This window comes from Rhipicephalus sanguineus, chromosome 4 (genome assembly GCF_013339695.2).
Source record: "Rhipicephalus sanguineus isolate Rsan-2018 chromosome 4, BIME_Rsan_1.4, whole genome shotgun sequence".
NCBI lineage: Eukaryota > Metazoa > Arthropoda > Arachnida > Ixodida > Ixodidae > Rhipicephalus > Rhipicephalus sanguineus.
In genome coordinates, this window is record NC_051179.1 from 130928190 (window position 1) to 131072368 (window position 144179).

Sequence of the window (144179 nt, forward strand, 5' to 3'; positions counted from 1 at the left end):
CCGGTCAGGTATTCTGCGAGGCCTTGAAGGTTAACATTCCTGGCAGTCGGAGTCGCGTGAACGTTGCAGACAATAGCGTCGTTTCCACAACGCATGGCTGCGATTTGTGGATGATGAACCGTAACCCAGGGAACAGCCGTAGGCCACGGAAGAAAGGACTTCTTCTGAAAGGCCGTCGTTTGGCTCGCCCCTGCTATATTACCCAGAGGCGAGGGGATCGCCGTCGTGTCAGTTATAGTGTCTTTCGGTGAAGACGAGGTCGAGATGCAGTTGATGGTGTCACCTTCTTCCTCATATTTTTGATTAAATAGACGGGGATGGCGCTGCTTTGATACGCGCTTGCCTCCTCGTCGACGTGATGGCCTTTTTACCTTACTCGCCCTACGAGAAGTCGTATTCGTAGTAGCAGGTGAGGTCGAAATATCCGCTGAATTTGTGAAGAGCTCCTCGCGCGATATTTCACGTCGTTTTGAATAGCGGGGTCTTGATTTCCCGCCTAGACGAGCAGCGGTATCGTTAGGGGGCGTCATGAAATACTGGGACACCACAAGCGTTAAAGGCAGAATCGCTGCGGAGATAATGGCGCCAATTGTAAGTGACAGCGTCATCCCGAGGTGATTTTTCAGAAACTTGTCGCAAAATGTGCCCATAGATTTTCTCACGACGTCGTAAATCCCTTTGCAGTTGCCCGCTGTTGGGTTTCGTTGTCCTCCCTGGGTCGTCGAGTCCAGTAACCATCGCTTTGTTGGCGCCCGTTGGGTAGCTATCGTGAGGTAAGGGTTTGTCATCTCGTTAACTACACGCAGCTCCGCTATCGATGCTCCTTCGCCGGCGCATTTAGTAAGAACGACTCTCGGCGTTAGGAGAGCGAAGAGCAGTCCGCGGTCAGAGCGAGGCCAGATCATCTGTGTAAGTCTGTCTAGGTATACGAATCTCATTCTCCGGTAAGGCAGGCATACGTAGCAGTCAGCGAGGACTCCAGTCGTAACCGTGGTTATGAGGATGGCTGTTGCCAGTACGTGGAAGAGCATGACAAGCACGGCGTTCGTCAGAAAGATCACTCCCGTGTACCTGTATGTTTCGGGGGGGCCTCCCAGACAGATTCACGCAGCTTCTAATGCCCAAACCGATGCCGCATCCCAGCACTGCGACGATGACGCCAAGCAGTACCATCGCCATTGGCACCCCGACCTGGTCAACGGTAGCGGAGCTGCCCCACAGCCTCGTGCGCTGCTCAAAACCGTAGAACCTGGACTCCAATTCATCGACGCTTTCGAGAGTGTGGTTCAGTTGTAGCTGCAGGTTCTCTCCAATGATATCGGCCACTTTCGGCAGCTGCGCTCCCGGCATGAGCATCGGGGCAGAGACATTCCTGCAGTGGCGCAGCTTGGACGCGAAGGAGTGGTTGGCCAGCGTGGCGAGGCAATTTATGGACGTGATCTGACCGAGGGCGTCTTCGGAGATAACCCCGTAAAGAAAAGAACGAATGCTGCGGGCCACGCCGTAGTCGTCATCGTTGAGTTCGACGAGCAGCTCGACCACGGTGCGGTTTACGTAGCGGCGCAGATATGCCGCGGTCTTCGCGAACGACGATGGCACCCGTGGTGCGGCGTCAGTTACGGCGACGTGGAAGGCCAGCATGGTGGCCAGGTCTCCAAAGGCTAACATGGCGAGCATCCCGAGTAGCACGCAGCAGGCGAGGCAGTGTTGCGGTGTCGTGGCTCTTCGGGCGAACGGTACGCTGCCGCTGGTGATGCAGGCGACCATGGTAACCGGAGCGGCGACCGCGAGCAGGGACACACCGGCGAGAATGAGGGAAACGAGGAACGTGCGCAGCCTAGGGTGTCTCCTGTAGACGAGGTCGAGGGCTTCTGCGGTCCGCGTGCGTGACGCGAGTTCGTGGAGAAATGCGTAAGCGCTCGTCTGATCGCTGTCGCCGGCGCCTCTTGCAGGAATCCGGCCCAGGAGCTCTGCGGCGAAGACTGCGGCTTCGGCCCAGGCCGACAGCAGGCCACCGCTTTCGGTGACAACCAGTGGCGTGGGCAGAGTGTCTCGCATTGCACCGGGTTGTGCTTCCGCTGTCGTACACGGACGCCAGAAAGGAAGAGTCGCAAACAGAGTATAACGCGCTGCAGAGTATAACGCGGTCGGCCATGGCACCGTAGTGGCTCGCATCACGGTAAAGGCGCTGCCAGAATCGCAGTGGCGGAGACGCGCCGGCTCGAGCTGCATGCGCTCGCACTAGCGTTCGCCGGCGCTCTTTGCTTGATTGCTTTAAATTGCTTACTACTCACTGAATGATGCCTACCCGCTACGCGTGATTGGCCAAGAAGCTGGCGTTAATTGCGGCGAAAGCCGTATATGGCTCATCGGTCGAAAAATCTGGCATCCGGCGGCATTTTGAACAAGAACGGCCCATGAATTCCCGCGGCGTTGATACCGATGTAATGATGTGAAGTGATTGTGAATTTAAAGTGAATCGCCGCAGACCAACACGAATAAATTGACTTGAGTGTGCACCAAGAGTAAATCAAGCAACAAGTGTGAGTAAGGAATTAGTGAAGTGAAATAAGTTGATTCAGGAATGAATCAAATGACTTAAGCGTGTCAAGAATGTATCCAGTGACGTGAGCATAAATAAAGAGTAGATATGAAGCGTGAGTCAAGAGTGAAACAAACGACTCAAATGTCAATCAATGAATCAAGTCATTTAAAGGGTGAAGAAGCGTGCGCTGAGGTGAATCGAGAGCGGTGTAAATGAACTAACGGCGTGTCTTAGAGAACAAGCTTTCGCCAATCATCTCTACCGTTAGCCAAAGGTGACTCTTCTCAGGTAGATTGTAATTTAGAGGAGGGCAATAAAACAGAGTGAGACAAAAATTGTTCGCATCATTTGGAAATAGAGTAATAATCATCATAAACTATGCCCTCAGACAACATTACTTCGTTATGAAGGAAAGGCTGCCGTTTCGGAGCTGCTACTCTTGTCTTAGTGCGCAAGTAGTACTCAGTAGCTTGGCAAAGCTGTCGCTTTTAATCGAGAAACCGCTGCGCTTCGATAGGTCGCCGACACCTAAGAGCACCTTTAGTACGGATCCGACAGAAATTTTTTGTGCAGGTTGAGTTCGCTACTTCCGAAACGTACACAATCTGCCTTCTGATGGAAAATATAGAACCTCTTGCGATAAGGAAATGTCAGAAACGTGTTGTTTTTTCTGTGTACATCTAAGTCGAGGTATCACTTATAAACGTAGTCTCTGCCTGCAGGCAGACGTACACTGTACTGGCTGCGCAGGGTAACCAACATAACCGCTTAGTTATTTCTACATTGCGGGTTTTGGACAGAACCATTCAGTCCTGCTTTACTTTAATATACGCATAGTTGACCTTTCCGTCAGCTATGCGTATTTACGCGCCACGCCTCTTCCCCACTCTTCATTTCTGTATTTCTTTCCCGTGGCGGACAACGGCATTTCCTTTACAGTTCGGCAAGAGCAAGTGGACACCATCGTGCAATATTCCGGTGTCTCAAATAGGCATATCTAATTAAATACTGCGTACGCATCTCGAATGTCGGACCACTAAATAACATTTACACGATATTTTGTGCAATCCTCAGATCAAGATCAAAACGTACACGAATGGACTCGCTTGTAAGACGAACTATAGTAATGCAGATCAAAGGCGTAAAATCTTTAAAGAAAATGAGAATCAATCAAAGAAATTACCGAGACAACTGCAGTTTCATAAAGGAAAAGGTTAAAAGTTAGATATATACTCGCAAGAAAACCAAGCATAAACGCTGAAATCAATGGTTCACTGTCCCTCGACGCCTGTTATTTCGTCTGCACTGCTCTCACCACACGGTCGTAGCCAAGGTGGAGGGGGGTTGGGGGGTTCAAACCCCCCGAAGTTTTTCAGTTTTGCTTGCGTATGCACACATACAAACGCATGCACGAACATACATAAAGTATGGTCGAAAAAACTTCTGGCTGCTCCCATATCTCACCAACAATGCTCGAGTCAGAGCCCGATGAAATGGCAAGGCTGTCAACTTCTCCTTCCCGTTCCCAGCATTCATGTCCCACACTTTCAACGTGAGCGCAGTCACGCCCCCAATTTTCAGCCCTCACTCGAGCAATGCATTTTTGCGCTAGCTTTTCAACACCACTCACTGTAAATGTCGTATTTTTGGTAGCCACGTAGCCTTCGCTTGGCTCCCCACCACTTCGATTGGGTGAAGCTCAGGGTGAAAGGCCAGAGCTCTGAAGACATCATGGCCGCCTGCCTTTAAAATGGCATCCATACCGTGCCGAGAAAACTTATGTTCAGCGCTCACTCACGAGACCCAAGAGCTCAGGTTTTAGTTCTTCAGCGAAAAACTGGAATGTTTATTCTTTTTCTTTTCTTTTCTGTGAGCCACTGCTGTGTGTCTACTTACCTCGTGAAGTGATAATTATGGCGCCTCTTCTAGATGCGCGCTGTGGTAGCTGGCGTAATCCATCACGATGACGCTGTTTGTCTCGACGTTGTCTCAATGTTGCTCCGTGAACCACCTCTCAAGATTCTGATCATCCATTACGTTGTGGTAGACTACTGAGTTCTTTGCTCTCGAAGATGAGACAGGCACCTTGCACAAAGATTTTCTCACTACCTACGCGGATGATGATCATGCAATCACGCTTCCCAGTTGGTGCACGAAGGCCTCCCATGAAGCCTTGAAGAAATGCAATATTCGCATGTTTGAACTCTGACGTCCTACCAGACAGTTTGCGTTGTGTGCGCAGCATCTGTGCAGGTCTCATCCAGGTAACATTTTACTACTGCGAAGACACGGCGTGAAAGGCTACACTTGTGAAAAATGTGTTGTTTTCTCAAAATCGAGAAAAACAATCTGATACAACCTTCGCGGCTTCATATATATATACGGTAAAAGCTCATTAATTCGGATTTGACGGGACCGCAAGCAATGTCCGTATAATCGAAAGTATCAGGAACTTGAGGAGTACCTATATCCAGTAATTACTTTGAATAAGAGCACTGCAAAAGCCGCAGTTTATCGTGATTTGCGACTTCGTTCACAATGTGAAGGCAGCTCAAGATCCCTGTGTCCGAAAGCTGCTCTGAACCCATACCTTGTTATGTAGTAGCAACAACGTCATTCTGGATGGCGACCACGCCTTCCTGAAAGCCCGCGGTCGTTGTGCCTGGCCCCGAACGCCGCTTTCGTTCCTTTCCGTCGCACATTATATATATATATATATATAGGGCGCGATATTTGCTGCGACCAAGATCTCAAAAGAATTCAATGTTCTGCAATCGTTCAAGATAACGGAAGAATGCACCAAGACTTTTTATTCCAACGTTTCGGCCAGAGTCAGGGCATTCTTTCTGATTTCGGCTTCATGTATCTTCCTACCTTCAATCTTTGGGTTTGTTGGTCGATCCCCGATGCGAGTAAGCGCCATGGTGTAAGGCTCGAGCAAGTGATCAAGGGTGCGCGCAGGCGTGCTCTCAAGGCAGAAGAAGAAGAAAAGTTCGGCCGCCGGCATTCGTCGTTCATGCCAGAGCAATGTCAAGGCGACTTCTTTTCGGCATCGCCATTTACCGGACTCTCGCCTCCCTGCAACTCTGCAAGGCAGACTCTCGTCGCACTGTCCTGGCACCATCCTCGCGTCCTGTGCAGCACTCGAGCCTGCTCTCTGCGTGGGGCGGCGCCGCCGTCGGCATCGCCGAGTTTCTCGGCCAGCCTTCCGGGGAGACGCGGAGGCATTCCTCTTTGACCTCTCGTCGCGCGCCGCAACGGCCGACGTCCTCGACCTGGCGTACCGACGACACCCGAGGCTCCACTTCTTTCTCACGGGCCTTCTCATCGCTGGTGTGGTTGTGCTCGTGATTGCGGTTCCCCTCGGCGTCGTCACGTGCATCACGGGCGGCCGAATTCCGTATCTCGGGCTAGCAACTGGGCCAAACAATCGCTGTCTCACCTGCTGCGTCCTTCTCGGGCTGCTTGTCGCGGTCTTGTTCGGCGACCTCAGCACCATGCTCGCCTCGCAAGTCGCCCTCGCCGACGCCGTACGACGTCTTCCAGCTACGCTAGCCCTCACTTTGTCCGAGCTGCGTCGCTACGTCAAGCAGGCAGTGCAAGAGCTCCTCGTTGAACTTTCGGACAGCGACCAAGGAGTGGCCAACTGGCGTTCGCGCTTTCCTGTACGACGTGTTGCCGCAGGAAACGTTGGCTCGCATCGCGTCCATCAATTGCCTTCTCGTCGCACCGGCCAACGACTCTCTCGCGTCGAAGCTACGCCGCTGCAAGAACGCCACGGCCGACATGTTCATGCCTGGCGCGATCGTCCTAATACTAGCGACGTTGTCGCGGAAAGCCTGAAGCTTCAGTTGAATCGAACCCTGGAAAGCGTCGATCAGCTAGAGTCTACTTTTCGCGGTTTCGAGGATCGCACGAAGCTGTGGACGAGAGCATCGTTAGTCGATCTTGTCGCCGTTCCTATCACGATGGTGCTTCTCTGCGTAACCAGTCGCTCTCCTAGGCTTTGGCACTGGTTCCAGTATTCGAAACTGCGTCAGTCCCTCATGGAACGACGGTGAATGCATACAGGTTCACTGGCGTCATTATGCTGGCGAACGCAGCACTCATTATGTTGTTTTGCTGTCTGGCCTTGCCTCTTTTGATGACCATGACCACCACGGGAGTTCTGGCGGAATGCTACGTTTGCATGCCGTACAGGGAGAGTAGATACGACCTCCTAGACAGGCTGTCGCAGATGGCGTGGTCCCTCACCGAACGCAGTCCCGTGTTCGCGGCACTGACGCCAGAAGTTATCTTGACAAAATGTGCGGGTGAGGGAATTTCCATCGCGCACCTGCGACTACACTCTAACAGGACGGAGCTGCCGTATCTGACGACGATGACGCAGAGCCATGTGACGAAGCATTGGATGCTCAAAACGACGCCGTTAACGCGCCAGAACGCTACGGCGGGCAACTGCAGATCTCTTCACGACGTTATAAGAAGAGCGATGAACCTCTTCTGCTACAAGTTTTTGGAGAAGCACGCCGGCTGTGGCTCTTTCTCTGGCGTTAGGGCTGCTTTGTGCGGTCATCATCCTTCCCTTGACGCTGGTAGTGTCCCAGTGCTTTGTCGTTCCCGAACGCGACAACATAGGGAACACTCATGATGCGCCTTCCAAGAAGAGAGACTGAGTCGCGCGAAGAACTCTTCGGTGGTGAAACGGCGCTCTCTTCGTCATTGCCGCTTCGGCCTCATGCTCGCAACACGGGCCCCCAGAAGGGGCAAGAAGGCGCCAGTTACCTATCAATGCTGAGTAAGCCTTGGAGGCAGCGGCTGCACGAGATTTACACGGAAGAGGGTGTGGACATCTACGATGCCATCAACCACATGTCAACGCCGAGCGAAATAACCTCTTCGTGGACCACCACCGAGTCCACAGAGTACGCAACACCGACGACAACGTCCACTCAGTCCGTCGAAGAGCCAACGAGATCGTCTAGCACAGAAAGCACGCGAGACAAGCCGGTGCTTCGTAAATCAGCGACAGCAGGGCCCAGAGTCGTCTTTCTGACGCCGAAGACGATGCGAAAGAAATACGTCAAGGCTTTTCTAGTCGAAGAACCTTTCCCGAAATCCAGATCCAAGAAGACGAAAATTCACGCGCCGCTGACGGGAAAAGCCAGCCGCGTAAAATCCTTGCACACGATCAGTGAGGAAAAGGAGCCATCGCTGGGGCAGCGACGTTTCCATGGTCACGGTACCGTCGATGGCAAGCGGAGAGTGGTGCCTGACAAGGTCACTTTCTAGAAGCGGCAACCAGCACCGTGACGCAGTGTCATCTAGGGAGCTACAAGCTGTACATTCTAACCGTCGAGCGAATGTGCGTCCCCACCGCCCGGCGAAGGTCACTTTCCGGGAAGATGCAACCGATCATTCTGATGCCGCAGGTGCGATGCGTGGCTTCCACCACACTTATCCGCCTACCGCGAGCGTCCACAGATACGACGGCGGGCCGTGTCCTTGTGGCGGAAGTGATATTGTTTTTCATTAGCCGCGCGTGAATTTCGAATTAAACGATCAAACGATGCCACAAGAGGAGTTTACTGCTTACTTTGGATGCACAGTGAAATTTCTGTAAACCGTATTCCGTGATCTTGATGTATCCATCGCGTCCACAAGTAGTGTCACTTGTGGCGCTCATTTTCGTGCGTTGTCACACTATATACTCGTTTGTAAGGAATAAAGCAAACATTAGAGGTTATTCTGCAAGTGGTAGTCCAAGGTTTCACGCGATAGCGTTAAAGCGCTTGCTTGGCAGAAATTCCTGTGCTGGCGTCGTTGGTTGTGAGCGGAAAATCAGTTGTCCGTGAGCGAAAATTCGAGATTTGTGCAAAGAAAGCAATAAGAGATTGTTGGGCTCGAGTGGGGATCGAAGCAAGGACTTCTTTCGCGGCAAGCAGGCGTTCTACCAGTAGAGCCACGGCCGTGCTCAAAATTGCTTCGTAAAAAAACATTCGGCAGATCCCACGCGTTGTGGGAATCGGTTTCATGCGAAGCAGTCAGCGAGTACTTCTGTGCCGTACTCTATGGCCTTGAGGCAAGCCTTACGAAGTGGATCGACGTGTTTTTGTAAGTGTATAGTAGCTATGTGCACATCGTACGCTTACCAGGCACGTCGACAACACTGGCGTTTAAAGGTTAACTTATGGTGCAAGTTGTAACGTCATCGCTCACGTTAGATTACATACGTCAGTTTATGGAAACTAAGTGCACATTGATGGTGCAGTCATGTGAATATGACACGTAACTTTTTCATAATGTATGCCACCATGGTCGAGCAATGCTTCAATATAGCTTGCTGAATCATAGGAATACAAGTGTAAAGTTTATTAGACTGCTATAAAAGCAGAGCCAACACTGAAAGCACAGACGTTGATCTTATATGACGCCTGTATCATAGTACATATGTAGTGTTTATTGCTTTCTTGTAAAATTAGATAGCGAGCACCACGAACACAATTGACGTTGCACCGACATTACGCCAGCGTACGCTGTTTTTCCAAACCAGTTTATAGACCTGGCGTGGCTCTGTGGAAGAATAGCTGATTGCCACGCAGATGCTTGGGTTCGATTCCTGCTGGGATCCTAATTCTTATTCTTTCCATTCATCGGGTCAACGCTTCCGATGTCAGTTTTTCTTAACGCTCTCTTATTTATATTACCAGTGTCTGTTCTTGTCGTTCCTGGGTCGATGTAAACTGTCAATCACCTGTGGCGCATACCCGTATACCACGGCCCATGGTAAACAGGTATGTGCCACACGTGTTTGGAGGAAAGGGTTTGACGAAGTACGCGACAGGATTTTCACGGTATTCATGTCGCGACTCGACAGTCATATTCGTCAAGTCCTCTTACCCTCCCATGCTAATTTTGGTCTACACCAAGTTAAGGAGGCCATCGTGAGAGCATCCAGACGTAGGGGGCTTGATAGATAGATAGATAGATGGATAGATACGTAGATAGAAACGCTCAAAGTGCCAAAGGTTCCCTAAGAAATGCTTCGCATTTAATAAATAAAATGCAAGGCTTGCGCGGAAATCGCAGCACAGTCACAGCGAAAGCTGGAAGAGCGGCATTTCTTAGAGGCCATCGTAAACTCTCTTGGGGCTACCAATACAAGTACACCTGCAACTTGGCAATGTACCCACTGCGTCATAAATCATAATTTTTGTGAAGTTGGGAAGTACCTACTAAGCCATTATTCGTTATTCTGCGGAGAAGCGAGGCACCCGCTACACATCTGTAAGGCATTGTGCGCACTTTGTTGATGCTGTGGCTGATGACTATAAAAGAATTATGGCAGAGCTCTTTGTAATAGGTTGGAAGCATTCAGCGACGCACTCGTTGCGCAATTCGCATTGTGTGACGCCTGGTTGTTATTTTGCTCTTCTACCACGCTATATTACATATGTTAATACGGTTCCATCCCGACATGAAGCCTGTATAAGGTATTTTCGCAATTGAGTTTGAAGAATTCCTCATGGCTTTTTGGTAGAGTGCAGGGCTGCCACACAGAGGGCCCAGGTTCCAACCCTGTTCCATCCTGGATATCGTTTATTTCGCACGATAGCGGTTACGGACACCGGCGGCGGCGGCAGACAACTACGGCGCAAAGAACGGCCGTTGCAGTAGTCTCATAACAGCTGTCGCTGTAAAACAGTATACGAACGTTATGTAGCGCGAGGAATGGCATTACCAGCGTGTAATATTGCGTGGAAGAAGCGTAGAATCACACCAGACGTGAAAGCATGTGAATTGCGCGACGAGTTAGTCGGTTTAAAGGCCCACCAGTTACAAAGCACACAAGCATAGTTATCATTATCAACAACAGCATCAACGACCTTTGCAGCTGCGCGTATTGCCTTACGGTCGCGTAGTGGGTACCTCGCTAAGAGGAAGATTTTTGTCGTAGTGGGCACTTCGCAAATGCACTTGCAGTAGGCATTCTGCAATAGTTTGAAAGGGCCGATTTAAAGGCGAACAGGCGCTCCTTTCCTTAGGTGTCAACCGCAAAGCGAAGTCAGGCCAGCGATTGAGAAGGCGATGCGAACGGGGCCCGATTACGCTATCGTGTTGTACTTTTGAAGGCGAAGCTCAAGCGTCCTCCAACTTTCTTAAACTGTCCACTTAAGCGGGTCTTCATGGGGCACAGAGGGAGAGCTTGGTCACCAGCGCAGGTCTTCACTCGCTCTCGGACTGTGGCCAATCGGCGCTCGTTGAAATGGACAGTTTACTTAACTGACGGTACATATTACCCCTGAAGTAGACAATTGCTGCCAGTGTTAATGAAATCTAGGAACAGGGGCGGCACCAGCGGGGTTCAAGGGAGCAGCCACCTCCCACACGCCAAGAAGTTGACTTCCCTTCTCTTCCCCCCTCCAAGGGCAAACATGGTCAAAACACAACGGATAAGTTCCCTGCCTCCCTGCGCGCATACATGCGTACATACATGCGTACGTATAGGGCTGACGCGCTGGAGTTTTGAGTACTGTGGCGGAGTCTGGTGGCGTGCGCCGAAGTTGCTTGGGTAGTCAAAAATGGATGCCGACCGGCGAGTTACGCAGTTCTCAGTTGCTTTAAGCGTTTTACTTAATTTTGCGCCTAGTTTTCAGGCTCAAAAAGTGCTTAAAACGTACGCAGGAACTTGTCCGCTATGCCTGCAGAGTCTGACATGTTTGACGAGCGATCCCTGCTTCAACAAACCGTGCCGAAAGCAGGTGGTCCGGGCGACGGCTCTGAGCAGCGTGCGGTCCCGAAGCGCGGTCGCCGCCGTTATTGTTGCGTGGTTAATTGCCTCGAACATGGGGGTAAGGATCCTAATGTGCGGTTTTACTGGTTCCCCTGAAAGCCGTACGAAGTGGAGCGACGGAACCGCTGGATACGTGCCGTCCGACGCGTGAAGTGAGTACGCGAGCAAAACGTGGTTTGCAACGTAACGTGCTGATTACTTTTCGTACGCGCATGCACGCGTTTATATATGTATATATTCCCTGTGTGCAGTCCAGACGGCACGCCGTGGCTGCCGACGGCGATCACGAGGATATGCAGCCGGCATTTCGTGCGAAACGAGAAAAACGATGCCATGAGTCACCATGCGTATGTGCCTACGATTTTTCCGGCAGCTTTCCGGCAGCTTACAGCTGGCTGCTTCCAGCGGCCGGCTGTAAACATTGCACGCCGTCGCTTCTCGACCGCCACCGCACGCTGACAGAATTTGACGAATTCCCTAGAAGCAAATGTTGAAAATTACGACCGTGCATGGGGAAAAAGTGTGTTTGCGACTTAATGCGGCAGAAAACGGCACACGACGCGAATGCGCTCATTCGGGCCGCCGACGGCTAGCCTTCGTCACTGGACCTTTCTTGATTCCGTTTCGTCGTGTAATGCAAATCATGTCGGCTTTCTTAACAGCAATCTTTTCGTTTATGCACTGTCGTTAATCGCGCGAGCATGCCTCGTAAAACTTAACTCGAGTTCAACGTCGTATGAGATTCGCTGCACTTGCGAGTTGCAGCGCGCCGAAATGGTTCCTTCAATCTCCTACACGTCGTAAACATACTTGACGTTGACGAGCTTCTTGCGTTTACGCAGATTGCTTGGCCTGAAGAACTCAGCCACGCCAGAAACTGGCCGAGATCCAAAGCGCAGCACAACCGACAGCGGCGGCTCCATTGCGCATCTGAGCTTAGTGCTGCATGCGGCCGCCAGTCTGACTACTCGAAACTAAAGAACTTGTCGTAGGGGGCGCTTTTTAGCACCGTTTTCGCAGCGCCGCCTGGGCAGCCAGTCAGGCCTATATACATGCACTGAAGTAAGGTGGCAAATTGGGCTAGTTGGAACGTACTCGCCATGTTCAGCGCTTGTGTCGTGCACTTCCTTGTGTTTTCGTGTTCGTTTTTTGCGCTGAACATGGCGAGTATATACATGCATGCATGCATACACATACATACATACATACATACATACATACATACATACATACATACATACATACATACATACATACATACATACATACATGCATACATGCATACATACATACATACATACATACATACATACATACATACATACATACATACATACATACATAGCCTTTTTTGTTAACTATGACAGGAATATTCAATTCAGCGAGCGTGACTTTCCGAGCGCTGTCGGGCTTTTTCGCCAGCCGACAGACGGGCAGCCCAAAAATGCGCATTAGTGCATTAAAATAAAGAAAGGACAAAATAATGATTTCCTAATATTAGAGCCTCTTGATAGGCTCCAAGTTCCTCGGCTTAAAACGGATGATGTCATGATCGCTCGAGGAATGGCTCAAACATGACCGTAGAAGACACGGGATAAGGTGATGAAACATCAACGGTCAATTTTAATGGCGGTCGCACAAGTGAAAATTTGGCTCCTCTAACTGAGTTCCTCCAAGCTCTCGTCGTCGTCCAGGCAATCACTCAACAGGCTCGGCAGTCCTTTTCTGTCTGCGCCTGCGGAAAGACGAAATTGCCAATAATACCTGCTTACACAGACAAACCATTATGTAGAGATAAATCGCAAATGGAGATGTGAAACGCAAATTACAAATCCGTAGCTATTTATGTGTTTCGAGCAGTTAGGCAACTACTCCCACGCCGGCTTCTCGTCAAAGGCCATAGTCTTTAATAAATAAACGATTGTCTGGTAACTGCAGGCGGTAACCTCATTTACAAATCCCTCCGTTTACACTCTTCTGTTGCCGATACACGTTAGTGTGAGAGCACTCCGAACATTTAATGGTATGATACCTGTTGAGGACGCTGCAGTTCTCGCTGTTCCAACAAGGTCCCTGAAAAATAGACAAAACAACACACCGCAGCTTTGTCAGCTTTGTAAACTTACGGGTATATGCCTGCAATCACTACCGTTCGGCATGATGTCTGTCCTCTTATTAAATCGAAGCCCCGCTACGGTGGTCTAGTGGTTATGGCACTCGACTGCGGACCCGAAGGTCGCGGGATCAAATCCCGGCCGCGGCGGCTGCATTTTCGGTGGAGGCGAAAATGTTTGAGGCCCGTGTACTTAGATTTAGGTGCACGTTAAAAACCCCAGGTGGTCGAAATTTCCGGAGCCCTCCACTACGGCGTCTCTCATAATCATATGGTGGTTTTGGGACGTTAAACCCCAGATATTATTATATATTAAATTGAAGCCTTCTAAACGATCCTAATGCCTCTAGATAAAAGCCACTAGTATAATTATTCGGCTTATATGTAGCGTCATCTGTCCTGTACAAGTAAGTCTGTGGCCCGATATGTCCTCTACGTACGTGCACTCAGTGAAACAGCATGTGGTACCTAACCACAGGGTGAAGAATATAAGCCTGCATTATCTGCTTTAATGAATGGAGTATTCCCCTGCATTTTTTTTTTCTTTTCATGCTCTGGCGCATCTAAACCGCCTCATTCTTGCCGAATAACAAGTCCCCACTGCAGCAGCAGTAATCTACAAATCACAGTTATGGCGTAATGAACATCAGGCCGATCCCGGAAACATTTTAATCTGAGTAGCGTGGTAGAAGTGTCCACGTTTTGATGATTTACCGGGCAGGCACGTAATCGCTCTGCTGCAAGGCGCTTTGCTGACGAGCACTTTCATAACGTTTAATTAACCGGTTCGCATGCATTTAAAGCTGTATACGTTTGATCCGAGTAGCACTTCGTTACTCGATCCCTTCAAGTGTTTGTATTTCCTACGAGCACCTTCAACTAGTTCAGGAACTTTCTAGTACTGTGGACTCAGTTTTTTTTTTATTACCCACTGCTCTTGTAGCCTATCAACGTCCTTCCTTTCGTTTCATTGTTTAATAAATGCGTAAGCATCTCTGTGCCAACAGAACTAGAAAAGTGTCCGTACGTCCGTGTCTGTATTGTTTAAGACGAACATCGCTATAAGTAAAGAAATGCATAAAACAAACTCAACTTTCTTGTTGGTGTTGTGTTTATAACGTGGGCTAAACGTTCCGAAAACGAGTGTCTTAACCACAGCGCTCAGCAGCAATGCTTGCAGAATGAGAATACATCTGAACCATAGGAATGCGTGGTAACGGCAGTGCAAAACAAATGTAAAATAACAGTTTCTGTGAAGGCCGCGCTGAACTTCATGGCAGCTTAATAAACTCTCTCTCTCTAGGACAAGATGTAAAGCCGACACGGAGGATTGTACACACCGAGAAAACTTATACCATGCCAAATCGTAATACCGAAATTGGGTTTCCCTCGTCGCGGGATGCGCGTATGTAGATACACCGAACGTTCTAGAACGTAAATTTCAGCCAATATATTAATATAGTGGGTTATATGCATGGAGTAAGGAAAAAGAAAGGAGGGAGCATTACGTCACGCAGGCAGCCTTGGCATGCCGACTTGTTTTGAAGCCTGCAGTGTCGGCATAACACCTGACCCATTTTGCGTCAAGATCACGCAAAAAAAAAAAAAAACAGATCCGCCAAGACTTCGAGGTATGGCGCCCGGTACATTTTAGTCGAAACGCGCTTGTTCGGAGCAGACCGTCCGGCTCGCGGAGGAGGTTCAAAGACAGAACTAGCCACCATAGCAGAACGCCACCAGGAGTACTAAAACACACCGGGCGCTATGACGCTTTGATCACGTGTTGGGCCGACACAGTGGGCTTCAACTGCATTGCACAACGCTCCCTCCTTTTTTTTCCCTTCCTCCATGGTGACATGACACTCTACAGGCACGTCCCGTAGGTGTTTTATTTTATACGCTATCACGCACTAACCACTAGAGATGCTAAACTGAAACACGAAAACACGCTGGTCCAAACAACCATCTCGACAGTGCGTCCTGCGCGCATTTCCGAGTAACCAAACATCCCGGTGTTTGTAGTGTGGCGAAGCAATTGGTGCTGCTTAACGGTTGCGCTCTCCAGCGGCTCCTAGTGGGTCGTCCTCTTCTAAACGCCGCTCGCGCTCGGAGCCCGTGCTTTTGCCTTGACTGTCGCCATAGTGCATTGTCGCCGAGTGCCGTCCAATAAACAGCTTAACAAATTGGTGGAGAGTGCTGTGCTCCCATTCAATGCCCCTGGAGCTTCGTTCCCGTACTCTGCCATCTACCATGCCCCAAGACGCCGCTCAGCAAACGCCGCCTCCCACACCGACCACATGTCCCGGTGTCCCACGCATCCGCGATCCACCTATCTTCACTGGCGCCGATGGTACCGACGTGGATTGATGGATGGATGGATACAACTTTATTTGAAATATTCAAAGTGAGTGTGGTTGGGCTCCTAGACGTCCGGGAGCCCCCTGGCCGACATCTCTAGGCAGGCCCGGTTCACCAGCGTCCGCTGGTCGTCCGAGCCAGTGGCCCGAAGAGCGGCCTCCCACGAGGAAAGGGAAGGATTGGGAATAGGGTCTACGACCAGGGGCTTTGGGCAGCTCCACAAACAGTGGAAAAGATCAGCCCGGGGAGCCGTGGAGGACTGGCTCGCAATTTACGAGCGCGTGAGCGTACCCAACAAATGGGACGAAGCAGGCAAGTTGAGCAACTTAGTCTTCTACCTCGCGGGAGTAGCAAGTTTGTGGTACAACAACCACGCGTCCGATTTTGCTACTTGGTCTGATTTCAAAACCGCCGTCATCAACGTTTTTGGCCACCCTGCAGTTCGTAAGCTGCAAGCAGAACAGCGCTTACGCGAACGAGCTCCGCAGGCCGGTGAATCTTTCACCAGTTATATCGAAGACGTCCTGGACTTGTGTAAGAATACAAATTTTCCAGACTGACGTCACATATGACGTGTATCGGTGCGATAGAGAGGATAGACAGGGTGGTGGTGTATTGATAGCCGTATCGCAAACAATTTCCTCTTTTCAAGTAGAAGTTGTGTCCTCTCTGGAAACAGTCTGGGTTGGTATTTCAAGTAAGCACACAAAGATTATATTAGGCGTATGCTATCGTCCTCCAAACTATACATCGTCATTCGTCGATGAATTGCATGACGTTCTCGGCTATGTCGTCACTCGGTATCCTTCGTCACCAATTTTTCTTTTTGGTGACATGAATTTTCCTAACATCACCTGGCACACTGGTGTTCCTCTGCTCGACCCCTTTTCAACACAATCCCAACAGTTCCTAGATTTTTGTAATTGTTTTAACTTCACCCAGGTTGTAACGAAACCAACAAGGGTAACTGTTGAATCGTCTAATACATTAGACCTAGTTTTGTCAACACATCCAGACTTCATATCCCCAATTATCTATCTTCCTGGTCTGAGCGACCATTTGGTGTTACATTTCGACATCACCATGTCTTTTTCACGTGGAACTGAAGAAGACAAGTACATCCGGGACTACCGCAATGCAGATTTTGACGCCATTAACCAAGATATGTGCGCGTACTTAGACACATTTTGTTGCAATTTTGAAGAGAGAAGTGTACAAGAGAACTGGGATCTTTTCAAAACTTAGTTACTAATCTCACCAATGCGCACATTCCCCTTCGACGCATACGGAACAACACAAAAAGACCGTGGTATAACACGCATCTCAAACGTTTGTCTAATAGAAAAAAGCGCCTTTTCCGCACAGCCAAGTTGCAAATACTAGAGATTGCTGGGTAGCGTATCAAAATGCTGAGGCAGAATACGTGGAAGCTGTGCGTGCTGCTAAGAATCGTTTCCAAACGCATACGTTGCCTGAATTGTTATCAAGGAACCCCCGGCAATTTTGGAATGTTATCAATTCTAACCAAAATGCGGATTTATCAATCAACGATGACTCTGGTGAGCCGCTACCAGCATCTGAATGTGCCGCGTTATTTAACAATATTTTTTCAGCCAATTTCTCGGGAAACACTGCTGCACCTGTTGACGCAGTTGTGTGCCGTGACTACCGCTCAATGTTTCCTATCACTTTTGATTCTGCAGGAATTGCGAAGTTAATTGACACCTTAAAAACATCCTCATCATGTGGGACTGACGGTATCAACTCAAAGTTTCTCAAACAAACAAGCGCATATTCGTCTCTCTTCTTGTGTAAGATTTTCCAGCAGTCACTTGACCAAGCAACCTTGCCGCTCGACTGGAAGGTCGGTAAGGTTGTGCCGATACACAAGTCTGGTAATAAACACTCCGCTCTTAACTATCGGCCCATTTCACTAACGAGCATTCCGTGTAAACTAATGGAACATGTACTGCACTCACATATTGCGAAATTTTTAGAACCGAATTCATTTTTTACATCGGCCCAACATGGTTTTAGGCGTACGTTTTCCTGTGAAACCCAGTTGCTTCTTTTCACTCATCACCTGCATACCATTCTTGATAAACAATCTCAAATTGACTGCATTTTCCTGGATTTTGCAAAAGCATTTGAAAAAGTCAATCACGCTTTACTAATGCATAAGCTCTCCTCTCTCAACCTTGACTCGAATGTACTGGCATGGCTCGACTACTTTCTAACAAACCGTCTTCAGTACGTCACTGTTAACGGTCATGACTCGCCGGAAGTAAGTGTAACATCGGGTGTACCGCAGGGCTCAGTTCTGGGACCTCTGCTGTTTTTTAATATATATTAATGACCTCCCTGACTGCGTTCTTCATCCGTTCATTTATATGCCGACGACTGTGTGCTTTACAGAGAAATACGTACCGATGATGATAGGAGCATCTTGCAGACAGACTTAAATAACATTAGGAATTGGTGAGAACTAACAGACAATAACGCCAAGGAAAGTACAGGGGGTGTTATCTGTAGTATTTAGAATGCAAATGTGAAGAAAGTAAAGTGGACGAAAAGATGACTTGCCGCCGGCAGGGACCGAACCTGCGACCTTCGAATAACGCGTCCGATGCTCTACCACTGAGCTACGGCGGCGGTCATCCTCCCGTCCACTTTCTGGGGTATATATGTTGATTAAACCTAGGAGTGTTAGTCAGCGCCAATCGCAGCCATGGCGGCGAGTGTGGTGCGATAAATGGCTTATGAAATTAAATCCCAAAAAATGCAAGCTAATGACCGTCTCCCGCCAGTTTAATAACTCCTCAACATACAAACTGGGTGATGTTTATCTTGACCACGTGTCGTCATACCGGTACTTAGGCGTTACCATTTCTTTCAATCTAACATGGAATGCCCATATTAACGTCATCACGAACAGTGCTAACCGTACATTGGGATACATACGTCGAAATTTTAGCAACGCCCCACTTTCCTTGAAGATGCTTCTTTATAAAACCCTCGTGCGCTCGAAATTGGAGTACGCTGCTGCAATCTGGAACCCTCACCACGAAAACTTGATTAGGCACCTTGAGCTAATTCAAAATAACGCTGCACGTTTTATTCTATCGGATTATCACCGTACATCAAGCGTAACAGCAATGAAGCACATTTGTCACTGCCACCTCTATCACTGCGTCGCAAGTACTTCCGCCTTTGTCTTTCCATAAGACCTACCATCATCCATCACTGCGTAACGAGCTCATTACGCCTCCTACATATCACTCCTCTCGGATCGACCACGAACACAAGGTTAAAGGTACTTTCTGCTACACAAACACATTTTCTTGCTCCTTCATACCGGTCACATCAAACGATTGGAATCAGCTACCAGGTGACATCGTTTCCATCTCTGATCACTCCCTCTTTCGTCATTCTTTATCAGTTCACCTATTTCGTGATAGCTCTCCCTAGTCATCCGATCTATTCCCCCTCCCTACGAATTTGTCTCCACGTGTCAAGATGCCAGCGTTTTCCAGTGGATTCTTGATTTTTTCTGTGTGCGTGTTATTTCTCTTACTTTTACACTTTCTTGCTAGTACTGTATAATTTTACCACATTCACTATTTGCTTCTTGTGATTTGCTTATTTTTACGTTTCACTTTTGTTGCGTTTCATTGAGTAGAGATGTTTTTTGCTTTAGTCTTGTTCATGTATAAAATAGCACGTTTTTTTTCGTTGTTTTGTATTTTTCATGTTGTAACCCACTCCCCTCTGTAAAGCTTCGGCGATTGAGGGTAACAAAATAAATAAATAAATAAACGGCACCATGTCCGAGTCTGACAAGATCCGGAACATTATGAAGGGCATTGACGACGATGCATTCACCATGTTGCTCGCTAAAAACCCTTCCACCGTGGCCGAGGTCATCACACTGTGCCAGAGCTACGAGGAGCTCCGCCGGCAACGTTCGATGACCTGTCGCTCTCCAACACGCGACGAAGAGCTTGCTGGCTTGGCGGCCATACCTGACCAGGCCACGCTGCTGGCAGAAATAAAGGCATTCGTGCGCGAGGAAATCGCACGCCAGTTCTCTCTCCTGGCCTTCGCCCACCCGCCGCACGTTCAACAGTCGTCGACGACCCTTCTTCCTCCCATCCGCCGAGCGATTGAGCAGGAAATCGCGGAGGTGATGCCTGAGTACCACCAGCAACCTCCGGCTCCTGCGCCACAGAGTTACGCTCAGGTTGTCGCCAGGACGCACCCGGCAATCCCTACGGCTGCACCGTTGAGTTACGCCGAAGCCGCCGCTAGACCTCCGTCCTTCGACGCGGGCGTGCCGGCTACGTATGCTGCCGTCATCCCTAGGCCCCGACTGCAACCCACCTTGCAGTCATTTCAGCAGCCGCCCCGTCAATCGCATCCTGCGACGTGGGTGGGACCTGCCCCGGCGAACCGATGGCGCACACCCGACAATCGGCCCATCTGCTTTGCCTGCGGTTATGCCGGTCACGTGGCCCGTTACTGCCATCGCGTGCAGCCACCTCGAGTCGCGTCAACCACCACCAGCCAGTCCAGCCGTGCATTCTACGACCTGCCTATGTCGCCGACGTCACGCCCAGCTCCATCCACTCGCCGCTCTCCGTCTCCATGCCGTCGCTCACTATCACCAATGCGGCCACGTTCTGTCGCACGAGAGCAGGAAAACTAGTCGTCGCAGTCCACGAGGCAAGGGCTGCGACGCTATCGAACTGTAAAAGCCCTCAGCGAAGTCCATCGAATGTCATAGACGTGTTTGTGGACGGTGTTCGCGCATCTGCCCTTGTCGACACTGGAGCCGCCGTATCCGTTATGGACGCAAAACTTAGCCGCTTACTTCGGAAAGTGACGACGCCACTTTCTGGGATGTCCCTCCGTACCGCCAGCTCCCAGAGTATTAGGCCTACAGCAGTATGCACCTCTCGCGTCGTCATTCAGGACGTTCTGTACGACGTCGAGTTCATCATAATTGCTGCATGCTACCACGACGTCATTCTAGGATGGGATTTTCTCTCCCGCCACGACGCCATAATTCACTGCGCACCAGCCGCCCTCGAACTCTCACCGTTCTCACATTTGACGCCGGCAGACAGTCCATCGGCATTCCCCAAGACCCTCGTCAAAGACGATACCAAAGTTCCTCCGAACTCGTCGACGGCTGTGCCAGTTTACTGCGCCGGTCTCTGCGACACAATTGCACTCCTTTCACCATCTTACCGCGTTTGCACTAGGAAAGGGTTGCTGGTACCTTTCGCGACCGTGCAAGTCACTCAGGGTAGCGCCGCTATTTTTGTTACCAACCCATCCCCGCACATTGTTACGTTGGTGCGAGGGGAATGTCTCGGCAGAGTGGAGCCCCTCGAAGACGCACAAGTTCTGGACGCACCCGATGACTCGCACTGCACCAGTTCCCGTACCATCAGTGCCGTTTCCACGTCTGATTCCTCCCCCGCGGATGTATTTGGTCCCTCCATTGCTGACGACCTTACGTCTGTCCAGCGTTCCCAGCTTCTGTGCCTGTTGGAAGAATTTCGTTCTTCTTTCGATGTCGGGCAAACTTCTCTCGGCCGCACGTCCGCTGTTACGCATCGCATCGACACTGGCGCCCAACCACCACTGCGGCAACGTCCATATCGCGTGTCTCCCACAGAACGTCGGGTAATTAATGAGCAAGTGGACGATATGCTTCGACGCGGCGTTATTCGACCCTCGGACAGCCCGTGGGCGTCTCCTGTTGTTCTCGTTGCCAAGAAGGACGGTTCTGTGCGCTTCTGTGTGGACTACCGAAGGCTCAACAAGATCACTCGGAAGGATGTTTATCCACTGCCGCGAATCGACGACTCGATTGACAGCCTCCAAGGAGCAGAATACTTTTCATCTCTCGATTTGCGCTCGGGGTACTGGCAAGTACCCATGGCTGATGACGCTCGACCGAAGACAGCCTTTGTCACGCCCGACGGCTTGTACGAGTTCAACGTCATCCCGTTTGGTCTGTGCAATGCGCCCGCGACCTTCGAGCGCATGATGGACACCGTTCTGCGCAACTTGAAATGGCACACGTGCTTGTGTTACCTGGACGACGTCGTCGTTTTCGCTCCGGACTTCTCCACGCATCTTCAACGTTTGCGGCATGTTTTGACGCGTTTGACCAACGCCGGCCTCCAACTGAACCTGAAGAAGTGCCGATTTGCAGCACGGCAGCTGACAATCCTAGGCTACGTCGTGTCCAAGGACGGCATCCTTCCCGATCCGGCCAAGCTTCGGGCCGTGGCCGAATTTCCCAAACCAACGTCCGTCAAAGAACTGCGCAGTTTCGTAGGACTGTGCTCCTATTTCGACGTTTCATACGCAACTTTGCCACCATCATATCGCCGCTGACGAAGCTCCTTGGAAGTAACGGACCCCTACATTCGTGGTCGTCCGAATGCGACGACGCGTTCGCAAAGCTCCGTCGTTTGTTGACGTCTCCTCCCATACTACGCCACTACGACCCTACGGCCCCAACGGAGGTACACACGGACGCCAGCGGTGTAGGCCTCGGTGCTGTTCTTGCGCAACGCAAACCAGGGTTCCCCGAATATGTCGTCGCCTACGCAAGTCGTACACTTACTAGAGCCGAGACCAATTACACTGTCACGGAAAAAGAGTGCCTGGCGATCATCTGGGCCCTTACAAAATTCCGACCTTATTTGTATGGTCGCCCATTTGATGTCGTCACCGATCACCACGCACTGTGCTGGCTGTCGTCACTGAAGGATCCCTCGGGCCGTCTCGCCCGTTTGGCACTTCGCCTGCAAGACTACGACATCCGCGTGCTGTACCGCAACGGACGTCAGCATGCTGACGCCGACGCCCTCTCGCGCTCCCCCTTGCCTGACGACAATGCCTCCTGCTCAGTGTCTCACACTGCTGTTTCTTCTATCGATGTTCACACCATCGCTACCGAGCAGCGCAAGGATAAATGGATCGCTTCGCTAATAGACTTGCTCACTGATCCGTCGACAACACCAACTACTCGCGCGTTGCGTCGTCAAGCCCACCATTTCGCCATTCGTGACGACCTACTGCACCGACGCAATTACAACGCCGACGGCCGCCAGTGGCTACTTGTGATACCCCGAAGTCTGCGTGCTGAAATATGCGAGTCCTTCCACTCTGATCCGCAATGCGCGCACTCTGGGGTATCCAAAACTTACCACCGCATTCGACAACGATACTTCTGGCGAGGGATGTACCGCTACGTGCAGAAGTTCGTCCGCTCCTGCCTCGATTGCCAACGCCGAAAACCTTCAACGCACGTGTCACCAGTCGGTCTACAACCATTACCTTGCCCTAACCGTCCGTTTGGGCGCGTGGGCATCGATTTGTATGGACCACTTCCTCTGACGTCGGCTGGTAACCGTTGGGCCATCGTCGCCGTGGACCATCTAACGCGGTACGCCGAAACCGCTGCCCTCCCAGCGGCTACAGCGCGTGATGTTGCCTCCTTCCTGCTACATCGATTCATGCTGCGTCACGGTCCACCCCAGGAGCTTCTCAGCGATCGAGGCCGTGTCTTCTTGTCGGAAGTCGCCGAAGCCATTCTCAAAGAGTGCCATGCTGTTCATCGCAAAACTACTGCTTACCACCCGCAGACGAATGGCCTAACCGAACGCTTCAACCGCACGCTCGGCGACATGCTCTCAATGTACGTCGCTGCCGATCACACAAATTGGGATGCCATTCTGCCCTTCGTCACCTACGCCTATAATACCGCCCCTCAGAGCACTACTGGGTTTTCACCCTTCTTTCTGTTGTACGGAAGGCACCCGTTGCACACCATTGACACGATACTACCCTACAAGCCGGATCCATCTGATTGTGCGCCTATTTCTGACACAGCCAGGCTTGCTGAAGAGTGTCGCGAGCTTGCAAAGGCCTTTACAACGCACGAACAAGAGCGGCAGAAGAGCCTTCGCGGTGGCACCACCACTTCTGAGTCCACGTTCCTTCCCGGAGCGCTCGTATGGCTCTCGGTCCCTACCACTGCAACCGGCCTCTCCTCAAAACTACTGCCGAAATACGAAGGCCCCTACCGGGTCGTCGAGCGCACATCCCCGGTCAACTACCTGATCGAACCCATCGAACCAGCTTCGGACATGCGCCGTCGAGGGCGCGACATAGTCAACGTGGAGCGCCTTAAGGCCTACTATGACCCACTCATAGTAACGAGCTGTTAGGTCGCCGGACGGCTCCCTTTTCGTACCCGGGGTAATTGTGGCGAAGCAATTGGTGCTGCTTAACGGTTGCGCTCTCGAGCGGCTCCTAGTGGGTCGTCCTCTTCTAAACGCCGCTCGCGCTCGGAGCCCGTGCTTTTGCCTTGACTGTCGCCATAGTGCATTGTCGCCGAGTGCCGTCCAATAAACAGCTTAACAGTAGACTTTTCTATATCTTTTCTCGTTTTTGTCTTTTCTTGTCGTTGAGAGCAAGAGACCCAAACCCACTCACGTGGCAATTCCTTGGTCGCCAGAGTTGAGAACTGAAGCCTCGACTTTCTCCTGGAAAAAAATAAAAGAAACAAAGAATGTCACATATTAGCATTCTGTCTGCCACGGCAGGGCTAGCCATGCATAGGGTTAGAACCCCTACTATCAAGTCCACCAACACAATGTTGATGGAGAGAGCGAGCGTAAAAGCGACTATCGGACTTGACTAGGTCCTCACCCCCTGTTTATACATCAGGCGGAGGCAGCGATAGCAATAGAACATATACAATAATTCATTACAATAACAGTTAGAACAAATCTGAAATAGATACATATGCAGGTTACATAATTCATAGTGCTTACATACATGAATAATGCGGGTTACACAAATATACAAAACAGCAAAAAATCAATAATAGTCCTAAATGAATTTTGCTTTATTTAGATAGGTTTCTATTAAATAGTTGCCGCAAATATTACTTGGTGCACATAGAGAAATGTAGGTGCTATAAAGCACTTCTAAATGCCTTACACCCTGTTTCTGTGCAATATATAAAACATTTGACAGAATGTTGCGAGATTTATCGATCACTTTAGTGCGTTCTTCCCACGAATGTGCAGGAAAGTTTCTGCCGGAAAAGAGCCGTGAATCGATTCACTATCGTTCAGGAGCCCTTCTCCTTACAATATGACGAAGTCGCCGGTGTCATTCGATCGTCACCAGTTCACGAGAAGCAGCATGACGATAGCGCGGAATAGGCTTCAATTCTTTCTTACAATGCCACTTACGGTGTCTGCGTTATTAACGGCTACATTTGAGCCTTGATGGCCTTCTCCTGTCAGATTCATAAATCGACCGGAGACCAACTAATTTATTACACTCCTGTTACATTCAAAGTTAGCCTGCAATACATTTCACGTTATTCGTGACTCCCGAACTGCCGCTTCTTTCTTGTTTCACTGTCCTAATACGACTAATAAGGTTATTTAGAATGCCGCCACATTCCCTTTGAAAAAGACATTCTTGTGAGTCCTTTTTTTTTATCGAGACATGTTTATTAGTAGGCAAGGCAAGAGGTAAAGCTTCCTGTTGACTATCTTTCGACTCCCATTTCCGGCCGAAATTCATGTTCACTTGAGTCCCGAAGAACTATCTGCATGTACACGCGTGTGCGCGAGGTGGGTGGAAGTTAATTGGAGGCGTGACTATCAATACCTGAAATCTTTGTGCGCACGCAAGAGTGCGCATGTATCTAGTGTATCTATTTAGCGTCGTGTTTCTCGTCTTCGTGAAATATAGATGCCCAGGGACTTCCACAGGAGTCGCGCAGTCGTCAATGTGTCGCTCAGCGCTTAGCGGAGCCACTGGCAGAATCCTCACCCCGGACTCCTTGCGGTGGGCACCCTCGTTGACGGTAGTTCACGGCGCCCATCGGAGGTCGTGCCGACCGGTTGAGCAGCTGCGACTCGATCGACTGCACCAGGTCGGTGATGCGCGTCTGCGGTCGCGACGACTTGGGCCGGCCGGCGGGAGGGTGCGTCTTGGATGCCACCGAGGAATACCTGCTGCTGGTGGCGCAGGCCGGCGCGCGCTGCCGGCCACCCACGATGCAGTCGTCGTCGTCGCTGCTGCCAGGCGATGTCACCAAACATAGCGAACATTTATGTAGAGTCGAAACATGACATTTTTTGGGGCGATGCATCACTACGCGATTTACCGCTTTAGCACAACCACGAAACGAGGTGGGTCTGCGGAAGCACCTTAGACAGACGCCATCAGTCGCCAATTCTAACGCCATACGCCCATTATCATTCTTCCATGCACTGTACGGTTTACGAAAATTGCGCATGAGCATCGCCAATTTGCTCGTGAGTTATCTCAAGGAGCAACATCACTTGACATCAGTGACATGTCCAGGTTTACAATAGGAAAGCCGGCGTGCGCTATAATGTCAAGACCAGGTATGGCCACTGGATACATATCAGATTCCACAAAACACTGCTTCAATTTATAAAATGCACTGGACTTCCAGTGCACATATATAATACACGCATACGTATCAAGAATTATGCCTTAAGAGCCAGTCTTTATAGCAATAAAAAAAAAGCTCACGTCTCGATGACTCCGCACGCACTCACGAATATTGGCAGCGACAGAAGCCATTCCATTTTGGTGAAGCTGTATGGGCATGTTATTAGCTTTACTAGCTGAACTGGCTATCTGTTATACAAGAACAATGTCGTTTTTTTTTTCTTTACACGAACAACACTTCTCTCCGGGGAGAATACTGCTTGCGTAAAATGCCGCAATGGTCTATTCGTTCCATGCGTTCTGCAATGCATAAATATTTCCATATTTTCGGTGTCTCTCATTCCCAATCAAGACACGTCACCCTATCTTGAGTTGCTTTGTTTTCCTGATTAATTATACTTTCATTAGCACACGCAGCAGGTATTCCTTGAATAAACCGTAGCTATTCGTTTATTAACGTGTAGGAATACATGTCGGGTTCTTTTGGTTATAAACGATGTGTTTCCTTTTACTGCTTTCATTCTACGGCTCTGTTATTTCTCGAAATAAGGTGGACTTTGAAACAGTAAAGTGGCGAGATAACGTGTCGTGCCGCAAATTCGCTGTCATTCTCCATAAAGAGCGCTAAGAATACTTCAGTCCATCATAAAGTGCATTCTTGTTTTGCCTCCACTTACTGAGCAATGCGACGAAACCAAGAAACGCTGTCAAGCAACGCACGTGACAAAGACTCATAAAGGAGTAGTAGTTTCTCCGCAAACTTTTCAACCTTAACAGATTGCAGGATCATCGGTGAAGCAAACTTGGGCCAGAGTGGCGGCGCCATCAAGCGGCGCAGGTACGAACCTCGCAAACACTGAACAATTTATACCCCAATATCCAAGTGTATCCCGCTTCACTCTTACTGCAAATTAACAACTGTGCCGCAAATGTGGATGCGTTGCCTTTTTAAATGTCTTCTTGATATGTACACTCACGGAACGCGAGAACGTGTCTAATGGCACTCTTCTTAAATGAAGCTCCTCAACACTTCGCCACTGTCATCCGGTAACCGGATTATCATGCACGCTAAACACTCTTTTAAAGAGGCCCTCCAACATTTTCCCAAGCAATCATCCCACGGCTTCATTAAAGGAGTTTATCGCCTCACGAATCGATTACCGGAATTGTTTTTTGAATCTGTCAAGTGCGAGCAAAATTACAGGGATCTGTCAAGTGCTTTAAGCGCCTCCTCTCTTCTCTCGTACCAGCGAGCGCGCTGGTACGAGAGAATAGAGGTAAGAGCGCGCACTTCGCAGCATCCCGCGGTAACTATGCAGCACATGATGATCAAATCAGCCATTGACCGTGGACATTGGGATTATGGCATTATTTGTCGAGTGAAGAGCGAGCGATTTCTAGCTGACTTTGAGAATTCATTGTAAATTCCATGCCGCGTACTGCTTTATAGTGTTTGGCTCACATGTTCTCAGGAGCCTCGACTACCGATCGGCAAAGTTTTCTGACCATGCTCAAAAAGTGTTGCAGGGCCCCTTTAATTAAGGTTACGTCATTACTGCCTGAACGTTTTTACCTCATTAAAACGGTTTAGAAGTGAGGATGAGGAAAACAAGTCACGCTGACTAAGTTAAGCTTCGCGTGTAACGTGTGTTTGTCACGGTTCGAGTCCTGATTGCCGTACCTGGAGATGAGAGGCTTTATTATGTCGTGCGAAGTGGCGATCGAAGAAGGCTGACGGGAGCGGCCCGAGCGAGCCAGGAAGCGGCGGGGCCTGTGCAGTCCGCTGCTGCAGCTGCTGAGAGGAGCAGGCGTAGCAGTGCTGTAGCGGCAGCTACTCACGGGCCCCTCGCCCCTGCTCGGAGACGCCGCCGAGCTGGCCGAAGAATCACACCTACTGCGGGCACAGTCGCAGCTTAAGCATTAGGCAAAAGAAAAATAAACTAAGAGAGAAATCTAGTTATCACTAGCGAAATATATGTTCCCGTCACTCCTTAATCAGTCAATCAATCTGGCCTCCCTTTCTTTGCTTCGGTGTTTCAGCGGGCAACTTTGTCTTCTCTTGTGATTTCTCAGCCTGCCGTCTAGCTGTATATGTCGGAAGACTGGATTCAGCCTGTCGCTTGTGCTGAAGCGCACGCACGCACGGCCCAGCGGGCACGCCGTCCATGGAAAGTCATAGAGATCAAGCGCCGGCGAAGAACCTCTGAATCACCCAGAGGGCGAGATTCAGTTGTAGCCTTGCAGTTGTGCGCGAGTCTATAGGGAACGCTAGCGGAGTATGACGCGTTTTATAATGTAAACGCGGCCCTTGCTCATTTAGCTCTTTCGCTACGCTCTGTTCGCCGGCTTGTCTCTCCGCCTCTCCGAGTGCTCTTCCTTAAGGTACGTGCACACTGGCGGGAAGCATGCCGCGGCGGCGTCCCGCCCGTCGGCGCCTCCGCGCGGCAAGCAGCAACACGCTGTCCACATTGCCGGCGCGAGAATCACGAGACAAGAACGGGCATGTCGAGGAGCGCGCACCCGCCGGCTTGCTGCCGGCTCGCGATTTCTCCCAGAAAGACGGAGAGGAGTTGCGCGGGTGAGGAGAACAATGTCTGGTTGCTATGACGACAGCCCGTGTGAGAAGGAAGAGGAGGTAAAGCAGGCGCTGATTGGTGGTTTGCTTGCGCGGCAACCGGCGGCAGCGGCGAAAATAGGTCCCCGAGCGATCGAGTCGGCGGGAGAAAGATTTTTACGCTCCGCGGGAGAAAGAGAGAAAAGCGGCATCGAGCGAGCGGTGAGCGGCGGGCGGGAGAGTGCCGCGCCGCCAGTGTGTTCGTACCCTTAAGGTACGTGCACACTGGCGGGAAGCATGCCGCGGCGGCGTCCCGCGCGTCGGCGCCTCCGCGCGGCAAGCAGCGAGAATCACGAGACAAGAACGGGCATGTCGAGGAGCGCGCACCCGCCGACTTGCTACCGGCTCGCGATTTCTCCCAGAAAGACGGAGAGGAGTTGCGCGGGTGAGGAGAACAATGTCTGGTTGCTATGACGACAGCCCGTGTGAGAAGGAAGAGGAGGCAAAGCGGGCGCTGATTGGTGGTTTGCTTGCGCGGCAGCCGGCGGTAGCGGCGAAAATAGGTCCCCGAGCGATCGAGTCGGCGGGAGAAAGATTTTGACGCTCCGCGGGAGAAAGAGAGAAAAGCGGCATCGAGCGAGCGGTGAGCGGCGGGCGGGAGAGTGCCGCGCCGCCAGTGTGTTCGTACCCTTACTGTGCGAGGAGAAAGAGCAGGGAGCGCGCGCACATCCTAGCAGACAGACAGGTTCTTTTTCGCCCACTGGACAGTGTCTATTGCTCTTATGACTGCCGCTGATGATAGCGGAAATGCACGAACAGCAGCACGTGGGCGTCTGGTGGGGTTTTACCTTCGCATAGTCACGTGGTACCGCAGCGGCGAGGCCTCCGCACAGCGGATCACGTGGCATCACGCCACACGTATGCTCAGGCGGAACAAGCTCATTGTGACGCGATGAGTGACCATGGGATACATAGGTTTTGCTCAAAAACGACAAGCGCGGTATCAGAGAGTTTAAGAAGCGGGGACCCAAGACATTGGATCCCCAAGCTGCGTTGGATAGGCCGCTCTTGCTTCGGAGGAGCAGCAGAGTTTGGGAATTGGGTCAGACACAAGCTGCGTTGGGTCAATCGCACGGCACGCCGCACGTGGTGCGCCGTGTCCCGCGCTGCGTCTGCGTCGTCTCGCTGGCGACCCAAGACGCCTTGGGGACCCACACTAGTTTCCGATTTTTGGGTCTTGGGTCAACGCGAGCGCAAGAGCCCAATAGTGGCTTGCGTTCAGCGCATGCGCCCTGGCAGCTAGCAAACGTCTTGGGTCTTCAAGCTCCTTGGGGCCCCGATTCTGAAACCCTTTTAATAACCGAAATGGCGGTTATGAAGAAATCAAAAGAGCATAAGCACTACTCATGCAGGCCGGGCTCTCGTGCTACATCCACGAGAGCCCGGCCCGGTTATTATCATTATGGCTCGGAGTGTGAAATCAAGACTTCGAACTGCATGTGAATTTGAGTGTGAATCAAGACTATGACTGTGTAGTGGCACTACGTTTCGTTTTGATACAGCTAGTGTTAGTTACGACACTCAGCCAGGAGTGCCCTCGCCCACCTCACCTCTTCCCAAACTGGTTCACGGGAAAACGTGAGGCAGGTGGATAGCGAGTCCCCCTCCCTTCCTTTGAAAACCTTAACATCCCGAATTACCCGCTGTACTTATTTTGCATACCTAGTATAATTCTGTAATGGAGCTTTAGTAAGCGCACTTCACATTTCTAATACAACGGCGATTTATTCGGTGGTTATCGAGGAGTAACAGCTGTTCAGAATTGGCATAACTCATGGGACAGGCGAAAAGTGACTCGAGCCATCTACATAAAAATAAACGTGGTCACACAGTGCAATTCAATCTGCGCTGACTTTGTGCAGTAATAATGTATTACAGTCTGCTATATTTTAGGCTGTTGTTTACACCACACGTTTAACATAACAAATGTTTCTGTCGTAAAGCCGGACCGACCGGCAATGCCGCGTATATACTGTAGAGTGCTTAATTAAGCCACTAAGATTACATGAAACAGTGATTAGATAAAGTGACTAATTCAAGAGAGGCACCAGACGCCTTCAAGAAGGAAGGGAGTTGCAAGCCAAAATATAACACTGCACTCAGGAAGACGTACAAAATAAATCAGTCACTATTGGAATCTATACAGGGCACTTAGACATATTTCATTCCAGAAGCAAAATGATACATATCTAGGACAAAATGCAGCCGGTAATAAAGTATGTCTGAAATTCGCGGCCCCACCTCTGCCACCAAGAGCAACACATGAAAATATCCGAGTGACCACTCACTTGAAGGCGAAGCCCTCCTTCGGAGTATCCGTGTTCGGGATGCTTGATGGCGGGATGGCCACCTTTGAGCTGTCTGTAAAAGACACAAACGACCGCAGAAGCAATTGGTGCTTTGTTTAACTCAAGCATCGCATGCGTTATTTCACATGTTGGGATGTGCACTTATTTACGTGCTTCTGTGAACCTAATAAAAAACTCAGTGTCCCTTATGCATCCGCCTAAGACGACTCGAAGTCGAGATCCATCTTCTTTATCTTCCCAGTCGATCTATTGATCCTCCCCCGTCCCACTCCGACAGCTTTCCGCGCCTAACGTGGTTTTGCACTGCCTCCAGGATCGGGGACGTCGCAAGCTTTCGGCACCTCACCTGGCCTCCGTGGTCGGCCCAATATTTGACCAAGCGACGATGTCATGTGATGACGTCACCATGTGGCGTGAAGTTGTGTGACGCCATCATGACGTTATAGTGAAGTTGTGATGACGTCACAGAATTCGGCGATGTGTGACGTCATATGGTGCCGTCATCAAGTGATGATAATTTTTGCATGACACGTGTTGACGCCGCCGACGGGCAATTTTCGTGTTTGATGAGGCGTGTAAGGTTTTCGCCTTACGTGCTTATCACATGCACGTGATAAGATTAAATGAAATTTATACTTCTTAATTTCCTTTAGATTTACCCCGTCATTACCATTCGTCGTGCTAAGTGGTGGATTCCGTGTCTTTGTGTGTGCTCTCGTGCTGTTACATTCGCGCTGTTATAAGGCGAAAATCTTAAATGCCTCATTAAACGCAAAATTTGACCGGCGTCCCGCGTCGGCGCCAACACGAATGACGCAACAAAATCATCATCACGTGGTAACGTCGCCATATAACGTCATCTTGATGTCGCATATCGCCAAAATTAGTGACGTCATGGCGACGTCACTATGACGTCACATCACGTGATGTCATATGATGGCATCAACGCTTGGTCAAAGGTGGTCGATCACGGAGGCCGTGCAAAACCAGGGGGTGCGCAGAAAGCTTGCGACGCCTTCCATCTTCAAGGCAGTGCAAAACCACATTAGGTGCGGAAAGCCTTCGATGGGTGGTGAGGCAGGATCAATACATTGACTGAGAAGAAAAAAGAAGATGGCTTTCGCTTTCGACTCGTCTTAGGCGAATGCCTAAGGGACCCTGTGAGTTTTTTGCCAACATTTTTAATGAGATTACTGTCGGCGTCAGCGTGTCTGCCTAAAAGGAATTAAAGGCGATGCTTTGTTGTTTTAAATACATGGCTGATCCATCTGTCATAGGAATCGGTATAACACGAAAGTGAAACGTGTCTTCGCAGACGTAGTTGAGCGTTTGTTGTGCATTCTTTCGCCCCAAGGGCGAAGGTATGAATGCTACAGCAACGAATTGTAATGTCACGCGAACAACGGCACGCAGCTCAAAACTTGCAACGCGTTGCTCAAGCAGAAAGGACGCACGGAACGAACATACTTAGGATGAGAGCGAACTGTCACATTTGTGACTTATTTCTGCGTGAGCACCGCGCTCCTTTCGCAAAGGTGGCCACTGCAGTGAGCCAAGTGACCTTCGTGCTCTCAACGCAAGACGTACGAACCACGGCGATCACGAGATAAGCGCACGCACGAGCGACCACGCCCTGTAGAGGGGGGCGCTCGTCACAACAGCGCGCTCTTCGAGCCCTTCGCGCCATCTCGCTAGTGATAACGAAAACACGCTGTAACACCGATCTCCAAGGACCGCCGCCGGCAAATGGTGTATATAAATAGCTCGCCGTTAGCACTGGGAGGAGCGTGCCGTCTGCGGCCGAATCGTTTCGCGCTGCGCGCTTCGGAGCGAGGGGTCGTAAGTTCGATTCACAATGACGGAACTTTTTCTTCTGGTTTTTTTTCTTTGCCCACTGTTAGTCTTTATATTGTACAACGTCATATCCGTGACGGAAATACGTCAGTGGAGCCGTGGTGGACCCCGGCATAGAACACTTTCGTGTTAAAAACTGTGCTTCTTGCTATTTTCTTTGTTTATAACACATTATTTTCATTGCAGCTTCCTGTATCAATAACGCTTGTATGTATTTTCGTCCGTTATCCAATTTTAACGTAATTTTGATCTTTACCTCGATAATGTGAATGACTTATTAATTATGTTTATAACAACATGGAATGAACAGCCTTCCTTAAACGGGGGTTTTTACGTTCAATTCCTTTGGACCTTTGAATGATTAGCCTCTGTGTTTTGAAAAAAGAAACACAAAGAAATGAAGACGATTCAAGGCGGTGAGTACTGAACAACCGGAGAGTGATAAGCTGCTCCTTATTATGACTGGAAGATATTAAAGTGAGAGCCTTAGATGTATGATGAAACAAGAAAAGGGGCCGTCGGCGTCAGTACTAAAGGTTCCAAAAAAGTACCACGCCATCACAGAAATCATGACGTCCCGTGTCGGCAAAATTTGTGACGTCATCAAGATGTCACTGTGATGTCATCACATGACATCGTTCCTTGGGGAAGGGCGGGCCAATCGCGGAGGAAGTGAAACCCCACGTGATGCGCAGAAAGCTTCAGTGTGTGCGCGTGTGTGGTGAGGACGGAGAGCGGGGGGGGGGGGGGGGGTTAGTGCAATTACTTGAGAAGAAAGGAACTTAAAAAAAAAATAAGATGGCTTTCCAAGTGGCCGTTGGCTTGTTATACGACATCAAGTGCGATGACATCGCTAGCGATACAGCGTGCTTCTGCTAAGTAAATTTCACTGCCAAACGATGAGAAAGCGATAAACATCACCTCACTACACGTGGTGCCGTTCTCTTAAACACGTTAAAAACATCTAATTGTACCTACGTTTGATTTTATAGTATATAAAAAGAGCGGCATCAAATGCTTCATTCCTGTCACAATCTTGGACGCAGGAAGTGTGCGACCGGTGCAGTTGCATGGATCGAATGTTCATCGCTCTTACAGCGCGGATAAAAAGCTCTATAGATTATAAACCTTGAGCGAGAACGAAGCTGTTGAATGAGCGTGCCCAATATGCTAAGGGAGACTCACTTCGGCTGTTCACCTCGAAAGGCCAGCTACCTTCGGGAGTGCCTCGGGCGGCCTTCGGCGTAGACAGGTCTTCCGACAACGGTCCGTTGCGATGACGAACGTCGAAGAACTTTTTGTTTTTCTGCGCAGGAAGCCGTCGGACAAGTTAATGCATACAGTCAATATACGGTCACGAAGTGTGACCGTACGCTTGGAACGTTAACCCCAACAATTATCATTAATCAGTGTGACCGCACGCGCACATTCACGCACGCAAAGAGGCAAGCTTGTTTCATGCAGGCGATATGCACATTACAACAGGTATAATCGGATAAACCCAACAAAGAAAGACTTGAAAGAAGGTCACACCTTGGCGACAAGACATGTACTATTATCGCGAGCAGTATGGGCGGGGTCATGCGAGCGCGAGGAGAATAACCTCGAACCCCAATTCGATCGACACACGGGTGGCGCCTGTCAAAAGTAATGTGGAAAGGGGAACTTTAAAATATGACATTGACAACGACTTCATATTGTAGCACCTGTTGTAGAGCTCAGGCGCAGAAAACAGCAGTACTTTTATTTTTATTTTTTTTTTTTGTCAGAGATATATAAAGCATATCACCGCGTTCTGCTTCGTTTTTACACCTTATCATCGGCAGCTGCCAGTGAAGCGCAATCAACTAGCTGTTGTTTTGTATCAGCACTAGTGAGGCGGGAGTGCCAACGTTTAACGGAATGCCTAGCGTCCTTTCCACATTGTTTCCTTCCGCCGCCGTCGCGAATCGCACAAGTCTAGTCAGAGGCTGCCTGCCAAGCGCTCGCGTGTTCCCGCTCATATTGTTCGCGATAGTACTTCATGTACCCATGTATGGCAGGAAGTTCAGTACAAGGTAATCTAAGGCGATGCTAAAATGGGAATCACTGCAGCACCGAAGAGCGTCATTTTGACTGAAGCCACTGCACAGTATATACATATCACTTTAATACTCGAATTTACCCACGACATATACATTAACCAGTCTCACTACATATCATCAAGCAGAGATCATGAACACCACATAAGGGAACATAGATGTAACACATCGTCCTTTAGCAGCTCCTCATTTCCAAGAACCATGGGTCAGTGGAGTCGGCTTCCGTTCTCCATATTTTGGAATGTCTTCTACTAACAACTTCTTTTCGGCACTAAAGGCGATAGGAAGATCGCGGGTAAGGTCTTTTTTTTTTTCATAATAAATCGACCAGTTACCGCGACCTATAGAGAATCACAGTTCTACGTTATATTATCTGCAATCTACACCTTGTTGTAATGTACTTTTTAGCACTTGCGCATTTGATTGTAATTTATCTTTGCGCTTTGATAACGCATCTTTGTTATCATTATCTTCTTTTAATTACGATGACACGTGATATATGTGACTTAGCTGCGTGTTTCTGCGTCGGCGTGTAATAATTCTAAGTTTTTCACTTACGCAACCTATGTAAACCTGCAACTTTAATGTTCTTTTATTTTTCCTTTAGTGAGAACTGTGACTTTCGATAATAATAAATGTGGCCGAAATGATGACTCGCTGGCACTTAGTACTGCGAATGCACCTAGTGCGAGAAATATTTTGTACATAGTGTATGCAACGAGACCGACACGTACAGTGGCCATGGAAGAACTGATGTTTATTGCTTGCGAACCGGAAGTGCTAGAGCGCGTTGACAGACTGGGTGGCGTATATAGACGGTCTTAGCGGTAACCGATACATCCTCTTTTCTTTAAAATTACGAGCTGATGACACAGTATGTCCTTCATAAGGTGCAAGAGCAGACTTGTTAATTCTGGTAGCCCAATCGGTGGGGAGTGTGATGTTTAGGACGGTTCGAGCACTTCCCCTATTGTGCAGCAGCGCAGGAAACAGACAGGGAGACGTATTTAAACATTTATGTACAAAATATAAGGATATAAAAAGTTGGTGGTGTCGGTGCCGTCGGGACGACCACCCAGCCCACGAGGAGGAAGAGTCCCGTGGTTTCACGGCTTGCGAGCAGCGGTGGCGTCGTCTAGAAGATGCCGGGACCAGCGCGACCTCGGACCTTGTTTCCGACGTCCTGACCACCACCCGAGCGCAGCGGTTCCACGGGCGGGTTCTGGCCAGCACAGCACCGTCTGCGCCGTGCTGGAATGCTGCTCGCCACAGCTGCGGTGCGACAGCTCATTCACCGGCGATCAACGCCTTGGCGAGGGAACCGCCAGGTACAGCTCGGGTGAACAGCTCATGGGCTCGCGGCCCACGTCTGAGTCTGGCGCGTCGCTCGGAACGGCTCGGCACCGCTCGGCGACCCTCGATGCAGTCAGCAACTCCACCCCTGGCACCTGGATCCTTGGCCACCCTGGACCTCGCCCGGCTCCGTGGTCCTCCGTGCCCACGCGTCTCGGCCGGCAGAACGTGCCGCGAGCTCAGAATTGCACGCCCTGGCCCGAACACTGCTAGCGCGCCTCGTGCCACGGTGCCACCGCGCTCTTCTTTTTTCTCCCTCCGTGCTCGGTGGTCCGCGACGACGTTTTCGCGCTATTTACATATGACATTTTTACCCCCCACTTTAGAAAGTTGTTTCCCTTCAACAACTTTTCTAAGAATGAGGATGGAGAATGTGCACAGCGTGAAAGGCGCGGAAAGTGTTCGCATGTTAACAGTTTTTTTTTTTCACACGCATTCACAGATTGTTTCACCCGCAGTTCACGGAGTGTTCCGCATGGAGTTCACAGAGTGTTCACAAAGAAATAAAAGCCTACATGTGCGTGACGTTTCAAGTCTACACTCGGCTCATGTAATCAGCTCCGACGTTGTCACTTCCTTTGATGTATTCCACAGTGAAGTCGTACTCCATGAGTGTCAGGCGCCAACGCAGAATTCGGCTGTTTGTGTGCTTGGCCGAGTTGATGTAGGCCAGCGGCTGGTGATCACTCTGCAGTATAAACTGTTTGCCGAAGAGATAAATGTCGAATTTTTGGACAGCCCACACGAGCGCAAGCCCTTCTCGCTCTACGGTTGAGTATCGTGCCTCCCGTGGAAGGAGCTTCCTGCTTGCGCAGGCGACCGGATGGAGAACACCGTCATAAATCCGCATGAGCACGGCTCCCACACTTGTAGACGATGCGTCTGTGCGCAAAACAAATGTCTTCTCCAGGTCAGGAGACCTCAAGATTGGCCCAGTGGACAACAGTCAAATGCTCGTCAAATGCCTCCTCGTGACGTTGTTCCCATAACACCTTGTTCGGAGCACGCTTCCGAGTGAGCTCTGTTAAAGGGGCCCTGCAACACCTTTCTTAGTTATATTGGAATAGTCTCATTATTGACGTATGACTCTTCACGAGTCATATGCCGCAAAAATTTTTCGAATCCGTCAAGTCTAAGTGGTGTTACCAAATTATAGAGATCACGTTCCGCAGCTTTCTCCCTGAACTCAACGCCGCGAGCGCGCGGAAAGCTAGGCAGCGAATCGAGGGAGCGAGCGCAGAGGAGCGAGGCCCCGCCCAAGAGCGCCGGCGGAGTTTTTTTTCTTCATTTTTTTCTCTCTGACGTCTGGGCGCAACCACGTGGTCTGTGCCGCCACTTCCGGTCGGCTTGCGTCGTTCTCGTAGAGCGGAGCCGATCGGCACTGTGTATCGCGCGCATGGAGGAAGGAAAAATAAGGAGAGGCCCTGACGTCACATTCGTGAAGCCTCCACATCGCAAACACCCGCATCGCCTCCTAGCGAAGGAGCCTCGAAACATTTCACGATTTCCGCCGTGTCGTTTGCAAGCGCATGCGCGATTCGAGCCTTTTTTTTTTTTTCGCCGTGCAAGCGGCGCCGCGGCGTAGTCGATTCACGCGTGCTGCTTCTTGTGTGTGTTCTTTAGGAAGCTACGCAATGCCCAGCTGTTGCGTATACACGGTGCAAATCGCGTGCACTGCGGACAGTACCGGGTGTCACTTTTCATGTGTACGTACACGTTCGCTTCATTGCTGATCACTAATGCATGGTATTTGCATGCGAAGCTCTCGGATGTGCGCTCTGTTGCTTCTTACTCATTGTGTCAACTCAGAACACACGTGAACTTTTGTTTTTGGCGTCTGACGCGCCGTACATAACATGCGCCGAAGGCATCGTACGTTTTTAGAGGCTGTGTCGTTCAACGAAAGGGCAATAAACTTACGTTGTTATCGGACTACGTGATGTATGTATCGTGCGGTGTGCGCTCGCTGCGTGCTTGTTGTTGTGTGCGTACTGGAATTACAAACTTTACGTGCACGATCGCGTATACAATACAGCGGTGTCCTCTTTTCGGCGTGAAGTTACGTCAACTATAGGTTGACGTTGCGCCGAATAGCTACTACGCTCACTCCATATACACGAACAAAGAACCGCTCATCCGGCAACAGATCGGGAAATCGGGCTACGAGAAAGGGAAAACCTAACGCCCAGCAGAACGCGTAAGTCACTGCTAGGTGAGTTCGAATACGATGATGCAGGGGCTGAACGTTTTTGATCACGGCACGTACCGGTATTCTGTACTGTTGCACAAAAATGCTCCACGAAGAATTTCAGCACGCAGCGCTCGGACCTGCCACGCACGAACAGCCTGGTAAACGTCTGCTTGCAACGTTTTACTGCGTGCGAACCGCACAATACGCGCTAAGTTTACGCCAGGACTACAAATCTGCGCAGAAGCTAACCACCGCGGAGACCACGCCGCGGGGCGTCTGCTGTTTTGTTTGCCCCATACCGGTTTGTTTGCCCCATAAATCTGACGTCACTTCCGCCACACTTTTCGCAATGCATTTAAATACGATAGGGCCTCTCCTTAGTATTCCTTCCTCCATGATCGCGCGTGCTTGAAAACTGCGCGTCGGTTTGGTAATGTTGGGTGTGCACCTCGAACGCCGTAGTGTTTTCATCGCTCTGCCAACCATGGAAGCAAACCTGCGCGCTCGTTTGGAACGAATGACAGCTGAGATCGGTTTCGGCCCATACTCCGATACACCGCCTCGTAAGACGGCACCGGCAGACGACCCCGAAGCGACGCCATTACCGGACGCCAGCATTGTTATCGGAGACACGCTGCGCCCGTGCCTCGGTCGGTCGTGAGAACGTGCCGACGATGCAGTTCTCAGCTGACGAGGCAACACTCGAACGGCTGCCACTCTCAACGGCAACCGGCGATGGTCAAAAGCACAGAAATATTCACGTTTTCGGCACTGCGCATGGCGAAGAAAACGGAACCACGCAACTACGAGCAGACGAGCTGTCGGTGAGACCGGAAGTGCTAATAATAATGTTTGTTCGGTGTTTTTAACGCGATAACAGAATATAAACATACATATTATCTACTTATTGAACTCAAAATTCACAACGAAAGTAATAATGAGGGTGTTATCGTGATTATAACATCAGCCAATGGTGGAACTGCCGACAATCGCGTCATATTTTGCGGACTAATACATCATTTGTCGAGAGAAGAGGGAGCAATTTTCAGCTGACTTTGGGAATTTATTGTAAATTCCAGGCCGTGCGCATCGCTATAATATTTGGCTCGCGTGTTCTCGGGAGCCTCGACTACCGATCGGCAGCGCTTTTTGAGCATGCTCGAAAAGTGTTGCAGGGCCCCTTTAAGGGATGCGACACGTGGGAATAGTTGGGTACGAAGTCTCAGTAGTACCCCGTGAGACCGAGAAAGGAACGGACTTCTTTCTTTGTATGAGGTCTTTTTGCAGCTTGTATCTTTTCAAGTGTTTCAAGCTGCGGCCGTAAGACGCCATGTCCCACGATGTGGCCCAAGAACTTCACCATCGTTGAACCAACTTCACTCTTGGATGGCTTGATTGTGAGCTGTCCACGCCTTACTTGTTGGAAAAACCTTTCGAGCGTGGCAATGTGCGTCTCCCATGTGTCTGTGGTTATGAGAACATCACCGAAGTAATGATGTACGTGAGAAATGCCAGCCACAACTTTTCTCATGAGTCTAGTGAAAACTGCTGGCGCTGTTTTGATGCCAAAAGGCATAAAGCGGAACTGGTAAAGGCCCGACATTCACTGGAAGGCTGTCATGCGTTTCGAGTCTTTGTGCATTGGGACCTGCCAGTATCCCTTTGTAAAATCAAATTTGGAGAAATAGCGAGCCTTTCCTAAGTTCGCGAACATCATGTGCGCTCGCGGAATAGGCTCATTATCCATTACGACGACTCTGTTCAACTGTCGGAAATCAATGCATAGGCACATGCTGCCGTCTTTCTTTTTAACTATACGACAATTGGTGACTGGTAAGGTGAGTCTGAAGGTTCGATGATTCCCTGCGCCAGCATCTGCGGCACTTCTTCCTCTACCGCCTGTTGAACAGCAAAAGGTATCGGGTATTGACGTACGTTCACCGGCACAGTAGATGCTGTCGTGCTCTTGCACTCTACCACGTTCGTCTTTCCCGGAACGTCTGAGAAAATATCTTGGTATTCGGATAGAAGCTTCTCGATCTGTGCCTTCTGGTTCGCGTCCAAGTTGTTTGCGACTTTGACGTCATGGTAGGTCTCGTTTTGTTGAAGCGCGAGCAACGGTAGTTCCGGTTCTTCTTCCGGTTGTTCTGTTTGGACCGTTACAGCTGCGCGGCCCATCGTGTCTGTCGAAGGTGGTCGCTCCTCGTACTTTTTAAGGAGGTTGATGTGGAACAAACTGGTTCGGGTTCCCATATCAACGACATAGTCGATTTCGCTCCGCTTCTCTAGTACAGTGAAGGGGCCTTTCCAAGTTAAAATCAGTTTGTTGCTGTCGGAAGGTAGTAGTAGTAATACCTTGTCTCCGACGCAGAGTTGACGAGGCTTCGCTTTGCGATCGTAGTATTTCTTTTGTGTTTGCTTAGTTTTCTGCAGCTCTTCGTGCGCAATTTGACACGTCTCATACAAACGATCGCGAAGCTCCATGACATAGCCGTATGTAGTCTTCGTTTGGGCATCCAAAGTTTTTCGCGTCCATAATTCCTTCAGTATGGACATTGGGCCGCTAATGTATCGACCGTACAGGAGGTCGAAAGGCGAAAAGCCTATACTCGACTGAGGCACCTCTCTGTATGCAAATAATAATGGTGCCAAGTATCGGTCCCAGTTCTTTGGACTTTCATGGCACATGCGCCGTATCATTTGTTTTAAAGTATCGTTAAAGCGTTCAACAAGACCATTTGCCATAGGGTGGTATGGGGTAGTTGGCAACTGTCGGAAAGACAGTTGCCAACTACCCCATACCTGCTCACTTCCTGCATTACGCGTGACGTAAATGATCTTCCGCGGTCGCTCACAATTTCTCGTGGGATTTCAACGCGCGAGAACATTACCACGAACGCTTCTGCTGTCTTCTCCGTGTCTACGCTTGGTAATGCAACAGCGTCAGGATATTGCGTTGGGCAGTCCACCATCGTTGGAATCAAACGATTTCCTTTTGCCGATGTCGGTGATAGTGGACCGATTATGTCAATCGCCACACGTTGGAAGGGCACGTCAATCACCGACATTTTTCCAAGGGGAATACGTCCGACTAAGTGCTTTGGCACAGTGCGCTGGCAGATGTCACAAGAGCGCACAAAGCGTGTCACCTCAGCCTGCATGCCCGGCCAATAGAATTCTTCTAGAATCCTATCAGTTGTTCGTTTCATACCTTGGTGGCCTGCCATAACTCCCTCATGTGCCATCCTAAGGACAAACTGGCGGAGGCTTTGCGGAACAACCAGTTGGTTAACTTCCTTCCTCGTGAGCGATCTGTAATGTCGGTGAAGTATTCCCTTAATTAAGCAAAACATCCTCTACGTTTGCTGATCGCTTCGCCATCGTCTTCCCAATTGCCGAAAAACAGCTCTCCAAGGCGCGATCTTCTCTCTGCAACTTTTCAAGAACTTGTGGGGTCACATCTAGTGCGTTGGATGCCGACACAGGTAACTTCATGTCCCTGGTCCCTCGTGTTGTCGCTGCACTCAGAGTCGGTAAGTCTGGTGACACGCTTGGATATGGAACAGGCTCTCCTGCTGGTGCCGACTCCTTATGCAGTCTTGCGGCATCCGACAGGTAATGTGACGTGGTAGAACCAGAAGGGAAGGCTACCCCGTCGATGTTGCCGAGAACGACGTCATATAGTGGCTTTTCCGTGCAGAGTGCCAGTGTCGGTCCTCGGAAGAACGGAGAGTCGATGTATACCTTTGCCTCGGGAAGCTGCCTCGACGAGCCGTCGAGAAGGTGCACAGTACGTGTGATACCGGTGAAATTCTTTCCCGGTACCAGCGAACGCTTGACCACCACGGTATTGCATCCTGAGTCTCTTAGCACCGTCACAGGCTGTCCATCGAGATATCCGGTTGCCGTTGGCATCTCTTGTCTTAGCAGACCAAGACAAATATCTCCTTTTGCCAATGGTGTGTTTTCATCTGCTGGTGAAGGGGTACAATCCAAGTTCTCCTTGTTTCGGACAACAGGCGCACGGTCATAGTCGGCAACAGCACTTGACGGGGAGGTCTTCTGATTCTTGATGACCACCGCGGGGATGTATTATAACGGTGTTCTATAGCAGTCTCTGCTGAACCTCTTGGGGCCTGCGCAGCTGGCTTCTGGGTGGTTTGTTGGCTGGACGACGCTCTAGGCTCATCTTCCCCCGACACTCCTGCTTGTCTAGGAGGTGCGGGAGGAAGGCATTCTTCGGCAACCCTTGGTCCCACTGTGGGCGATGATTCTGCAGGTGCTTCTAGTTGTCTGGGGGCGCACATAGTTCCCTTGCTGCTGCTGTTGATTTTGCGGTCACTAAGGGAAGGTCAACGCTCATGAATGCCCGTTTTGCATCGGTTGCTCCCTGCAGTCCTGACTGACTCCCCTCCTCCGCGTTATTAAGTCCAGTAGGATGAAGCTGCTGTGGTGCTGAGTTGCTAGAGTATTTTGTTTTCCGTAAGTCTTGGCGGTTCCTTCTGAATTCGCTTCCATCCTCTGTTAGCACCCTGTACGATCTGGGGGCCACAAGGTCCAAAACCTTAGCTTTCGTGCCCCATTTGTTTCCAGACCAAATACGAACAGTGTCTCCGGGGTGGAGCGGCGGGAGATGCTGTCCTGTGTTCATATTTTTCTTGTGTTTTCGAGGGTTTGATAGCTGCCGAGGTGAATCCCAGCAAAGGTCTGGGAGTGGTGTTCTGCTGTTGCGACCCATTAGATACTGGGATGGTGAGACACCGTCTTCCAGTGGAGCTGCACGGTAGTTAAGGAGGCCAAGCCAAAACTCCTCCTTTGACCCTGCCTTCTTGAGGAGCCTTTTTATGATTTGTACCCCTTTTCTGCGAATCCTTTAGATTTCGGATAATATGGGCTAGAGATGATGTGCTCAAAGTCAAACATCACTGCAAAGTTTTTAAATTCCTTGGCTTAAACTGGGGACCGCCATCAGTGCAGAGCTCATGTGGAATGCCATAGCGTGCAAATACCCGCGAGAGTTTATTGATGACTTCACTTGTCGTGGTCCCATGCAACTCCTCAACCTCCGGATAGTTAGAGTATGCATCGTACACGACTAGGTAATGCTTGCCAGCATATTCGCACAAGTCCGCTCCTACCCTGTACCAGGGTTGATTTGGTGTGTCTCGTAACCGCAGGGGCTCAGCGGGTTGTTTGTATGCATGTATTTGGCAGGTCTCACACTGCTCCACCATTTGTCTTATGTCAGCTGCCATCCTCGGCCAGTACATGAGAGTGCGTGCTCGTGATATGCACTTGGCCATGCCCAGATGCCCCCGGTGCAACCGACAGAGCATTTCTTTTCTAAGCTCGGAAGGGATTACCACTTTGGTGCCTTTCATCAGCACACATTCCACCACAGACAATTCGTTAGTGTGTTTTTTCCACACCCCCTTGATAGGTTCTGTCGCCTGCAGATTTTTTAAGACCTGTTGCAGTTCTGGGTCTCTAGTTGTGGCATCTTCCAGTCTTTGCTTTGTTCTCCTGCTGACTCGTTCCTCCAAAACACTGGTGGCGTGTATTTCCAAGTCCTTCGAGCAGTTTTCTGACATCCATTGTCCTTGAATTCTCGACAGGGTGTCAGCTAGAATCAGTGTCTTTCCTGGAACAAAGCACAGTCGGTAGTCATATTTCAGCAGTCTCAGGAACAAACTTTGAAGACGGGGCAGTATGTCGCTGAGTCCTTTCTTTGAGATAGATATTAATGGACTGTGATCAGTCTCTATTATAATTCTTCGGCCTAGAACAAACTCATTAAACTTCTCACAGCCAAATACTATTCCAAGGGTCTCCTTTTCAATCTGCGCGTATTGGCGCTCAGTTTCGGTCAAAACTCTTGACGCATAGCCGACCGGTTGCCACTCGGTACCATGCTGCTGAAGAAGTGCTGCTCCCACTGCATAGGCGGATGCATCAGTAGACAACTTAGTAGCCAAGGATGGATCGAAAATTGCAAGCACCGGAGCTCGCGTCAGCATTTTTTTTAGATGGGCCCACTCGATGTCGTGCGCTCTTGTCCATTCAAAGATAACGCCTTTACGCAATAGTCCTCGAAGTGACTCTGTATGACTTGCTAAGTTCGGCAAGTACTTGCTGAAATAGTTGACAGCGCCTAGCAACCTTTGGACTTCCTTTTTTGTAGCTGGTCTCTGGCAATGGGCTATGCACTCTACCAGTTCTGGGTTTGGTTTGATGCCTCCCGCACATATTCTATCTCCAAGGAAGTCTATCTGCTTCACTCCGAACTTACATTTTTCCCAATTAAGCGTGAAGCCCGCTTCACTGGCTGTTTTCGGGGCATTGTGCGGCCTTTCTTGGTGCTCTTCCCATGAGGCACCCCAAATTAAAATGTCATCGACGTAGATGCGTACTCCAGGTAGCCCGTCAAAAATCTCGGTCATTGTCCTTTGAAATATCTCTGGAGCCGACGCGATGCCAAAGGGCAGCCTTAGGAACCGGTAACGACCAAATGGGCTGCTGAATGTGCAAATGCTTGAGGACTTTTCATCAAGAAGTATTTGGTGGACACCGCTGTTGGCATCAAGCGAGCTGAAATATTTCGCCCCTGCCAGTTCGCTTTCAATCTCTTCTCTGCGTGGAAGTTGAAAGTGTTCTCTCTTCAAAACCTCATTCACTTTTCTGGGATCCATGCAGACCCGAAGCTGACCGTTCTTCTTTCGAGCAATTACAAGTGGGTTTACCCAGTCAGAAGGCTCCCGCACCCTGGCTATGATCCCCGCTGCCTCCAAACGATCAAGTTCCTCTTTCAACCGGGGTCCAATTGCGTGAGGTACACGTCGCGCCGGCTCGACGACTGGGCGGGCGCCGTCTTGGAGCGCCATACAGTATTCTCGCTTTAGTAGTCCGATGCCCGTAAACAACTTCGGATACTCTCTGCGAATGCACTCGCATAAGTCATCCTTGTTGACTGCTCTAATTCTGTTCACGAGACCAAACTTCTCGCAAGCGTGCAGTCTTAAGATCGCCTGCCGACCTTTCTTCACTACAAAGAATTCCACTATCTTGGTGTCTTCTCCAATCTGAACTGGGAGGCATACCTACCCCATATGCACTATTTCATCACCGCCGTAGCTGCGCAGTACTGCTCGGGCCGGCTGCGGTTGGCACTTGGTTCCCAGGGCGTCAAACACACCGCGCGGCATGGCGCGGCAGCAGGTTGGCCTGCGCGCCGGTGTCTACTTTCAGCCGCACTTCTCGTCCCGAAATCTGAGACGCAACCTCCCAGTCGCGCCGATCGGCCGTGCTCGCTTTCTTACATGCCGTAGATATGTGCAGCACAGTGAAGGCGTCGCCATCGTCGTCGTCATCCCGCTCGGCGATGTCGTTCACATGCGTTGCTCTTGCTTTGCAGCAAACTGCGAAATGATTCTGCTTTCCGCATCTAGCACAATATTTCCCATATGCTGGACACTCTCGAGGCCTATGCGAGCGGTCGCAGTAGCCGCATTTCTTTCCTTGATGTCTCTCTTTGCTGTGCCCTAGCGAGTCCTTCCTGTGTTGCCGGTGCTTCTTTTTGTCTTGCGTCACTGCGTCTACGCTCTTGGTTTCACTCCACGCTTTGGTTTGTGCGGCAGCGATTTCCTCAGCCTTGGCCCACTCAACAGCTGTGCTGAGCGTCAAGTCTTTTTTGGCTAGAAGCTTTTCTCTCAACGCTTTACTAGATGTGCCGTACACTATTTGGTCACGCAGCATCGACTCCCGGAGGTTCTCAAAGTTGCAGCTCTTCGATTTCAGTAGCAGGTCCCGATAGAACTGCTCGAAAGGCTCACCTTCGGTCTGCGTGCGGCTCCGGAACACGTAGCGCTCGAACGTCTCGTTGCTCTGAGGTAAGCAGTAAGCCTCGAATGCTTGGACTAACTTGTCGTAGTCCTGCTTTTCTTCTCCAGTGAGGTCGAAAGTGTTATAAACATCGATCGCCTCTTGGCCCGCCAGGTGAAGCAAGATGGCGGCTTTCTGGGCGGGGCTCCGTTGCTGTCCCGGTTCCGAGGATTCTGTGGTGGTTCGACTCGCTGTTCGATTCGACTCGCTGCTTGAACCGAATCCAGTTCTCCGCCACATTATCCCCGAAACGTAACGGCTCTGGGGGCGGAAGTTCAGTCATTTTCTAGCGTAGTGATCTAGCCACTTCTGACACCATGTATGCAACGAGACCGACACGTACAGTGGCCATGGAAGAACTGATGTTTATTGCTTGCGCACCAGAAGTGCTAGAGCGCTTTGCCAGACTGGGTGGCGTACATAGACGGTCTTAGCGGTAACCGATACACACAGGAGCTTCGATTCTTGTTTCTTAACTATCTAACCGGCGAATACTCTTGAACGCGTATCTTATTTCTTTTATACGCTATCCTCAGCGACTACCATTTGTAATCAAGAAAGCAGGCCAGTTAATCGTCGCACTTTCTGTCCCTCATTTTTATGTCTTTATTTTATCATCCATCGATCAATCATAGCAGCCGAATTGCGGTTATAAGTATACGACAAAATGCCTCTTGGACCATTGATTCACGAGGGTTGAACACCAGTTGGATAGAAGTAGAATCGCTTTATTTCATCGTGGCAAGAAATTCCACTGTGGGACACAACTTCAAGGAATTATACCAGCCGAAAACATACGAACACAGGAAACGGTGAAGGAGACAGGAAAGCGGCTAGCGGCGGTCTCCTTCACCGTTTCCTGTGTTCGTCTGTTTTCGGCTGGTATAATTCCTTGATGCAATGCACCAACTAGCCCCCAACAACGAGTTCTACTAAGACACAACTTCATCCAACAGGCTGCAATCTACAAGCTGTATGTACACGTTATCCAGCGACTGAATTACCTCTATGCAAAGTTGAGGAGGTGTACCCGTAATAAAGCGCTACGACATCGATGGGCACTGTCAAGGGGTTCAAAGCATTTCACAAGTTCTGTGCTTTGAAGGGTCCGCTTCGTTGGTACAGTTGTAACGGTGCTCGGCGGATGACCCGAAGGTCGCGGGTTTGATCCCGGCCGCGGCGGATGCATTTCGATGGAGGCAAAATGCTAAGGCCCGTTTACTGCGCGATGTGAGTGCACGGTAAAGAACGCTAGATTGCCGAAATTTCCGGAGCCCTCCACTACGGCGTGCTTCATGATCATATCTTGGTTTTGGCATGCAAAACCGCAGATATTATTGTGCTTCGAAGGCCCTCGGATATGCTCGATTTCGTGCATTGCATTGCCGTTAACCTCACTGGATTGGATATCCAATAAGGTTCCTATTAATCCAATGGGTCCCATCAGTGCGGTTGAAGGTGTTGAGCTACGAAGACGTGTCGAGTTGAAGATTGGAGCATCAGATATAGGTGCATGCAGAGTGAGGCAGTGGACAAAATTCAGCGCACCGAAGAAAAGAGAAAGCGAAAAACATAGAGAGGGATGGGGTGCGGTGGTGCGCAGTGCGTCTTTTACGAGAAACGGCAGAACGTTGTATTTAAGCGTTAAAGACGAAGACGATGACATCATGTAACGCCAGATACGGCGCCCTATGTGCAAACGGTCGCACGTAGTCTTATAAGAATGCGCGGAGCAATGTGAAGTTCTAACCAAATTGAAAAAATGGCGGAGTTTTATTGTACAATGCCACGCATATTTCTTTTTCCAGCTGCGCATCAAGCAGTGTTCACGAACCACCTTTTTTTAGTTGTGTCCTTTGTCCGATGATAACTGTCTGGTGAGAATAACAGGGATAAATTACTCGCAACAGGTACACATCTACAAAAGGGCGCTGATCATAATGGCAGGTTACGTGCAGAAAAAAAGCGAAATGCAAGTTTAAAATAAAAGAAAAAAGAAAAGGACCCTAATACCGTATGAAGCAGTTAATAAGACGAAGTGTGTCGAAGACCTCACCTTCGCTAGGAGCCGTCGCTCAGAGTTGAGCCTCTTGCTGCAGTCTCGGAAGATGCTGTCCGTCACCGAAGCTTTGCCCTGCATGAGTTTACAAAGACGTCATTTAGTGCGCGCTGTCCTCCATCCGAAGCAGATAAACTGTGACCAACGGATTCGCGACATTTTACCATCCGCCATCCATCGAAAATCATAGCACCATAAATCGAAAGTACAGTTGGGGACTGACGGATGAAAGCACAATGTGGAGTACAAGTTCTTTTTCTGCAATCCTTTCATCTACACTTTGTAAAGAGGGCAAACAAACAATTTCCATTTCCATTTCAAGGTTTTGCGAACAGGAATAGGTGTCTTTAACAGGCTGGCCGACGTTTCGATAGGTGGACCCATCTTCGTCAAAGAGAGGCCTCACCATGATGAGGCACCTTTGGCGGAGATGGGTCCACCTGTCGAAACGTCGGGCAGACTGTCGCTGTGAAGGCTTTATTTCAGTATATGACATATCACTGGAACAGCACAATGGGCAGCGTTTAAAAAAATTTGAGGGTTCTGCATTGATTCTGCATTCCCCCACACTGTCAGAGTCACATTGTGCTTGTAATCATTTTCGGTATAACAAATTGTATTAGCGTATACTACTTTTTATTTCTTAGAAATTGCGTTATTTTTTTTTCATTTACATGTAGCAAATTTATGATTATTACTCTTTTGCAGAAACTTTGTCTGCCCTTGTGTTCCATGCTGCCTCACTGTTGGAGCAGTGTATGGGTGACAAGGCCTCAGTCAGGCAGACAGTGTTCTGCCTTTAGCCTTGCCATCCAAGACTCACTCTGTGTCTGCAAAATAAAATCTATATATATATATATATATATATATATATATATATATATATATATATATATATATATATATATATATATATATATGAAATAACTTGAACTTCTGCAGCATAAGGAGACAGACGAACAGATACCATCTCTTTGTTTTAGTGTCAAATCTAAAGTCTAGTCTCTAATTGTTTTATGTGGTTTCATGTAGCTGTTTATAAGAAGGTAAAATCAATATCGATTTTTTATTCAGTGTATTTTCTTTCAAATATTAGCATTTAGATAACATTCATGGGATAATATTTCTAAAAATTATCTTGTGTTCGAGTTTTCTATCATACAGATTGTAATAATTTGTTTGAATCTTATGTGACTAAGTATCAGATTTACAATTCCATTCTTTATTGTCCATGCCATGTTGTACTATACGCTACCAGTGAAGCCTCAATTTATTATTTTTACTTACCTTGGCGCTGTCACCGCGCCGAATATTTCTTTTGTTTTTGTATTTTTGATGCGGAGCAGCTTTTGCGCTGGGCTGTGTCCGTAGTTCCATTGGCGACCGTCCGATTTCTACCACCTAGCATAGCCATCTGAGCGCGCGCTCGCGCCAAGGGGAAGTCATCTTCCTCTGGTTCTTCGACCACCTTGATGATGATACGTGCAGAGCACTTTAGGGGCCCCGGCGGCCGTATTCTGTCCTACCTTGGCGTAAAGCAGACAAAACCATGTGTGCTGGCACGCGCTAGCGCGTTGGGGCCTGTGTAAGGGGCTGGGTAAGACGCTGTGGCCTCTCCCCCTTACACTCTCTCAGCAATCACGTGACTACGTCGGGGAACGAGATTCTGCAGACGCTCGATGAACCCGCGTGGCATGCTCCAACTAGAGTTCGAGACGAGTAACAGCAACAGCAACTACAGTGAATTCAACGTCGGGCAAGGTGCCCGTGATGAACGGAACTTTAGGTCGACCCATGTGCTGCTTCGCATCCCCACATGGTTCCCTTTAGTGGGAGATGGTGTAATTTTTTTTATGTAAGGGGCTGTGAACTAGTCAAGCTGTTCTAAAGACAGCTTTTCGTCACAGTCTTTCTGTACGAAAAAAAAAAAAACATGGTTCATCCCTCTGTCATAGGAATCGGTATAACACGAAAGTAAAACATGTCTTTACAGACGTAGTTGAGCGTTTGTTGTAGATTGTTTCGCCCCGAGGGCGAAGGAATGAATGCTATAGCAACAAGTTGTAATGTCATGTGAAGAACGGCAAGCAGCTCGAAACTTGCAACGCGCTGCTCAAGCAGAAAGGACGCACGGAACGTACACAGGATGAGCGCGAACTAACTGTCACAGCTCGACAGTTACAGCGCGTTGGTCAAATACAAAGGAGGACGTACGAAACGAACGCACAAGTATACACAGGATGAGCGCGAACTGTCCCAGTTGTAAGTTATTTGTTGGTGAGCAGCGCGCTCCTTTCGCAAAAGCGGCCACTGCAGTGAGCGAAGCGACCTTCGTGCTCTCTGTAACTTCAGCGCAAACTTGCGGTGACAGCGCAAGACGTACAAGATAAGCGCGCGCGCAGGAGCGACCACGCCCTGTAGAGGCGCCCGCTCATCTCAACGCGTGAGGCGACGCGCGCCGTTCCGCCGTTCGAGCCCTTCGCGCCATCTCGCTAGTGATAGCGAAAACACGCTGATGTACCGCAATCTCCGAGTACAGCCACCGGCAAATGGTGTATATAAATAGCACGCCGTTAGCATGTCGAAGAACGTGCCGTCTGTGGCGGAGTCGTTTCGCGCTGCTCGCTGAGGATTGAGGGGCCGTAAGTTCGACTCCCGGTGACGGAACTTTTTCTTCAGTTTTTTCTTTGCCATATGTTAGTCTTTATATTTTAGAACGTCATATCCGTGACGGAAATGCGTCAGTGGAGCCGTGGTGGACCCCGGCATAAAACACTTTCATGTTAAAAAAATAACTTGATTTTATCTTCGATGACATGTTTTCTTTTTTTTATACTTGTGCTGCATGCGCTCAGTGCTGTTATATTTCTTCGTGTGATAAACTTTACAGTGGTTTATACTGCTCAACGCTAGATTTCGGTAACAACTACTCCAAAGGTGTCAATACCGCGTTAGCACATCAAAAACATTGCCTCGGCTCATTCAGATGTTATGGACACCAGTAGCGTAGCCAGAAATTTTTCTCGGGGGGAGGGAGGGAGGGAAAGGGGCTTCAGCCATCTTTATGTATGTTCGTGAGTGCGTATGTTCGTGAGTGCGATGTATGCGTGTAATGTAGGGTGCCCCATCTATCTCTAGCCGGAGTTTAAAAATATGCTGAAGCGCTCTGCAAGGCTACGACCTACGCCGCTCAGTTACGCGCAAGTTGTAGCCAGGTCACCCCAAGCGATCCCTGTGGCAGGGATCGCTTGGGGTGACCTGGCTGATGACGTTCTAAAATATAAAGACTAACATATGGCAAAGAAAAAACTGAAGAAAAAGTTCCGTCACCGGGAGTCGAGAACTCTAATGTCGTTCATTTCGCGACCATAGGTTTATTAATAGAGGACAAAATCAAGTTCAAAGTTGCATTTTTAAATTTCAGCCCCGAAATCTTCCCGCGTGACGTCACTGATTTCAAAGTGTATTCATCATATTTTGGCGCCATTGGCTCAACAAAATTACCCCAAACTTGGTATGTTAAGTTTATGGCCCCCTCAGAGGACAATGTACTCCATCTTTACCGATTAGGAACTACGTAGTCCCTAGTAGGCACCGTGAAAACATGTGGCGTCGCGGCGAATGGTGCGGAAAGTTCAAGGTGGTGTCGCCACCCACATTTTGTTTTTGCGCGTTTTCTCGCTTACTAAGCGTCTTCTGGCAGCAAGCGCGGTGTTTTTGGTATCGCGAAGGAGTACCTTACTAATATGAGAAAAATCGTTTTGCTCTTTAGTGTCCCTTCAAGGGATATGTACTTGTAAACTTCCTATTCGGATGTTTTGAAAACTTATCTACACCGTTTTCATTGGAATTTTCTGCTTAACTTCCTTGCTTCAAAAGTTAATTATTCATGCCTAGGTAAATAATTAAGCAGGGTGCGAAAAATAATGTGACTGAGTCCATGTAATAATAAGCAATATGCACATGGTCACGACCCCATACAGTGCATCGGCGTATTTTTAAACTCTGGCTAGAGATAGCTGGGGCGCCGTGTATACACATGTAAAATGGAAAAAAAAATCGGATTTCGGGGCGGGGGGTGCGGGAGTTGACCGCCTCCGGTTAAGCCACTGATGGACACGTATTCGTTGTCTGGGGACAAAGCAACACACGCACCAGCTCGTTGATTCCGATGCCGGACAGTTTGTTTCGGGTGAGGTCCATGATCTCCTCCTTGAGTGCGTCGATGAGGTTCGGCGTGCTGTGCACAGCCGACTTCATGCGCTCAGAGCGACCCTCGCTGTTGGCCTCATGGCGCGTCACACGCCGGCTGCTGCATGCAGAACACACACAAGTACGAATCAGGGTGTCGGAACGGAACGAAAACCGAAAACGAAAAACGAAAAAAACGATATTTTGGACCGGAACGAAAACGTAACCGAAACTTTATCTATTATTTCGTTCCGGAGTGAAAACGAAATTTTTTCAATCGTTTTTCGGTTCACGAGAAAACTTCGCAATCCGGAGCAACCGAGCTCGTGCAATGTAAGCATATCTCAGAGTACGGTATTCGCGCGTACCTCAGGCAGGAATTCCGAAGCAAAGATATGTTGAAATTGTGCGAAAAACGAAAACAGTGGCAACCAGAGATGTTTATATTAACGCAAGTGGATTTTTGCGCGCCTGTCACGCAGGCCAGCGTAGAGAGGGCATTGTCGGCGCTGAAGTATGTTACAGCGAAAGCTGTTATGAGATCACAACAGCTGATTTTCGCGCCATAGTTGTCCACCGCCGCCGGTGTCCGTGACCGCTATCGCGTGATATAAAAAAAATAAACGAGAAACAAATGTCTAGGATCGGATGGCATTTCAACTCACGCCCTCTGCGTGGCAGTCGGGTCTTCTACCACAGTGCCACGCTAGTGCTTCTATGCTTGCGAGGAGCGCTTGACAAGCGTGAGTGCTGACGAGCAGTGCGGCCCAGTGTTCCGTATTCGATACAAAGGCACAAGGTGCCCGGGCGGTGCACTGTTCCAACTGATACCAGCAGATCTAGAGGGTCTTATTCCTCATTAACCAAATCCTATCTTTCTCCATATTCACAACCGCTCCAGACGCGTGGCAAAACTGCTTAGTCTTCTTGAATACTAGTTTTGTCAGCATAAAAATAAGCTAAGTCGTCATTTTAGCATTAACACATTTAAGCATAAACAATATTAAAACACCACCATTCGTTCAAACATGCTGACCATGCAAATACTATAGGTAGCGGGAGAACTGCCCCTATGGGAATTAGTAGGGTGGTTGTACTGCACGAGATATGTAACCAAGCTGCTATCCCTCGACCTTGGTAACCTGTTTTGCGTACTCTTGCAGTTCTTAATGCATCTGATGAGATCAGCTTTATGGGGCGTTCATTCTTAACTCAATAAAACTATCAAGATGCCTTTCTTACGTGGAAGAATTACATTGATGGAATTGAACTGCCTGGCCATTCCCGGAGTGCGAATGGGCTAAGTTTTTTTCATTCCGAGGAATTGAAAGGAATCGAATTACGGCAAGTTCTAATTCCCCGCAATGGAATTGAAATAGAATGGAGGCGCCCATTCCGCCACACTGCTTCCCACCCACTGCAGTGCTCAGCCATAATTCTTTATCATCTTCAGTCGCTGCGCAAAGTGCACATAGTGCCTTACAGATGTGTAGCGTGTACCACGAGACTCCGAAAAATGACGAAAAATGGCATAGTGGGAACTTCTCTACTTCAGAAGAATTGAGATGATTTATGGCGTAGTGGGTACCTTGCATGTGTACTTGTATTATTGCCCCAAGAGACTCTCCAGCGGGCTCTACAAAGTCCGCTCTTCCAGCGTTCGTTGTGACTGTGCTGCGTGTGTCGCGCAGGCCTGGCGATCTCTTAATCAGAACAATGGTCTCGCACATCAGAGAGTACACTCAATGACGTGCTGCTTCTGAGATCGTGCTCACTCCCTTGACACAAAGCATTGAGCCCACTAAAAAATTCGTATTTGTCTTTTGAGAAAATAAATAATATAACTTTGAAATTAATACTGGTTTGTGCTAGTTGGTAAGAATTCGTGCTACAGTTACTTCCGCCCCTCTGCAGAAAGTGTTTTACTCTTGTCCCACTTTCTTAAGAGGAGGGCAAGTAACTACATCACAAATCCAATGTTTTTTATGATTACCTTAACTTCAAATTTGTGCATAAAAAAACCGTTACGAACCGTTACGGAACGTTTTTTTTTTCGTTCCGGAACAGAAACGGAACGGAACTTTTTGCGGTGGAACGAAACTAAAACCGAAACGAAAAACATTTCGTTCCGACACACTGGTACGAATGTGACGACGCGTCTGAAGATGCTAACATTTGTGATCACGCGTCACGACGACCGCAAGTTTTGTGGCTATGTATATCAAAAACACCATCTAGGACAGGGCAGCGACGATTACAGAGATCATTAAGGAGGGACAGGGGCGCAATCTGTAAAAGCTGTGTATACTGCACTGTCAGCTTTCTACATGGCGTGCAAAGGGCGGGTGACAGGTTAAAAATTTCATAGATTGGCCGTCCCCAGCACCTCCCCACCTTTCCCTCTGCTCTCTGCCCTTGGCGCTGCCCCTGCACCTATGAAGCGTCCTATGTACCAAAATAATTTTCAAACGCACGTAGCGATTATACTCGAGATAAAATCAGACGAATTATCGGGAGGCCGTGGCGGGTGCCACCTAGCTTCCACTCCTGTCTCCTCCCATATTGCGGATGAGAATGCGACAAAATTTAGATTAATGTTCCTGTCGCTATTCAGTTTCTTACAAAAATTATAGGAAATTCTGGCGCTGAAGTGTTTATTGCAGCTGAAACCACGGTGTTCCAGTCGGTACGAATATGCTGGGTATAGCGTATGTTTCAATAAATTGATATCTTCAATCCTGGAACAGTTTTCTGACATTGAAAATTGGTCGTTTTCCTCAATGTACTACGTTTATTATACAGGAGACTATTCGCAGTGATCACGCATATATGCACACAAGGTATCTTTTTCTGGCCGTGTATTGAAAGCTAAACGTCCCCGTGCTTCCTCATTTAGAAAGACAAAGCCTAATAAATGGTACCAAAAAATTTGCTTTACACCGTAAGAACAAACATTAGACAAATTGAGGCAATAGTGAATATTACTATTTCACTTCAACGATCGCTTTTGTTGGCATTGTTTCCAGAAATCTATATGCTCGGGCAGCTCTCGTTCCTATTTTATGTCTCCGTTCCTGTTTGTGTGTTTTGCTAACGTTGCGCATGTTTTTCTTTTGTTTATTGTCGCTTTTTCATTGGCTCGCATACTTTTGAACTTGTCCTACACGAAGTAATGTCACAAAGTACGCAAATTCAAATGTAATAGTAAAGGGTTAGCCAACTCTAGGTACTACTACAGCCCGCTAGCCAACAGCTTGCCAACCCGTGTTGGTTGTATGCTAATAAATACGGCACGTTTCGTTGCACATTTGTCATGTTATGCCATTGATGTTTCGAGCAAATTTACAGTGCGAGCCGATAAGCAGGCACATCAACTTAATTTCAGCAAGTTATATTGCACTTTCCATCTACGAAATATTCGTAGCAGGAAAGATAAGAAATTAACGATTTCGAAATCATAGAATATTCTCGAACCGCACTGAGCGCACCTCGAACGACATTTAGTAAAAACCTGGTTTTGCTAGCCAAAGCAGTGTTTCGCATCTAGCATCCGCGTTTTTGCCTCGGTCGCAATCCAATATGCGTTCCAGAAAAATTTGATGATAATCATGTCCTCATCAGGAACGAAATACCGCTTACCTGATCTCACGCTGCTCTTTTATGGGGCCACTCTGGGCTACTTTTGGATGAACCCTGGAATCTGAAATTAACGGAAGCGCTTCAGTCACAACCCATGTGAACATTCGCTATTGTGTCCACAGTGTCTGGAAAGTTGCATCGAACCGAAATAATTCTAAAAACACCAAACTGAACGCTGACAACGAATAAAACAATAGAGACGTTTCGACTGCCACACCAGAGTATTGTTCCCAATTAGGATGAAAGAAAAGTGTTTTTACAATGCGGATTCCCGATCAAACAGGATTCCGTCAAACTCTTGACTAAATCAAAATAATATTTATTTATTCTTCTCTCGTAACAAACGGCGTAATGGCTGATTAATGCAAAAAACTCACACCATCTCCCGCTAAAGGGGACCATGAGGCGATGCGAAGCAGCGTTTCGGCATGTCGAGCCCGCGTTTCAGAGGGGGAGTGGAAAGAGAAAGTGGAGAGGGGATGGGAGAGGGGGAGTGGAGAGGGAAAGTCGAGAGGGGAAATGGGAAAGGAGGGTGGAGATGGGAGTTGAGAGGGGAAGGGAGAGGAGGAGTTGAGGGGGGAAATGGGGAAGGGAAGTGGAGAGGGGAAAAGGGAGAGGAAGTGTGGGGAGAGGGTATGCGCATGCGCAGTAAGGGTGGTCACGCCGCACTCCACCACCACCACCGGATTGAACTCCGCCATAAGATGCTTCACATCTAACAAACATTTCAGCCTTCCATAAGGTACTGCAAAAAAAGCGAAAAGCACCTAGTGATTGCGAAAGTTGAGAAAATGAAGATTAATATATATTAATGTACTACAAAAGCTCCCGATATACTGAATTTGGCGTCATTAGAGTTGGGAAATCAAGAGAATGCGCAAAAGTTTTGGCGTGCAGAATACAATGCCACGTGATTACAAAAACTGTGCTACAGTTACTGCGAAATACGAAGTTCTGGGGGGAGACACGAAACGAAATGCACACTACAAGCGCAAACTATCAACTTGATTTTATTGAACAATCAACTTGATTTTATTGAACAAAACTGGGAGGTAAGAAGACTTCCAGGAAAGGGAATGATCTGAACCAACTAGCCCAATAGCTCACTTTGCTCACAATGCCACGCATAGTGACATTTGTCCTGGCGCGAAAACATTGTTGGTTGGTCAACCAAGCGGTGACCATGCCACATTCCCAGCACCGTAATAGTGTGTAGCCCCTGTTCAGTCAAAGTACAAATTGCGTTGCAATTATTTCAGGTATTGTGGCGTTCACTGCTTCGCGCGTTGACGACTGTTCTCTGTGTTTGGTCAACAAGTTCATGCTGCGTGCAATCCGTGTTGTGTTGTATGTGTGTTGTTCACCAGGGTAGTCTTTTTTCTTTACGTGCGATTACTTCGTTGTGTTGGTTGGCATTATCGTGACAGCTTACTGAGCAGTTGTAGTGATGGTCGGTGCCACTCTTCGTGCCATTGGTGCACGTACATTCAGGAAAGGCTTTCTCAACACACTGCATTATCCGAGTGTGAGTGTCCTTGTGCTTTCTGCCCGGCATATTTCCTCACTTGGGGACTATCAAGATTTTAAACATATTGTTGTTGCTACAACAGATAGTGCGTGAAAAGAAAACGACATTTACTTCGGTTTTATTGGCAATGCACGCTGAACCTCAAATTGGAGTTACTGCGTTGGTTGAGAAAAGACGCGTCCGTATTAATACATTTCAAGGACGGTGTCTAAATTGTGACAGATAATTTTTCCTTGGCAATCACGAATTCTCAAGTGTTGCTCGAGACATAGAATTTACAGCATGGCGATTGGTTTATGGTGATCACATGAGATGATGGTGAAGTAGTGGATTCTGGATATTATCTGCGCTCACGTCCATTGCTTGAGAAACAGAGCAGCATACAGCAACATTGATTTCAGTAAACACTATTAATAAAATGTCTTCAGGCAATTATAGGTCGGCAAATTGCAAATTCACTCATGGACTCACTCAGACTCAAACTGGGCCATCAGTCTGAGTCTGAATGAGTGCGGGTGAGTAATATTTTGGTGAGCTTGAGTCTGAGTAAGTGCGGTTGAAGAAATTTTTGGTGAGTCTGAGTCCGAGTGATCCCTAAGCTCAAAATACATTGCTGGAGTGAGTCTGAGTGAGCTCCACTTTTTTTTTTTTTTGTCGACCAATGCTGCAGGCTACATCACTCAGCATTTTGCCCTGCATCATATTTCTTAAACAATATTTAACTGAGAGAAAAGTGGAGATTTCATGTCGTACCTTTACAAGAAAAAGTATTTTCAACGTTCTTTTTTTTTCTAGTGAGTAGATTGAGTACGAAGACGATTCCTTATGTTTCTGACTCTTTGCACTTACGTTGTCGCATAGGCAACTCGCTGTGTTTTAGTCCATGCGTGACATGTTTTTAACTCACGTCTTCATATCGAACTGGTGACGCAGCAGAACAATCGGAATGCCGGTCAAATATGTTAAATACCTAAAAGACGAGTTCACATGTAGAGTGCCCGACGCTTTCAAATGAAATTAAGCAATGGACATTTTTCTGGGGGATAACCTGCGCATGCGTTGTGGTGGTGACGTGCGCGCGCAATGTTTTTTGGAGGCCAGAGAGCGGTGAAAGGGAGCGAACCGAGTGACACCTGGCGTCGAAAGCTTGTAGTTTATCCCGCATAAAAAGGAGTGCGAATAAAGGCCCTTGAGATTGTCTATCAGCGTGCGGAGGACAAAGTCGAAGGCCGAAGATCCCCAGTTTCGATTTTAGCGATCTCCACTGGAGGAGCTGTTGGGACCCGGAAAGGTCCATTGTTCACTCTAGCTACATTTGATTTTTACATCATGCATGCTAGTAGCAGGTAACATAAAACGGATGACAAGATAGAGTTTACCCTTTCGTGGTAGAATAAGCGACGGCGGCTGCCTCAGACCCTTTCCATTGTAGAGCACTCGCTGCCGAGGAGCTGGCACGGGCATAGACAGCGTGCTCTGAAACAATATGGGGTTTACACCGCAACGTTAAACAATTGTAGGCAGTATGCTTATGCGCCAAAATCAGCGCTACACTGCGCAAGCGCACAACTCGAAGTCATCTACGCGGGTTGCCAGAGTTCGCTTCCGCTAATACTTAAAACGTTGAAACCCAGAATAACGTAATACTGCCGCCTTTCCAATCGCAGTGTCCCTTATGCGTTCACCTAAGAGGACTCGAAGAGGAAAGCCATCTTCTTATGTTTCTTCTAATTCGATGTATTGAACCTCCTGCGCCGCCTTCCGAAAGCTTTATGCAACTAACGTGGTTTTGCAATGCCTCCAGGATCGGAGGCATTGTAAGCTTTCTGCACCGCACCTTGCCTTGCACTGCTTCCGTGATCGGCCCACCTTTGACCGAGCGACGGTGTCATGTGGTGACGTCACCACGTGAAATTACATTATGCGACATCACAGTGACGCCGAGATGACGTGATGTGTGACGTCATGATGACATCATATGGGGATGTCATCACGTGATGATGCTTTCTTGCGTCACTTGTGTGGGCGCCGACGCGGGACGCCGGTCAATTTTCGCGTTTGATGATGCATCTACGGCTTTCGCCTTGATAGAGCGAACCGTTGTTTTGCCTACGGGAACGGCAGCAATTTGTCGCTGACATGAAGTTTTCCGACTTTCCAGCAAGGAAAACGCGCGATCCTGCCGTTTGAAGAGAGGGTTACAGAACGAAGGAGCAACGAAGGCGGAGAGGGACAAGCGCTAACGCCTAACTGGCGTTTATCTCAGAAAGACGATGATCTGCACAAGGCAGGGCACATATCATAAATAACCATTTAGCAAACTAAATAATAGCATGAAAGAGTTGATACAAAACATGATCGACAGAAAACATACTACAGTGACCAACGTATACGCAAGCCAGAGCCTTCCATGTATGTAATTTTTTTTTCGCTCTAAAAGAAAAAAAACCGGCAGGCTTGCTCACGAAAATATCTAGTTCCCCCTTCATGGTCTCAATCTCTACAATAACGATAATGTGGTTTTCTTCGGGCTATAACGCAATCAAGTTATATCTGTTGAGGACATCCCAACCCAGGCGGTGTGAATAACAGGGTTTGTATAACGCATTCTTTTTTTTTTCCTTGCGGGTTGTCTGTTTGTCCTCCGTGGCTGGCAAAAATTTTCGGGTCATATCCGTTGCGCTAGTCTGTAACGTGACGCCACGAAAACTACGAACACAGCTCATCCCTAAATGTCACGTACGAACTGCTAACGCCCAACTAGACCAAAGAAAATAAACTACATGGTTTCCGATTCTGCCCACTTATCGCACTTCGCTTCTGGAGAAAATTTTCGGGCCGCAAATACATGCGGTGTCTCGCACGCAACGTCACAAAGCAGTGTAAACCTACCACGTCAAAGCGGCGTGTGCACAGTAAACAATGTGTCAATGTGCGAACTCTTGCAGGAACATAGCAGGCCGCCGTAATCGTTGCAATCCACCACAGGAGACGCAAAGGGAAGCTCAGCACATTGCTGAGCATCATGCCCATGCAGCAGCATCATGCTATCATGGTAGGATACGACGCAACAAGTAGGCACAACAAGCAATCGCCCTCCGCAACCACGGCTCAGTTGAATGTTTCGCAATTTCTGCGCGGTCTTCAGCACATGTCTGCCGAGGAGAAAAGAAAATAGTGTCGCGCTATGCTGATCGTTCTCACGCCAAGAAAAACAAGTGGAATCTCCCTTAATTCAGGCAGAACGAAATAGAAATAGAATGGAACAGCTTTCCGTGACAGCACCCAGAACTACATCGGATCCTCTCAACAGTTATGCCACTAAGCCGTTCCTACACGAGGTGGTTAGATCGTAATTCTTCAGGCCCCAGGAAGACATTGCAGTGGATAGATCCCACCACCGTACTCATGTACTCCAGCTATCACAACGATTGAATAGCGACTAGGTCCTACTTAACAATTCAAAACGAGAGCCTTGTCAAGCCAACAGATAATGAAGGCTTTCCTTGGCTGCACTAGGTTGTGGCTAACAATAAAATTGGTTCCTCATTCGATTTCCCCTTCTTTTGGTTCAGACAAACATAAGCGATTCGTACCCTATTTCGCCCATGACAGCTTCTCGTTTAACCTTTGGGCATAGGAGCTTGCTCATTGGCGTTCTTTTCGTGTGTCCTCGTCCTCCTGCTCTTTATACATAGTAAACTGCTCCCGACCCTTATATCCATAAATCAGCACTCTTAACCATTGCGCCTCCCTGGGGAGACTCGGCTGCGTGATTGCTACACCTAGGCAGCCACAACAATCACAAATTTTATAGGTCGTCTAGTTGATACTCGAACGGTTCTGAACTCATAAAGGCGTTCCATTTGTCAGATGGTCCTTGCACTGTAAGCTATATGGATGAGGTACGATTTTCTCAGAACTCTTCCTTCGTTTTTGCTCTCCCCGATGTTCTGGGTGTCTTCGCTATAGTATGTGTAGCGCCAGTACACTGACTTGAATTTGCTTTTACGAACAATTTGAACGTGGGAGGTTTCTGTGATTATTGAGCGCGGGTCCTCGAGATTCAGAAGCAGCTCTTAGGCTATAATTGTTAGCAACAGCAAATTCAAGATACTACCGATCCTGACCGTATTACCAGCGAAGGTGGCCAGTGAATGGCAAATAACACTTAGTAACGCAAAGCTTTGTGAATTCGGGCCCAGTATGTCCAGAAAACCCTACATTTTAACGTTTGTCCACCTGTCGCCTTTTCCGCAAGTCATACCTGAGGAAAGCGCAGTGGAGACGCCTTGACGGCTTCGGAGTAAGGCCTGGATAAGCGCATGGGCGAGTTGGAGCCGTCGGCCAGCAGGCCGATCCCTGCACCAAGCGGTGCCGCCCCCTCGCGGTAGAGCAGCGAGTGACGGTGGTGAGCGCGGCCACTAAAGGGATCCTCCATTTGGGACAGCTTCCTCTCCAGGCTGGTGCTCGTCTGCGCGCATGCAGATGGAGCCGCACTTGCACAGACCATAAATGCATTAATTTACTCCATTCTATATACGAGTAATTTTATATTTTGGAAATTCCATGTGAGCAGTATTTCTACGGTAACTTAAACGCACTTAGAGTGCCTTCTACACTCTATTGCAGGTACTTGGGCAAAAAATACAATTCTTTAGCGATAAAGCATCAGACTGACCCACCTTGCCACTACAGGCATGCGTCATTTGTTCAACATAAGGAAGCTGTAATGCTGCGTACACCAGAACTCGTACAGATTTGCATTACGCATAAACCTGACAAAGCCAGTGCCGCCTTACGTCCTCTCCTGGCCAAAGGATGGACGCAAAGGTGTGACACCCAATGTGACACAGCACTCATGCGCAAAAGAAGCTGGACTCTCGGGACACGCAGACAAGTTCGCCGCAGAGAGGCAGCGAAACGATATCACTCTGCAGCAGAGCAGGATGCGGTTTTCCTTTTTTATTGCGATAGCAATTATATGGACACTCTCGACGGGTTTTTCCGTCGCCTTCATGTTTCGTATAAAGTCCAAATCAATACATCCCCCGGCGCATCGTATGTCCTACCCGCGGGTAAAAGCGCACGAGCGGGGCCGACGAACGCGGCTGAAATAGAGATCAAATGAGCCGGCCCATCTCCGTCGCTCGGAAGGCGCATGCGATACTATCACTCTGCGTGCGAAGCCTGCCGTCGATTGCTACTCAAGCAGAGAGGAAACGGCCCACCCGTCTTGAATGAGCATTAAAGAGCGCGGGTCGCTCGAGCAGCAACTGTGAACTTTGACCATAGGCTTCCCAAGCAACGCTTAGCGGCGCTGCTGTTCTTGACAGGCAGCGCCATCTCTGGCAGAATAATAGAAACTGGGGTGTAAGCAGCGCGCGTTTTCCCTTCTCTCCAACGCGTTGCCGCTCGCTTCTGTGCACGTGCAGAGCTCTCGCGGCGGCTCACAATGTACCGCCTGCAGTGCGGGTTCAAAAAAATCTCACAGCTGTACAAGCACTTCCGAAAAGCGAACTTGATAAAAGGAGAAAGGTTCGTCAATAACGTTAACGGTGAAGAGCAGACGATCGACGACAACGACGCCCGACTCAAAGCGAAATGCATTTCCCTAGTCGCGATTACACGTATACCTCGAGGTAAGTCTCATTCTGTTATGTTAAAGACGAATAATGGCCCACATGCACTCCGAAATGAAGCCGTACACGCTATCGATGTTCTGCGGTGTGGACTACGAGTCATATGATTGTTGTTTTGATATGGCATGCTTACATTAGCAGCCGTGTACTTTCGTGAACAAACGTTTGCGGCATGCGAAAAAAAGAAATTATACGGCCATGGCACTGTTTCCTGAGAAGGTTAGAGTCAAGTCCTCCGTGCCGCGAGAGAATCACTCGCCGATTAAGACGCGAGGCAGCTACCTGAGCTTTAATCACTGTGAAGCAAGAAACTGCTCGCCTGGTTTTTTCGACTCTCGCGTCATGCTTGCAGCCTCTATCATATCGACTTGACAGGCGTATAAAACCTGCTGCGCGAACGCGGCTACAAAATCGCACGAAGTCAGAAGGAGACAGAAGGTTACTTGAAGGTTGCAATTGCAAAGCATGTATTAAGGGCCAGTTATATTTAGCGGCTTAAATATATATCACACTAATAAAGTCACAAAAACAAAGCAAACCTGCAGAACGATGTCAAAGTTTGCAGAAAATGCACAGACGTCTGTTCCGGCGTGATAAAACAGCCTTCCCGACGCGTGAATTGCAGGCGCCGAACTTCTGACAATGTGCCGAGTTCGGTTGAATTCAACCAACCGCGCAACGCTAACTGCATAACGCGAGTGTGAACGTTCAACAACGACGGGTAGGTCTCACGAACACGGGGAATGAAAACACAAAGTTGCTTCACCTACAACCGGGCTTTCACAATGCGAGAAGAATGCGAGTAATCATGACTGAGTCGCTGCGTGCATGCGCCGCGTTACTTACCGATTCAGGTAGTCGAAACGAACGAAACTGATGAACTCAGACAGCCAAAATAGAAGGCGAGACAGCGCTGTCAACTATCCACGCTTGCCGCCTTTATTTCTCGTGCGACACGACCGGGAACCAATACAGTTTCACACGTGAATCGCGTGCCTTGGTGTTGTCTGCACTGTTGTGACAGCCCACGACACAGCAATACTTCCGACCTCGCGTCCACTTCCGTGGGGTCGCTTCTGCCATCGCGGAAATGTGCAGCTTCGCACAGCAAGCCTCTCGGTTCTACATGCCGAGCTGACGGCCCCCCCAGTTACCAGCACCGACAGAAGAACGCGTGCTCACTTGCGCTACCGCTACCGTGAAAGGGGCCGAGTCGGCCGCGCATAAGCTCCAGAGCTTTCCGACAGAGCCGCAGCGCGGCGCCGTCGTCGCGCCGCAAACTTTAGCTTGGGTTCCCTATACGGGCGCGGTCACGATTGCTGGCGCGCGCGTTATCGCGGCAGGCATCAGCAGACGGCTCGTATACCCTTCTATGTGCTGTGCTCTCAACGCGAAGAGACTGTGCGAAAACTGCAGCCCTCCCTGGAGCGGCCGTATTCTCTTACACCAGTGCTTTATAGTGTTGCGCGAGTTCGGATCCAAAAGAGTTGGCTGCCAACCTTAGCCTTACTTCGTAGACCATTACAATTTGTTACCATCGCATTCATTGCTTCACCCTTACGGTGAAACTGATCTTTTTTTTTTTCCTTTGCGAAGAAAACGCCTGTCGAGGACAAAAGTGTTTCATCCTATCCAGATGCTATACGTGTTGCAAACGAGAAGTCACAGCTGCTTTAAGATACCCCGCGCGCTGAGGAACTTTATAATACTAAAATCTGGGGTTTAACGTCCCAAAACCACAATATTATTATGAGAGACGCCATTGAGGAACTTTATACCCTTTATACCCTAGAAAGAAAGGGTGTGAAGTTCCTCAAAATAAAGTTGAGGAACTTTATACCCTTTCCTTCTAGTTAGCAAATCCGTGGAGCGCCTTTTCAGCACTGGAAGGGCGCTCCATGCTAAGCTTTCGAGAAAAAAAATACTGAGGCATGCTCTCGGATTAGAAGTTTAAGAAACAACTGATCTTACGGGCCATTAACGTTTTCCTGTCGATCGCGGTGCTTTTCGAATTTTCGAAGAAAATGCGTCTTGGGTGTACCTTCAATATAACGAACCACTTTATTCTAAGTATTTATGAACATCACTCATATACTATTCCGAAATCGGTATTTTGCATCATGCTCAGGTACTTTTGTCGAAGTACCTCGAGCAAGTCTGGTGTGAGCACACCTAGTTGTGATAACGTGGCCAGAAAGCTCCCCGTATTCCCTAACCAGAAAACACCAAAGAGATGCAATGCGTGCGAACACACGTTCTGTAGAGGGCATGCGTCTGTGCGTCAAGCTGGCGTGTTTTGTGGTCGCAAAACCGCAAACAATACCGTGCATGCCTATGACAACACTACTTTATAGACCAGGGCTGCGTAACTGAAGGCGCACGCGTGAGAGTAAAACATTGTGTCATACATCAAGCTGCGTTATAACTTGTTCTTTGGCGTTCCTCACGAAAAGTGTGGACGCTTTAGTCCTCGGAGAAAACTGAGTTCGGAATCGAGAGTCGGATTCACGAGGATTTTTGAAAGTTTGTTCCCGCAGCGCTGCTCCTCAGGCAACTGACGGTAGTGCTCATCTTGCTTGTCCGCCTCTGAATTATTTATTTGTTTATTTATTTGTTCCGCTAAGTCACCGTAATCTTCTGATTTAATTTTATTTATACATACTGCCACTCCCACAGGAATCATAATAGGTGGACAAGGTAAAACAGAGATTTAGTACAAGTAAAAAAAAACAAAAAATTAACAAATATTTTTTTTTACTAGAAGCATACTGGCACCTCATTTAAATAAGAAAACAAAGGAGGTAACACCGAATTAAAATTGCGAGGCTATCAATTCATTTTCACTAGTTTCGATAAAGTGGCTAAGGATACTGTTCAAACAGTGTGGAACTGCAAGCCCAGTATAGGTTTTTGCCGCTGTAGAGAACGCGTGATCACACTACGGAGAGTACGTACCTTGGCGAGCGCCACGACGTCCTTGGCGAGCGCGTCCATGCGCTGCAGGAAGAGTCGTTCCTGCTGCGCGAGAAGGCGGCTCACTTCATCCTTCTGTTGGATCAGCTGTTGGGAAAGGCTGGCCAGCGCCGCCTGCCCCTCGGAGAACGAGCCGGGGGGATCGACCGACAGCTCCCAGGGACTCGCCTCGCCGGCAGCAGCACCCGCCGAGCCTAGCTTGCGACCACCCACCGCCAGGCTGTCGCACTTTCGCTGAAGCTCGTCCAGCCGACAGAGCAGTTCGTCGCGGAAGAGCAGCTGCCAATGATGAGAGAAAATCGAGGGTACCTGTGGTTACGACTGCGGTTATTGCTGTTCGAACTGCGTGAACATCTGCGCCTCAGTTTTCAAATGTAGCGTTGTATGGACTTGAACACGCAGTGATCCATTAAACATTTCCACGTTGTTATGTGCATAGTCAAGATGAACAACTCGGCAGGAGCAGTGAAACACTGCTTCGGCGCCACCAAGGTTACAGCAGCCAGCACAAGAAATTTATACTGGTCAATTGCGTTCATGACTGAAAATAACACAGATGTATGCATGGACGCGCACAAAGACTCTGAGGAAAAAGCACAAGCACAGAGGTGAGAGAAAAACTGTTTTTTTTTTTTTGTGGGTGTCGGGGGTGGCGGGGAAGGGCGCGGGCGAGGCGTTCTTAATTCTTCTTTGGTGCCTGTCGCGATGTTAGTATTTTTAACATGAACTATTATGAACGCTCCCAAAATCTCCACCCTTCATTGACCTGCTTTGATGCAGCGCACATTGGCAAACGCAGCGATGTCACGTGGTTGGTTGCATTTGATAAGGAAGGAGTACCCGAGCAGATCGTTCTAGCTTAAATCAGCTTCACAGATCAAGTCTAAGTCACTTAGAAAATCCACGTAGCCCCCCTGAACGATGAGGTGAATATTTCCGCACATATCGAATCGTACTGAAAACCATCGCGCGCCATGCTTGCGTTAATTACGAAGCTGATGCAATTTACACGCTTCCGCACGATTTCGGGGGCGGCCCCTTTTCGCACTATACGTTGTTTCGTTATTACGAATGTGCACAGCAGCGCAGCGATCGTTTTTTCCATGCTGCGCTCACTTTGTCCTCGGCGTGGTCGGGCCCGTCTTCTTTCTGCAGCAGGAGGCCCCTGAGTTCCTGCAAGCCCCGGTTCAACTCGGTCGCCGTTGGCAGCGCCGTGCCAGTGGCCACTCGCTGCCACTGCGCCAGCAGAGCGTCCTCAGTCGGCGCGGGCTTGTCCGGGTGCCGTCGCACCACGTGCGCTTGCAGGTACGCCAGGCTGACGAACACCTTGCGGCAGTACGGGCAAGGCTGCGGCAACACAAGACAATGCTGAACTAAGGCGAACAGGTATCCGCACTTCAGACACGTCTGTACGGTGGATGTGCTTCGCGTAATCGTTCCCGTTAACGCAGACTGATCGACTCCGCAAGATTGTCGAATGCCTATAGCACAATGTCGACGAGGACATTTAATGAAGGATAAACACTGCTCAAGCGCTTACTCTAAAATGAAGTATTTACTGCACCGTCCGTCTTTCAGCGCGAAAATCGTAAACGAAGTCTGCGCGTGCGCAAATTGATGAAAACCAATGCGCGTAAATCGTAAACGAGGTCTGCGCATGCGCTTTCGCGCGAAAATTGATGAAAACCAATGTATGCAAAATATGCACTATATTGGCTTTCGTTTCGGTCGGCTTTTCTCGTGGAAGCGCTTGTGTGGCACTAGTATTTTTTGCACTCAAAGCTGTGCAATTCAATAAACATTTCAGTTTCGAGAAAGCGTTCATCCTGTGTTTATCGTTTCTTTGTCGTTGGGGGATTTACCCCGGATTTCTTGCAATAACTCAGCTCTTCCAACTGACGAAGCTGTAAGTCCTCTTGAGCCCGCAAAAGCCGGACACACAATTCGATGGATCGCTGTATCAACCCTTAGGCGTGAGCGAAGCGGCTGAGCTGCGGTAAATTGTGTTGCTCTCTGCTGTAGTATGCGGTGTCCTCGGTGTGTGGCGCCATCCGAAGAGGCTCAACTGGTTCTCCTTGCCGGGGTCATTCAATAATCCGCCCAATGTCAGAAATTCAGCGTAAGCGTAAACTTTAGCTTTGGCCCAGCCGCAGCTTTCCTATATGCTCTAATACGAGCAAAATGCAGGAACGCTATCACTGGCCGACGTCATCACCCTTTGTCACCACGTCGACTCAATCATGAAAGGTTCCGATTGAATTCACCGCGATTCCTTTCTCAGTTTGGATAAGCGCTTCTACGGCCTGATCTCGAGTTCCTTCACGCTTGACTTTAGAGACAATCGGAGTAACAACCGGGCGAGCCTGTTAGGGTTGACAAGATGGCGGAATATTACCTCGTCACGAGTGTAACAGCCTGGTTAGCACGGCAGCAAAATGGCATGAATCCTAGCTAATGCACCGTCACCCTCCGCTTAGCCTACCGGTAGCAGAGTGAGGATCAAGGCACGCTTTCCGCGACCTCCACGAGCGTTTTGCAACAGAGCACTGGCGTTCCAGCGAGAAGCTGTGGACGACTGCTGTACTATGCATGTGCCTGAGCTGAGCCAACGCCTGCTTATCATTTAGGAGGCACTGGCTGAGCATGAAATCGATAAGCTAAATCTGCCTCTCCAGGCCCGTAGTAATATCGAGGTTACCACGTGCCATACCTGCAGGTAGAATGGGCGGCACGTTGACTCCCAAAATAAGCACCGAATATATTATATGTATAGTTGCTTCCACTTTCAATGCGCCGTCTTCAAGGGAGAAACAAATCTGGTCGAACGCTGTCACACTAAGCTTTTCGGGCGATAGCAGCAGCAACCGCGGAAATCATGTCGCGGCAGTGTCCCGCGCGGCAAGCAGCGGCACGCTGTTCACATTTCTCTTCGCATTGCCGGAGCGGGAGTCACGTGACAGGATTTGAGAACTCCATGTGAGCGCGCCCGCAGGATAAGGAGAACAAACCGCCACTGCGCATGTCCGTTACTATGACGGACATGCGCAGTGGCGCCAAATAAAAGAAAGAAAATCTATCACGACGCATGTGTAAGGAGGAAGAAAACGAAATTGACGTTGGCTGAGCTTCAAGGTCAAACGCATGCACATGATTGTTTATCGGGTTTATACCCGGAGGTCTAGGCCTATCACTCTGAAGCAGTTGGTGCTGTACGCGCTATTATATGACAACGAATAGTCCAAGGTATCCCAAACAGCGTCCTTCAAGAGAGTGTGCATAAAGATACGCAACTGCTCCCGTGGGTGCGAAGCGGTCAGAGCGCAACATCTCCAGCTGCTGGTTTTCGATGATGCGGCGTCGCTTGCGGTTCTCACGCTGCAGTTCACGTATGGCCTCCTGGTCGCAAATGCGGAACTTGCGCTCCTCTTCCAGCGCCTGCATCGCCTCCGCCAGTTGGTCCTCGGTGTCGGTCAGCGACTGGAGTAGAATGTCCTGCGAATACTGCCGGCAACAGTCATTTTATCAAGAACTGTCCGTACACAATGCTCGATAAATGAGCTTCCAGAGTATTAGCAGAGTCCTTCTAAAATGCATTGAACAATCCTGCTATCATATACGATTCTTGCACTTGGCGGATACGATTTAACGAATGTCCATAATAAAATTTGTAACAAATATCAGCCTACGGAAGAACAGGATCGCTTAAGGCATCACGCTACTTATGCTAAACCACGGCCGCTACATAAAAAAAACTTATGTAGCGGCCGTGGCTAAACATTACTTTCAAAAATATACTCTATCGACATATTTGCTATGACGTCATCTTTACTCATTTAAATTGTTGAATCAGCTTCTGTGATCTCGCATGTTGTTGTCATTCAGCCCCATTACAACACATCTAAAGTAACGCCGTTCGTACCGTCACATTGGCTCCTAGTAACACTCACGTGACCTCTGTTTTCACCGATTAAAATTTTTACCGCTCCAAAACCTTGCTCTTCGTCGTAACGTCGCTCGGCTTTGCCTTATTCATAAATTTTATCACCCCTCGTACATCTGTGGTCATTTCAGTTCATCGCCATCCTAGCGGACTCAACCACACCGGAGCCGGTAACCCGCCCCATGCTCGGACAGTGGCTCATTCATCTTCCTTTTTCGTGCGCGACCCCAAGAACTGGAACGCTAGCTCTTCCTGCCAACACCGTGCACCACTCCAGCTCGATACATTGCAAAGAAGATGTTGTAAAACCTGTCCTACGTTAAATTGTTGCCCACGTACCTCTCATGTAAAGCCCCTAAACAGGGGCCTTTGAGGTATTGGAAATAAATAAATAAATAAATAATAAAATACTCGCAACAAACTACCACATCTGGTGTTACCACAGCATTGTTATTTATCGCCTTAGTCCTATTATTAATTGTTGTTATTGGTAGCAACAACATTGTTAATCCTCACATTACTAGCTTATCTTTGCAAAGCCTCCAATGTCACGTACCAACTACGGCAAACTAACTTTTCATTTTTCCAGTGCGAAAATGTGGAATAACTTGCCTGTTTAAGTGAAATCTTCACTAACATTATCATCGTACGAGCGTTCGCTGAGAGCTTATATTATTACATTGTACACTCTTCCTCGTCGTATTTTTCTCCTCGTATTCTTTCTCTGTTCTGAAGTGTTGCGCTAATATGTACTGTTTAAACATTTTATTAATTGAATAACCGCTTTGTATGTTTCTCTAATTGAAATCGACGCCCTTTTAGCTATATTTATTTGGTAACCGATAACAAAGAGACCCCCCACTGCAGTTTTCCAACTGTGGAAACTTTTTTTTATGTCCTTTCTTGTATCTTTGGAAACTTTATTTGTATAACCTTTCTCGTGTAATTTATGTGTCAGTATGAATATCGACTTGAACCAGCGCAATATAGGAGTCATGTGGCGGATTTGGCTAGTCGTTCTTGTATCGTGAAGTGACAGACGCGTGAACTTTAACGAGTACACGAAGACAAAGGCAACGACAAGCTCTAACTAGCACCTATATCGGCCCCTAATAATTACTCACAATCGTATATATTAAGCTATAGGTGAAGTGAGAAGTCGTGGCTTCTAGAAAAACAAGAAGAAAGAACGTGAAAAGACATTAAATTTTAAAAAAAATCTTCCTTGGTGTATTTGTTTAAGCACGCACTCCTATTACCTCGAGACTTCGAGGCCACTCAAAAGGAGGGATACTTCGCGGGAGTGCCGTTAGATGGCACAGGTTCTCCAGAGAAAAGCGTGAGAGAGGAGCTCAACTACAGCTCACGATTCCCAGAGGTTTCGCTGCGCCGTGCTCCCTATTGGGCTGCAGAAGTAAGATTTATTTCTTCCTCTACAATGACCATATGCGCGTGTTTCGGCGGTGGTATTGCAATGTGTCTCTAAATTATTTTTAAATGTTCATCGAATTAGCCTCGACAGTAATCGTGAGATAGGAGTTCTGTCGCATTGTTCTTTTTTCTTTTGGGGGGACGGTCGTGAGAAACTCTAAATGCATACCATAGGGCCCACGGCAAAGACAAAGCAGCACAAAAAAGCCGCGACATTGATTAATAATGGACACAGCAAGCACATATATCATAAGGCTCTTAGCTCTTGGAAAGGCGAGGACGAAGAAGGACGTGACACGCACAGACGCTAACTTGCAACCATTTTTATTACTAGCCAGGAACCCCAATATACAAACAACATTTTCGCATAGATTATCATATACATGCATGCGCTGTTTGCAAAATAAAAAATTGACATATCATTACGCAAATAGGATTATGTTGGGCAAAGCGCAAGGTGCATCAACAAGCGCCTGAAGGAACACCGATATGACGTAGAAGAAAAGCGGGGTGGGTTCCTCGACGCTCACTGAAGGCATGCCAATAACGCTGTCGCCTGTGAGGATGACGGCGACGACACCATGTGTGCCCCTGCATACCGGGGCTGCTCAATCGCGGCCAGAGCCCGGGGAAAGTCAACTCGTGAAATTATCGAAGCACAAATGATTGATAGGCTCTGGGATAGATGTGTGTCGAAACCATCAGTTGCCCTTTCCCGCAGATAGTTATCCTATCTGCATAGTGACATGTTCTTTTTTTTTTTTTTGCAAACAGCGCATGTATGATACGCGAAAATGTTGTCTATATATTGGGTCTCCTGGCTCGTATTAAACATCGTTGAAAGTTAGCGCCTGTGTGTAACGTCCTTCTTAGTCCATGTTCTAAAAGCCTCATGATGTCATACCAACAAAGTGTTAGGATAGCATGTTTCTTTGAGAGAGACACCGGGCACGGCACGCGCGCAGAATGATCGGAGGCGCACCGAGGCGGAATACACTATGATGACCTGCGCGAAGAACACTCCTGATGACAGTTCGATTAACAACCTACACGAAACTCTTTCATTGTTTTTCGTTTCCCTTCTCAGACGATCATGAATCGTGACGAAATTGCCGAACCAACGATACAAGTAATTGTAAATAGCCGTGTGTCTTAAAGGAACCCTCAAAGCGATATTCAACATCTGCATGTTGAATATAATGTAGTTTAAGGTTTCAATTTTTTGAACTCGAAAAGAGCTCTCTGCTAGACATATGTGCTCTAGCTGTTCAGCGTCACGTAAAAGTACAGCATGTCAAACACTGTTAAGTGAGTGTTATCGATAGTGTATTAGAGTTCCTAGAAAAATGAAGGGCTGCATCTGGGTGCGCTGCCGAACAAGGTGAGGCTTGCCTCATTTCGGCGCGATCATACCCGGTCGAGTACTTCTCTCCGGTTTTCCTCGTATTCATAAAAGGCTATCTACAAAATAGAAATCGACGGTTCTGATTCAAATTAAGAGTTATATTCGATAAACATGATATCGGAGCAAAACTTCATTTTAAGACAAGGGCCAATTGACTGCCAGGACAATTAATGAAAATTAAGTTCACTGAAAGATTCTCAGCAGCTGGGATCGTTTCGGACACCTGGCGGAGCAGGTCTCAACCACGCGTCTCTTTCTACATGGCCTCCGAGATCAGCTACGGCAGCGCGCGAAGCGCATACTTCACCCAAGAAATACACCTGGGTATATGAACACCCATGTGTGAGTGCCACTATCAGGCACCTAAGACAATGATTAGAGTCTCCTCCAGAATTTTTTTTAATGAAACGAAAATTCAGCCGCATATGCGTCACCTACCATGAGGTATTCAATGCAGAGTTGCGCAAGCTTGAACAACTTGATGAAGTTGGGGTCTACTGACGTTCCTTCCTGCATGAGAAGCGTCATGGAGTGAGGTCTGTGCAGTAGGATATTATCTAATGTGCACGAACTGCATCGACCAACTCAATTATGATTTAGTCACTAAAACACACACACACACACACACACACACACACACACACACACACACACACACACACACACACACACACACACACACACACACACACACACACACACACACACACACACACACACACACACAATGTCGTATTTGTAATCAGACTCCGGCACTTCTCTGATAATTGCGCACATCTACATATTATGAAAAGTAGATTTAATTTTGGCCAAAATCAACAGCTCGCTTTTCGCAACCAACAGGATGACATCTGAAAGGATGGGAAGCACTTCGGCAGTATAATTTTGTACAAGTCCGACTCAGGATATCGGAACGGCGTCAGTGACACCATAACGGCGTCATGAGAAGTCGGAAAGGAATGGCAGTATATATATTAAAACGGGCAGGATGGAATTTTTGACACACACATAAAGACGATGACTGCGCGCATTATCTGGTAGCGCTGGCGATCGCACGACAGAGGGAATCAGTGTATCGTGATATAATGCGCATCGAAACTGTGGGCACTGTAACCAAGATTGGTTCCCGGAAAGAGGTACCGAGGTTAATTATTTAAAATACTACGACGTTTTCCGTTATTTATTTTGTCGTATAGATCACCTGGGCTTAATACTGTAGTCCACACTTCATTACCAAGCGTGAGATCCAAGTGAATTCTGTCTCTATGGAAAGCACACGACCTGTTTACGTCCACTACCTCAAAACCTTTACCTCTCATTCTCCATATCGTTTCGTTGGCGCTGACAACCGTTCTCTGTAGACGGCCGTCGCGCACTGCATGGTGCCTCCAGTACTGTGCATGTAGGACACTGTAGTCTAACCGCAATGTAATGTATTGCGATATAAACGTGAAGAAAAATAAACATGTTCTCTACGACCAGTGTATCCTTCGTTACTTCTGAGATGCCCGTGTCGAGACACGGAACGTGATTACGCCGAGTGTTCGCACGCTGCTGTACGCTCATTCAACGGCATTCTCGTGACACGTATGAGAGCCAGATACAGAATGAAGCGAACGCCGCGTACCAGCTCGTGGTCGATGTCGCAGAAGGTGAGGTGGGTGACATTCTTCTGCAGCGCGTTCACGTCGACCTCGCGAGCCACCTGGTCCACGTCCACAGCCGCTGCACATGGTGCGTCAAGTTCAGCATGTTTGTTAGCAGTCTTTGTGCTACAATTGCATAGCTATCCGCCCCACTTAACGTCCTTCGTTATTCGTTTCACGACGCTAAAGCGATTCAGAAAGACGCCTTTCCGAAAAATATCGTCTCAAAACGTGCTTCGAGAACTCTTTCTTTTTTACTCTTTTTAACATACGGCACACATATTCCCAAGGACCAAGGTTCAAATTTTAGTTCATAGTTATAGCTTTGTCCTGCCCGTTCGAACATCCGGTCTTCGCACTGCATGTAGCCCGGTGTTCAATCGGCCCGCCTAACACTAAATATTCCAGGCAGAATTACACGCTTTCATTCCAATAACAATCGCATAAACACTGAAGGCGCATTTTTGGCGTCGATGCTAGGGTGCCTTGATGCGCGCTTTCTCCGATTTATATGGTGAGGACATCTGCGCTGTCTCCTACGGTGCGGGTGCCATATTTGTGCTCACGGCACCTCACCGCTCCGCAATCGAGGCACACTAGTCGATGTCAGCGTTGCCGTCTTTGCGAGCTTCTGTACTAAGTCCAAGGGCGATGATACCTGCCCGCGCGACGTCTTTTCTGTGTGCGAGTGAAAGCGGGCGAAGGCAGCCGACGATCGCGGCTCAAGAGAACAGCAAACGCGATGGAGGACGCCAAAGGCCTATGGGGAGGATAGGGAGGTTGCGGAGGGTGGAGGCTGCGTGGCTCCTGCAGAAACTGCGCACTTTGAGCTTGGCCGCGGTAGCGCGCGCCCTATCTTGAAAGAGGCCACTAGACGGCTCACACTATAGTACGTACTCTGGTCTCAACGCTCAGTTTACGTTGAAGCAATGGACAGCACGAAGGTCGCTTCGCTCGTTGCAGCCGCCGCGGTCCTTCCTGACAGCGCTCCGTTGAGTTGCACCAGGTCCGGTGCTAAAGTCGTTAGCTCCTAGCTTTATTTCGTACAATATTCCAGCTTGTTATCATCGCATTCATTGCTTTAGCCTCGAAACAAAAACTGTGACGATTTTTTTGGTAGTCACTTCCGTAGGCCAGCAAACTCCCTCATGAGTCGACTCACTCAGACTCACTCAGACTCAGATCGAGCCGTGAGTCTCAGTGTGAGTGAGTCCCGGTGTGTAATCTTTCGGTGAGTTTGAGTCCGAGTGAGTCTGCTTGAGGAAAATTTTAGTGAGTCTAAATCCGAGTGAGTCCAGTTGAGCAAAATATTGGTGAGTCTGAGTCCGAGTGAGCCCAAAGCTCAAAATACATTTCTTGAGTCAGTCAGAGTGATCGCCACCTTTTATTGCCGAACTATGGTCCAATCTGTTCACCTATCAGCATTACTATCAGTCTTATATCAGTTTACGTTTATACTCAAGTCTATTTCCACATATCTCAACGCACTTGCGTTCATGCGCCACCTCAGTGTTTATTGATCAGAGGCGTGAGTTAGAGGGGGGGGGGGCATAGGGGGCGGGTTGCATGACCTCCCCCCGCGAACTCTTTCACGAGACGTTTTGATAGAAATATCTCGTGTGAACTGCACAAGGGGAGAAAATCGGCCTTGTTGATAAGACATTACGAAAAATTTGCAGCGCACGTGCTGTGTCCTCCCTTCTCGTCCTTGTGTTATTTTGCGCTGCAAATTTTTCCTAATCTCGTGTGAGTCGCATATTTCATAAAAAAACGTCTTTACTGGATTGTAATCACTGATAACTCGTATTTCAAGGTACAAGATAAAAAAAGCGTATTGCAGAGCCCCGATTATGTGAGATATTGGCGTTAAACAGCATTTACAACATGATCGGAAAAGCTAATTTTACGCCAGCGGACTCACGAGTCGAATCACTCAGGCTCACTCAGTCTCAGGTCAAGCCGTGAGTCTGAGTTCGGGGTAAATCCGGCTGAGCGATATGTTGATGAGTTTGGGGCCGAGTGAGTCCGGTTGAGGAAAATTTCGGTGAGTCTGAGTCGGACTGAGCTCTCAGGGCAAAATATATTTCTTGAGTGAGTCTGAGTGAGTTCCAATTTTTTTGCCGACCTATGGTCACTTCTGAGGCAAGCGTACAAGCTGCCTGTGTACATATACGTGCACAATGCTCCCTTATGTTCTCTCCCTTTGTATATAGAATACTTCTATCCAGTGCCAAAGAAGCATGGAGAGAAGCTGAAGTGGACGCGCCAGCTTGGTAGCGAGGGTGGCCCACCTAGATTTCGGCAGCACGCTCACGATGGAGTATCCGTGTGACTACACTCGGCTGAGTGTCTGCGCCTCAGAGGCTTTTTATACAATTGAGAAACTCCAAGTTTGTGTGACTTCACCTATATTATTATTATTATTATTATTATTATTATTATTATTATTATTATTATTATTATTATTATTATTATTATTATTATTATTATTATTATTATTATTATTATTATTATTATTATTATTATTATTATTAGCAGTAGTAGTAGTAGTAGTAGTAGTTGTTGTTGTTGTTGTAGTAGTGTATATCATATTTATTATTTCATGTCTGCTTTCTTTTTCTTTTTGAAAGCTGGCCCAACTGCTTTAATGCGCAGCTTAGCTTTACTGCCGCCATATTTCATGTACGACACATGAAAATAAAGGTTCAGTTCAGTTAGGATGTTACATATGGCAAATTCGTACGCGTCCTCAAGTGCTCTGTTTAATGGATGGCTTGATTACTTGTTCTGTGCCGTGGCTGTACCATTAATTAGCCTACTGCTCTTATAAATGAATTAAGATAATTGAGGTGCGCGCATTTACTGCTCCATAAAAGTGCTGATATAACATTCTACTGAGCAGTACACCGAACTGGTTGTGGCGTACTTGGTGACAGTACAACTTCGTGGTGTCTCTACAAGTCGACGGCAGTGCATCATTCCATGAAGAGGCAAAATGAAAATACGGAAGAACAGGGCAACACGAAGCACAGAAATGCGGAAATGCAGGTAAGGGAGGAGTGGGAAAACAAAAGAACGGCAAACACGGTCACCGACTATGAAGTTATTTTACTGGTCCCAAAACAGATACACACATATTATACGAGATAAGATAGATGTCGAAAGTGGCGTAGGGAAGCACGTGTGACATACAGTTACAACATGATGTGATTGTGAAACTCTCTGCCATAGATACGAGTCACGTCGGCAAGGTGATGAACCAGCAAGGTGAGGCGACTGGTGCTTCTGACAGTGTTTGGCAATGATATCATCTAGTAACTGAACATGGCACGTGTTTCCAACGCCATGTTTGACATCCATGTTATCGCGCGTATATATGCATCTGTTTGTGTGTATATGCATCTCGATATAGCAAAAGCTCGTTAATTCGCATTTGACAGGACCGGAAAAAACTGTCCGAATTAACCGAATGCCGATTTATCGAAAGCATCAAGAAAACATAAATGTCTGTTTAATAAATGCACTTTCATTTTCTTAAGGAATACATAAAGCCAGTAATCACTTTGCATATGAGCAGTGCAAAAGCCGCAATTTTCGTCATTTGCGACTTCGTTCACAATGTGATCGCGGCTCAAGACTCCGTATCTCCAGCCGAAACGTGCTCTGAATCCATACCTTGTTAACGTACAAACAACGTGACTGCAGATGGCGACGGCGTCTTCCTGAATGCCCGCGGCCATTTAGGCTCTCCGCGAACGCAGTTTTCACTGCCTTGCGTCGCATATTTGTGGCGCTTCGTGCTTGGCACGCTTCGAGGATCGTCCGAATTAACCGGATTGCGGCCAAATATGACCAAATTAACGATAGCTTGATGCCATTGAACTATGTATATGCTGGCCGGGACCTGAGAGCACGTCTGAATTACCCGATTTTCCGAATTAACGAGTGTCGCATTAACGAGCTTTTACTGTATATGCAACTGTAACCAACAAACTCAGTTGGTGGAGTGCTCGTGTTTGTCACTCTTTCGCTTCCTCTGTCCTCCCTTACCTGCATTTCCGCACTCCAGTGCGTCGCGCTGCTCATTTGCACCATGAACCAACTCGCCCGCATCGCTATACTTATTTAGGCCAGAAACTCACCGATCTTGCGCCAGTCGATTTTCTGGCAGCGGCTGTGGAACTGGAATCTGTGCAGCGACACCACTGGCTCCACTGACCCTTCAGCGTCAGAGGCGGCCGGCTCCGGACCCTGCTGCATGCTGGTGTCCTGCAGTCGCCGCGCAAGCCAAAACCGGAAGCCTACACATTTGGGCTGGTCGGTTTATGACCCGAGTAGTAAGAGCACGATGGAACAAAAGAGAAAATGGAAAAAACGACAACGCCGTTTTTGGCACAGCCTTTCTCCAACCTGTCCTTTTCCGTTGCTTCAACACAAGTTCAAATCAGGAGTCAGCAACTGCTGAACATGCGCAAACCTAAATACCGCTGGCTCTAGACAAAGGAGAACATAAAGTCGGATGAGTTGGTACGAGTGCGTCTTGATAACGGCGATTAGTGTAAAAACAAGCCTGAAAAGTTGTCTTCCTTTTCGTGTAACTTCCGTTTTTTACGTTTGCCTAGACATGTGCCTTATGACTGGCCAAATTGTGCTCTCAGGTGCATACTGGCGCAAAGCCAGGCAGAGGTGCACTTCTGAAGAAAAAATTGTAGCGCAAAACAACACAAGGACAGACAAGGAACACTAGAATGGCACTAGAGGTGCACCATAACGCATAAAGACAAGCTCGTGCTGTGCGACGATAGCTGTGTGTATCGCGTTTCGCTGTCGTAGAACAGCGACCATGTCGGTCAAACCGTAAGGAGCCTGAACAAACGTCTTGAAAGTGAAACAAGGAATCGATTTAGATGGATAAAATATCCTTCTAGAACTATATTGTTGTTAATTTTGCCATCATAGGCTTACTGATACAGTAGAAAATGAAGTCAAAGCTTCATTTTTCAATTTCGCGCTTTAATCTCTGCACGTGGATGTCGGCGTCACGTCACGGATTCCAAAGTGTTTTTTGTGTGTTTTTACTAAATTGGCTCTACAAAATGTGCCGAAACTTGGTCTCTGCCCCCCTAAGATGATAGTGCAGTTGATTTTTATCGGTAAAGAACTACGAAGCCCTTGTAGACGCCGTGAGAATCTGACGTCGCAGCGAGTTGGTGCAGGAACTTCAATGTATCATCGCCATCTGCACTTTTTTTGCCGCGTTTTCTCGCTTACCAGGGTTATTTTCGCGGCCAGGGTTTTTCTTTTGGTAGCGTGAAAGGGTAATTCACTCGCACGGGAAAAATCGTTTTTCTCTTTAGTGTCCCTTTAACGGACATGAGTAAAATTCAGAAAGAGCTGTCAGCCCTTACAAAAATGTATTTAGACAGTCTATAGACTGTGTACACCCGTTTTTAGACAAACTGTAGACTGTCTAAATCCAGTTTTATAAGGGTGGGCATCTGAGGTTTCATTGTAGGGGTTGTAGATGCCAGACTCTTTTTAATTATACAGGTGTATTTGCGAGAAACAGAGATATGATCGCTTGTTAAATAATGCAACAAGGAATTTTGAAGCATGATGACAAGTGCGTCTGTGCAGCTTAACTTGTGCTTCCAAGCTAATAAGGCTGCGAGTTCCAAGCGAATAAGCTGCGAGCAAGAGAATAAAGCCCATTCGTACGTTCAGCGCTGTGTGTGCGTCGCTTATGTCGATGTGGTGATTGCGCTGGCAGGCCCGTAGCCAGGAATTTTTTTCAGGGGGGGCCCACTTGCTGAAAGCCTTGACTATTTGAGAAAAACGCCTATTTCATTATTTATTTTCGGTAAAACACCATGCATCATAAAAATTTCGGGGGGGCCCGGGCCCCCCGCCCCCCTCCCCCTGGCTACGGGCCTGTGCGCTGGGAAACATCAAATCAAGCTGCGCGCAGTAGCCTTCGTGAACCTTATGACTGGCGATGGTCGTCTGCTTTTCTCTCTTTTTTTTTATAACGCGCACAGTACATTCATCACAAATCGGCTATTCATCATGGACTGTAGGGCAAGTTGGCCGTTCATAATGAAGTACCAGCTCGCCCTACAGTTCATCCTTCTAAAGTGTCATTGAGTCATGGTTGTCAGAGCGTTCGTACCGCGTTAGCCTGCATTCATAAAATGAAGTGAACAACATAGTGAGTAACAAGAACAACGGAAGAGAAACAGACAATGCAAGCGTCACCTCGCAATTGCGTTGTCTGCCGTGTCACCGTGTCTGCACGATTTACCTTCTTGTACAAGAAATGCCTAACAAATGCGTTGGCTTTGTATCGTTCGAAGTAAACAAGTGTCGTTCCCTGACACGACTGTTCGTAGGTGACTGCATGCGACTTCCCAACAATCGAGTCTGTTCTTTCCTCCTATTTTGCCATTTCTCATTCCCTGTACGCATAGGCGTGCGCACAGGGAGGGGGGGGGGGCATGGGGGCGCCCCCCCCCTAATCACATAAGAGGGGGGGCGCGAAATCTGCCCCGTACATTGACCCTTCTAATCACCTAAGAGGGGGGGGGCGCAAAATCTGCCCCTGACACGGACTTTGTAGGGTGGGGGGGGGGCGCTGCGATGAACCTTCGCCCCCCCTAATGAGGAACGCTGCGCACGCCTATGCCTGTACGGCCTTTTGCACGAAACCTCTAATCATGGTCCCTGCTCTGCGCTTAAATTTCCTCTTATACAACAGACGTGCGAGTATTCGATTTTGTCTCTACGCCCAGGCACCGCCGTGACAGTGCCACGCCAGTCGCGATCGCGGCCACACCTACACGATGGACATTCCCAGCGACGCATTTTACAAGTGAGAGATGACGACGAAGCCGAACACTCGTCCTACGTATGGTGCACAAGTGGAGTACGAGGAGCCCGATAACGCTGCCACAGGGCACCGGCCGTGCAGATTCGCAAAGTGGGGCTTCAAAACAAATGAGCTTGTGGGGTGTAGCTTGATTGCGACGGACGAGTCGTAGGCGAGGAACGCGAAAGAACGATACGCACGTGGTAGCTTAACATGCTAAAGCTGCGGAGAATCGCCACTTACCGTGGCCGGCGAGGCCGGCGCAGCGCTGATGGAATCTCCAGGCACGCGATTGGGACCATGGCAGCCGTTACCATGGTGACGCGTCGCTTGCACCGAACGCGTGGCGCGCACCGGAGCGCCGCCACTGGACATCGATTACTCGGCCCCTCAATATAAAGAACGCGGAATATTCGAAGGGACGAGACGAAGAAGAGTCGTAATCTTTACTCGCAAGTGACAACTTACAAATGGTTAATTCACCTAATCCTTCTTCTTAATAAACCAGCCAAACCGTAAGCGTCAGCTCATCTCTGTTAGTATGCGCCATGGACATTCAGGAGTACAACAGCCAGAAGAAGGAGAAGAAGAAGAAATTAAAGGACTGCGGTTTCTGTAATTTTCGACGGCTGAACATCACCTGCGAGACATTTACATCGCTCTACTTCAAACGGAAGGCCCAGTTTCCTGTTCACACTTCACAAAATCCAGAGCAATTTCGACCGTATTTAATTAATTCGACCCCTTGCATTACGTCTTTTAGCGCTTCAATTTCACTTGGAACTCAAGCAAAGTTTGCAGTGAATTCAAACAGTTCGTGTATCAAGATCATCTTAACCTTTAAGGCAGTCAAACGTACGCACTCGGTGGTATGGGCCAGGATTTGACCAGACAAATTCAAATATCTAAAGAATATAAATAAGCGAAAAAAAAGTATCGAGCAAATTTTTATACACTCACCGTAAATATATAACGTATTTTCATATATAACATATTTTCCCCAAAAAAACTTTAGCGCAGCTTGCATGAAGTCGCGCCAGGCTGGGTCGCAGCATTGCTGGAGGGCAACTAGATGGTCCTCACTTGGCTAGGCTTTTACCCTCTCACCTCGCTCTTTCTCACCCCTTGCTATACCATATACTATACTATACTATGCTATACTATGCTATGCTATGCTATACTGTAGTATACTATACCATACTATACTATGCTATACTATACTATACTATACTATACTATACTATACTATACTATACTATACTATACTATACTATACTATACCATACTATACTATACTATATCATACATGGCTGTGATTGCTTTCTCCTATAGCGCCTATGTGCCACAGAAATGGTGTAACTCCCACTGTTCACCACACTGGGCCACTTAAAATTAAGGGAACACACGGGCGGCAAACACCGATCGGAGGCCGCACGTTTCAGCTAATATTGTTAACCCTCTGTACAGAATGAGCGCTTGCCGATTCAATGATGATGATAATTTTTTATCTAAGGCACATGGCAAACCTCAGCTATAACAGCTCTGCTGTCAAAAAAAAAAAGCACCATTCCACACCTTATTGTGTCTTTGCGTATTCGCCCTCAGGGGCATAATTGCGAGTAAGTTAAGGAAAGATTTACTGACTTACGGCGGCCCGTCTGGGTATACTTGGGCGCTGTTCGATCTCCTCATGGCTACTTTATTCAATGAAGGTGTTTCAAGCAAATCAGAGAGGCCGTGGCAGATTCCCTAAACGAGAACTCTTTACAATACAGCAAATTTGGCAGTACGGAAGAATTTGTCCAGAAGAACTATCATTGGAGCTGCTGCGGTACGGGATGTGATAACTATGGTGACGATGACAAAAAGGACGCTTGAGCTTCGCCTTCAAGAGTACAATCACACATCCTACTGCCGCACGATTCGTGGCCGATTCCCCGTGGTGGGTTGTGCCATTCCCCTAGGATCAACCAACCAACCAACAATGCGATAGCGTAATCAGGCCCCGTGCGCAGCGCCTTCTCAATTGCTAGCCTCGCTTCGGTTCTCGGTGCATGCCTCAACCGTGCCGTAAGGAAACGAACGACTGCGCGCGTACGATTGGCCGTGTCAAACTTTCCGAGAATGCCTACTGCAAGTACAGCAGCTGAGTGACCACTACGCCATAATTCTTATTTTCGTGAATCACAAAGGCGAAGAACTACGCGTCCGTAAGGCGACACGCGAACCTACGCAGCTGGACACGCTGTTGATGCTGTGGTTGATAACGATAAATAATTAGGCCTGTGCGCTTTGTGATTGGTGGGCCTTTAAACCGCCCACTCAGTGCGCCATTGACTTATTTCCACGCCTGGTATGATTTTACGCTAACGCCACGCAATATTACACGAGTTAACGGCACACCTCGCACTACATGACATTCACATAGTGTTTTTCTTTTTTCGAAGCGATTTCGAGCGTAGGCGTGGTTCTAGGGTAGAACACCTGCTTGCCACGCAGAAGGCCTGGTTCGAGTGTCACTCCAACCGCGGATTGTTATTGTTTATTTTATTCACATTTTTTACGATTTCTCGCACACCGGTAACGCTCGCAACCAACGACGCCGACACCGGAATTCCTGCGAAACGAGCTCTTTGACGCCATCGCGGTGATACATGAGCTTGCCGAACTTGTTTGCCTTCTTCACGTGCAGCTCGCACTCTCACCTGTTCTAGCTTTCGTCTTCCCACTCACGCGAACGCCGAAAAGACGAAGTGGGCGAAGAGCACGCGTAGTTGGCGATTCTGTTTCTACTTCTGGATCGTATTTTCCGACCTCAAGCGACAATGAAACGTAAACATTCAAGGCTTTCGCCTTAATAAAACTCCTTCTTTAAGGGAATGCCTAAAAGCGCTTGATGCAGACGATGCGAGACGCAATCCCACAGTCAAAGGTGTGCACCCTACGAAATGAGGCCGAAGTGACACAAAGCGCCGTTCGCAAGAGCGGAAACAGGGGGCCTGCAAAGGAAGCTATAGAGTTAGTGTCAGCTATTTCATTCGTAAACAGACTGCCTCTCGATCCCCTCGTACAAAAATTGGGGGACGCTTAAGCTTCGCCTTTAAGAGTTGAACGCGATAGTTATATCCTGCCCCTAGTACGTACTTCGAACACTACGAGTGTTTAACAGAATGCGCGCACTAAGCTGTGTGCCTTATGTAATGGGCAGCATGCTTTAAACCAGGAGCAGTTATGCGCGAGAAACTTTTTCGAAGTTGCGATGCACCCACTACGTGGTCTTAAGGGAATACGCGCAGTAATGTGTGTGCCTTCTCTAATGGGTGGCTGTCTTTAAACCACCAAGTCGCTTATGATATTCACATGGTGTGACGCCCGATGGCAATGTACGCTTACTGCGATATTACATCTCGTACTGTGACACCTGTATACAGGACGCGTATTTTTGGGAAGCATGAAAGTTACTTTCAGTGCGGCTCCAAGCGGAGGCGTGGCTGTGTGGTAGAACACCTGCTTGCCACGCAGACGGCCTGGGTTCGACTCTCACTCGGACCCAACGTTTTTATTATTTATTTTATTTGCAGCTTTTTTGATTTTTCGGTCACGGACAAGATGATGATTTTTCGCTCACAACCAACGGTGCCGACACCGACGCCGACGGCGGAATTTCTGCGATACGAGCTCTTTAACGCGATAGCGTTAAAATGTGTCCGGGTAACAAGTAGCAGACGACCAAGAGAGTGGTGAAACGTTGCAGGCGTTACATCCCTCTGTACCCCAGTACGCTGCTTCGTACCACAGACGTCACAACGTGTGTGAAGAGACAGCTTGTCCATCTTAGAACACATAGTTCTCTGTCTCCATGTTCAAGGGACAGCTGCATGCAGCTCCTCCCATAGTATATTATAAACTACTCGGAATCAATCACCTAATAAAAAATCACAGATCTTACTCGCGTGTTCTGATGTGTATAGTAGCCATTGCTAACAGAATGCTTTGGTAGGCGAGCTTCTTCATGGCCATAAAAAAAAAAACACAGAGCGCCAAAAAGACCGGGCATAGAAAGACAAGATGACAGGAGGAGCTCCCACTGCCTAGTGGTTAATTTCTGATTTTGAGTGATTTATTATTTATTTATTATATGCTGAATGTCCTATACGTGCCCGGACAAAAGAGGCTAAAAGAAAACAAAGTGTTCAGCGTTGCGGCAGGATACGAAGAACGAGGAACATACAGACAATATTTGAATCAGGTTACCCAACTCGCTGCTTTTGCGCATTTAAACAATTTCCATTGTGCAATTTCTATCGGAATTAAAGCGTTCAAGGTATCGGTTCCGGAGTACGGTGTTAAAGGGACACTAAAGACAAATAACAATTTGTGTCAGAGTGAAAGCTGAGTGTATGACAACGTCTAAAACGGCAGTATTATCAACAGCAGTGTCCTACTTACCGAGAAATTAAGCTAAATGTATCACACGATGAGCGCCACGAGTGGGACATTTTGGAAGTGATCCCGATGACGTGACGTAGGAGAGTCTGAATACAATTAATCACTAGTAATCAAACTAGCTGCAATAAAAAAAAACCTTCCGTGCATCAAGAGACGTAATAGAATGCTGCTTGTTCGTTTCTGTTTGATTCATGGAAAAAAGAACCTCTTTGGCGTTGCCATGGGGAACGGCGCGCGTGGTTCAAAAGTTATTCCGTTTTCGCCAAACTTCGCCCGGCGCCCTGCATCGCTTACGCGGTCGCGTCTCAGTGGTGGTTTCGGTATCGCGTACTGCCGCGTGTGTTTTGCACGCTCGTGAAAGTCGCTCTGACAGAAAGTTCGACAAAATACCGCATGCATGTGATCTTGCCGGATGCCCGAATGGTGCACGCCACCAGTGCACGCCGCCGCGCAGTAAAGGCGGGCAACGTTGGGCACGGCAACAGTGACGTGCGAAATACCGCTTTCTGGCGGGTGATTTGAAGTGCGCTAACGCGATGCGGACCACTGAAACGTAATGTTATCTCAAAAAAGTAGCACTACGAGGTTTCTGGACCGCTATTTGAACAATCAACGTCGACTTAATATTTGCGTTTAGTGTCCCCTTAATTAAGGAATGCGCCTTGGCCTGTCGTGCTGGTTGCTAGTGGAGACTAACTCGTTGTAGTTGGTCATAAACGTGCGCAGAGTTGAGGCTTAGAAAAATGACCACGGGCCGCCGCAGCATGTCCGTTTCCAGGAATACCAGGCTGACGAACACCTTGCCGCAGTACGACCAAAACTGCGGCTAGACAAGGCGATGCTTAAGTCAAGCTAACAGGACTCCATAGATTGCGTTACTGGAAGACTATTGATAAACCCATCGACATTGTCCAAAATCTAGCGCAGGACCGCCAAGGACGAAGAAAAGAAAAACCTGGGACAAGCACTTCCACGCAGTTTAAATCTTTATTACACCATCCGGCTTGAAGTCTAAAGACTCCCAACAGAAGGCAATATATGCGTTTCATGCATAGCCGCTCCCATACAACCAAACGCAAAAAAGAAGGCTGGTTGGTGGCGGACGTGCTACTCTATGACAACTAGAGGTGTGCAAATATTCGAAAGTTTCGAATATCAGTCGAATATTACATTTGCAATATTCGTATTCGATTCGAAAACCGTGTAATCGAGAAGTTTCGAATATTCGAAGAGACTCGAATATGCGATCTTTTCGAATGTTCGGTCGTATATATTACTGCAAAGAACTTCCAATTTTGCGCCTTTACGGTATGCGCATGAACGGTCGACCAGTGATTACTACGACTTCGGCGCGAGTGCGGTGATGCCCATACGGATAAGCATCGGAAATGCACGGGGTCGTGACGAAGGTTATCGACGAACGCGCCGCGGCACTTCTCCGCGACGAACCCAACAAACCTATCAACGATCATGAACTGCCTGCTCGGCAGTGCGTGTGGCTTGGCGCTGTTGCCGCTGGTGTAAGTGTACTGCACGCTTTTAAGAACAGGTGACAACCCAAACACGCCGTTCGCTGCCGCGCCCTTGAGCGGGACCGCGTCAGTTCTGTGCGTGTCGCTTGCAGAAATGAAAGCAGCTCGCCGTCGCCGCATTGACTTCCGAGCGTGGAGAAATGACGCTGCGCACGGACAAACGTACGCGTGCATTATAACGAACGTCCCGGCCCTTAACTTGGTGAGCTTAGCAGGCGACGCGCTGCACAAAACTAAGAAGGGACGCTCTGTAACGGATCGCCGTACAAACGTACGCGCAAGCACCGACGAAAGCCGCATGAGTCGTCCGTCCGCTGTGCCGCGATGTCAGCCACTATACTTGGCATAGTTCCGAAATGATTCGAGGGGAGCGCCAGTAGTGGGCACTTTTGGTAACCCTTGCTGCGGCGTCATTGGCGTCATCACGTATATTTCTTTCTAGCTAGCTGTGGCGCACGTCAGGTGATGAATATACCGCGTAGTTACGCTGCGTTCCTGACAGCGCGCGCCTTTAGAATCCATATATCGCTCATTCGCCAGCGTCAGTTTACTCTGCTTGCTTGAAATGCGAGAGCTCAACGTAGACAAGGACGTAAAGAAATAACACACGGACAGGCGCTTACTACCAGTAACGTTGCTTGTTGGGCGAGTTGGAACAAGTCAGTCATAATGGTATTTAGCGCAAACAGTAGACAAAGGACAAAGGAGAGGACGTGGTCGCAGCGCATTCTTCCAACTAAAATTTATTCGAGAAGAACACATATATATATATATATATACAGACCAGGTGCTCAAAAAAAAAGAGAAAAGAAGAGAAGAAAAAACCTAAGAGTAAAAGGAAAAGTATATAAAAGCAAAAAATATGCCCCCTTGGAAAAGAATAACATGTCAGCGCTATGCCGTGGTACGGCATAGCGCTGAAGAATGCGCTGCGTCCACGTCCTCTCCTTTGTCCTTTGTCCTTTGTCTACTGTTTGCGCTAAATACCATTATGGCTTACTACCAACTGAAGGTTTAATGCGAAAATGAGACACATATACTGACAGATAAAAGTTTCGTAAGCACATCCGATAAGAGCACACCACAAACAAACCGTAAAAGGAGTGATAAAAACTGCTTGCATTTCAAGCAAGCAGAATGAATCGCCAACTAGTCCAGTCAGCCATTTTGACAAGTCAGTTTACTGCCGGCAGCAACGAGTGCACGAAGGCGGTCCTCGAAGTGGCGAAATGACGAGCTCGTCGCCGACATCGCATTTTGAACAGGAGTTGCGGCTCCGTAAACTCCAACAAAAAAAGGCGTATTCGGGGCGTCTTTTTGCCACCCAACAATATTGTCGCCTATCTGGCGGGATTTCCTTGCGTTATCACCGCGCGCCCGGTGCTTCCCGACCACGAACGACATGTGGCTATCACCATGACATGGCGTTCGTGATAGGAAAGTAGCCAGCGCACAGTTTTCGAGAAAGGAAAGGCAAGCAACCCCGATGATGATCGTTGTGTGGCTGATAGACGCCACAGATACTCCCGTTTGCCTTAGAGTGTCGACCGGTGATAACAGGGGCGAAAGCGTGTATAAAAGTAACAAAACCATTAAGTTGTAGTGCCAAAACTCCCAAAATCCCGATATGACGATGATAGTGGGGGAATCCTGATCAGTTGTGACCACCTGGGGTTCTTCAATAGGCACTGTCACATTTGGCCCCTTGATAATGCAGCTGGGAAGGAATCAAACCAGCGCCCTCGTACTCACTAGCATAGGTCGGCAAAAAATGTGGAGCTCACTCAGACTCACTCATGAAATATATTTTGCCCTTAGAGCTCACTCGGACTCAGATTCGCGAAATTTTTCCTCAACCGGACTCACTCGGACTCAGACTCACTGAACATTTTTTCAGCCGGACTCACTCGGACTCAAACTCACGAAATTATTACTCACTCGGACTCACTCAGACTCAGACTCACGGCTTTGTCTGAGTCTGAGTGAGTCTGAGTGAGTCAACTCATGAGTCTGTTAGCGTATAATTGGTTTTATCGACTATGGTGTCAATGCTTTTTCACTCCAATATCTCGCATAATTGGTGCTCTACTTGGCGCCTTTTGATGTCGTACCTTCAAATATGAGTTATCCGTGGTTGCAATACAGTAAGAACATTTTTATTTAAAGGGATGACTCAGACGAAATATTTTTATCAAGAACTTCCTGTGAAAGAGTTTTCGGGGGCAGGTCATGGCACCCCCCACCTCTGTAACTCATGCCTCTGATCAATAAATATTGAGCTGGCGTATGAACTCTAGGGCTTTGAAGTATGCGTGAGTCGGCGGGACTATAAACGTGAGCTGACATATGGCTGATAATATTGCTGAAGAGGTGCAGATAGAACGAGTGGTCGGCAAAAAGGTGTGGAGCTCACTCACTCACTCATGAAATATATTTTGCCCTTGGAGCTCACTCGGACTCAGACTCACGAAAATTTTCCTCAACCGGACTCACTCGGACTCAGACTCACTGAACATTTTCTCAGCCAGACTCACTCGGACTCAAACTCACGAAATTATTACTCACCCGGACTCGCTCAGACTCAGACTCACAGCTCGATCTGAGTCTGAGTGAGTCTGAGTGAGTCGACTCATGAGTGAGTTTGCCGACCTATGCTCACTAGTATGACGCCACAGCCCCTAAGCCACCAAGACGGGTGCAAAAGCTTTTTTGTTTGTTTTTCTAATACAAAGCTACCACATAAAAAAAAGGAAAGTTTGTTCAACATGTTAATTGAGCCTAAGCCATTAGGTCAGAAGCTCCACTAAATATAGCACAGTCATGCACTTCCTGGCAAGTACACATATTCTTTCGTGCAATAACAAATTTTGTGCTGATAGCATACAAGTGTACTGTTTTCAACATAAATATGTAGTAAAATAAAAGATTAATGGTGGAAAAAAACCTCCCTTGATTATTCGGTATTCGATTCGAAAATTTTGATATTCGCACACCCGGAATGACAACGTATAGTCCAAGGTCTCCCAGACAGAGTCATCCGAGAGAGTGTGCATAAAGATACGCAACAGTTTCAGTGGGTGCGAATTGAGCAGTGCGTATCATCTCCAGCTGCTGGTTTTCGATAATACAGCGTACTTTGCGATTCTCGTACTGCACTTCACGTTTGGCTTCCTGGTCGCAGATGAGCAACTTGCGCTCCTCTTCTAGTGCCTGCATCGTTTCCACCAGTTGGTCCTCGGTGTCGGCCAGTGACTGGAGCAGAATGTCCTGCGAGTACTGTCGGCAACAATGATATTCGAAAAATAGTATGTACGTAATCCTAGAGAAACGCACTTTCAAAGTGTCAGCTACTTGCCACTGTCTCATTACTCGGATCACACGCAACAGGCATGTGAAAAAGTCGATACTGCAATCTCTTAAGCGACGGGCTTTCATCAACCACTATAGCCCGGCGATTAAACTTTGAGCCACCAATGACCACGTGCAGTGAGCGATTAATGCTCGGAATCTCAAAGCGTCATCTAACTACCCCTGCAATAACTATCAGCTTTTATGTGTTTATTGGCTGTATTTACATAAACACAACAATATATAAAGTGACACGTTGTGTCCTGTAAAAAATTAAGAAATTGAGCTCAAATTTCTTCTTCTGCGTATTCCTTAAGTTCGCGCTGTTATCATCTTGCGTACTACACGAGATCGCCGTTAGATGGCACAGCTTGTTTAGAGAGGAGCTCAACTGCAGCGCACGGCTCGCAGAGAAGGTGTTTCGGCAATGGCATAGCATAAAAGCCTGGCAATGGCTAGTGGGTTAAACATGTTCAAGTTTCTTGGCGCAAAAACCGAAAAATGTGTGGGACTCGGCTAGAAAAAGACATACACGAAGCACCAGCGCTGTTTATGGTATTAGTGCGTCGCTGCATTGCTTATAGAGGCTCATCTCATTAATGTTGACAGTCATCTCGAGATGGGTTAAGTCAGATTGTCTTCCTTCTTGGACGCGTTGATGAGGATCTCCAAATGCATCTATTTCATTTTACAGTAAAGAGAGAGCAGCGCAAAAGAACGAAGACAGAAATAGACTGAACACCACAAGCACTTCGTCGTAACCAGCAGAATATCGTTTTCGACAGGAAGAAAAGTAAAATGAACAAACCGTAATGGCTTAGCGTATTTCTTGCAGTCAGTAGTATGTTGCTAAACATTGTAAAGAATGGAAGCTGTATTCTACAAGTCATTTTTTCTATTTCCACATGTACCAAGCCACTGTCTTTGTTGGTCAAACTTTATTAATAGTCCTGATAGACGCGATTAGCGCGCAGTGGGCTCTTCCCGCTGTCTTCTCTCATTACATGTCTTTATGGCGGCTGTGCCTTCAAAATATCTCCGCTACATATGTCGTATGCTTTCGATCGACTATTACAGAGCAAGCTTATGTGTATTGCACATATCTCCTTTTCTTATCATTTACTCTTATCTGTGAACCATCAAGACTGCCCTAATTTTTGCAGTCCCTGATTTTTGTTGTGTTAGGACAGCACGTTTCCCTGAGAGGGACAACGTGCACATTACGCATGCAGAAGGATAGGGGGTGCGCTATGATGATCCACGTCCAGAACACTGTTGATTTGAATTGAATTAGTTTCCTGTAATTCAAATATGGATTCAATTGGTGTAATAAATTTGGATGTTTTGCATGGAGCACTGATGCGCTTGGAGAAACCTAAAGTCATCTGCTGCCCGGCAGAATGCTCTACCGGAGAAGGTTCATGTCATCTTGGACAGAGTGACTCAACTCATGACTGCTGCAGTGATAAGTGCGAAATTGCAGCAAAAGATTACTGCATTCTTCACATGGTGCTCAATAAACATAAATTCGCATGCAAATCCGCAGCATGACAAATAAATGAATGGCTTGAAGTTTCATTTGAACACAGATGTTTCTTCAGCTCGTAGTAACAAGCTACGACATAGCTGTTTGAGTTCCGCTAACTTTCAGTTTAACAAACCTTTTTCTGAGGTCCCTTGAAGTTCGTTGAAGTGAAGTACCACTGTATTGATCACCGGATGAAGGCGTTTTAGCTGTAATTTCCAGTTTTACAGATTTTTTACAATGCTTCAGCTGTATTGCGTTAGGCAATTCCATGGGTGTCGGCAGGAGGGTGCAAAATGGGCATTTGCTAATGCGGCACTGAGCATTCGTACAGTACTGATTCGTATGTGTCATCTCTATTCGAGAGTCATTCGATTCGGTTCTAAAATTTATTATTCGCACACCCCTGGTGAGCGCGAATTGCATCAAAGAACTCTATTCTAATTTAGACAGAAGAAAAGACACGCAATGACGAATGCTCCATAATACATGTCTTCGAGACTAAGCCACTAGATCTTTTGAAATCGCGCCCATCGGCTTATAGCAACAACAACAAAAAAAATGGTTTTAAAGTTGGCGAAGCTGAGCAGCACGCTTCTCGCGCATCTGTAAAGTTAACAATTGTGATTAATAATTTCGTACAAGTCAGTCTGTAAATATCGCGGAGTTGCGTCGGTGACATTATCGCGGCTTCTTCAGAGAGATGAAAATTTCTTAGGGTGCAGCATATCAAAACGAGGCAAGATTGCATTTTTGATAAATGCATCAAGGTTACGACTATGCGCATCGTCTGGCTGCGCCGGCAATACCGCATTACGGAACGAACAGTGTACCGCGGTGTATTGCGCACCGAAACCGTGTGTTCCAAAACCAAAATTGACTCTCGGAAACAGGCGTTGAGCTAATCTATTTACAATATTAAGACGTTTTCCGGTATTTCTACTACTGTTTAAGTCACCTGGGCTTAAGTTTCAGGGGCACACAAAGAGCAATTATTTCACTCGCATTATTAAATTACCGCTTCTCAGTGCCTCGAAAAGACGCTCGGCGGGCCAGAAAAACTAGCGAAAGAAAAATAGAGGCGGCAAAGCAGCTTCGAGGCTCCTGCAGCAAGAAGCCGCGATTTCATTGAATTCAAAGGCGTCTGCTAGGGCCTGCGTAATTATTTGTCAGCAAGAATGACTCGCATGGTAGTCTAACAGAGCGAGAGTTAACGGGGCAACCCTCAGAAAATGTTTAATCAACTGGGTAAAACTACGGAACAAGACTGAAATTATTGACGTAACACTGGTACTGAGGTGCAGGGACTTCCGTGCGAAATTCTAAAATGAAATATTTACCCGAGTGTCACCTTGCAAAAACAAATGTATGATGGCAAAATGGACGGCAAGATATATCCCATATAAAGACTCATCAGACTAAACTTGTTAGGAGTCTCCTTTTTCTGCCTCTATAGACATATAGACAAAACATCTTCTGCAGTTTTTCTTTCTTTGTGCTTTGTATGCAGGTCCCAGTTTCAGACTCAGCTCTCCCGGAATCCCCACACAGATGATTGTCAAGCTTAGGAGGACCTTGAAAAGGGGGTCTGAGAGTGTTGCTCGCACGGACAGTGTTGATAAACTTGTGTTTAACTGTGGGCCATCTTCATCTTTTTCCTCTCGCTAAATGTATTGAGCCCAACACAGTGCTGCAATATTACATTTTCATTCTCCTTATTGCTTCTTGCTGTGCTTGTGCGACATATTCTGAGCATGCCATTGTTATACAGTGTGTTTATTTGGCTGAGAGAGAGAGCTCTTTAATGAAAAACAGAGAATTCAGCCGGCGTATATAAAGGCGCCTACATGCTACTTTGTATAGAGGAGGGGATTGAGGACAGAAAGGCCCTGGGAGGAGGAGGGCAGGAAAGGAGAAGGAAAAAAATAAGTTATGACCGTGGTATCTACAGGCTACGAAGTAATGGTGCTGATTCAAGTTACGTTACAGTTTATCAATTCGGTTAATGTCCTCGAGGAATCTCAACAGAAATTTTAAAATCTGACGTTGCTGAGGAGGAGAAGACGTCGGTCTAAGTATTTTCCCGAGATCTAGCGGTGCTTGGGAAGTTTAGCATATTCTACTTTGGAGACAAGTTCTGTCTTCTCTGTTTGCCTGGCAATCTAATAAAATATGTTCTATTGATTCTAAAGCACCACAGTTGTCACAGTATGGGTCAGTGGTCAAACAAAGGCGGCACATGTAGCTATTGGTGAATGGTGCGTTGAGGCGAAGTCGATGATAGAGTGCCTCAAGGTGACGAGAAAGGTGATGCGGAAGTCTTGGTTTTAAGTCAGGGTCTATGGAGCGGAGAAAGAGGACTTGAGGCGAAAGAGTCCATGATTGATTCCTCTCTCGGTGGGCGTACTTCTTTGCCATTGCTGACGCATCTGATTTAGTGAAGTATGTTCGTCGAATTTTCCTTAAATGCATACCTCTACGTGCAGCTAGATCTGCTTTTTCATTTTCGTATATGCCGTAGTGTGCGGGAATCCAATGAATTATGACAATGTGACCAGACACAGTGGTCATGCGGTGGATGTAACCAATGTCTCGGGTCACAGGATATTGTTATCGAGTGGCGTTGATGTTTCTCATGTTCTGTTGGGCTGCTTTCGAATCCGTTAAAACGACCCATCAATCAGGAGGATGCCCCTCGATGTAAAGAATTGCTTCCTTTAACGCATACAGTTCTGCTGACGTGCTTGTTGTTAGCCGTTCAAGACGGTAAGAGAAACATTGGTCAGTTGAAGATATGCGTAAACCATATGACGAACTATGGGCAGAGCAAGACCCGTCGGTAAAGATGTGAGCGGAACTGGAGTATTTCTTGGCGATGTATTCTAGGGTGATTTGCAAAAGCTAAGCTTGTGTCATATTTTTTTTTTTCGTGTTGATACCGGGGATGTGTGAACAGACTTGCATAGATGACAGTGTCCAAGGTGGAAAATTCAAGGGCATGAGCTGACGCATCATTGCAGGAATGGGGCAGCTAGTTCTCGGACTGCTTGTCCAACGCTTGAGTTAACGCAGCTTTTAGCAATGTGGCCAAGGAAGTGTTTTCCATCTTGGATGATGTGTCGGAGATGAATGCGCAAGACTTCTTGCCTGCTGAGGACGTCAAGAGCTAAGCATCGTGCTTCCGCTACGGTTCCTACGCACTATGATCCTTTTGGCAGGCCAAGGATATTCTTAGATAGTTGTTACGTGCGGCATTCAGTTTCTTTTTGCTGGTTTAACGATATTCACTGTAGTACTGGCAGGCTGTACCGCAAAATACCGTCGACGAAAGCTTTGTGTAGAAAAAAGTCACAGTTTCGCCGCAACGGCGAAGCAATGAATGCGATAGCAATAAATTGTAATGTAATGCGAAGAACGGAAAGCAGCTCGAAATTGCCAGCGCGTCGCTCGAGCCCAAAGGACGCACGAAAAGAACGCACACAGCACCAGCGCGAACTATTATGCGTCACAGCTCGACACTGGAAGCGCACTGCTCAAACATAAAGCAGGACGCACGAAACGAACGAACAGGTACATACAGGACGAGCGCGAACTAACTGTCCCTGTCGTTACTTATTTCAGTTTGAACAGCGCGCCCCTTTCGCAAACGCGGCCGCTGCAGCGTCGAAGCGACCTTCGTACGCTCTGTGACTTCAGCGCAGACATCGCGGGGAAAGCAAAAGGCATACAACCCCCGTTCCCTCCCCCCCGCCAGCCGCCCCCTTCTTTCCTCGAGATAAGCGCACGAAGGCGACCACGCCCTGTAGGCGAAGAGCAACGGCGTTCGCAAGAACGGGGCGACGATCTTTAAAGAGCGCCACGCGTGGACATCGCGCCATCTATGTGGTAACTCAGAAAGCATGCTGATGTAAGTGGTGTATATAAATAGCTCGCCGTTAGCAGGCTGAAAGACGGAGGTGTTTGTGGCCTAACCGTCAACGCCGCGCGCTGGAAGACGGGAGGTCACCCGTTCGATTCCGCGCGTCGGAAAGTTTTCTGAATTATTTTTCTTTGTGGCTTTGATATATATTTATAGACATATACATATACTGTGCATGACGACGGCGACGGTGACGGCAAAGATCAGCCGAGACTGTCCATATAATTGCTATCGCAATAATATCATCGAGTGGCAGTGGCTACCCCATCGTCCTCCTGCCATGTAGCGGAATACTTGAGAGATTGCAGAAACCCTTGTAAAAATTCGGCAGATCCCACGCACCGTGGGAGTCAATGTTATGCGAAGCATGCGGCGGGTAGGTGACTGTGGCGTAACCTTTTTTTACTGAGCGACGCGTTACAAAATGAAGCTAAAGATTTGTATAAATTTTATACGCACACATATATATGTTGAAAAGCCGCATATGTGTTATATAACAGGTTGTTTACGGTTGGGTAACGCTGCCAATGGCAACGTGGGTATTGCCAACACCAGAAGCGGTAAGCTGATATGTAGTGCTTATACGTGTCCCGAGAACTCACGCACGTTTCACGAACCCCTGTGCATCTGTGCAAGACGTTCTTGACAGTTATTGAACAAGGGCATCATCACCGAGATCAGTGAGCACCAGCAGCTGGTCATGACTTGTTATAGGATCCAGTCGTGATCGTGATGACGAGGGGTCCATGTGTAGTGAAGTATGTGGTATAGTAGAGCTGCTGGAATTCGTGGATGCCTCGGTCATTTCGTCGACAAATTGTCTGTCGACAGAGCCGGCGACATGTCGGAACCTGAAGCCACCATTCGCGTTGGTGAGGTATAGGCCGTCGATGCTGGTAGGCCTGGATAGTGCTACGTAGACCAACATCAGTGGATGGCGCCTGTCGTATTCGTAGACTACCTGGGAATATGTGGCCTACGTAGCCTATTCTACAAAGTGGTTTTCGATCAATCTGGCATCATCCTCGGTCAGCATGAGGTCATCGCCCAGCCTCGTAAGAAATGTAGAGGACACTGCGTCGTTCTGGTGGACGAAGTGCACTTTACGGTGCGGTGATGTGGATATCATATGTAACTTTCGTTAATGTATTCGTCCGGGGTCGAGCAATGCTTCAATATAACTTGCTGAATCATAAGAATACAAACGTAATGTTTATTAGACTGCTATAAAACCGGAGCCAACACTGGAACTACAGACGTTAATCTGATATGACGCCTGTAGGAGCATCATGTAGTGTTTATTGCTTTCTTGTAAAATTAGATAGCCAGCACCACAACTACAATTGACGTTGCACCGATATTACGCCTGCGTAGGCGGTTTTTCCAAACCAGTTTATAGACCTGGCGTGGCTCAGTGGTAGAATGCCTGATTGCCACGCAGAATGCTTGGGTTCGATTCCTGCTGGGATCCTAATTTTCATTCTTTCCATTCGTTGAGTCAACGCTGCCGATGTTGGTTTTCCTTAACGATCTAGCATTTAGGTTCCCAATATCTGTTCTCGCCGTTCCTGGGTAGATATAAACTGTCAATCAGCTGTGGCGCATACCCGTACACCGTGGCCAGTGGTAAACGGGTATGTGCCACACGTGTCTAGTGGAAAGGGTTTGACGACGTACGCGACAGGATTTCAACGTTATTCATGTCGTGACCCGGCAATCATATTCGTCAAATCGTCTTACCCTCCCATGGAAATTTTGGTCTACATCAAGTTAAGGAGGCGATCATGAGAGCACCCAGACGTAGGCGGCTAGATAGATAGATAGATACGTAGATAGAAACGCTCAAAATGCCAGAGGTTCGCTAAGAAATGCTTCGCATTTAAAAGTTTCTTCACCTGTGGTAACCAAGACAGGCTTCTGTCAACGATTACGCCAAGAAACCTTTGGCATCGCACATAGGGAAGAGTGCGTCCACTGACTATTAATAGATGCACAGACAAGTGGGCGAGTTGGTACGGATGCGTGGATTCAGAATGGCGCAACAAGGCAGACGAGAAGACGAATGATCACATGAACACAAGCGACGAACACGGCGCTTGTGTTCTTGTTATCATTCGTCTTTTCGTCTGCTTTGTCGCGCCGTTCTGCATCTATGACTATTATTAGGTACTTTTTTATTCTCTACCGAGAGCAAGCCATGACGACGCTCTTTTCTGGAGATAGGTGCAGACCTCTGCGTGTCAATAGAGGGAGGTGTTTGCCAGCGCTTTCTGCAACCTCTGCTAAGTGACATATCGAGTAGGTGATGCGCTCCATATGCAGGATATAGCCTGCATACATTGTGATGTGAACACCACGTGGTAACCGTTTCTTGAGATGAATAAGAACAAGATTGAACAATAAAGGGCTAAGCACCGCGCCCTGTGGTGCACCCTTCTTTATAGCGTAGTATGCAGTATGGCCTTCTGTGGTGCTCATGAATAGTTGTCGCCCTTGCAAATAGTTCCCAATCCATGTGTATAGCCTTCCTCCAAGACCGATGGCAATCAGGGCTTCAAGTATTGCACTGTGGGGCACAGAGTCGAATGCTGCCTTGATATCCAGAAAAATGGCAATTGATATGTGTCCCTGGTAAGTTCGTCAGTTGATGAGATGAAAAATATGACATTGTCAATAGCTGACCGGTGTTGCCTAAATCTACTCATTTCCTGGAGGTAAAGTTTCCTGCTTTGAAGTACCCATGTTATTCTATGGTGGGCCATTTTCTCCATGGTTTTTCCGACGCAACTTATTAGAGCTGTAGGTCTGAAAGAGGCATAGCTCGCTGGCTCCTTGCGTGGTTTCATGACTGGGATTATTTTTGCCAGCTTCCATTCAGCAGGCACTTCTGCATTTATCCAAGGATCATTTTATAATTCCAGCAGCAGAAGAAGAGAGTTTTTGGATAAATGTGCGATAGCTTTATAAGTATTTCCATCATACCCCGCAGAAGAGCGCTTGTTACAATCAATGATAGCAACCCTCAGTTCCTCCAGGGAAAATGGACTATCCGAAGCTGGTATAGCCGAAAGTGGTACATTAGTGTTAAGACTCTTGGTCCTTGGCGGCAGCCCTGCGCATCCAGACAGACGTCTACAATATTCGTTGGCAGCAGCCTTGAGCGGCATTTGTGCCTGAAGTGAGAGCGCTATGGACAGGTGAAGTTGCTGGGGCTGTCTGCGGATTCCTTTGATTGCACGCCAGATTTTGGCTAACGGTTTTCGGACATCCAGAGTTGCAGAAAAGTTCCTCCATGTCTGTCTCTTCAGCTTGGTTAAGTAGCAACGAATATGTCTGTGCGCGCCGGCAAGCACGGAGATCTTCGATGTTTTTAGTCCTTCGCGCTTTTCGTTCCGCTCGCCTTCATATCGCAACTAGTCTCTGAAATTCTTCATCATTGGCTGGGATATCACAGTGCTTAATTGTGGTACGTGTGCTTTTTCTCAGGCAGTAGGAAATCGTACGAATGATCTCAGCGCTCCTGGTCGATGCTGTGATTTACTGCTTCTTGTGTACGCTTCCCAGTCATCGGATCTTGTCTGCATTTTTTCCGGTGACGCCTGAGCATCAAGAGCAGATATCAGAATTGGGTAGTGATCACTCAGTGCACCAACTGAACAGCCCTGTAGTGTTTTTTATACAAACGACAGGTCAATGCAACTAGTGGCCCTTGGATTCTTCAATTAACACTACCATCATTCAGTGGTTCAGTGGAATTTTTTGCTAAAAGCTCCGCAAGTTTGGCTCCACGTGTGCATGTGTGCGAACTACCCCAAATTTGGTTATGAGCGTTAAAGTCATCGCATATTATATGCAGCACGGAAGTTTTCGTTATCAAGCCTTCTAGTCTAAAAACATCAAAAGGGGAACTTGGTTGAAGGTATACACCGATGACTGCAAACCTTTGGGAGGCTATCGTTGTAGTTACAGAGAAGTATTCATCTCTATGGTGTGGTACGACTTCAATTTCAGAAGCAGGAATGTCGATTCGAATGCCACCTATAGGAGTCGGCTGATACCCTTTTGCCGACGTGAATGATAAAAATACTAGCCATTCATCCGAAATTGTTCACCAACACGGGACTCGTAATACACCACAAAAGGGAAGCGGTACGCTCGGACAATGCATCGGAGGTCCGTTAGCCTCGAGCGCAAACCGCGAGCGTTGCATTGAAATATTTTACATGTTCGAAGGTGTTTGCTGATTCCAACTGCAGATGAGGACATTGTCGGTGAAGCCATCATTGCTGCAGCGCATACGTCGCCGTCACTAAGTGCTCCAACGCCAAAACAGCTTCCTCCTCAGGAAGGCTCGTAGAGCAAGGAGTAACTCGAAGAAGAGCCTTAATAGCTGCAAACATCATGGGGATAAGTAGACTTGATATGTCGCTGGCCACTGATGAGTCTGCCTGCTTTTCATGGCATATATGCTAGGTGTATGTGGCTTCTTAGTTGTGTGCTGGCGGTTGCCTGCGCTGGATATACCTCGGGGCTTCGCTTGGAGGGTCTTCGAAGACGATTCTTCTGCAAGATGACGTTTTATGACCGATGCAAAAGTCTTTTTGGATGACATTCCTGGAAGTGATGTATCTTTTTTGCTGTGGTTCAATACTTGCAAATAGTACGTCCGGGTTTGGTGGTGGTTCATTCCGTCGATGTGCTTTTCCCTGAATTTGTTCCAAGTGACGTGCCAGAGTTGCTGCTTTCTATTTAGGGCACCCTCCGTACGAGGCCGGGTACGAACCCCCACAGTTAGCACAGAGGGGCTGTGCTCGTGACTTTCAATCCTTATGTGTATGAGCACCACCACACATCTTGTACCTGACGGGGCCGTTGCAATGTTTTGCAATAGGGCCGTGTCGTTGGCGGCTGAAACACTGCGTTGATGACCTAGTGTATTCAAGTGCGGGATAGCTGCAGAACCTAAGAACAATTCGCTTTGGCATAGGAGTCTCTTGAAAACTCGAGGATTACAGAGCGCCGCCTAGACTCATCACAAGGGACGCCGGAGACTTGTCTTCTAGCTGAGCCTTGTGCTTGTAAGCATCGCTCAAGTTCTTCATCCGAATATTCGAGGAGAACGTCCTGGATATTCCCATACGTGTCTGAGTAGGAGTAGGGAACTCGCGCTTCAACACGCACACCAGCTAATTCCGAGATGGCGAGCAGGCGATTAGCAGCAGGAAGTGTCGACACAGTCACCATAAGGCTACCATCCTTGTTGAGGCGATGACGGATAACTTTTTCTTGAGCGGACGCAACTACCGCAGATTCCAAAACCACGGCCGCTACATAAAAAAACAGGTGCGGCCTGCTGCGTGGCGCCGAAACGGCGTCTGGGGCCTAGTTCTCCTTGCGCCCGCTCTGGCGCCACCGTACCGGTACAGCTGTTCACGGAGAAGCACCTCAAGAGTCGCGTTTGTACGCGCGACACTTACTCCAATCAGGCCGTAGATAACGCGTTTTATAGTTGCACATTACAGGTTGAATATTGAAGTCGTTATTATAAGTGCCGATTACCCCACATTAGAGGTGTGCACGGGCTCCGGGTTACCCGAAAGCCCGAGCCCGACCCGGCCCGCGGGCCGGGCTCGGGCGGGCCGACGTACTTTCAGCTCGGGCCCGGGCCGGGCTCGGGCTACTTGGAGTTTTATCGGGCCGGGCTCGGGCCCGGCGCAAAGCCCGACTCAAGCCCGAAATATAGAGAATGAGCGGGAATTGTTTTCCAGCACGCATACAGCGCCTTTTCCGCGACCACCCTCTACCGCTTTTCCTTTCCATTCGCTACTTTAAACAAAAGGGGAATAGGTAAAGCACTGCCTCTGTTGCACTCCGACTAACAGAGAAGTAACACCACCTGAGCTAGTGACGGCGCCACGCGACTGTTCGCGTTAGATTTAAGGCCAAATCCCATATGAGTGAAAATACACGCGACAGCGACGAGCGACTCGACGTAGATCGCCTTCGTGTAAGCTGACGCTTGCATGGGCATGCCGCATACACGTGACGGCTTTGGCGAGCGAACTCCATTGTTGCTGGCATGAGGCCGTCTACTTGTATAGCAAAAGTGCGGCGCTGTCGCAGGTATGCGATGCAAATAAAATTCCCAAGCTTGCCAGGCTGGCAATAAAGATATTAGCAATTCCGGCGACGATTGCAAGCAGCGAACGTAACTTCAGTTCGGCGGCCTACATTATGCAAAAGCGCCGCACTTCGTCGAAGCCGGAATCGTTGGACTGCTCGCTGTTTTTGCAAGACAATTTGTAATCTGTGTAATAGAGACTGTTCGTCATGTGTAGCTTGATCATATTCGATATGCTCAATAAAACGCCAAATTACCGGAAAACAGTGTTTTGTTCTCGCAGCGAACCTTCAAAAAGGCGGGCCGGGCCGGGCCGGGCCCGGGATTGTGTTTCCGTACGTCGGGCCGTGCCGGGCGGGCTCGCAGCCCGTTGCTGTCGGGCTCGGGCGGGCCTTCGACAAAGTCAGCGGGCCCGGGCCGGGCTCGGGCTCGGAAATACGGCCCGTGCACAGCTCTACCCCACATATGTGAACAGTTTGTCCTAGGAGTACCAATGTTTTGTAGAGTGGGCCTCAATACTCTCCATGGATGCTGCCCGTTTGACTCACCTGTAATGAAAAATGTCACTGAATCACTAATCCCGTTAATGGGCAGGTGATCGCCGGGCAGATTCCAAGGGTTGACGTATCGGCCCACCAAAACGCACCACGTTAAGCGCGCACAGTTTAAATGTAGGCCCTTTTAGTGCGCCAACGAACGCCGGTTGTGGCCCGAAGGCTGAGTTGATATCAGAAACAAAATGTATTATCAGTTAAGGCAGTACAAACATCATACAAACTTGCACACTCGGCAGGTATCAATTACAACTCACATCACTTAGATGGTGTTTAAAACAACGGGAACAAAGTTACAGTGCTACAAATGCACTCTCATCCATTCAAAACTACCCAAGAACACTTAAAGGCATTGAATATTCACCAAACGTGTACAGCCCCAAATTCTTCGAACGTTCCTCGAATATTTCTCTGCCAGGAAACATTCAAACGAACTTCAGCTCTGATCACCGTCATTCGGCGACACTCTTCAAAACACTGCTCCCACGGCGTCATCACTCGATTGTTCAAGATCGACTGACCACACTTCACGACTCACTCGAACAACATAACTCTTCGCCGACTTCACCATCCTGTCCTACCCTCCGCCGTCTCTCGTTTGGATCCTTCTCGTTTTTGCGAACATTCCAAGTGATTGTTTGGTGAGTAGCACGTAGCACAGCGACAGCTAGGGGAAAGGGATTCGTCTCGCCGGTTCGCCTGCGGAAACGGTCGGTTCCACTTGGATTTCTTGAATTATCCCGATCTGCGCGGGCGTTAGACTGTCGCGACGGCGTCTTCGATGGAGAGGGTGAGGGCACGCCCAGGGCACCTTTTGATGCTTGTTTTTGTCTTCTTTTTTCTGTTGCGCGCGCCCGCTGGAGGGAACAATTGGGCGGTGACTTGATGCTGTCGTCAGGATGCGGTGGCGCGCCTGTTTTAGCGCTCGTTTGTGACAAAAAAGCAGTGCTCTGTTACGAATATTACGCTTCCCGACACTGTAGATCCCATGGGAATACGTGGTATTTCACAGTAGTGTCTTTTCACGCGTTCGAGTTGCGCACTTGCACACAACAGGTTCGCAGCATCACACCGCTAGAAAAAACCGTCTGCCACGCACGCGCGCACCAAAATACCGTACTCAGGCGCAGGAAACATGAGGCAAGCTGCCTACACGCGCGGTCACACACAAGAAAGACACAAGAAAGCACACGGACACGCATAAATCCTGAGGCGACCACACAGTAACATGAACCAGCGTCTGCCTTGTGTACCCTACTAGTGGCGCCCTAACCCAAAACAGCGTCCGCAACTGTCAACTCAGCCAACCCGCGCTCGCCCATTGACGGCGACACGACGCAACAGGCCGCATCTGTTTTCTTTTATGTAGCGGCCGTGCCAAAACCTTCGGGTTCACTTCCGAGAAACTTACTTCAGGTGACGTTGGCCTGAGCACAACAGGTATCCCAGCACCTCTATTCTTCTTGTGATTCACAACCATGAATGACGCTTGGTCCTTGTCTTCTGCGCTGTAGCGTGCGGAATTTTCCGTCTCGTCATCCTCACGTAACCTCTTCGCAACTTGCTCTCCTGCACCTTGATCTGGAGAAGAGCCGTGATCACTCATCGTTTTATTGCGATAGCAATTATATGGACACTCTCGGTTGGTTTTTGCTGTCGGCGTCACCGTCATGTCCCGTATATGTATATATATAAAAGCAACGAAGAAAAATAACTCAGAAATACTTTCCGATACGCGGAATCGAACGGGCGACCTCTCGCTCCGCAGCGCGCGGCATTACACGGCTAGGCCACGTAGAGTACTGTCTTTCAGCATGCTAACGGCCAGCTATTTATATACACCATTTACTTCAGCGTGCTTTCTTGCTCACCAGCGAGATGGCGGGAAGTGCGCGAGAGGCTCACTTTAAAGGTCATCTCCCGCTCGTAGCGTTGCGCGCGAGCGTGCCTCCGTGCACTTCGTCCTACAGGGCGTGGTCGCCTGCGTGCGCGCTTGTGTCGTGGAGGGAGAAGAGGGGCTTGTATGTCTTGTGCTTTTACCGCGATGTCCGCGCTGATGTTACAGAGCGCACGAAGGTCACTTCGCTCGCTGCAGCGGCCGCGTTTGCGAAACGAGCACGCTGTTCAAACAGAATAACAACTGTGTCACTTGATAGTTCGCGCTCGTCCTGTGTGTGTTCTTTTCGTGCGTCCTTCGCGCTTGAGCGACGCGCTGAAAATTTCGAGCTGCTTTCCGTTCTGCGCGTTAAATTCCACTTTCTTGCTATCACATTCATTGCTTCGCCGTTGTGGCGAAACTGTGACCTTTAGGGGCGAAGCTCCTTTGGGTGTGCGTCTGTCCCTCCTCTGTAGTATGTAGTAGTAGGTAGCCACCTCTAGTTCTTGGAGTTTTCACTAGATGGTGCTGTCGTAGCCACCTCTGGTTCTCAGAAAGATCCCTAGATGGCGCGGAGGCACTTGCTGCGTTGCAGATGCGTGCTCTAGATCCCCCCCCCCCCATCTCTCGCCTCGCGACGCCGACGCTCCGCGCTCGCTGCGTTGCAGATGCGTGCTCTAGTCCCCCCCTCTCTCGCCTCGCGAGGCCGACGCAGCGAGTTTCTTGATTGCAAAACCGACTGCTCGCGCTGCACAACCGTTCACTGACCATCCCGTATATATAGGCACTGGATTTTAACCTTCAAGGTAGTGCCTCTGTGAAATTTTTCCTGTGCGTGATTAAATAATAAAAATTCACAGCGTACATGTAAAATTAAAGTGAGCTGCAAGTCGCCATGACTCTCATCGACTCTTTAGTATAAACGCGCCCGATCTCATGTCGTTGATGATGTACTGGGCAGAATTCACGGAAGATTCACATATGGCGCGTGTCATTGGTGGAAGGCAATCGTTCGATTTAGTGCGGCGACGTACGCTAGGAGGACCGTTGTAATGAAGGGACCACGTAAAGCAGCAGTACAATAAAAGTTTGATGTTTAATACATACACGGTGTTTCTCACGTGTATTCTTGATCATATACTGGGCGAATTACTCGGAGTATTCACAGTTTACTGATGATTCCCTCCGGAGCTTCGCCCCACTCATCATCATTCACCCCGTGGATATGCTGTGGATTTTTTTTCTTGACTGTGGAAGACGCCATGAGTGCAGCATGAAGCGCAGCCGATGGTGTCAGCCCGTCTCGCAGCTTCTACGGCGCAGCGCGCCTAGCAGGCTGCTTGACGTGTCGTTCACCCCAAAACGAGACCCCTAGGCCTTTACGTGTTGATCACTGTTATTATTGTTCTCAAAAATACGAAAACCATTGAAAAAAACTGAGAAATTACAGCTCCTAGCACGGTGGCTACCGTTACTACATGCCGTCTTGCATTGATTCACCCGTAGCAATTATGCGGTAGGAAGCATTAAGGTGGTAAGCCACCTTCAAAAATCATAGTTTTTTCACGAAGTCGATTGTTTTTTTGTGCACGCCCAAACATTCAAAAGTATGTTGCAACAAAAATTATCCTCCTGTCATAATTGGTTTGCAAGTTACAGGAAGTTTTCCATACCCCATGCACGTATAGCGAAGCCGAAACCACGTTGTGTTTTTTTTCGAAAGTAAGTGTTGTTTCGTCTATAATAATAATATTCAAAATACATTATAAATTTTATTGTGTCTATTACATAAGAGGATGTCATTAAATATAACTTTGTGTTTCTAATTGCTTTTAATTCTCTAAAAACGGGCACAGGGGTGCGAACACCTCTTGCAAGCTCTGGATTCATTATTTGCGTTTTTCTCAAAATAAGAATTTGCTCCAAGTCATGTGACGCCAACTTTCGTAACGTTTTTCTCAGTGTGTACTTCGAACTGAAATATTGTATAATAGTCTACAACGTATATATCTGTGCAATGAACTAGAATGAAAGAAATTGATGGAGTATTTTTAAACTGACAGCTAATTTTGCAAACAGGTTCAGTCTAAATTGGCTCTTTTTTCCTGTCTTTTTTGTTTTTTTAACGTTACTTCCTTGATATTTGCTGCATAGTATTTATCCTAATTCATTGCATATCTCCAACCTTTAGTTACACAAATGCCGAAGCTTTACTGATTTAAGCCACCCATTAGTCACTTATCACGGCTGGCGTGACTACCACTTTTAATGCAATTTTTGACAAAGATCTCCTCTCAAAAAATAATCAATATTTTGGACTATAAATGGCTCGGTAAGTTAAATAAGACATGCTTGTTTTAAAGAAAAAGTTATTTCAAAGCCGACAGCTCCCCCCAAAAAAATTTTTTTTGAGTGGCCTACCACCTTAACATGAGTAGCCTAACAAGGGTAGTTGGAAATAACGCAAGGAGCATTGAGGAATGAGAAATCTTTAAATCTTGAGAAGCAGTCCTCCAGCATTAAAATACGTCTTTGTCGTAACATTCATTACGACAACGTTTGTTCCCTCTACGCAGCAAAAGCAGCCAATTCCTACAGTTTCATTTCACTCAACGCATCTGATGTGCACGATGTGTAGCACGCTAGAATCATAGCTACACTCTTATGCTAAGTTTATACTCACGCAGTTTTTAACTGTTCGAGCATGGGAGGCCAACGGTCCTTGAAGAACGACTTTTACATAACGAGCACATGTGGGCCGTCGAGGCGCAGTCTCTCGGGTGATGTCAACTGCACGAGGGTGCCACGATAGCTTCTTTAAGTCAATACTTGCAGCAACGTACCTGACGCGACAAGGCGTATGGCTGCACGTCAGGGAAGTCAGGTGTGAAAAACCTGCCTGGTAGAGGGTGAGCTGGTGGGACAGCGGCCGAAGCGGTCCAATGCTGCTGGGGACGTTGTTTATGGCTGTGGTGGTGATGCCGACGATAAGTCGGCGCGTGATCGGTTGGTGCGGTTGCGGGTTCACGACGCTTGTAGCAGTACACGTGCTACAAGCTTCATGCTGCGGCCGATGAGCGAAAGCACTCGGCAGCGCTTGGTGTTCAAGCGCCGTGCAGTAGAGTGCCGAAGTGCTGCTGTTGACAGGCCTGCTGCATCTTTGACACTCAAGGACGGGGTCCGCGGCTTCCCAACAAATAAAGTTTTGTGAATTAGCCAAATGTAACACGCGTTATTTTCTCACCTATTACGATTAATAACGCTTTGTTCGGGCAAGCTACAGAGAGTGGATTCCTCTCAAGCATTTTTTTTTTCGGGAGACACCCCATGCGGTCACCATAAGTCGAAGCATCACCATGGAATGAAAAATGTATATTCAGAATCAGCGTCCAGATTTTAGTCATTTTGAAGATCAGTATCGACTTGTCTTTTTTAAACCTGACGTCACACCCTTCAGAAATGGTCAATATAGGAGATATGGGAAGCGTTCTTTCAAATGGCACCGTTAGGTTCAATGACATTTTCTTCAATACCCCCCCTCCGCTCCAACCACCACCTTCACTGGCCCGGCCTTTGTGGTACTAAATTTCGCGACAGCGGCCGCTATAGGTGAGGTGAGTTTGAGATACCCTGCTCTAAGATGTACAAGTGCTGCTCAGGATGGATCTGCATGGTGGGTGCTTGAAGGCCAGAAATGTATTAACGATGACGATAGTGACCTCTTCCTGATGGTGTTCACCCACAAAGGGGGGTGGGCCAAGAACCGGGTGACAGGATGATCTCGGGTCGAACGAGCGTCCGTGTAAGACCTGATGGGGGGTTTCTGCACGTGGTTCCAGTGGCTGGGGATGGGGTTCCAATGAAAATGAAGAAGTTGTCTGCGGGCAAAAGGTATGTGCCACTGACAGTGCGCGAACCCCATTACTCGTCACTGGCCCGCTAAAGTGTCGCGAAGCGGAGGAATATGGCAAAAGCGACGCATGCTGCTCAAATGGCTCCTGAAGACCGTACACGAAACTCCAAGCGCATGCCGCAAGTCAGACAAGACGAAGCATGTCGCGGCAAAAATACACATGCCACTCAAACGGAAAACCTTAAAGGAGCATACGTTAAATTCATGGACCGCCAAGCGAAGTACGACCGTGAAGCAGCTCGCATGGGGAAACATCGTGAGAAAAATAGGCATGGCGCTAAAAGAACGGGGACGAACTGAAGACAAGGAACCGACAAGCGACTTGACTTCATCCCCGTCCTTTTATCGCCATACCTATCTTCCTCAAGTAATGAATGAACCAACCACCTCAGCAACAGGCCTATTCGAAACTTCCTGCGGAAGATCCGGCGGTTCGAGCTCGCCAAGCCTAAAGGTACGCTTAAAGGGACAAACAAATGCGTAACACAGTTCAAAAACACTAATACACCCACGTGATAAACCCAGCGATAAAACACTGGGGCCACCACTTTCAGCTTGGCTGGTCAACCATCTCCACGGGTCTTCATCTTACTCTCAACGTATATAATGGTGACCGCGGTATTCACAAAGCTCTCTCCCTGTGTCTTAGCGCTGCGCCTACAACCTTCATTTCCCAACTCGTTGCGGTGTGATTAACTTCTTTTCTAGCTTCCTTGTAGGTATCCCAGTTCTTGTCGCATATTTTAGCGTCTGTAGGGCGAAATAATTTCTCGTGCACTGAGTAATTCTCGGCAATGCAGCTCCGAGCGGGAGTGACATTAACAGGCACCGCTTTACTGAGCAAAACCAACGGCGTCGGGGGAAGCCGACTGGGCATCCCCGTACATCATCGCTGTGGTATTCGTCGAGTTTTCGCCTGGCGCTTCTGTCGCTCGCTTGGCGGCACCCGGCACGCTAGCGGAAGAGCAAACGTAGGCGTCCTCCGTGCTAGCAGAGGAGGACGCGTGGTGGGAGGAATAAGGCACAGGCGCCTCCCGCCGAACTCTTCGGATGTGCGGGACTCGGGGGTGGCTCGTCCGTGAAATGGCCACACGCCCGACTCGAAGGAGGTGAAGAGCACCAGGACGCCGATGCACACGAGTACGGCGAATGCAATGCACGTCTCGAGGCACGTGATCGCTTCGCGATCGGTAGGCCACTCCGATTCTCTGCCGATGCCCTTACTGCTCTTCGACCAGGACGTTGTTGTGTCGCTCCTGCTCGTGGCAGCCGTAGAAGTGCCCCTAGCATTTCGCGGAGCCGCTCTCCCGCCGCTCTGCTGGGCCGATGGCGGCGGCAAATGTGGGCCCGCCGGCTCGACCTGCATATAGTGTGGGCGTTAATTCAGCACTGAGAAAAAAGTCAGGGCCCGTATTCACCAAAGCCCCTTACCTTAAAAGTTTTCCTAAGAGAATATTTCAGCCAATCACGATGAGGGACATATCATTAGCGAAGCCGACTGACCGATGGGAAAACGCTCTTACGAAAGAAGTTTTGTGAATTGGACCCCAGTTTAGCAGCAAGGGCAAAGCAATGAATGCGACAGCAACAAATTGGAATGTTATATAAAGAAAGGCAAGCAGCTCACTCATTTAGGAAACGCGGCCGCTGCAGCGAGCGAAGTGGCCTTCGTTCTCTATATTGCGTCAACGGCAACTGCGATGATATTGCCACGTGCGTTTCTTTATCACTTTTGCTGTATTCGGTTTTCGGCCACAAAGACTGTCGGCAACGCTCAGCGCGAACCGCGCCTCATTGTTCGAGAACCTTCGCGATCATTGTAGATCGTTTTGTTAAGATTGCGCGCAAGACGCGCACACTCGAGCTTATTCTAGAATTTGCAGGACAGCCAGCGATAACGCTGGAATATTCGACGGCACATGTTTAAATGCCGACGCGCTTCACCGCTTGTCAGTTGATCGACGGACGACGCCCTGTTCGCCGCTATCTTTGTACAGCGTGTATTGCTGCAGTTCGAGTTCTCATTTTCCGGCCACAAGTTCGGCCAAATAAACAGTTTCATCCTGCAAACGCTGACTGCTGTCTTCGTCGACATCACGACCACGTGACATCTGGTGGAGGTGCTGCTTCTTCCATGATCCGGACGCCCCCGCGAAGCGCTGACCCAAGCCCAAGCCGCGAGGAGGACGACAGCAAAGAAAACCCGGATCGTCGAACAAGCCGCAGGCAGAAGGGACTGCAGCCAGAGCACGGGCTCCTTCCCGAACAAACCAGGCAGCCCAAGGTCCCAACACCCACCGCAGCGACGATGACCGACCCCGTGCAGCCTGCGCCGATCCTACTCCGGCAGCCCAAGGAGCCGCCAACCTTCCGCGGGTCGTCATTCGAAGACCCGGACACCTGGCTCGAGACTTTCGAAAGGGTCTCAAAATTTAACAACTGGGACTCCGAGGACAAGCTGCGGCACGTTTACTTTTACCTTGAAGACGCAGCAAGGACCTGGTTCGAGAACCGGGAGTCCACTCTTCGAACTTGGGACGCCTTTCGGAGCGCTTTCCTGCAGACGTTTGCAAGCGTCGTCAGAAAAGAAAGGGCCGCAGCCTTGCTGGAGACACGGGTGCAACTACCAAACGAAAGCGTGGCCATCTTCGCAGAGGAAATGACCCGACTGTTTCGCCACGCTGACGCTGCCATGCCAGAGGACAAGAAAGTCCGCTTCCTCATGCGAGGGGTAAGGCAAGAGCTCTTCGCTGGGCTGATACGGAACCCGCCCTCGACGGTCCAAGAATTCGTCTCAGAGGCAACCACGATTGAGAAGACGCTGGAAATGCGTAACCGCCAATATAATCGCCGATTGATTCAAGACAGCCCAGCTGTTCATGCCCTCGGCTCCGACGGCCTGCGTGAAACGATCAGAGCGATCGTGCGGGAGGAGCTTCGCAAGCTCTTACCTTCGGCGCAGCCTCAAGTGGACTTGATCGCAGATGTCGTTCGATCAGAAATCCAGCAGTCCCTGGGCGACCTTGAACCGCCACTGCCTCAGCCGCAAGCCATGAGCTATGCTGCTGCAGCCCGACGCAACGCCGCCCCTCCTCGCCCGCGTCAAGACGCCGCGCCGCCGCAGCAGTTCCGACGTCAGGCACCGCCGCCACCACCACCGACGCCATACCGCCCGCCGACAGGACAACCATGCGCCCCTCGAAAGACCGACGTTTGGCGTGCCCCTGACAACCGACCGCTCTGCTATCATTGCGGGGAAGCCGGACACACATACCGCCGCTGCCAGTACCGACAGATGGGGCTTCGAGGATTCGCCGTCAACGCGCCGCGCCCGCAGCCAGGCGAACGGCCTCGGGACATCGACGACTACCTCACCGGAACACACTGGCAAGAACGACGACCTTCCCGCTCGCCGTCGCCCGGCCGCTACATGTCTCCGCACCGCCGGCAGTACACTGGCCCAAACCGGGGCCGGTCACCTAGCCCGTATCCGGAAAACTAAGGGCAGCAACCGATGGAGGTGCGGTTGCTGTACGACGAACTACCGAAGATCCTCCGCCGCCGACGACGACGCCGCAACGAAATCTAAAGAACACGCCGCAAGACAAACGAAGCCCTGACGTCGAAACTTCACGGCCTGAGGAAGAACTGACGACGCCACGTCGAAGCAGCGGAACAAACCGACGCAGCCGTGACCCGACGCCGCGACCCAATTGCAACGCAAGACGACGAACTAGCGACCTCGACGTTCTCATTGACGGCCACAACGTCACCGCTCTCGTCGACACTGGAGCCGACTATTGCGTCATCAGTGGGCCTTTCGCCACGAAGTTGAAGAAAGTTAAGACTGCTTGGGAAGGCCCCGAAATCCGTACCGCTGGAGGCCATCTAATAACGCCGTCTGGAGTCTGCACAGCAAGAGTTACAATCAATAATCGCACGTATCCTGCGAGTTTCGTAATCTTGCAACACTGCTCCAGGGACGTCATACTTGGCATGGATTTCTTAAACCATCATGGCGCCGTCATTGACTTAAGAACCAAGTCGATAACCCTATCGTCGGACAAAACGACACCGCCGGCTACGAATCGATGTCACCATGCCCTGAACGTGCTCGAGGATCAAGTTACCATCCCGCCTCGCTCCAGCATCATAATTCCCGTCAGCACCGAAAAAGCTGAAGACATCGAAGGTGTCATCGAGAGCGATCAGCGTTTGCTACTAGACCGCGACATTTGCGTTGCAAGGGGCATTGCTCGGTTGCATGAAGGAAAGGGAAGCGTGATGCTAACGAACTTCAGCCAAGAATACAGACACCTGAGCAGGGGCACGACGATTGCATACATCGAAGAAATCTTGGCCGTCAGCGATGCGTTTGCCTTTTCAGATCATGACGAAGCTACAACGACTACCCCAACACCTGAGCCACCCTTCGACGTAAACCCAAGTCTTCCCGCTCGCCAACAGCAACAGCTTCGATGCCTTCTGCAGAAAAACAAGGACTGTTTTTCGTCGTCATCGCGGGTCCGACAAACGCCCCTTACTAAGCACCGCATTATAACAGAAGAAAATGCTCGACCACTCCGTCAGAGTCCCTACCGGGTTTCGACACGGGAACGGGAGGCCGTGAAGAAACAGGTGGACGAAATGCTACGCGACGACATCATCCAGCCGTCGAAGAGTCCGTGGGCATCCCCCGTGGTGCTAGTGAAGAAGAAGGATGGGACTCTCCGTTTTTGCGTCGATTATCGTCGCCTGAACACAGTCACGAAGAAGGACGTGTATCCCCTTCCCCGGATAGACGACACCCTGGATCGATTACACAACGCAAAGTACTTTTCGTCGATGGACCTCAAGACCGGTTACTGGCAAATAGAAGTCGATGAGAGAGACCGAGAAAAGACTGCCTTTATAACGCCAGACGGCCTGTTTGAGTTCAAGGTCATGCCTTTTGGTCTTTGCTCGGCACCTGCGACTTTTCAACGGGTTATGGATACAGTACTGGCCGGCTTGAAGTGGCAGACATGTCTCGTGTACTTGGACGACGTCGTTGTGTTTTCCTCAAACTTCGACGAACACCTTCGGCGCCTTGAAGCTGTACTTCAAGCAATCAAGACCTACGGACTCACTTTGAAGCCTGAAAAGTGCCGCTTCGCGTACGAGGAGCTCTTGTTCTTGGGTCATGTGATCAGCAAGGATGGTGTTCGCCCGGACCCGCGGAAAACAGCTGCCATGGCTGACTTCCCGACGCCCACCGACAAGAAGGCCGTACGCCGTTTTCTCGGCTTGTGCGCCTATTACAGACGTTTCGTCAAGGAATTTTCACGGATCGCCGAGCCACTGACGCAACTCACGAAGGCCGACGTCGAATTCAGGTGGGAAACGTCGCAAGTTCAGGCATTTCAAGAATTGAAACGACGCCTGCAGACGCCTCCGATACTTGCGCATTTCGACGAGCACGCCGATACGGAAATCCACACCGACGCAAGCAGCGTAGGACTCGGCGCCGTCCTTGTGCAGAAGACCGACGGATTGGAAAGGGTCATCAGTTATGCTAGCCGGTCGCTATCAAAGGCAGAAATCAACTATTCCACAACAGAAAAGGAGTGCCTGGCCATCATCTGGGCTACATCGAAGTTTCGCCCCTACATCTACGGCCGACCCTTCAAAGTTGTGAGCGACCACCACGCCTTGTGTTGGCTAGCCAACTTGAAGGACCCTTCAGGTCGCCTCGCGCGGTGGAGCCTAAGACTTCAAGAATTCGACATTACCGTCGTTTACAAGTCCGGAAGAAAACACTCCGACGCCGACTGCTTGTCTCGTGCCCCCGTCGACGCACCGCCGCAGGACGACCACGATGATGACTGCTTCTTGGGAACCATAAGTGCCGACGACTTCGCTGAACGACAGCAAGCCGACCCGGAACTCAGGGGCCTTGTGGAATATCTCAAGGGCAGGACCGCCGTTGTTCCAAAAGTATTCAGGCGGGGATTGGCGTCATTTCTCTTGAAAAACGACGTCCTCGTAAAGAAGAACTTCTCTCCGGCCCAGACCGACTACCTCATCGTTGTTCCTTCGGCACTGCGACCAGAGGTTCTGCAGGCCCTGCACGACGACCCGACGGCTGGCCACCTCGGCTTTTCCCGCACGCTCGCGAGGATACAGGAAAAATACTACTGGCCACGCCTTCCTGCCGACGTCACCCACTACGTTAAGACTTGCCGAGATTGCCAGCGACGGAAGACACCGCCGACTAGGCCAGCGGGACTTCTGCAGCCAATCGAACCACCTCACCGGCCGTTCCAGCAAATCGGGATGGACCTACTGGGGCCGTTCCCGACGTCGACTTCCGGCAACAAGTGGATCGTCGTAGCAACTGACTACCTCACCCGTTACGCCGAGACAAAGGCCTTGCCCAAAGGCAGTGCCGCCGAGGTAGCCAAGTTCTTCGTGGAGCATATCGTCTTGCGTCATGGCGCCCCAGAGGTCCTCATAACAGACAGAGGTACCGCCTTTACTGCGGACCTAACTCAGGCGATCTTCAAATACAGCGAGACGAGCCACCGCCGCACCACCGCCTACCACCCACAGACCAATGGCCTCACAGAGCGTCTAAATAAGACCATCGCCGACATGATGGCCATGTACGTCGACGTTGAGCACAAGATGTGGGACGCCGTCCTTCCGTACGTGACCTTCGCTTACAACACGGCCGTCCAAGAAACGACGCAGATGACGCCGTACAAGTTGGTCTACGGAAGAAGCCCGGCGACGACGCTCGACGCCATGCTACCCAACGTCACCGACGAAGACAATCTCGACGCCGCCGCTTACTTACAGCGCGCCGAAGAAGCACGACAGCTCGCCCGCCTACGGATCAAGAACCAGCAGACGACTGACAGCCGCCGCTACAACCTTCGACGACGCCACATGGAATACCAACCCGGTGACCGTGTATGGGTATGGACGCCAATACGCCGACGGGGACTCAGTGAGAAGCTTCTTCGACGATACTTCGGACCGTACAGGGTACTTCGACGCCTCGGCGCACTCGACTACGAGGTTGTCCCTGACGGCATTACGAACTCTCAGCGGCGCCGTGCACGACCTGAAGTCGTCCATGTCGTGCGCCTCAAACCATATTACGCACGTTAGCGAATCTGAGGACTGTCATTTTGCTTTATTATTGTGCTTTCTTTCTTGTGCTTATTGTTTATATTACTTTGTTGCTTTATTCTTGTTATTTATTGTTGCATGCATTGACCTGTTCTGTTTAAAGCATCGGGACGATGCTTTTTCAGAGGGGGGCATTGCCACATGCGTTTCTTTATCACTTTTGCTGTATTCGGTTTTCGGCCACAAAGACTGTCGGCAACGCTCAGCGCGAACCGCGCCTCATTGTTCGAGAACCTTCGCGATCATTGTAGATCGTTTTGTTAAGATTGCGCGCAAGACGCGCACACTCGAGCTTATTCTAGAATTTGCAGGACAGCCAGCGATAACGCTGGAATATTCGACGGCACATGTTTAAATGCCGACGCGCTTCACCGCTTGTCAGTTGATCGACGGACGACGCCCTGTTCGCCGCTATCTTTGTACAGCGTGTATTGCTGCAGTTCGAGTTCTCATTTTCCGGCCACAAGTTCGGCCAAATAAACAGTTTCATCCTGCAAACGCTGACTGCTGTCTTCGTCGACATCACGACCACGTGACAATATCACAACACGAAGAAGGGTATGAGCAGTCTGCTTATCCGCTCTGAAGATATCTGAAGGTACGCGCGCAACCACGGGCGACCACGCCCTGTGGGTCAACGTACACATTTATTGCCGGAGCCGCGCAGCCTCCCACCCAATTCTCACCTCCATGCGCCTTCCGCGCGACGAAAGACGGGCGGCGCGTTTCCTCTCAGTTTGAGCAGCGATCGACGGCAGCCCTGGCACGCTTTAAAGGAGTACTGACACGCTTTTGAGACGTCGCAAAAGGGACATTCTTCGTTTCCTTAGTAGTAGTAGTAGTAGTAGTAGTAGTAGTAGTAGTAGTAGTAGTAGTAGTAGTAGTAGTAGTAGTAGTAGTAGTAGTATCTTTTATTTCTTGTAATACAAGAAAAAGGTTTCCTTGGTATGCAGTGTCAACGCTGTCCACACACCGGAGTCGGAGAACACGTATGAAATATTTTAATTTGACTTTGAAGGTTTCGTCGCCGAGCATCTGGAAGCCAGCCCCACTGCAATTGACATTATCCCGACGAGTCAAGGCAGTTCCCCGAGTTTGCGAGGTCTGCGTCCTGAATGCAGCCTAAATCGTAGAAATAGATCACTGTCAGGGTCACTGGACGACAATTCACTAATCGTTGTTTATGTGCACCACGAGCAGAGGACGGATTTGCCGCTGGTACGTCGCGAGTTTCTGTATCCCCGTGACGTTACACTGCTATGAAACGTCACTGAGAAGTCGCCCCCTCGATATCGAAACCGAAAGTGTCTTTTTAAGGCAGCGGTAATTAAAATTTAGAAGATGCATTTGCAGGCACCACAATATTCGTTTTAGGTTTCTCGACACCAGTATTTTTATTTAGAGTAACAATCCGAAAGTCTTTAAAATTCGTGTCAGTACTCCTTTAACTTGCGCATAGAACTTACGACGCGCTGGGCGATACTTATGCTGAACATCACGGAGACGGCGAAGGCAGAAATGCACTTGGGGTCATAGGCGTGCGCAGCGGGGGGGGGGGGGGGGGGAGGACAGGGGGTGGCCGCCCCCCCTAGTCACCTAAGAGGGGGGGCGCAAAGTCTGTCCCATACATTGAGTTAGGGCGCTGCGATGAACCCTGCGCACGCCTATCTATGCTTGAGTTGTTCACATAGTTGCTATCGTAATAAAAAGTTCTTAGGATGACCCGTTCCAACGATGGTTAATTAACATCCAGCCATTCGGCCTAAGGCGTGCCCGATAGGTGCACGCCTTAGGGCGAATTTTTATCGCTCAGCAATCGCCAGCTGTCTTGAATGCGTTTTCATTCTTGAACGCCGCACGCCCGGCATTTTCAGGTCACGAACGACATGCGTGCTATCACTGTGGCATAGCATACTTGAAAGAAAAATAAACGACTTCCACGTTTTCAAAAAAAGCGAACGCAAGCAAGCCAAAGAACGTATAAAATTGTGTGACAGAAGGACACCTGAGATGTGAAACTACATTTGCAGTGTACATCCAACGAGGATTGCGTCATTTACTCAATGGGCTTCTAGATATAACTTTACTACCACAATGCCCACCCCTCAAGTGCTGTCTCCATGTTTACCGCCGGCAAGCTTGCTCAGGTAGAAACACATTGGTCCTTACTTTAAAACTCTATATTGGCCTTTTGTCTTTGTTCGTAGGCTGCAGTGTCAGGAACTTCCAGATAAACAGTCACCTGTGCGTTAACTTTCTTGAATCACAGAAAATCATCGCAGATTTTACTGAAGACCATGTTCAGAAACGAGCAGTAGATAGCCAACTTTCCGTTTTGCGCCAGTGAAAAAACGCCAGGCCTGCACGCAAAGCGCAGCACAGTCACAGCAAAAGCTCGAAGACTGGCATTTCTAGAGCTCGTTAAAAACCCTCTTGGGGCTACTAATACAAGTAAACTAGCAAGGTACCCACTTCGCCATAAATCATAATTTTTGTGAAGTTCCGAACCACCCACTGCGCCATTATTCGTCATTCTGCGGAGAAGCGAGGTATCAGCTACACATCTGTTAGGCATTATGCGCACTTTGTTGATGCGACGGCTGATGGCGATGAAGAATTATGGCTCAGCCCTTTGTAATGGGTTCGAAGCTATAAAAGACCCGCTAGTTATGTAATTCGCATTGTGTGACGCCCGGTCGTTATTTCACTCTCCCACCACGCTATACAGCATACGTTAACGTGAGAAAGAGAGAGAGGCAAAGAACTTTATTGAGATTCTGAGGAAATGGATCATGGGGGCCCTATGGGCTTCCTTGGCAACCAATAGAAGTGCGCTTGCGTGGAACCCCCTACGCTATAATTCATCATAATTTTTGTGAAGCACGGAAACAGCCACTATGCCATTTTTCATCATTCTGCGGGGAACCGTGGTACCCGCTAAAGACCTGTGCACTTTGTTGATCAGCAGCATCACAAAGTGCATTATGCGCACTTTGCTGATTCTGTGCCTGATGACGATGAAGAATTCTGGCAGAGCCCTTTGTAATGGGTTGGAAGCATTCAACAACCCACTCGTTGCGCAGTTCGCATTGTGTGACGCCTGGCTACGGAATTCGCGTTGGCCTGGGTGTTATTTTACTCTTCTACCACGCTATATTAGATATGTTAATGTGGTTCATTCCAGACATGAAGCCTGAATAGGGTATTTTCGCAAAGCTACATCAAGCACGGGCATAGCTCTGAGGTAGTATACTGGGCTCCCACGCAGAGGTCCCAGGTTCGAACACCCGCTCCATTCAGGATATTTTTTCTTACTTTGTTTTTTTTTTTTTTTTCGCGCGCTATAGGTTACGGACACCGGCGGCGGCGAACAACTACGGCGCCAAAAACGGCCGCTGTTGTGATCTCATAACAGCTTTCGCTGTAAAACGCTCATATTTAGAACCTTACCGGGTAGGCGGAGACGTCAGTCTGTACTTCAGGCATGCCGGGCACGACTAGCAACCCTGGCGATTGCTTTGCCGGGGGGACGATGGCAGGAAAGATCCGACGGTGGCGGTGCTGCTTGTGACGGCGGTGGCGCCGCCGACGCTCCGGCTCCACCGGAAAACGCTGTTTATGCCTGGTGCTCACAGCACTAGGGGCGTCAACGTACTCCTCGGAAGGTTCCGCAAGGGCGTCTGGCGCAGTTTGAAAATCCAGAGCAGTATGGTAGGCACTGGCGCCCATGGTCTTGCTGCATCGCTCAATCTCGGCATTGTGAGAAGGCTTCTTGTGATGGTTCCGCGTCTCGGGTTTCCTCTCGGAGATTATTTCACCGTGCTCAAGCCGCATGACCCGTGGTCGACGGTTTGAATAACGCTAGCGAAGGAAAATATGCGAAGTCGGGGAAGCCGATCAGTCCTTCTTCCTCTTCGTCTTCGCTTTAGAGGTTTGCCTATGGGCAGGGTGAGCGTTGTTGCCGATGTTCGGGTGATGACGGCAAAACGTTATGGTTCTTGTTGCCGTCGATGTAATGAGTGCCGATTGATTACGGTGACAATGACCTCACATGCGTAGCTGCCCTTCGTAGCTCAAATGTTTTCGGCGTAGGTTGATAATCTATGCGCCGCTCCAACAAAGTTAGGCGTCGCTAGCAGCGCTGTTTCTTTTCACGGCCAGCAGTGGTCGTCGTTGCGATTGGCGTCTCACTTCAGGAGTAAGAAGAGAGGAGCAGTTGCGTATGAATCAAAAGAAACAAAATCATGAGCCATTAATTTATTTAATTTTCATTTAGGCTTTGATTGATGATCTTTCACTTTAGCTTATGCTCCTCTAAAGCCCTTTCGCCTCGATTTGCGTGAGCCCGAAGTGCAGCGCGCAGGATGTTTATTTATTGTTAAAGCGAAAGCCTTAGACCCCTCATCAAATGCGAAAATTGACCGGCGCCCCGCGTCAGCACGAATGATGCAAAATAAAAATCATCATCACGTGATGACGTCACCACATGACGCCATCATAATGTCACAGATCGCCACATTCGGGACGTCACGTGAAGTCATCGTGACGTCACATGATGGCGTCATCACATGACATCGCAGCTTGGTCAACTGAGGGCCGATCACGAATGCAATGCAATGCCAGGTGAGGTGCCTCCGATCCTGAAGGCAGTGGAAAACCACGTTACGTGCAAAAAGCTTTGGTCGGGTGGCGGGGCGGGATGAACACATCGACTGAGAAGAAAAAGAAGATGGCTTTCGCTTTGCAGTCGCATTAGGTGAGCGCATAAGAGGCCTTGTGAGTTTTTTATTGATTTGTTTATTTATTTATGTACCTATTTATTTGCTGATTTGTTTATTCGTTTTTTTTACCTTTTCTGTTTATCTTTAGCGGACCAGTGGTGAGTAGGGTTCACCCGATTTCTGCGGCACATACCTGCTGGAGGTTTCCCGTTGAGTAGGCAATTGTTGCCTGGGTAAGTGCTCGCGGAGTTACGAATGTCCTGGTTGCATACAGCTTCGCTATAAAACCTTGGAAACGCGTACTACGGCCACATAACCAATTGACTCTCGCTAACAGAAGCAAAAAAATCACAGCATATCCACGGAGTGAATGATGATGAGTGGGCGAAGCTGCGGAGGTTCATCGGTAAACCGTGAATCTTCCGTGAATTCTGCCCAGTACATCATCACCGACGTGAGATCGGGCGCGTTTATACTAAAGGTTCGATGAGAGTTATGACGACTTGCAGCTCACTTTAATTTTACATGTACGCTGTGAATTTTCATTGTTTAGAAAACCATTGCTTTAGAAAACATCTGGCGTATTTCGTTAAGCAGCTGGCGTCTTTTCGTTTTGCTTTTAGAAAACATCTGGCGTCTTTCGTTGGTTTATTTCATCAATCAACGGCGTTTTGAACAAAATTTTTATTGTTTAATCACGCACAGGAGAAATCTCACCAGGCACTACCTTGGAGGTAAACAATGGCTGCTAATGGGAATGAGAGACAGAAGAAAACGGCTTTTAGCTAACACTGCCACTTCTACTTCTACTAACGTTTCCTACTGGAACATGCCAATGGCTGCTAATGGGGAATTAGAGACAGAAGAATTCGGCTTTTAGTTAACGCGCACGCAGCGAATTTTTTATTGTTCAACAACGCACAGGAGAAATCTCCCACCGGCACCACCTTGGAGGTCAAGATCTGGTACTAGCGTTAAGACTGGTTACGCACTACGAGGGACGAACGGGTGCCGCTTTAAGGAGCTTCGCCCCTAAAAATGTCTTTTGTGACCCGAGTGATACGCCGGGCATTCGGGACAATAGATCTAAAAGAAAGGTTTCGCAAAAAGGCTGGTTCGGGAATCGCGTAGACTATAGAAGTTAAAATAATTAAAGGCCCGGTAAACTACGTGGTCGATGGTTTTTGACGCGGTGCAGTTCTGACAATCCGCTCAGTGCAAACGCCTAACAAAATGAGGAGAGTGCTGCGCTAAATGCCAAGGCAAACTTGTGCGTGAGCAACGCAAGCGCTGACATAACGAGGATAACGAAGGAAAGCAGACAATGACACACGCAGACTTCCAACGGCGTACAAACTTTATGCCGTAAACCAGACAATATATGGGGATGGCACTAATAAAATATTTTGCTGAAGCAGGTAAGATGACACTCACCTGCTGTGCTGACTTTCCGAGAATCTCATATCTAGTTGCTTGGCTTCCTCACGCGATCACCCTCTCATTTTTTTATCAATTGATAATTTTTATTGTTTCGCAATAAGCTGTCCAAAGCTGGAATATAAAGGAGGGCAATAGTATGAACCCAATTAGGATAAACATATAAGTTTGATTGGCGACAACAGTAGCAGAATTAATAAGAATGCAAAATCATAAATAAATCAATGCGCATATAAGGAAACCAAGATACTAATTAAAACAATGTGTAAGCGCTAATAGAAACAAGGTAAAGTAACATCAAAACATTATTTGGGTGTTGTCTATGTGATGCGTAAGCTTTTTGGAGTTTTATTGTAGGTTGTATTTTTCCTTAGAACGTAGCTGTCGGGCGGCATTGGCATTGCTTTTTTGTCATCATCTTTCTGGCGCTCGTTAGCGTCTGAATGGCCCCACAGGGGTGAGACGGCTGAAATCGATTTGGGAGCAGTTTTGGGAGCAGCAAAATTTCAATTTAGGAGCAGGAGAACCTTGTTTGGGAGCAGTTAGCGGCATTTATTATGTCGTTTTTGGAGCTTGAAAAAAGAAATTTGTAGCAACTTGGAGGAACAAGCACATATTTTAATCGGCTTAGAATACACATAACATTCAAAGAGCCTTTGGAGAAAGCTTTTTTTAACAGATTATTGCCAGGTATGAACTACACTACCTTTTTTACAAACCACGCAATTTATATAACCCTGGTAACAACATATGAAATAGATAAAAAAAAGTTTTTTCAAGTAGGTTCACTTTACATTTGAAAATAAGAAAAGAAAAAACATCACACTTCTCAAATAATAAAAAAAAAATCCCGCTGTGATGGCTTTCGAGATAGCGCGCGCGCGCGCGCCAGTGATCGCGACCGCGCAAAGTTCAAAGTTGCTCCTCGCGCGACACTCCACCCCCCCCCCCCTCGCGTCTTCGTGTCTTTTAAGGCTTGTTAAAAACGGGCGGGGCGTTTCCTGTCTGCTTCGACGGCAGGCCTTCCGAGCGTGGTGATGTTATCGCATGCAGCCTCCGAGCGACGGCAATGGGCCGGCTCGTTTGCTTCGGCCGCGTACGTCGCCTCTGCTCGCGTGCTTTTACCCGCTGTATAACATACAATTCGCGGGGGGATCTTATCAATTTGGACTTCATACCGGAAGGACATGACGGCGACGGCAAGAACCCCTCGAGACTGTCCATATAATTGCTATCGCAATAAAAACTGATTGCACAAGAATTGTGTAGTCACATAGCAGTACGTCTTTGAACGGTCAATGAATGATTCCGACTAGCACGCGATTGCGGCGACGCCTTCGCGCGTAACATCAGGAAAGAACAAAAGCAGTATGGCCACCGACGAACGCGCCAGTATGACCACCCCCATAGGCGTGCGCACGAAGGGGGGGGGGGGGCGGGGGGGGGCAAAGTCAAGGAAGGAGGGGCGCTGCGATTAATATTTGCCCTCCCTGAAGGGCGAACCCTCAGGAAGCTTTCGAATAGCGTACGCAAAGCTTTGCGTTGGCTTTTCCCACAACTGCGCATGCGTCGTACGCTAACCGCTTTCGGGCTCCCGTTAAGTGACGGAATTAGCGGGCCGCAAACGCTAACACTAACTTAGCGTACGCTATTCGAAAACTGCCTAAAATTAAGCGCCTTCAGCTATCTGCTCGGCTGCGCGGGTGGCGTAGCGTCAAGTGTACCGCACACTTTTAATAGGTGATAATAAAAGCGCGCTGCGCCACCGTTTGCTGCCACCTCGCGAGGGACCGCCTTCAAAAATGCGTCGCGAGCGCCGAGAAACCTTACCCCTCGGACACTACGTCGTTACTGCTCGGACAATACACATATTTACAACCGCTCAGAGGCGATTATCACAGCACTATGGAAGCCTCTATTACAAAGGCGCGTAGAAGGACACGCTTGGGCGCGTTAACGTGTTCTGCGAACGTATCCCTGGCGCTGCTTCTAAAGTTACGTTTTCCCACGCTGAAAGTGACGCGGGCATGAAAATTCTTGATTGTGGGGCCGTTTCGGCGCAGTTCGGCGCAATTTTTGCAATTTTTATGCTTTTGGAGCAGCTTGGCGCAGGAAAACGGAATCGTATCAAAAATGCGCAATATGCGCAGCTGTCTCACTCCTGCCCATAGCACAAGCAGCGCCTCCTAAATAGATGAGGCGTTTCGGAAAGTTTCGGAAAAGTTGGAATTTTCCAGATGTGCATATTCCACTATGTGGGCTTTACATCTTTTCCAGCAGAGGGCTTTTAATGCACAACCACGAAAGTCAACCATAAAAACTGTTATCCTTCCATATTATCATTAAAACGTTATCCTTCCAATTTAAAACTGCCGTAAAGAACAATTTATCATCACTTTAACTGTGAACTAATGCTTTTTCTTTTTTTCACTCTCTCTCTTTTTCTCTTGCCCACCCCTCATGTAATGTCCATCGGGTCCCTTCAGGTACGAATAAATAAATATAGTGTGTAAGCCTGTGGGTCGGAATCCACTTTTGGCTACCGTGGAGGACGGCTTAAGTCCTAACCACACGTACGCCTTATCACGCGTCAACGCGTGGCGTGGCCCGCAGCAGGTTCCGGCGCACGACGCGAGAAAGCTTACAGCACCAGCTATCGCCTTCAACACGCGTCAACACGCGATTCGGCCTCCTCGGCTGACGCCGACGCGGAGCATCGCGTGCTGACGCATTCCAACTCGTACGTGTGGGTGGGGGTTTACGGGCACCGTTTCGGCGGCAGGCCGGCTGGCTTGACGGATAACGGTTTGCGACGCTGGCCATCTAGACATGTGTGCATGTAAGTTTTCACGAAGGCGGCAATGTGTATTATCACGGACAGTAACAATAGAACTCAGTTGTTAATCAGCAAAAACCAAATAATGGTGAAATGATATGCATGGAATGTCAAATACACGAGATTTTATAAATCAATATTTACTTATGTAGGTAATCATGTAACTGCTGATGTGTCGCAGAAAGGAAGCAGATCACTTGTGTACACAAGGCATAAGACAACAAAATTTGAAAAGCCGAATGCGGTTTCATCTTTGGTAACAAAAATTCACAATAAGGTATCTCGCGACGTCTTTTGTTTGTATCTTTCTTCATGGATTCTCGGCTGAATTTCCATATCGAGATATAGCACCGTGCGTTATGCCATACGAATTCTGTGAAGGGTGGGCACTTCGAAGGTGCTGAAACGATACACAAAGAGATGTGCCACTCACGCCCAATCATGGCTCAATCGTGGCTCTATGGTCTCGCTAACGCGGGCGCTTTAAAATTGAGCACACATTACGGGTCATGCCATAATTTATCGTCATAATCAGCCTAGCGATATTTCTTCAAGGCCCAGATAGCGTTATCGGTGTTATAACCTGGAGAAATCGGCCATGGTTCTTGTCTGCCACGCTCTTGCCATGGTCTTACGCGTACTTTTTGTTTATTGATAACGAAATGTCCGTAGTGTCAATCAGAATGCCCTTGACAACGAACGTTTGACATCACAAAGCTCACCTGGTGACATTTCTTTGAATGTGCATACATACAATTACGGCTGTCTGAATTGCAGTAATCACCCCAAAAAAGCATACGACGCGCTTTTAGGAGCCCGCTCCTCGTGATGAGGCTGCAGCGTTGCTGCGTGCTTCGCACAGGCCCGCGTATTTTTGAACCAGTTCGTTCAGCAGCTGCTGAATGCTTATTATTATACTAATTGCAGTTATGCGTAGTTGATAATTTCCGGAGGCGTTATTATAATACCAGAATTGTACTGATCGATTCTTTGAAGGATGTAAGACTATACTCCATCTCACAACTACCTTGCAGCACTGCCGAAGCTACGAGGAGTAGACAGGCAGTATCCTTGCGCAGCATCTAATATAGTTCCGGACGTAACTCTTTCTTTGTTAACGCGATGCAAGGGCTTTAGGTCTGCTTCTTGCATGACGCGTTACAGCGATACGTGGTACGTTAAGCCCTCCGCGCATGCACTTCGCATAATGTGAATTATTGTAGTGATTACCAGCTGGTAACCTTAATAGCCACCCTAACCGCGATGACGTACAGCAACATCGCAGCCCCCAAACAGCCCACCGTTCGCTTCTATCTGAATTCGTGCTTTATACCGACTCTCTATCCGTACAGCAAGAAATAAGTGGTATAATATGTGATCACTTAGCCTCGCCCACGGAGTCAGAGATATGCTATATATCTTACACCGTGGTCTCATCTAACGCTGAGGGCAAAGCATCACGTACCTTATATCTCTATTATTTAGATAAATTGTTTATTTTGATGCTGCTAGGACTACCGAGGCGGCGCCGAGCGGTAAAAGTGGTTTGATGTCAACCGAGTAGATCGCGCCACAACATTGGCGCCGGTGATGCGTTTACGATACGAAACGCCCTGAATGCCTAAAAATGTCTACTGCACCAATAATTTGCTGTTCCGCTCAAGAACGGTACGCGATGGCCGCTGAAAGTGCGTCGACTGAATCTCCGGAGTGCTATACGTCAAAGACCCAGCATTTTCCGAAAGAAGCAGGGTTAGTAGCTCTAAATGTGCTTGGTGCAGTAAAAAAAAATTGAAGGACACTTTGTAAATTCCGAAGTGTGTTCGGCGAAAACCTGTGGCCATTCGACTGACTATGGCATGGTATCGGGGGAATCCACATTCTTGGGGCGCTTCTCCGAACCGCTTCCCGTGGAATCATCGCCGGGCCGCTTGGGAGCCATCCGACTAACTCGACAGCTGCTACGGGACGTCTGACGAAGAAGCGTTGCCGCACGAGCCATCCATAGCGTGATTGCTGAGACGGTGTAAGGGAGAGAGGCCACAGCTGTGGCGGCGCCACTGTTCCTATGCGCCGCTGTGCCATCACGTGATTGTTGAGAGAGTGTGAGGGGAGAGGCCACAGCTGGCACTGTTCCAGGGCATGTACGGAGGGACGCCGCGCGGTGAAAGCGCCAGTATTCGCTCCGAGATCGGGCTAAAGGGGGCAGCACCGTAGCCGCGTTAGTGTGGACAGGCGGTTGGCGGCGCGTATACAAACTTACACAGCGGCGCTTCGCTGTGAAAGGTTGAGCCAATAGTCCGCGAATGAAACGCCTTGACTGTAGCTACTGCTAATATGTACGTTCTCGATTGCCAAGTCGATGCGTGAAGCCCGACCCGCGTTACTTGCGATAGAAGCGCAATCTGCCAGTGAATGGGATGCTCGTCCTGGTTGACTGTCTGCGCTTTTGCACTATATGACGCGTTTTGGTTTTTTATTTGTACGTGTTTACCTTGTGTTCCACCTCCTACACGCTGCTGAAGCGCGACAGAACTAATTATTTACATATTGCTCATCTGGATACAAAAAAAAAAAGAAAACCCGTATTCCTGCTTGACGAGTTAAAATAGTGCTGTGTGCACGAATGCTCGCAACCGCATTTTTTTTCTTATTCAGTTCTCCATGAAATGTAGGACAGTTGATAAGTTTAGTCAGGAAAGCTACGTGGCTGACAGTGCTTTAGCGCTACGGATACGTATAACACGTATGCGCTTGTTTTATTCCAGTAACAGTATAAAAGTAAACAGTTCAGCAGAGAGCTTTCTTCGATTGCTTACCTGCATGACAGTGATGCAACAAAGGTCTGGTTATTTTATGGGGCAAAAGTATGTTTTTTTTTTCAAGCGAAGAATATCCTCTGCCTTGCGGCAAGCTATGAAAACGCCACACAAACGCTCATGATAGTGTAAAAAAGGGAGGTTTCGTGCAAAATTACTAAGTCTAAACACGCGGGTGCTTTTGCATAAATTTCGTCTCAAGTTAACATTGCGCACGGCAACTCAGTGTTATCACTTCCGTGTCATTCTAATTTTTGCTCATTTTTGCTACATCGATGACATTTTAATTTGGGGTGCCTCATGGGAAGAGCACCAAGAAAGGCTGCACAATGCCCTGAAAACAGCCAGTGAAGCGGGCCTCACGCCTAATTGGGAAAAATGTAAGTTCAGATAGACTTCCTTGGAGATAGAATAAGTGCGGAAGGCATCAAACCAAACCCAGGACTGGTAGAGTGCATAGCCCATTGCCAGACTGGCTGGCGTACATAGACGGTCTTAGCGGTAACCGATACACGTACAAGCATTTAAAATTGCGCTAACGCAGCGGAACAAACCGCCCTTTGAGGACGCGCATCACATACGCGCCCATGCAAACGGAACGTGGCTAGCTGACGACGCAGGCAGCAATCCACACTAGACGTGGTTCAGCCAGTAGCCGCCAGGCGGTGACTCTGCTCGATCTCGCGGCCAATAGGCTCCCCGAGCATCGCTTAGTGGCGCTGCTGGATGGATGGATGGATGCTATGAGCGTCCCCTTTATAACGGGGCGCCAGAGATGGCTCTGGATGGATGGATGCTATGAGCGTCCCCTTTATAACGGGGCGGTGACATGTCTGCCACCAGGCTCGAAGGATAAAAAAAGAAAAAAAAGAAAAAAAAACTTCCTTGTTTCATGTTGCCCTAATGCCTTATCTACATTGATTAAATCTATGTTATTATAACAAAAAATATAAATTCACAGTCCATCTCTCTGCCTCTTAAGGCAGAATAACCTTTTTTCCCCCAATTATTTATTTTTGTACTTTATCTCTACTTTTCTGCCACCAATACTCTAACCGTCTCTTACTTATTTCTATCGCGGGCGTGTTCAGCTTTCCATTGTTGTCCCTAAAACCCAAGGCTTCATGTAGACTCGTGCCCACACGTATACCTGGGTGAATATCGCCACATTCAATCAGTACATGTTCCATCGTTTCCTTAGTTCCCCCGCAGCATGTACATAGTTCTTCTTCGTTACTGAATCTCGCTTTATAACTACGCGTTCTCAGGCAGCCCGACCTTGCTTCAAACAGTAAAGCGCTTCCCCTTGAATTATCTCTGTTCTTGACAGGCAGCGCCATCTCTGGCATAAAAATACAAACTGGGGGCAGACAACGCGCATTTTCCGTTCTCTCCAATTCGCTGCCGCTTGCTTCCGTGCACTTGCGGCGCCTCACAATATACCCCTTGAAGTGCGGCTTCAAAAGGATCTGCAAGCTTGACTGGCACTTCCGAAAAGCGAACTTGATAAAAGGAGAAAGGCTCGTTAATCACGCTTACGGTGAAGAGCAGATGATCGACGACAACGGCGCCCGACTCAAAGCGAAATGAATTTCCCAAGTCGCGATTACACCGTGTAGGTCATATACCTCGAGGTAAGTCTCATTCTATGATGTTAAAGATGCGTAATGGTCCACATGCACTCCGAAATGAAGCCGTGCACGCTATCGATGTTCTACGTTGTGGACTACGAATCATATGATTTTGGTATCGCATGCTTACAGTAGCAGCCGTGTACTTTCGTGAAAAAACGTTTGCGGCGTGCGAAAAAAAGATTATAGGGCCATGGCACTGCTTCCTGAGAAGGTTAGAGTCAAGTCCTCCGTGCCGCTGGAGAATCACCCGCCGATTAAGACGCGAGGCAGCTAGCTGAGCTTCAACCACTGTGAAGCAAGATGAACTGCTCGCCTCGTTTGTTCGGCTCTCGCGCCATGCTTGCACTCTCTTTTTATGGGGATATCGACTTGACAGGCGTATAAAACCTGCTGCGCGAACGTGGCTAGAAAATCGCACAAAGTCAGAAGGTGGTTACTTCAAGGTTGCAATTGCAAAGCATGTATTAAGTGCCTGTTATACTTAGCGGCCTAAATATCACCCTAATGAAGTGACAAAAACAAAGCAAACCGGCAGAACGATGTGAAAGCTTGCTGAAAATGCACAGACGTCCGTTCCGGCGTGATAGAGCAGCCTTCCCGACGCGTGAATTGCAGGCGCCGAACTTCTGAAAATTTGCCGAGTTCAGTTGAATTCAACCAACCGCGCAACGCTAACGGTATAACGCGAGTGTGAACGTTCAACAACGACGGGTAGATCTCACGAACACGGGGAATGAAAACACAAAGCTGTTTCACCTACAACCGTAACTGCAGGGGCGTAGCCAGGGGGGGGGGGTTCAACACCCCCCCAAAATTTTTCAGTTTTGCTTTCGTATATATACACGCGCACATACAAACGCACGCACGAACATACATAGAGTATGGTGGTTGAACACCCCCCCCCCCCCCCTCCCGAAAAAAATTTCTGGCTACGCCCCTGCGTAACTGGACTTTCGCAATGCGAGAAGACAGCGAGTTATCATTACTGAAGTCGCTGCGTGCATGCGCCGCGTTACGTACTGATTCAGGTAGTCGAAACGAACGAAAGCGACGAACTGAGACAACCAAAATAGAAGGCGACACAGCGCTGTCAGCTGTCCACGCTTGCCGCCTTTATTTCTCGTGCGACATGCAGGGGAATCGATGCAGTTTCACACGTGAATCGCGTGCCTTGGTGTTGTCTGCACTGTTGTGGCAGGCCACGACACCGCAATATTTCGGACCTCGCTTGCGCTTCCGCGGGGTCGCTTTTGCCAACGTGGAAATGCAGCTTCGCCCAGCAAGCCTCTCGGTTGAGTCGGCTGCGCCTGCCCCCAGTTGCACCAGAGCTTCTCTCCACAGCCGCAGCGCGGCGCTGTCGTCGCGCCGTAGACTTGAGCTTGGGTTCCCTATTTATGTATTTATTTATTGAAAAATACCTTACAGGCCCGAAGGCATTGAGCAAGGGGGGTTACAGTGAAGTCAGATGTAAACTCATAACGAATACAGCTACAGTGCAGGTTAATTATAACAACAACAAAATACTTCGTAATAAAATTAAAAATGCAATCAATCATCGTAACTGAATAGCACACGAATAGCAGATTACAGCATGTTAATCAAAATAGAGCGCAACACTTGACAATATAAAAGCTTGAAAGTTAGACGAAAAAAAAAGTTTTAAATGCTACATCGTGAAAATGTATCTCATGTAGAGGTGTGCACAGGCTCCGGGTATCCCGAAAGCCCGACCCGGCCCGCGGGCCGGGCTCGGGCGGGCCGACGTGTTTTCACCTCGGGCCCGGGCCGGGCTCGGGCTACTTGGAGTTTTATCGGGCCGGGCTCGGGCCCGGCGCAAAGCCCGACTCAAGCCCGAAATATAGAGAATGAGCGGGAATTGTTTTCCAGCACGCATGCAGCTCCTTTTCCGCGACCGCCCTTTACCGCTTTTCCTTTCCATTCGCTACTTTTAACAAAAGGGGGCAGGTAAAGCACTGCCTCTGTTGCACTCCGACAAACAGAGAAGTAACACCACCTGAAATTTAAGGCCAAATCCCATATGAGTGTAAATGCACGCGACAGCGACGAGCGACCCGACGTAGATCGCCTTCGTGCAAGCTGACGCTTGTATGGGCATACCCCATACACGTGACGGCTTTGGCGAGCGAACTCCATTGTTGGTGGCATGAGGCCGTCTACTAGTAATTTGTAATCTGTGTAATAGAGGCTGTTCGTCGTGTCTCGTTTGATCATATTTGATATGCTCAATAAAATGCCAAATTACCAGAAAACGATGTTTTGTTTTCGCAACAAACCTTCAAAAAGAGGGGCCGGGCCAGGCCGGGCCCGGGATTGTGTTTTCGTACGTCGGGCCGGGCCGGGCGGGCTCGCAGCCCTTTGCCGTCGGGCTCGGGCGGGCCTTCGACAACGTCAGCGGGCTCGGGCCGGGCTCGGGCTCGGAAATACGGTCCGTGCACAGCTCTAATTCTCATGTTTCTGCCGAAACGCGTTACGGCTACTATCAGAGGCGATGTCATCAGGAGGATCGTTCCACATGCGGATGGCTTGCGGTAGTGCTGATGTGTTAAACGCGTTTGTGTTACCAAAGATGCGGGTGAAGCTGAGATGATTATGTAACCTGCGTGATGTGTAGAGGGGGCGTCGTTCAAGTTGCAACGACAATGTTTTGTTACTGTAGACGTACTTATGAAATAGACATAACAAGGACACTTGACGGCGAACACACAATGGTTGTAATAATCGAGTTTAAGCTACGTCACACTGGAATGATGGCAGTAGATTCTGGAAATGTAACGTCCAGCTCTCTTATGAATTGCTTCGAGCATGTTAATTCGATAATGAGCGGATGGAGACCAAACAGACGAGGCATATTCAAGTTGCGGGAGGACGAAAGTTAGGTAGGACAGTTTGCGAACGTTAGAGGGACAATGAGGAAGGTTTCGGCGCAAATAGCCTAATGTTTTGGAGACCTTTGCACATACAGCAGTGATGTGTTCAAGCCAGGAAAGTCCTGGTGTAAGGTGGACGCCAAGATATTTATAGGAATTTGCCCGGGATAGCCTGTCGCTTTGTATTTGGTAGGTAAAGTTAGAAATGACTTGTTTAATAATAATATCTGGGGTTCAACATCCTAAAACCGCGATATGATTATGAGAGACGCCGTAGTGGAGGGCTCCGGAAATTTCGACCACCTGGGGTTCTTTAACGTGCACCTAAAGCTAAATACACGGGCCTCAGACATTTTCGCCTCCATCGAAAATGCAGCCGCCGCGGCCGGGATTCGATCCCGCGACAATGACTTGTTTACGTCCAAAGGAAAGAACTTTACATTTTAGGGGCGAAGCTCCTTATAGCGGCACCCGTTCGTCCCTCGTAGCGTAGTATGTAACCAGTCTTACGCTTTGACCTGCAAGGTGGTGCCGGTGGGAGATTTTTCCTGTGCGTTGTTGAACAATAAAAAATTCGCAGCGTTAGCTAAAAGCCGACTTCTTCTGTCTCTCATTCCCATTAGCAGCCATTCTTTACCTCCAAGGTAGTGCCTGGTGAGATTTCTCCTGTGCGTGATTAAACAATAAAAATTTTGTTCAAAACGCCGTTGATTGATGAAATAAACCAACAGAAGACGCCAGATGTTTTGTAAAAGCAAAACGAAAGAACGCCAGATGTTTCTAAAGCAAAACGAAAAGACGCCAGCTGCTTAACGAAAGACGCCAGATGTTTTCTAAGCAATGGTTTTTTCTAAACAATGAAAATTCACAGCGTACATGTAAAATTAAAGTGCGCTGCAAGTCGTCATAACTCATCGAACCTTTAGTATAAACGCGCCCGATCTCACGTCGGTGATGATGTACTGGGCAGAATTCACGGAATATTCACGGTTTACCGATGAACCTCCGCAGCTTCGCCCACTCATCATCATTCACTCCGTGGATATGCTGTGATTTATTAGCATTTAGGGTCATGAGCCAAGTGTTACACCGGTTACAGATAGTATTAAGATCATCTTGAAGGATGAAGTGATCGGTAGGACAGTTTATGGGTCTGTAGAGCATGCAGTCATCAGCGAAGATTCTAAAATTTGGTGAAATGTTACTTGGGAGGTCGTTGATGATGATAAGAAAAAGTAATGGGCCAAGAACGCTCCCCTGTGGTACGCCAGAAGAGACATGGGTAGCGGGAGAGGAAGAATTATTAACGGTTGTGAACTGCTTGCGAATGGAAAGCAAATTTTGGAGCCATGATAAAGTGAGAGAGTCTAATCGGAGGACAGATAATTTAGAAATAAGGCGGCAGTGGGCGACACGGTCGAAAGCTTTGGCAAAGTCAATATGCAATCACTCTGTAGGCCGTTATTTAGGTTGTAATGAATGTCAGCATATATAGTGAATTCCAATAACTGTGTTTCGCATCACATGCCCTTTCTGAATCCATGCTGGTTAGGGAAGAACAGTTTGTTAGTTTCAAGGTGACTGTAGACGTGGGAGGCGACTATGTGCTCGAGTACTTTGCAGCAGTTGCATGTGAGTGATATTGGACGGTAATTTTTATTTTTAGGTGAGTTCTTATTTGCGGATTCAAAAATGGGTACTACTCTGGCGATTTTCCAGTCGTCCGGCAGTTTTCCAAACGACAGAGGCTGTCGAAAGATGTGGTGTAATGTAATCCTAGATAAGGAACGGGTGTTTTTCAGTACCTTGGAGTTGGTGTCAACAATACCGGCTGATGAGGATGCCTTAATTTGTTTAATTCAACACGCGATACCATCCACCGTAATTTCAATGGGCTGCATGTACCGGAAGTCGTATTCAGGGACATTTGGCACGTCGGAATGATCTTCCCGGCTGAACACAGATGAGAAAAATGTATTAAAAACAGTGGAGCATTCATAATGTGAAAGTGGAAGGTTGTGTTCAAGTAATGACAACTGGTTAGAACTGTGGTCAGCGGATATGAGACGCCAGAATTTCTTTCGGTTACTTTGCAAAAGAGAGGGTAAGTCGTTTTGCAAATATTTGTATTTAGCATTGCATATTGCTATGCAGTATTCGCTCAAATACTGCCTGTATTTGTATCAAGCGGAAGTCGTAGCAGCGCGTTTAGCATTGCAATAGAGGCGTTTTTTCTTGTTTCTTTGTTTGCGGAGGGATTTGGTGAACCAGGTATTGGATTTATCGTTAGAAAATGTGATAATTGGGATATATTGAATAATCAGCAAGGTAATTTTGTCTCTGAAAAGCACCCAATTTTCATTTACAGACCGGTCGTAGAATGAGGGAAACAAGACTTCCTTAAAACATTCTTCCAGTTGTGCGTTTATTTTGCCAAAGTCGGCTTTGCTGTAGTCCCGGATTGTTTTTTTAGATATTCCTGTGAATAGTAAAGGTAGGTCCAATATCACTTCGATTAAATTATGGTCACTGAATCCTTTTAGGCGAGAAACCATCTGCACGGATTCTAGAGCGCTTGTCGGCAACAGGTCTAATGTGTTGGAACCACGGGTTGGTTGATCAATTGTAAGAGGTTGCAGTACAATGTTAAGTTAATGAATTCTGTTGAAAGACAACACGGTGATGATAAATTTATCAACTCAATTAGCGAAACGTTAAAATCACCAAAGAGATAAACTAAATCGGTAGGCCAAAGATCTTTGGTATTTTCGATACTACGGCAAAGTTCACGTACAAATGTATGACTAGAATCGGGCGGACGGTAGCAATTTCGAATTAGTATTTTAGCGTATTTAGTCACACATACTATCCAAACAATTTCAATGGCCGAGTCAAGATTCAGCGCGTAAGAAGTGAGCGTATTTTTCAGACCAAGAAGTACACCACCGCCTCTCCTGTCGACGCGATCTTTGCGGTATATGTTGTAGCGTTCACTGCCAGCAAGAATTCCTTATTTGTGTTTGCAGGGTACAGCCAAGTTTCTAGGAGCACAAGTATATCAGAATTGTAGTCTTCTAGCAAAGAGCGGATTGCATCGCGTTTGGTTATTACGCTTTGCGTTTGGGTATGACGGCTGTTATAAAAAAGACGATAGAAGAGGCGCTGTGTAAAATATGGACGCCATCTGGCAATACGTCGGGAAACATGAGTGCTGTGTTGCGGGCTGGTAGTCCCGGCGCAGCAGCAGGCGAAAACCGCACAGTAAAAATTTTTACACCCAAAAGGGTGTAAATGGGCTTGTCCCATGGGCGACACCCTAAGGGTGTTAACTGAGCACCTTCCAAAAAGGGTGCTTTCCCAAGCACCCTAAGAAGAGGGTGTACATGTAAAAAAAATGTAGGGTGTTGCAGAAACACCCTAAAAAAAGGGTGCCTTCAACACCCTTCACTTCTTTAACACCCACTGAGGAGGGTGCCAGAAGGGTGTACAAGAGTGTTGAGTGCCCATAGCAGGGGTGGCGGTATTCTTCTATAGAATGCACTAATAGATATCAGCATGCACTCATTAGACAGTACTTGAAAGATGTGGTCATGATTGGCGATGGTGTGCCAGCGGTCGAGCTCCATTCAATCAGTGTGCGCTGAAATATATTTAAAACACGTGCATTCATGCCTGATGAACTCCGGCCGAACACACACACACACACACACACACACATATATATATATATATTATTCTACACGCTATGCATAATGCGTCTTACACAAAACTAAACTGCTGCATAGTCTTCATTTATTCTGCTAATAAAACACATTTAGTAGTCGGTGCTATTTTACTTTTTCCTGCCATACATCTTTGCCACTAGACGTCTAACATGCTCACATACGTGAACCTGAAACGCGACACCTAAAATGTGCAATTTTAGTTTTTCAGTTTCAGTTTATTAAGCATTCTTTACAATATATACAATCACAGTGGTTTCAGTTTATAAGTATTCCTTCATGTACACAATCGGTTACAATAAATGATGTACACGCATATGCAGGTTTTCCCACATAACTTGAGCCAACACTTTGAAAATAAAAGGCACTTCAGAGGCGATTTGAACCAAACGTCTACTATTCGCACAAGCCTATACATACTCTGACTACTTTTTTATTTACCCCTAATCTAAATGAATATGTTTAATTACCTCACTTTTTAATTCTTGGCTGAAAATCCGAAATATGAACAACCGAGTTGTTAATACTTTCAGAAACCACCGTCCGAATTGTTCCCTGTACGATACGTCTCATGACGTTATTGTTTTCCGCATTGTAAAGAAAGCCCGCAAAATTCAAAAAGAAGCCAGGTGACCGACCACTGGCGCAGTGCTCTAGGTTTTTTTTACAACACGGAAAAAATAACAGCGCTGGACATATCGTACAGGAAACAATTCATACGGTGGTTTCTGAACGTGCTCTACAGCTCAGTGTTCATATTTTAGGTTTTAAGCCAAAAATAAAAAGTTTGTGAATTAAACCTAATTTATTAGTTTAGGCAAAGTAAAAAAATGGTCTGAGTATCTATGGGCTCGTGTGAATAGTATACGTTTGGGTCAATTCGCCTCTGAGTGCCTTTCATTTTCAATCTTGGCTCATGTTATGTGAGACAACCTATACCATGGTAAGAGTGTGCACCTGGCACCTTGATTCATCGTTGCATAAAAGTACGTAATACAGAGATGAGAAACAGAATAAGCTAAAAATGAACACGCAACTGAGTTACGACACACAACAATCAAAAGAAAGAGGTAATACTTAATTATAGGTAATTATACACAGCTACAAATAAGCAAAACAACATTATACAAATAACATTAATGCATCACCTAGCACAAACCAACTGAAGAAAGTAGTTCAGGCAATGCGACACTAAAATTTTCAGCGTCGAATTGCCTGAACAACTTTGTTCACGAACTTCGTAGCCACAGGTCTCGGTGAAGTGTTGCTCATGCCAAGAAAAAGCCGTTCTAGCACGGTGGTAGTATTGAACGCCTTGCGCCCGTACACAATATTAAAAATAAAATATGCACTCATCAGCGCTATCATTCCTTCTTCGGCATTACTGACGCGGAAGATGTTTCGGTTGTCGACGTGCAGGTGTAGAAACTCTGCTTGCTCCAAGCTGGGGCCAGAGTAGACCACGCATGGCGTCAGCGGCACCCTCTCGTCCTGTGATGACACCAAAAATAATTTGTCATGAAATGATGTTCGTGTTGTTCTGGCAGAACCACATGAAGTGTTTGCTGTGCCTATCCTATATATAAAGTGTCATGTAATTGACATTAGACTGAACTCAAAGCACACAACCCATACTTATCCAATAATTTCGTATAACCGAAGTAAGGTAGTTTTCCCGCCCATATCTGCCTCTCGAATTGTGGTGAAGTGCAAGACTACAGCTAAAAAAGAAATTCTGGTGCTTAGGAAAGCTTAAACTCGCCTAAAAAGCATATAAATCCTTGAGAAAGTAATGAGCCCGTGTGAAGAAAAATTGAAAAATTACAACAAAGTTCAGGACGCATAGCATTCGCCAAAACGCGCCAGAAACTTACATCTTCATGTACAAACAGCGAAGACATTGCTGCTTTTTCCTTGACATCAGATGAAATAATCTTGAGCACAGCAACCGCAAAGAGATCTGCAAAAATCAAACATTTTTAATGGCTTTAACCACGCGTCTAATAATTCAAGGAATTCTGCCAATTCAGGAATCAGTACAATTCTGACTCCCTCCCTAGAGGTAGCAAGAAATGGACAATTTCCTTGTTCGTTCTACCCTCACAAGAAGCTCCGTGGCAAACTATTCCACATTTGACGTTGTGCTTCATACTTGCCTGCTTTCTAAACCCCGCACTGTAAACATGCATTTTATGCACTTAATCTGGCACACGAATTTGTCATCCATAATTTAATCACTTTAATCCATTGTAATTTTATCACAGATATCAGAGACCATCCACGTTTTGGACGTTTTTGAATACTTACGTCTGCTTCGAAGTGCGTGACCTTGCTGTTCCAGCCGTGTTGCAGTCTGAATTTCTTTAAAGACGTCCTCGTGACCCACTACACGCTTGCGTGCCAAAGAAGCAAGCATATCGATGCCAAGCTTGATTTTTTCTTTTCCATCTACTCCGGTCAATCTTTGGAAGTCTGAAGCAAACTGTACAAAACCAAAGAAATGGTACATCACCATTTTTTGTGCAAGCACACAATCTGAATTGCACCGTAACCCCACACAAGACACATCTCAGTAATGTGACACGTCCCACTGTTGTGGTCAGATCTACACTTATTTTATCGCCTTCACATCTTTGGTAACATAAGCAACGGCGCTAACAATGACCGTACAGCGAAGCATCGACTGCATGTAACAACGCAAGACTGGAACAACGATGATTTTTGGCATAGACACTTTAAGTGATGGGGAACATTTGAACAGACAGTGGCGCTGGAGCAAACGTTTCACAGAAGGAACACTTCATCCAGGTAACCAGTTGCTGGCTTGACGATGACAAAGCAGTCAGTGAACTTGTTTTGAATTGAGGAATAAATGCGATTTTCGGTTGCGGCACCACATGGTGCGAATTACGTTTTAGTGTTAATGCAATTGAACGTGTTCTTAAATTTCTAATCTTTATCGAAAGACTTAAAAATTCAATAGCTGTAAATATATTTTATATAAAATACATATTCCTTAAGGTAACGTGTTACCTTGATATTCCAACATAGAGAAACATTACATGAGTAAGAATGCATGCATAGCATATTATGTAAAAATTTCCCGAAGCTTGTGTGCATGAACGTTCCCATAATTTTAGTGATTTTAGTAAAGTGCTGAACGTCGTCCTTGCTTGATATAGAAGCAAAATTCGCAATGATGCGACACGCGACTTTCAGAAGAGATGCTCTAAGGCCATTACTAACACGACAATCAAGGCTTCCAATGACCAAACTTTTTTCCTGTACAAGATATTCTAAAAATATATTGTTTCCAACTCAGTAATTAAGCATGATCTTTTTGGGTACAGTTGAGGTGGCCGCGAAAATGGCTAAGGCATCTGGCGTGACATGACCCCTTTATGAGGTGTAAACAAATCAATATTACCAGAAGTTGGCTAGGACTAGAAATAGTGCTTGCCCCCTTCATTAGATAGCACTATGGGTTAAGGGAGTAATAAAGCAATGCGGCATGCACTATACGTAAGTACCAAGCAAGGCTACAAGTAAGTGCACAAGAATGTCACTCATTTTGCTAGAAAAAGATGAAGCAGAGAAGTCCTTCCCTCCAACACTGTCTATCTTATAAAAATAACAATGAAGCCCAGCTTACTCGTTCAAAGTCCATCAGATATGGATATTTGCGTGTAGCACTCCCAATGCTCTCATGTCTGCCACCTCGAGGAGCCTTCTTTTGGCGGTCAAGTTCATTCTGTGGTAAATCATTTTCTCATCTGGTGCAGCATTGAATGCCTCAGCCCGCAGCCATTCCTCATGTTTTGCGAGGCTATTCTCGTCCTCTCCATCTAGACCGCTGATGTCAATGTCCTGTGGGAAGTGAGACAGGAAACGCACGTTAACTTCATTCTTTCAAGAACAGTGTTTGGTGACCTGCCCCCAAAAATATGCGCTGTAATAATATACCGTCATTTGGAAAATAAAGGAACAGCCAACATGTGAAACTGAACTTGCTCCCGAGTTTAAATTTTCCAAATTTCCTCCTGCTAATGTGAAGAAATATTAATTTTGTTCGAGCGGCTACAGGATATGCAGATAATTGTAAACATAACGATTCCGCAAGCCGTCCACTGTGTTCATTATTTCAATTTCACTCACCATCTTGCGCTTCTTGTGCCGCTTCAATTCAACCGCTGCAGAGTTGTCATCGGGTTTGCGAGATGTAGCAAACTTTCTGCGATTCTCAGCAACGCGAGTGTCGTTGCATAGCTTCCGCCGTTGGTTTTTAAATTTCATCCGGAGTGAGCACCTCCATGAGTCCTGTAAACATTGGAGTATGTTACTTGATCGACAGGGAAAAATTACACGCATAAGAAGAGTAATAACGACGAGGTTTATGAGGCACTTATGATTATGGGGCACGTTGTAGTGGGAGTCTCTGGATTAATTTTGACTACCTGGGATTCTTTAACGGGCGACTAAAAAAGCACGCAAGGGTGCTTTCCCCGATCGAAAAAATGGATGCTTAGCAGGGAATCGATCTCGCATTATCTAGCTTAGCAGCACAAAACATTACGTGCCAGGCTACCACGGCGAATCAAGTGCTAATGTAATGTTCGACTAAATGCACACCAGGCCCGAAGCCAGGACTTTTTTTCGGGGGAGGGGGGGGGGGGGCACTTGATAAAGGCTTTGAAAAACACCAATTTTTAATAGTTATTTTGGGTAAGATACATAAAATCTTCAGAATTTCGGGGAGGGGGGGTCTCGGCCCCCACGGTCCCCTCCCCTCGCTACTGGCCTGATGTACACTGCTGTTTCATCTTAAAGATCATACCAGCTATATAGACAGCTGTGAGGAAATCCGGGCTGAAATAAACATATATATCCCGTATTTTATTTAAGTGCAATGGCGGGAAGTGAAGCTAAACGTATAAATGCGTTCTTTTAAGGACAGCACACTATGTCATTCGTCCGCATTTTCCGGTTCCTATAGACAGACTACATACACCTCAACAGTTTTCAGCACAATTCCAAAGCAAGACCCAGTAATCCATAGCTTAGAAAGTAACTGATTACTGTCTCTGCATGATTCAAACTTTTCTTACCATGCCACTCCCCATGGCGTCTTGCAACTGAGGGTACTTTTCTTGTAGTTGAATCATTACCTTGTTATAAAAGTGTCTCGTTGGGACCCTGCAAGAAAGAAATAGGCAGGCTTGGTCCAGAGGGTCAATTTAACCACATCATGCTCCTTAGTGACTATGGGCATAAACTGAATTTTCAAAAACATTACTTTCAGAAGTTTTCTTTTACAGAGGAGATTACTCATTGGTCTTAAGTAGGTTTAAAGAATATGCAGACATCTTCAACAGATTTATCACTGAAGGCTTCAGGTTACATGGATGTAGACGAGTGTGTCAAGACCATAGGTTGGCAAACTCACTCAGACTCAGATCTAGCCGTGAGTCCGGGTGAGTAATACTGTGGTGAGTATGAGCCGAAGTGAGTCCGGTTGAGGAAAATTTGTCAGTGTGAGTCCGAGTGAGTCCGGTTGAGGAAAATGTTGGTGAGTCTGAGTGATCCCTAAGCGACAAATATATTTCTTGAGCGAGTCCGAGTGAGTTTCACCGTTTATTGCCGACCTATGGTCCTATGTGTTCACATATCAGCATTACTATTAGCCCTATATCGGCTTAGGTTTACACTCAAATATATTCACAAATACCTCAATGCACTAGTGTTCAAGCGCCATCTGAATGTGTATTGATCAGAGCATTAGTGGGGGAGGGGGGGTGCCGTGACCTGCCCCCAAAACCCTTTCACGGGAATTTCTTGATAAAAACATCTCGTGTGAGTAGCATGTTTAACAATGTCCTTACTGCATCGCAACCACTGAAAACTTGTATTTAAGGTACAAGATTAAAAGATGTGTCGCAGAGCATCAGTTTTGTGGGATATCGTCGTTAAAGAACATTTACACCATGATCAGAAAAGCTAATTTTACGCCATCGGACTCAATAGTCGACTCAATGAGGCTCACCCAGACTCGTGTCAAGCCGTGAGTTTGAGTGAGTCTGGCTGAGCAATATGTCGGTGAGTTTGAGTCCGAGTGAGTCCGGTTGAGAAAAAGTTTACTGAGTCTGGGTGAGTTCGGTTGGGGAAAATTTCGGTGAGTCGGACTGAGTGAGCGCTCGGAGCAAAATATATTTTAGTGAGTCTAAGTAACTCCTATATTTTTGCCGACCTATAGTAAAGACTTGTTTTTTTTTAAAAGAAGCCTGAGTATCGTAAAAATAAGTTAATGAAAACAGCACTGGAGGCTAGGTTATAGAGCCCTAATAAGCATGACATGAATATCTAAAACAGGGGAAGCAACTTTTGTACTTACACTGTTATCTTCACCATCTCTTGAAACAAGATATCCCCAATTTGCCGAAACAGTGCGGAAGTCACTGGGTCATCGCTCATTATGGTGTCATGAAGGGATCCGAAACTTGGAAACACAAATGTCTTTCTGTCGTCATCTGAACGTGAAGGACTGGAACATACAATTAGATACTTCAAGGTGCGATTATGTCAGTCATCGTGAAAAATGATTGTCTCTGAATGTTATTAAGCTAAAGCTTTTGTTTGGTTGGAAAGAGACAAGCAAGTGCGCATTTTCATTCCGCATTAATGCCTTTACATCTTATATAAGCCTGTCATTACAAAAAAATACCAAACAAAAAGCAGTTCACCAAAAAAAGTGCAAGTTGCGAGTTATGGTGTGTAGATAATATTTCAAGTAGCAAGATGAATATACGCTCAAGATGATAATTTATCTTAACTAGGACGCAACTACTTGCACACAATGCACTCACTGCAGTGCACTTACATATTCACACCACATGATATGAAGCTATCAGAGGGAGTGAAGGAAGGAAAGGCAGGAATCTATCAGCCGTGTCATACTGCAAGGCAGATGACACGTGACCACAGAGGCTAACAAGTACAGAGCTTGGTGTCAATTTGGCCCTACACAAACACCTGCCGCAGATTAGTGGAGCCCTCCAACTCAACCCTTCTTTTAACCCACCTGCCACAGCTGACAAGGTAGTTCAACGCGCCTTCAACCCTACAAGTACAACAGTTATTTAATGCATAATAGTCAATCTCTCGCCTTATAGGCAGCCCACAGCAAGAAGTACTCGCAACTTACAGATCAAAGCATTCCAGGCCTGAGGAGCCGCCACCATCCACCGTCACAGCCGCGGAAGGCTCACTTTCATTTACCTCCTGTGAACCCTAAATACAGATGAGTCATACACATAAGTCATTACCATATTATGGCCCGTTGTATGGATATGCATTGGTTTAAACAAATCTATAACAATTCAGTCAAATAGAAACAAATGGGAAGTGCGAATTTAGGTGTGGATCCATGGCAGAGCAACGTCATTCAACACAAATTCTAAGACCTAACAGAATTCTTGAAGGAAGTATAATACTTATGAATTAGCTTTGATGGCATAACTGTATTCAATAGAGGTTCAAACAGTTCAGTGTGCACAGTGAACTGTCATTTACTGAACATGTCATGACATAAAGGTGAGCGCAAGTTCCCAGTGTAAGAGAGATCGTTCTAAAATAATCAGGAGACCTAATCGATAAGCAACACTTGTAAGTCTTGAAAGTTAACTTCTAATGTTTTGCTCAACAAAAACACAATATGACTACGAGGCACGCCGTAGTGGGGGCCTTATGAAAAACCTCGGCCACTTTGGGACCTTC

At 48.1% G+C, this 144179-nt stretch overlaps 2 protein-coding genes across 2 annotated transcripts in view; one reads left to right on the top strand and one right to left on the bottom strand.

Moving 5' to 3' along the window:
• LOC119390706 (COMM domain-containing protein 1) overlaps positions 1-12423 on the top strand; it is a 131448-nt gene extending 119025 nt beyond the window's left edge. The window contains exon 3 of the transcript XR_007415863.1: positions 12407-12423. The gene's annotated coding sequence lies outside the window, so the exon portion shown is untranslated. The remainder of the gene's footprint in view (positions 1-12406) is intronic.
• Positions 12424-25654: 13231 nt separating this feature from the next.
• On the bottom strand, positions 25655-82314 carry LOC119391595 (cilium assembly protein DZIP1L). Its single transcript, XM_037659267.2, has 16 exons — positions 82183-82314; positions 79217-79343; positions 75056-75153; positions 73867-73938; positions 69944-70153; positions 67769-67999; positions 66635-66931; positions 62305-62511; positions 59417-59513; positions 56510-56570; positions 52835-52991; positions 48677-48754; positions 34303-34423; positions 31243-31315; positions 28022-28234; positions 25655-25937 (listed from the first exon to the last, which is right to left on the bottom strand). Exons 1-16 carry the CDS (start codon positions 82312-82314, stop codon positions 25655-25657), a joined length of 2457 nt encoding a protein of 818 aa, XP_037515195.2.
• Positions 82315-144179: the final 61865 nt, after the last annotated feature.

Excerpts from the sequence above, each read along its gene's own strand:
- LOC119391595 (XM_037659267.2), bottom strand. The coding sequence starts at position 82,314 with ATGTCCAGTGGCGGCGCTCCGGTGCGCGCCACGCGTTCGGTGCAAGCG. Across the intron at positions 75,154-79,216 it reads AATCGACTGGCGCAAGATCG|CGGCTGTGGACGTGGACCAG; the intron begins GTGAGTTTCTGG and ends CACCATGTGCAG. Across the intron at positions 56,571-59,416 it reads GCTTATTCTACCACGAAAGG|ATTCCAGGGTTCATCCAAAA; the intron begins GTAAACTCTATC and ends CGTTAATTTCAG.